This window comes from Thermobia domestica, chromosome 2, assembly GCF_964235325.1.
Source record: "Thermobia domestica chromosome 2, izTheDome1.hap1.1, whole genome shotgun sequence".
NCBI lineage: Eukaryota > Metazoa > Arthropoda > Insecta > Zygentoma > Lepismatidae > Thermobia > Thermobia domestica.
In genome coordinates, this window is record NC_137455.1 from 328,961,811 (window position 1) to 329,105,989 (window position 144,179).

At 36.9% G+C, this 144,179-nt stretch overlaps 2 protein-coding genes across 3 annotated transcripts in view; both read right to left on the bottom strand.

The window, feature by feature from the left end:
- Window positions 1–3,529: 3,529 nt before the first annotated feature.
- Window positions 3,530–88,598, bottom strand: LOC145678688 (dnaJ homolog subfamily C member 9). Of its 2 annotated transcripts, XM_081749088.1 has the most exons (7): window positions 88,441–88,598; window positions 74,116–74,228; window positions 51,639–51,737; window positions 34,687–34,839; window positions 28,923–29,036; window positions 13,254–13,468; window positions 3,530–4,372 (listed from the first exon to the last, which is right to left on the bottom strand). In XM_081749088.1, the coding sequence occupies exons 3-7, from the start codon at window positions 51,727–51,729 to the stop codon at window positions 4,175–4,177; spliced, it is 771 nt and encodes a 256-aa protein (XP_081605214.1). In that variant the 5' UTR covers window positions 51,730–51,737; window positions 74,116–74,228; window positions 88,441–88,598; the 3' UTR covers window positions 3,530–4,174. The 2 variants fall into 2 exon arrangements, with proteins under 2 accessions (XP_081605214.1, XP_081605215.1); XM_081749089.1 differs by lacking the exon at window positions 74,116–74,228 and having other exon boundaries at window positions 88,441–88,596.
- Window positions 88,599–143,168: 54,570 nt separating this feature from the next.
- LOC145679524 (E3 SUMO-protein ligase ZBED1-like) overlaps window positions 143,169–144,179 on the bottom strand; it is a 1,113-nt gene continuing 102 nt past the window's right edge. The window contains exon 1 of the mRNA XM_081750103.1: window positions 143,169–144,179. This exon is cut by the window's right edge and continues 102 nt beyond it. Within this exon, the coding sequence (XP_081606229.1) occupies window positions 143,169–144,179 (1,011 nt within the window).

The following is a 144,179-nucleotide window of genomic DNA, read 5'->3' on the forward strand; positions in this document are numbered from 1 at the left end:
TAAATCAAATCTTAATGCCACCTTCGTTAGTACTGAATTTCAATTTAACTGTGGCTCGTACTTTACATAATAACATGAATTATTTGTTTCGTATAGTTCAAATTTTATTGTATAATAAAAAGAAAAATCAAACCACAAGCTTGGAACTACATCATAATTTTACTACCTTTTAAAACAATAGTTAAGATTTAGGCGAAATTTAGACTAGTAATTTGCGCCTCTTATTTTGTCCTTACCTCATCAGAGATTATAAGATGATCTGAACATGGTAGACCAGTTTTATTTCGAAAATCGAAGGAAAAAAGCGTAGCACTGCTGTTCGTTTTTGTAATTGCTTTTTGCCTATCGTTTAATCAGATATTATGGGCCTTATGCAGAGTCGTTCTGACGCGTAATTACTCCCATACTAAAGAGTTCGATTAACATTATGTTTCCTGCAGTAGTCAGGCCTTTAGTAAGATACTAATCATACGTTAAAACGACTCTGCCAATAGTCTTGTTCATCAATGCCATGTTATATTCATCCATTTTCGGGAACAAAGAAAGTGTGTTATATTAATGGCAATGCAAGCATACACAATTATGCTGACAACAAAACATACAATGATATGTTTATATACAATGCTAACCAGGCCCGTATTTATATATTGTGCGCTTCTGTGCTCTAAATAATTTGCCGCCCACCGAAAACGATTAATATTAGAGTTGAATTCATACCGCCTTATGCAGAGTAGTTTTGACGTATGATCAGCGACATACTAAAAGTCTGACTACTGCAGTAAACATGTTAGTCACACTCTTTAGTATGGTACTAATCACGCGTCAGAACGACCCTGCATAAGGCCCATAGTTTCTGGGGTCGCGGAGACGAATAGTTTTAATCCAATTCAACTTGAAGGTCAAACTCCATTCCCCAGGGACGGGGCGAGATTTTAAAAATAATCGAAAACGACATACGGTTCGATAAGTATGAGTCAATATTCTAAATCACTCCATTGGTCATAATAAAGATGTAACGTAATAAATATTTACATGATGCTGATATGCCTTAGTGACACTGTTACAGGAATGAAGATAGAGTACAATATTTAGTGCTATAAAGACACACATACTTGGCCAATTTCGCATTGGTAGCCTTAATCTTTTCGCAGAAATGAATTATTTGACACCGAAGTATGTTTTATATTCGAATTTAATAGTCTTTCAGTGAAAATTTAGGGAATAGTGTGTTCGGTGTAGTGTAGTGAATTTGTGTATGCAAGGAACATATTTCTCTTCCACTAACCTCTTTCAGATGATGTAGGTGGCTTCCCTCTTATGAATCTAGTAACGATTCGTCCCCGTAATGTATATCAATAAATGAGACTAAATGCGAAGTTCACTGGATTCACTACTTATCCAATAGAATTTAGAATCAGGATAGATGGTAATTGCGTGTGTTACTTTCTGTACTTCTCATAGGATAAGTTGAGTTCAAAGTTAGTGTGTTTATCTCTGAAAGGTCAAGGCATTGGTCTGCTAGTAACGGCTGACTGTACTAGAGACCGAATGGAAGAACTAGGAAATCCTTAGTTTATACCTCATGGAAGAGATAGTACTGAAGATGTGAAAAAGTATTACCTGTGGTATCTCAAATCCAAAATCTCGAAGTGTGCAGAAAAGTGTTAATTGATAGAAATACGTTCATCAGCAAAATGGAACTAGGAAGTTTTACACGCAAGAGACAAATAACATAATTCACATTTGTAGACATAGCGCAATTTTTCATCGGCTTGTCTGGGCGATTTAACAAGCGGATAAAAAAAAGCAAAGTAACAAATCCACGTGTGTGAAATAAACAAAAATTTCGATAAAATTATTAAATATTGATTTCTCTATCTTTACTTTCTAAGTTCATAATAGCAAAGAAAGGACAGAAAAAGAACCAAAAGAAAGACGAATATTTACGACTATGAGTATTTTATTTGTAGTAATACTTAACTGATGATACTCTATACAATACGACATTTTCTTCAAATGTTTAATACTTGTAGGTCATTTTCCGTAACCGGATATAACCACACGAACTTACGTAAAAACAACATAGTAACTTTATCAATTATTGTCAAAAATATGATGACCTCTTTGTACTACGTTTCTGCGGATTGTGCTATTGAAATTTTTGCTCTTCGTATTAGTACGACTGAATAATGTCTTCCCCGATGGTCTAGTGGCTAGCTCGTGCCTTTGGTGAAAGGAGTTCCGGATTCGATTCTCGATGGGAGGGTACAAGAAACTTAATTTCACGATCACTCACTTTCATTAATCACCTGTCTCCTTTAGCCTCAAGGGTATAAACATAAGGGTACGTTAAACTAAATACAATGACTGAATGATACGCAAAAGCTAGGTGATGGTACTTACTTGACATCAAGTAATAACCCGAACATTATTCCCAGTTATTCTCAAAAATATCCCTCAAAATCATATTGAAACGATTGCGCCATTGAAAATTTTGTTTGTGTTATCAACTGGATTAAATAAGTCATATAAAGTGGCGACGCTGGCTTCATCAAAAATTACGATTACTGAAAAGTTTATTCACAAGCAAATGTTCGCATTAGTCAGGAATTTTTTTTTTTTTTTTTCTTAATTGCATTCAGTATGTCAACATACGTGCTCATGCAAATTCTCGAAACTCGATCGCCACTGGTTTGGTAGAAAAAGGGATTATCTTGACTTGTCTCCTTTATAAGGTTTTTTTCTCTTCTGACAAAATCGTAGACTTACTACGACGCATATAAATCAATCCCTATTAAAGTAGAAATACAAGTTATACCTCATTTGAATTACAATTAAATGACCATTTGTTTGGTATAACTTTAGTTTGAATAATACGTACAAAAACAGGAAATAACAGGTACGTTTTGAAAATTTCCCAACGAGTGTGCAGTTCCTGATTTTATTCGCTTATAACCTGGAAGGGAAAACCTAGTAATTATGCTCTCTGCTACAAGCTCACAAAGCTGGGACCGAACCACGGACCCTTCACTTTGCGCTGTCTAACACAGTCAGTCTCTTCACTGGACTACATACCTATTTTATATTAAATATAAATAAAACCTTCCCAAGGTAAATACTTATTACTTATGTGTGTTATAGTTTTGGCAATATATCATTGCCTTGATCACTTATTTTATATGTAGGCAAAATACAGGTTCTCATTTTTATGCACATTACCTATTTAATGCATCACGTCTGCTACTCATACTACATCATGGAGTAGTCACAAAATGTCGCAGATGGTCATCGTTTATTATCAAGCAAGACCTTATCAAGGACACACACACTATGTTTAGTCTTAATTTTTGCATCTTAAGATAATACTAAAGAAAAGCGTTATTGGAAAGTTTTTTATTACATACTTATATGGTTTACATGGGAAGCTTTCATGGATTATGTACAGTATAGGATAAAAGGCTTTCCACTTAAATAAATATGCCATGTTTATAAATCGTGTACACTAATTCACTGTCAAAGAAAACGATACTTAATGAAATGAACATATTTTATTATTCTTTTATTACACTGGGTTTATCCTTGCTATAATCCATTAAATGGATTGACAAAAGGATTACCATACCACTTTACACTTGTTTCTAAGATAAAAACATGGCAGACTGACAATTTTATACTTTGCAGTTGCGGCTAAAATCCCATAGAAGTTCTACAAAGTTTTAAGAGTTTCGTGCAGAACTCGAAGAACCAACCATACGAGTGGTATGCAACCATACGAGTGCTTTCATAATAGAAACACACTGGCTATCTTCTTCCAGCAAGTTTTATTAATTATTTAATACTCATACCCCACTATACGGACTTAAAATATTACTTCATGTGCTAGCACCGTAACTAGAATCGCTGAATTAAGAAAATTCAAGACCGTCACATCACAGTTAGCAAAACATAACACATCACTGCTTAACACTGTAAGCTTTTATTATCGTGATGTCAAAAATACTGATTATACTTTCCTTTTAGATGTAATTCGGGTAAACAGTTTCTCTGAACAATATGCGATATAAGTTCTTCTTAATCTAAGCCTTCAGCTTGGCATTTAGCAAATTACATTTCGCTGTTGACGTGGTATGAATTCTTGTAGTGCACACTTTCTGGTTTATCTAAGAAAAGAAAATTACTTTTTTCTACCTTTACCACTGGATTTACCAGCAGGCTTTTTCGCACCATACTTGGCGGCAAGAGAATCTAAGAAACTGTCCATTTCCTGGGCTCGTGATTGCTGTCGACTCTGAATAAGTGCTTTCAAATCATTAGTTTTTCCTATTCCCAGCTCTTTCTTCAATTCTTCAGCCTCCTCTGCTTCTTGTTCCCACTAAAAATAAATTAAAAATTGTTTATCACTATGACCATACAGACAAAGATAGACATTAATACAAATAACAAGATAGTCTTATTTTATTATATCCTCTGTACACAGTGAGGCAATTAGGAAACGAGACTGAGTCTGTAGGGAAAATAAATAATACGAGGAACTAATTTTTCTCGGTTTATTCGAAGTAGGAACTCCTTTGTCTCCCACCCACCAATACCTCTACCTACCTTTCACTGATTTCTGGATGGTGTGAACATTGTCAGAAAAACAACTCTTCAGCCGTGCTCTTAATTTGGAAAAAAAAGGAAGTAATCAGAAGAGGACCAGGCCTGGCGAGTGTACGGAATGGGGTGATACATAAATTCTCTTGTGGGTCAAAATCTCATGAACAATCATTGCATTTTGTTTCAAGTTTCTGTTCCTCTGTTAAAGAATGGGGCATGAAACGTGCATACAACTTTCGTTCCTTTAAATCTATCGTGATTATTTGGCGAGCTCACTCCTTATCCCTCATGAGACTTGCATTCCGGTCATTCAAAATTATGTTCCCGAACTTCGCCAATCTTTTTAGTTCTCACAAGACTTGCTTCGACCTGGGCGTCCTTCATATTCACACACTCTTTTGCCAGCAATGAACCTCTTATGCCGTTCAAAAACACGGCAAAGAGGAAGGCAATTGTTCCCATAAACCTTTATCTACATCTTAAATGTTTCCATCAAACTTTACCCTAAGCACGAGCAGAATCTGACATTCACTCTTTGCTCTATTGTCGAAACAGTAACGAGGTATAACAGCAGCAGGCTATACTTAGCCTTAGTCTATTCTTCTGTACCTGTTCCCAAGTTCACACAATATTCAGCACTATGTACACTCATGTCCAAAATGACTGTCGCATATCTATAACTATCTTCTTGTAAGAATATAAATTGATAATGATTTTGCAGGGTACTTTTAATAATGATACTACGTGTATAATTAGAAAATGTACACTTGTGGTAAATTTCATTGGAAAAGAATTATAAATATGAAAATTATAATGAGTAAAACAAAATGTTGCTAAATGGGCAAGAAAATTTTATTTTCGTTTTATTGTTCTTATTTACTCCTCTTTCAACATGAAATTTTCCACATACATGTCTTTGCCGATTATACATATACTAACATTATAAAAAATACCGGGAGAATTCGTTATCAAATTATATTCCTAGAACAACATATTTATAGACATGCGACAATAATTTGGACATGAGTGTACGTACACAAACGTAATTTCATCAATATTTCGGTAAAAAATTGTCAGCGTTGATCACAAAGATAGGACCAAGTTATATTGAGGTTGAGACAAGAGAAATGAGCAATGAAACTATTAGAACTACGTTGTGAAAATTGTGAATTCACATAAGCGCTCCTTTATGACACTGACAGAAATATATTAACTATTTCCAACTATTGTGCTAATTTTTATTTATATTATTATTATTATTATTATTATTATTATTATTATTATTATTATTATTATTATTATTATTATTATTACTTTCTTGTGTGTATATTGTTACATATCAATTTTGGAAGATCCCGTATAATTTTAGCCTAATCTTTAATGTAACTACTAAAAGGACTGCATTTATGTCAGAATTTTAATATCAGAAGACGAGAAACTAATTTTATTTTTGTAGAAAAAATGTGTTATCTATGGTAGTTTAATAATTTAACTTTTTCATAATTTCATTTTAAAATTTCCTTATTTCTTTTATTTTGTTAATATGTCGCATATTTTGTAGTTAAATCTTCATTGAATATTCGTTTCTTAAATGTTGCAGAATTTCTAGTATAAAAATCATCGAAATATTTATTTAATAGCTTTGGAATTAATATTCCAAAATTAAATTTATTTTAGTTTAATATATGGTAACTGAGCGCCTAAGCATTTTTTCTTTCTTCATTCCGCAAAATTTTTCATTCGACTTATTTCTGATCGGCTATTGTATTTTCCTGTGGCTGCTACTGGTAATTGAGTGGAGCAGATGGGCTATCACTAGGCAAGATTTTGCACTCAGAACTAATTCAGCAGATTTTAGGTTAATTTTCCATTTGTTACCAAGTGGCAGCGGTTGCCATAGTAACAGGTAGGAAGGAATTTTCTTTTGTCATCATGCAAGAAGTGGATGTATTTTCTCTGATAAGATTATTCATTGTTGCCTCCTTCTAGTTAAATATCTCAAGAAAATCCTTTGTCATATCATTCACCAGCATTAAGCCTCACTGGTACAAAGTTACGAGCAGCTACACTTTCCTCCTACATCAAATTGAATTTTGTAGTATGATTTATACGGAAGTTCTATGCATATATGTCATAACCTTACATAACATAAGGACTTAGGCTCAGCGTACACTATACCATATAAAGGTATATAGTAAATACAGTCTTCGCATACTTATTCCCCACCTAAGGAGATCATAAATGTATCCATATAGACAAGGCGTCTATCCATACTGCTCAATCATTCCAGCCGTTCTACGCAAAACACAGAAGAGACGAGAATTCAAGTAACCACTTTCGTCCATTCCTGTGAAGCCTTCAGACGCCTCAACAATGGACTTTTCAGATACTTGCTTGACACCGTTATCGTACATTGTAGTATTTTCGAAAGATTGGCAAAGCGATACAGCGAGACATTTCCCTTCTTATGCTACAATGGAAACTATGCTACCGGGCGATCGTTCGGGCCCGTGGCTGTCACAACAAATACAATTGGTGATGGAGAAAGGGGATTTACTAGCCAGGAAGTGGTACAAAGCATTTTTTTAATATTGTGAGAACCTTCTGTATTGACACACACACACACACACACACACACACACACACAAAAAAAAAAAAAAAAAAAAAAAAAAAAAAATAGTATTAATTTATAAATAATAAATGGAGATATAACAGAATGAAAACTATACAGGAAAAATTATTGTAAGAATTTTAAAAAAGCTGGCTAAGGCAAATGAAAGGTGTATAGAAAGCGTGAAAATGAAATGAAATCTTTGTTTTACATCTGACGGTTATATGCCGGCTAGGCTAAAGAGACAGTGATGATGAGAAATGAATGGAAAGGTGGAATAAATAAAGTGGAAGGAAACGGGAGAACCCCGTGAAAACCCACCACGCACACGGTGTTTGTCCACAAGGTTCACTTGGTACGGGTTGGGATCGAACCCGGGACTCCACGCACAAGAGGTGGACGCTCTACTAGTGAGCTACCGCGGGTCCCATATAGAAAGCAGGAGTGTAATGAGGTAAGATATTATAAAAACCGGAGAGGCGATTTGCTCCATGATGATTTGGGGAACCTTCACATGGACATTCATGGGCTCGGTAGTGCGTGTTGACGGCTCCAAGCTATCTGCAGACATTCCTGAACAAGTCACCTCATTCATGCAGGCCATATTTTTAGCTGGAAATCGGACCTTTCAGCAGGCCAACGTTGTGCTGCAATGGTTTGAAGAGCACAGTGGTTATTTTCAATTGCTACAATGATCCCAAAACTCACCCCATCTTAATCTAATTGAACACTTTTGTGCTTTCACCGAACGTCAAATCCGAGCTTATCGAACTCCTTTGGGATATACAGGAATTAAGTGACTTGTGTGTGCAGATGTCGTGCGCCATGCCTCCAGCCACCTACCAAAGTCTCATTGCTTCCATGCCAAACCATATTCATGCTGTCTTGCAAGCCAAAGTCGACATACCAAATATTTGGTAGATGATCATAGCGTTCTGACCAGTTAGTGTATAACTTGTCGGTATTTAACTTCAATTTTGAGTAGTGCTAATAGGAAAACAGCGCGAGTTTAAAAACTAGGAAACTTCAAAGAAATGTTTTAATAACTGTTCCTACACATCAGATGTTCAGTCTTTTCAAATCTGGATAAAGGTAATAATAAGATAGCATGGGCTATCAACAAGGAAATTTAAAAGCAATACTTCAAGAGCCACATACAGTGGCTCAATAAAGAAGTCGGACATATACCTACTTACACATTCTAAGAGAGAATACACATCCCAAGAGCATGCTTCAGAGAAAAAACAATATTTTTTTTTATTCTATATTATTTACTTACGGAATATAGAAACACAAATAATAACTCAATTTCACAACTATAAAAAATACAAAAAAGTGAAAATACAGCTAAATTCCATGTCAAAAAAGAACTGACACGTGGCAGTACTCTCTCTCTTTTTGGTCTTAATAGGGGAATTTCCAAGAGTTCGTCTACTTGACAGTTTCAGGTGTCCAAGTGGAACGAGTTGAAGTCGTACTGTTATTACGTGGGTAAAACTGTGTTTAAAAGTTAAAATGGGAAGGCAACGTGGTCAAACTTCTTTAGAAGAGAACTTATTTTAAAATATTATAAAGAGGGAAAATCAATTCGTGATATTAGGGAAATAGTGCACATTCCATAGTTCATGACATTATTAGACGTTTTGAATCAACAAAATCAGTAGAAAATAAGCCAGAAAGTGGTAGACCTAGAGTGTTTTCAAAGTCAGACGAGCGATGAATTGTACTACAGGTTAATAAAAAACCACAAGATCAGTGCTCCTAAACTGGCCGAAGAAGTATCAGAACGTCTTAATAAAAGTGTACATCCGAAACGATAAGATTGGTTTTAAGAAGCAATTTATATGGAAGAATAGCCCGTAAAAAACCGTTCGTGGGCAAGGGAAATAGAAAAAGAGAGATTCAGTGTTGCAAAATACTTATAAGAGTTTTCGGTTTGGAGTACTGTAGTTATTCGCGGACGAAAGCAAATTTGTTCCGCTCAGATGGTCAATGTTAGATGTTCAATTAGGTCTGGCAAAAACCTAATGAAGAACACAGAGAGCATAATCTACGATCCAATGTGAAACATGGAGGTGGCTCGGTAATGATTTGGGGCTCTATGTCCGCTGCTGGTCCAGGTAAACTTTTTGTAATCGATGGAATTATGGACCAAACAAAGTATTTAAACATTCTGAAGCAAAATTTGGTACAAAGTGCTGAAACATTGGGAATAAAAGAGAACTTTCAATACTACCAGGCTAACGATCCCAGACACAAAACACTCCATGTACGTTTGTGGCTCCTGCATAATTGTCCGCATGTGCTAGAAACACCTCCTCAATCTCATTACGTTATTGAGCACTTACGGGCTCCTTTGGAAAACCAGTTAAAAAAGCATACTATTAGAACAAAGGAAGACTTGGAACAAGCACTTCAGACTGAATGGTCAAAAATTGACCCTTCCTCCTCAAAAAAGTAAAAAGTAAAATCCGTGCCCGAAAAATTGAAAGCCATCGTGAAAAATAATGGATTGCTAACAAAATATAAAAACTATTTAATAACATTCTAACTTTTGCTATAAATTAAGTGTCCGAACTAAATAGTATAGAGTAATTAAAATATATTGTTTTTTCTCTGATGCGTACTCTTGGAATTTTTATTCTCTCTTGAAATGTGTAAGTATGTATATGTCCGACTTCTTTATTGGCCACTGTACATTATTTCTACAGTGAAGGAAATTTTATCAAAAATGTAGAACTTCAATCAACGTAAATCTTTCACGGAAAACGCACTGAAGTACGCGAAAATTTGTAGTTTGTAATGTAAGGCTGAGTGTTAAATGAAATAACACAAATAGGCCTACATCCGGGAGAGGGATACGCAATATTATTAAAGGTCTCCCCCACACCAATATAAATAAAGTCTGTCCAATAAAAATATATTAATAAATTTAGCAATAAGTGGGTTATTACCCTGAAATAAGTAATATGAGGTTTGAATATAATTTAGACTGAAATGATAATTTCAAACTTACTACGAATATGTGTGAGGCATATATTTGAAACAAATTCTCCAACAAAATTAACGATACAAACAATAATAACAATCCAACTATAATTTTAAGTACCGCAAAATACTCTAAATCGAAGGTACCCTGTCAGAATAGCATTATATTAAGTTTACATACTCTTCATTGGTCAAATACTCTCGTACTTCGATAGGTCACCAGCACGGATTATAAACCAGAAATGCCTCGTGATACAACAGACCAAAGAAAGTAAGCACTGTATAGCAATATTAGATTTAAAAAACAAATCAATTAAGCAAGCAAAATATGACAAATGAAAGGAACTAATTAAATTATAGAAAACGGGAAAAAATGCAATACTTACGTTTCCTGTTGGATCACGTAGGGCATATGGTTGATAAATCCGTCTAATGCCGACACAAAGTTACAATTATCAAACCACACTCTTATTATTAATGCTTTCGACTAAATATTTTCAGTGGAGCACCATATTAAATAATGAATTACTTATCACTTTCACTCAAAATATAGCACTAACTAACAAGCCCTTTACTAGGCACTGTGAATGAAGAAGGAAAAAAAATTGCTCCCGTAGGTCAAGTAGATTTCATGGCTTCTAACCTGGTCATAGATGACAAGGGCCAGAAACCATGAAAATTCCCACCAGAGGGCAATACAATAGAAGTTTACGTAGATAGATACATACTCCAAGTACCCCAAGGAGCAAAAGTTCATACATTCCATCTTGATTTGTTTACCAACGTTTTAAATAAAAATTACAATGAAATAAATTAAATTAGAAAAACAGACTTAGGTAAGAATAATAACGTAAAGATGGAGATCATACGTTACAAGTTGAAATATTTGCGTTCGGATTGCTATTTGGAAGCTTAGGTGTATTCAATTTTCACGAACGGTCCCGGGTTCAATTCTCGGTGGGGGCACTCGGTCGAAAAAGTGTAAAACGCTTTTTTAGGCCAGCCACCCTGAATGAGGTTTTCCTGGGTTTTCCTCATTCACACTATACAAATGCCGGGATGGTATCTAACTTATAGGTCCCAGGCCACTTCCTTCCTTCCTCAATCCTTTCTTCCTTCCTTTTCACCAGACAGTGTGCTTACCAAAGGACGTCATCCCTCAAACGTGAGGGGCTAAATGACATAGATGCCGAAAGCCCAGAAATCTAAATCCTACGTCAATTTTTACGATTATCAGGAGTTGTTTGGAACAGCTGTGATTTTGTGTAAAAATACAATTGTTCATTTAAGCTGCATTCACATATCTGCCTCTTAGGGCTGAATCTACTGCTCAGAAGGATGCAGTTGAGGGAATCCTTGTTCTTCTGACTGATGCTTTGGTTATTCTACAGAGTGATCACAAAGTCCCGTTACTCCTTATTTGTTACATAGCTATTAATAAATTGTTTCTTATTGTTGCACGTGCTGATATACATATAAACCCATTACCCCCTATGTATTACAGAGATGTTAATGAATTGTTGTTTGTTATTGTTGCAAGTGCTGAAATACATATAAATCATGGCTAATGAGTTCACTTACACCATGAGTAACGTAACGGATCGTAATGAGCACATGGGTTCACGAATGACCCCATATAGAAAAAATAATGAGAGATATTTAGCATGATTTCACTGTAAGGTTTCCGAAACCTTCCCCTCCAAAACTAACAATTTTACGGTGGGAGAAAAGGCTCTTCGCAACTGGTTGCATAAAAGATAAGCCCCGCTCAGGACGAACACCAACACGACTCGACACATGTGTGGAAGCTGCAGCGTCTGTCAAACGTTCGCCAAAAAAGTCCATTCGTAAGCGGTCACAGGAACTGGGTGTTCCATACTCGACATTACAAAAACATACGAAGAAGAATTTGCAGTTAAAGGCATATAAACCTTGGTTTGTAAATGAATTGAGTGATAGTGACACCCAAAAACGTCAGAAGGCTTGTGGACGAATGCTCGATGTCTTTACAACTCTTCCTTCGAGGAGGGAAAAGTTTTCCTCGGGCGAATGTGCAATATATCGCAGTACGCAAGCCAGAAACGTTTATTTCTGGAATAAAGAAAACCCATACTTTTATGAAAAATTTGAACACAACCCACCACATGTCATGATCTAGGCTGCAATGTCTGCAACCCAGTTGGTAGGTCGCTATTCTTTGACGATGTTGTGAATCACATTGCGTCTCTGACCATGTTACGTGATTGGTTATTCCATATCTGCAAGATCGGGGATTGCTCGATCGTGTATGGTTCCAGCAGGATGAAATACCTACCCATTATGCTACTGCCGTTAAAGAATATCTCAATAAGATATTTCCTGATAATTAATTGGACGTGGTTCTGTCCATTTGCTTGTACCTTTGGAGTGGCCACCCCAACGTCCTGATCTGTCATCTTCCAACAATGCATCATGAGGGTTCATAAAACAAAAGGTTGCTGCCACACATTACGAGACAGTTGACGAACTTAAGGACGCTGTTCGACGTGCATTTACTGCCATCACGTCAGCTATGTTGATGAGAATTTCACATGGTACATGAAGAAAACTCATACTGTTATGGAAACGATTGTGTACACACAGACACTCTGGAATAAATAGTACAGAATAATCACATTACTTCGAAGTTGTCCATCTATGAATATGTGGACACGTGATACAAGGTAAGAGGACTTTGTAATCACCCTGCGTATCAAAACTCCTTGCTGGATTATCAATATTATATTCTACAAATGCTCAATGCGAGTTCATATGACCGCCACTAGACTGTGTCCATAAGTGAAGTTAGACATTACACTGCTGACATTGAACATCGTTGTCGTGGCTAGTATAGCGATTCCGCGCTCGATTACCAAAGCAGTCGTCACATGTAGCTCGTATAGTACAAAATGGGAAGTTAGTCTACAGTAGTCTGCAAGTATTCACAAAAATATTATTTTCTGGGTTTTATGATCAGATCGATACAATTGGTAATTTATTACTATAAGAATGTTGTAATAAGAAGCATATCTATATTCACCTTTCGCTTTCTTGCATCCTTCTTCTTTTTGTGTTCATTGGCGAAAAGAGTGAATTTGGGTACCTCTTCCTTAGCAATCAATTCTTTTAGCAGCTTTTCATAGCGAGGTTCATCTTCCAGGGGATTACAACACATCATATTCTCTAATATGGAATCCATGTCTCCCTTCGAGCTAACATAAATTCTCTTTAAATCTTCTAGTTCTTCTTCAGAACCTGAAACACACATGAAACGACATTGTAATTAGTATTGCACACGCAGTAACTCAGTGGAAATTTTCTTCAATTTCACTCAACCATATCACCTAACTTACAGATAAAAACCCTTACCCTGTATCCGGGGAGCAGAAACTTCTCCAAACACTTTCATAGCTCCCTGGCACCTTTATCAATGTCTTCAACTGCGCTACTGGATTGGTAAACAATATAAGCGAATTTCTTCTTTTCTCCTAAGAGAAATAAGATCAATCCTCACTTTAAAAATTTTGTTAAACGTAGAATCTTGGGAAAATACGCTCTAAGGTGAAGAGAAGTTTCACTCCTGAAATTTGTGATATATTTTTCCACGTATTCGTAATAAAGTTGATGCACTTAAATTTGTGTTAAGGAAGAAATTAATGTAGTAACAGAAGAAAAAATGTGTGAAAAAAAAAAAAAAAAACTTTGAAGTTGGCATTAATTTGCCTTTTCAGGTTCCATCACTGAGTTAAGAGGGCAGACGACTAAAAATGATACAAAAGCTAACCATTTTTCTTTTTCCCTTTTTTCGTAAGTGAAAAGAGATAATGAAATGTAACTTACCACAATAATAGATAAGGTTATTCTACACCCGAAAATATTAAAAGAATTTTCAGTGTTTCCATCCATAGAAATTATAATGTGGCCAAAATATGAATTACCCAAAAATCTAGGTTAAGGCAGCGATTAGAAAAATGAATTCATCTGTAATTATTGACTTATTATGTTGTCTTGGTTCCTTGTTAACTACTTTTTAAATAACATTTGTATTTATTTTGTACTGTTTATTACAAAATAAATACAAACAAAACTTAAAAAGTAGTTAACAAGGAACAAAGACAACATGAGAAGTCATCAATCACCGTTGAATTCATTTTTCTAATCGCTGCCTTAACCTAGATTTTTGGGTAATTCATATTTTGGCCACATTATAATTTCTATGGATGGAAACACTGAAAATTCTTTTAATATTTTCGGGTGTAGAATAACCTTATCTATTATTATGGTAAGTTACATTTCATCTCTTTTCACTTACGAAAAAAGGGAAAAAGAAAAATGGTTAGCTTTTGTATCATTTTTAGTAATCTGCTCCCTTAACGAACAACTGAAAGCGGCTAGCGGTATGTGCGAGACGTTAGTTTCTATACGGCAATTTTATGTAATAGAACCTATATTTTCTTGAGGAAGCTGGCGATTTGCAGAAAAAAATAACTTCTATGACGATTTAATAAGTAGAAATGTAATAAACCGAAGTTTTTATCCACTGAATCAGTCTTTTCTTAAAAAATGATTATCATTCCACCTGTGATCCAAATTACCTTTATCCAGATTCAAAACAGTCTTCAGTTCTTATGAAGAACAACTCAAATACATTCCTGTCGGTGATGGAAGAACATGGATGTAATATTTTATTTTCAATTTGATATTTAGTTTCCTGCGGATATTTAGACCTGAGGTGGATGGGTCTTTTTTTTCTTGGAATTCCTTCAGTTTATTGTACTATACAAATCAAATCATCACGGATGTTAAATTTCTGCGAAACCCTCTCCGCCCCCGCCCCCCCCCCTCCAAAAAAAAAAAAAAAAAAAAAAGGATGTAAGAAGAAGAGAATGTCATATAGATACTTCGGAATGTGTTGACTATTTAAAACTAGCTTTCCTGTCCTCGAGTGCTGTTATATATTGGGAATCCGCTAAATAATTTTACGACCATCAGTACTTTCATCAGATGGAGCAATTTTGTTACGCTTATCTTTTACCGATAAATTCGCAATGATGATCTGTAAGTGTCCAGAATCTAAATTTAAGTATAGTTTCTTCCTGCTAATATACCATGACACATTTGTCATTTAAAATTACTGACAGCTTGTCACCTTTATACATATGGAAATGACACAGATATTAGTTTTTTTATGTCTCTAGCTTCTTTTTCTTACTATCTGTAACGTTTCTTTTTGTGTGATTTTTACCATCTATTTTGTGTAGTTTTATTAAAATAATTTCTATTAATGGTAATCTTGTGCAGGATTTCGACAAATGACAGCAAACAATATCGCGTTTCTTTCTTTCTCTGTCAAATTTTTTAATGAATTTATTGTAACTACCTTTACCTTAAGTTTCGCGCCTCGGGCGCATCATAAACATGTCCCGGGTGAGTACCACCATTTTTATAAAGATTTTTGAATGAATGGACTTGCCGGGGAAAGGGCACTTTTCTCGAAAACCATTTATGATAGAAATATAAACCTGCTACTATATACACACACATACTACTAAAATGGGAAATCCTGCGCGTGAATCGAAATCATAATAATTCATACTTAATACAAATGGTGGTACCTAATAGGTACCTAATGTGGCTACCTAATAGGTTTACATACATACAAGTTGGTAGAAACTACATAAAGTAAATTATCGAAGCACTAGGGTAAGAAACCTAAACGACACACAAACGGTCGTGAGGCAATAGAATGGACACTTTAGTACATGATGCGACTTCACTGGATGTAGGCTGTAGTGAGATCGCGTCGTCCACGTTCAGCATTTAGTCTCAATCTTGGGACGAATTTTCATATAGGTCATACTCTCAAAATCTTCAAATGTTATAGTTTTTCACTCGTGTCGTCTGCAAGAGCTCCCACTGGTATTACAATTCTACCACTCTCAGCGCACTTGGTAGAATATTCACTATCAAAATTTTCGTTTACCAAAAATAATGTCCAAAATAACGTAAAATTAAAGAGTATTACGAACTATCTGGAGCTCGTTATTCCTTTACCAACTGTCTCCAGTTGAAGAATATGATTCCAGACCCGTCCAGTTCATTTTGGAATATTTTCAAAAATAGCATAAATAATGTCTAGTACTTGAACGCGTACTCAGATGTACACAGAAATCACATGCCAAGTCAGAAAAATATATCGAAAGTGGATTGAGTGAATTTTAGAATCATATTCTTCAATTTTTACATTACTTCACTTCTATCGTCATGTAAGGGAAACATATATACCAAAAATATCAGGAGTACACCGAAGATGACTTTACAAAGTAGTAATATTTATTTATTTATTTTTCGTGTTAAGGAATACACCCAGCGCAATTGAGATATAACCAATGCGTGTATTTTTTAACAAAGTTTCTCCAATACATGATGAAGAAATCACAGACCAGAAAGTTATTAGTCTGTGAAGGCTATCATGTTTCATACACGAAGCATGCAATCCTCACATCCTTTGCAACTGACCATTTTTGGTGTGACAGTGCGGAAGACAATATGTACGGCATCTCAATTGTTCGCTTGTAGTGCAGCGAAAGACAAATACTTCTCTCTTGATAATCCTCATAAAGAATTGTTCGATGTGAGATTACAGTTTCCTGGTAGCAATGTTAATGACGCAAGTAACGTCGGAGCACTACAGACAATCAGTGCGGACTTGAGACAAGACCATCTTAATGTGATAAGAGTGACGATGTATATGCTAGTATGAAACAGAATCTTTGACTAAGGTGTGCCGATAGAAACAGTCACAGCAAGAAAGTCACTGACAACTCCCCTATAAAAGACATAGTAGTTATGTGTGTTTGTGTTATATACTTGACTTGATATACTTCTCTCATTAATGTTAGCAAATGAAGCAGATAAAAATAATACAAATAGGTACCATACCCAAAAATTATAACTCTGTCTCATCTGTAGGGCAACCATTAAGCATAAAAAGCAGTAAAAGCATAATGAAATTTTCCACCTATGGTTGGTAACATATCTGTGATTTTTGACCACTTTACTTTTCCAAATTTGCTACTCTTATAAGCATAATAAAGCATAATTTACAGAAATAAATCAAAGCATAATGCTTAATGCTTTTTATTCCAGAACCCTGTATATGTGTACAATAAAGAAAAAAATGATCAACAAAGACTTATCAATGCAGCAAACAATGGAAATCAACTGCCAAGTGCCTTTACGCGTAACAATTGAAGCTTCGAATTTCTCCTCTCTGCGCACCTTCTGCCCAGAAGGATATTTATGTTTCCTCACTTTGTGTTAAAAGGCAGGCAAAACTCGTTGTGTTTATTCCAAGATGCAATATCAGAGAGTAAGAGACTCCCCAACTGACCATTTCAAAGTAGAAGGCGGTAATCTATTTTGTACTCTGTTCTGATTTCATTAAATATGAGAAGTCTACGGTGCAGATACATGTTTCTTCTTCAAAACACAGTTTTAAGGAAAACGGCACAAAATGAGGTAGTATGTTGTATTGATGTAATTTTTAGTGGGAAAAATGAATAGTTTCATATACATTTTTAATGCCTGTGTAATAAAAACGATTAAAATAAAACAAATATGTAATACAAATGGGTAAAAATGAAGTACGAGGCGCATCCAGAAAGTAAGTTTCCCACGCGTCCCATAGCTAGGAAACAGTATGTTGCGCGAAGTGACTGCGTGTACGTGAGACAGTAAGGTCCTAACATGGCACATGCGCCAGTGGAACTTCCCTAGTTTTCTCAGTAGCGTCGTGGCAGTGGTTGAAAATGGACATTCCTATTCCAGCTCCCCCGCGTGTGAAGTGCGAGAAGTGATAAAGTTTTTGAATGCACAGAGCATAGTACCAATCGAAAATCCATCGTTAGCTGTGCCAGGTCCATGGGCCTAACGGCATGAGCAAGCGGTTCCTGGAGATTTTCCGCTCCTTATTGCACACCACTGTCACGGAATGCCTGTTGATCAAGAAGTTTTGTGTTGAAGCAACTGACCCTAGAGCACAAAGCAAGGCGCACAGGGTCAGCATTGACATTTTTGCAACGATACAGCTGACGATGGATTTCAATCGGTGCTATGCCCTATACATTCAAAAACTTTATCACTGCTCGCACTTCACACGCGGCGGGAGCTGGAATAGGAACGCCAATCTTCAATCACTGCCACGACACTACTGAGAGAATTAGGGAAGTTTTGCTGGCGCATAGCGCATGCGCCATGTTACGACCCTACTCTCTCACGTACACGCAGTCGCTTCGCGCAACATACGGTTTCCTAGGTATGGGACGCGTGGCAAACTTACTTTCTGGATGCGTCTCGTATAATTCAAGGAACAGCATATTAAGACATAATTTAGCAAAAGCATAATGTAAGAAAAAATAAAGCATAATATACAGCTGTATAAAGCATAAAGTTGGTTGCCCTAATTATCTATGTATAGAGTAAAAGAGAAAAGAGAAATAATAATAATAATAGGGACATGGTACTTCAGTGGTACAGAGCTCACTTCTAGTGCAACGGGTCCCTAGTTCGATCTAGGCCACGCAAATTAGTGATGGACATCGTGATCATGGGTTTCTACAGATTCTCATTCTACCAATTATTTCATAATCTGGCGCAAGAGTTCTGGGTTCGATTCATGGTGGGAAATTGTGTGGTTCAGATTCCATGTTCTAGGTTTACCTTACATACAGCATCGCTCCTGAAAGAGACGCTATGTCTAATCGATCAACTATTTCATGATCATTCACTAACATCAGTCTTCCGTCTTCCTTAGCCTAAAGGGCATAACCGTTAGATGTAAAACTAGAAATTTCATTTTAATAATAATAATAATAACTAACTAACTAACTCTATGGCCTATGGAACCCGGAGGTTCAATGCCGCGTTCACAAAAGCTCTCCACTGACTTCTATCCTTAGCTAACTGCATCCAGTTTCTACTCTGTATTCCAATCTCTGCGAGATCCATCTTAATATTGTCCTCCCATCTGCGCCTAGGTCTTCCTAATGGTCGTTTTCCGATTGGTCTTCCAGTCAAGACTTTGAAAGCGTCTCTACTTTCTTCCATTCTAGCTACATGACAATAATAATAATAATAATAATAATAATAATAATAATAATAATAATAATCGAGAAGATGATGAAGTCAAAAGAAAGAAATCTGAGTTTTACATCCCACGGTTATGCCGGTTAGGCTAAAGGAGATGATGATGATGAGTAATGAATGAAATGGTGGAATGAATAAAGTGGGAGGAAACGGGAGAAACCCGAGGAAACCTACGCACACGGTGTTTGTCCATGTGGAAGATTAAAATTAAATAAATATGTTGCACCCATACTTGTTCCATGAGACTATCATCATCTGCTGTGGCAGTCTTCAGATTATTTTAAAATTATTAAGTATTCTGTCTTTTGGCAGGACCTGGGACTATTTTTTTAAAATTTTATTTTATTTATTTATTTATTATTTTAGGTTAGAGCCTGGAAATATTTTTTCCACGTTTCTCTATCTTTAGCTTCCTCTTTTAACTGTCAATTTTCTATTTTTCAAATCATCGATCACTTGTGTTCTTCCTCTTCCTGTTCCTCGCTTTCATTTTTCCTTCTATGGCGGTATAAAGAAAGACTGTTTCTTTGCAAGATGTGTCCAACCCAACTGGCCTTTCTACGAAGGATGCTGACTAAAAGCATCCTCTTTTCTCCTATCCGTTTCAAAACATCCTCAATTGTTACTCTCTCTGCACATTTTATTTCTCCATTTTCCTCCAGCACCACATTTCGAAGCTCTCGAAATATTTGTTCTCTAACTTCCTTAATGCCTAAGTCTCTGAACTATACAGTCCAATGCTCCATACATAGCACCTGACCAACTTCCTCCTTAGTCCAATATTAAGACTGCTAGTTAAGAGTGATCTTTTCTTGTTGAATGCTTCTTTGGCAATGGCAATTCTTGACTTGATCCCTTTGGTGCAGTAAGAGTCTCTCGTCAAAATACTTTCCAGATACTTGAAGTGATCGACCTCTTTAAGATTTCTTTGTTCTACTCTGACCCGTAAGGATGCGTTTCCACGGGTCGTATGACTTTCAATTTTTCGACGCTGAGTTCTATTCCATATAGTTTCTCAGTGTCAACTATTTTGTCAATCATCTTCTGTAGTCCTTTTGCAGTTTTATCTATAATAACATCATCCGCATATCTTGTCATAAACTCAGTTATTCATTATTTTGGCTGTATGCAGTTCAAGCAGTTTAACTCTCTTTTTAATTTAAAAGGACTAGCATTCTAGCAGACGATGTTACTATGTATGTGTGTTCTCTCACGCAGCGAATGCATGTGGGCGGAGTGACCTTGATCAACACTTCTTCAGCCAATCACAGCTCTGTCCTCTCTTACGTCATTTAAAGCGTGAAACCCACGCGAACAGCGAGAGCTGAAGAGATTTAGCGGGAGACACTTACTTGGCGCAAACAGGATGGACATATAACAGCACCTTCTACCTTGCTGCAACAAGACACTGTTTCATTATGCTCTGCAATTAATCAAATCGAGTTATATTTAACATTTCAGGACACATCTATTACTATTACCTTTTTTAATAGTTATTCCTCTATGTAAAGTGATGTAAGTATCAATATAATTAAAATTCTCGAATCGATTGACGAGTATTTTCTGCGATTGTGCATGTCATCTCCCATGCCTCGTGGCTGTCTATTGAGTACATGGTGCAAATTTACTTTTTATTTATTTGTGTAATTTGTTAATTTTCCGAAATTACGATGCTGAATTTTTGTGTCTTTAAAAGTTGTACGTAGAATTTTTGCTTGCGTGTAGTTGACGTTGAAAGGAGCTTTCTTCGGATAACTTGTTTCATCGTCAACGCTCGAGCAAACGTCCTATTTACAACTATCAAATATAATGCTTGCTCTATCTGGATCACCATCCTATGGAGTAAACATTATAAAATGGTGCCGGGATAAATGTGTCGAAGCAGAAACCTTTCTTTTTGTATAAATGTTCAGTTTTTGTGTTTACGAACATAGGCCTAGGTATTTCTGATGTTCAAAACTTGCTGCGTAATTTTGCCGCCATCTCAGAGAGTTAATAGTACATGAAATTCGTGTCATTGTATCCTTGTCCAGTGCATTCATCCTTCTATATTGAAGCCTAAATCCTGTCTAAATTAGAATATTTTTATTATTTGCATTCTTAGATTTTTACAGAAATTAGTCAATTATTTGTGTTAGCGAGTTTGTTATATTTGCAACATCATGGCTGAGGGTGATCTTAGAACAGTTATCCTCGCTATGCAAAGGGAACTGAGTGCGTCAATTAATGAAATTAAAGAAAATCAGAATAAGTTGAATGAAAGCCAAAACGAATTGAGTGATAATCAAAAGCGTGTGAGTGAAAGCGTTGAGGTGATGAATGTAAACCAACAGAAAATGCAAGATGATATCAAGGAATTACGTAGCGAGTGTCGTGAAAACATATCCCAATGTAAAGATGATTTGTCAGGTGAAATTAACAATGTGAATAAGTGCATTAGAGCAGTGCGACATGAATTGATAGAACGAATTGAAGCAGTGGAATTAAAGTGTTTTAATACGAGCGAAGATATACGTAGAAGCGTACGTGAATTAGCCGATGCAGTGCATGATATACGAGGCACAGTTGAAGAAAATACGCGCCAAGTAAACGACCAACAACGTCAATTAAGTGAATATTGCAATAAAGTGGATGATTACGAGAAAAGGTTGCGTTTGGTCGAAAGTCTCGACAAGTACCGTGAAAGTAGAATTCAGAAGTGCGAGACTAAGCAAGGTGAATACGGTATAGCAGTGCAAGAGTGCATTCAAGTGTGCCATGAGCAGAGTAAATTTAACCAGCAGTGTTTTGAAACATGTCTTCGCGCCAGTGAGTTAAGTGAACAAACCAAGCAAGATGTGGAACGACTATCAGAGCGTGTGCAACGTATAGAATTAGCAAATGAGCACCATGATACTGGAAGTAATATATCACAAAGAAACACAGGTTCCGTGCACAGTGTGAAGCGCGAGAGAAAATCGAGCAGTGAGTCTCAAACGGTGTCTGATACAGAGGTGGAAAGTGACGTAATAAGGAGAACCGTGTCAAGAATCAAAACTGAAAGAAAAACTCCGTGTATTAAGCGTGCAAGAAATAGTGAAGTGAAAGCAAGGCGTTGTTCATTGCGATTAGCAGACATTAAGCAACTCTCTACATTTTCAGGTGATATGATGAAGGAAAGTGCAAGTGCATTTTTAGAAAATTTTGGTAGAGAAATGTCGTTCGCTGGAGTGCCTCAAAGCGAGTATTTGACGATCATGCCACTGATTCTTAAAGACAGTGCACTTAAGTGGTACGATTTACACGGTAAGAAGTGTCAAACTTTTCAAGAATTTGTGATAGAGTTTCAGAATGCATTTGAGAGTCCTTTAGTGAAAGCCACACGTCTGCGTAACTTGCGTTCTATTCCGTTTGATCCAAAACGTTATAGTAGTGTTGTTGATTTTGTAACAGAGCGCTTTAGTCAAATTCAAGCTCTGGAAGAATACGAAAATCCAACCATTACGTTGTCACACATCATCACTCTCCTGCCCAAGCGGTACCAATTAGCTATGATGGGCTCTATGCCTGATAACATAAATCAGTTCCTTGCGAGTGTGCAGTCCATCGAAGGATTGTCAGGAATTACTAATATGTACGACAATCAGCGTAATAAACAAAAACAGCAAGGGGGTACCGGTGTTAGCGTGAATAATGTAAAAGTAGAACACGGTAGTGAAATGAGCAGTGATAATAGTGCGCGTCCGAATTTCAAACAAGGATGGAAAAGGAAATTTCATAGACGTGGACGGCGAGGTAATTTTAACAGAAATAATAATAATTCGAACGGTGGTAATCAGTCACAAGGTAATGGCCGACAAAACACAAGTGCAAATGAAAATCGAAGCGAAACGCAAGGTGCAAGGGCAAACGAAAATCAAAGTAGTGCGTCGACTTCTCAAGGTAGTCCAAATCAAAATAATAATTGGTTTCCAACATTTAATAGAGGTTCTGGTGTAAATAACGGTAACAATCAGCAACGTCAATTTCCATACCAACAAAGTGGATTTTACTCGCAAAGTTCTGTGCCTTTAAACTAGTAGCGCTCTCCCACTTGGTCGCTGAAAAGGGGAGGGATTTCAGTAGTGTAAACAGGATTACTTTTCCACTTATGTGCAACGAGGAAGATTTACAAGCAGAAGATGATATAAGCAATGATAATGAAGAAGAAGTGATCAAATGTGAATTAGGTCATAATACAATGAGAGTAAAAATTTTGTTAAACGATCAACCCAAAATTTGTCTGTTAGATAGTGGATCAGAATTATGCCTATTACGGTACAATATTTTTCGAGAAGTAACAAAGTGTGTAGCAAACGTGCATTTGCAAAAGGGAGAGCATATTGTTTTGTGCGATTTTCTAGGAAGAAAGAAAAAGAACGTGAAAGGAAAGGTTATTTTACCGGTACGAATTGAAAATATGGAAGTGCCAGTTGAGTTTCTTGTGTTACCAGAACTGCACGAAGACGTAATACTCGGTGCAAACTTTCTCGAGAAATTAAACAGTGTCATCGATTTTAAGCGAAGTAACTTGCGTGTTGAATTTCAAGGAATTAGTGGTGAAGTGCCTTTAATACAGAGAAATAGTGAAAATGTCATTGTAGCTAATGTAAGTGAAATTAAGTGCAAGGTAGCCCCTATTGTTGTGTTGTCCGAGATAAGGGACCTTAATGATTTTTATGCGAGAACGATGAATGTGTTCCGCAGTGGGTGCGCCGAGCCTTTAGAGAAAATTGAAGCTAGTGACTTAGTGGAGGACTTCCCACCGGATCTATATTTCACAGTAGATGAAATAAGGGATGCAGTTACACGCGCTACGCTGTTTAGTGAGAACGAGAAAGAAGAATTATTTCAGTTGTTAATGAAACATAGAAGAGTGTTCGCCCGTTTTCCTGGCCTGTGTAATAAATTTCAGTACCGATTAGAAGTGGATACAAATGAACCCATTGTTGCTCGTCCTTACGATATTCCGCACAAATATAAGGAGGGAGTGCGTGAAGAGATCCGAAAATTGTTAAAGTGGGGTGTAATCAGACCTAGTTCATCACGTCATCTGCTACCTTTGCATATAGTGTTGGAAAAGAGAAGAAAGTTGAACACTATTGGATCCCTGCGAACGAAGACTAGTTTATTAGCGTTACCAAGGAAATCAAGAAGAAAGCAAACGAAGATTGCATGGTGCAAGCGTAAGAAGAAAAGGAAGACGCTGAATAGTGAAATTACCAAACATTTTCGTCGATATGTTTTGTGGTATATACGACATGGTTATTTAGATGAGCGAAAGTTGTTGAATTTATTAGAGAAATATTACCATTAGTACTTCGAAGAAGTCAGTTTGAATTTAGAGATATGTTAGGAGATATTAGAGTAATATACACGTTTATTAGAGTATTCCTTTTGTTGTTATTGGAACAACATTAAAGTTTTACCTTAAGACCTACGACCACATTTCGCCATGAATTTCATGTGCATCGTTTTCTTTTTGTCTTCTATAAAATTCTATGGGGTTTCCTTAGTATAACTTGTTTTTGTAACCACATCTCTGTGTGTCTTCGTGGTCGTACTTACAGTGGGTAGGTTTATATGGTTTTTGTGGGTTGGCTCTTCTTCATTTAGTCGTCAGACCATCCCTAAGATGGATACAGGTTGGCATCTGTAGACATCTGACATTGCCTCAATATAATTCTCCATCATTCGAGCTTATATTGGTTTATTTCACCCTTCATTATAATATTCATGTAACAGTCATCATTAAGGTTATATCTATAGGCTTATTATAGTATCTATATATATTTTATTCAGCATCATGTCCTATATAGGTATATTTCAGTATTAATTTATCATGTACCATGTACTTATTTGATGAAGTTGCACGAAGGCGTTGAGGATTGGGGCGTGCTTGTCGTAGTTTGTACTCGTGAAGTGATTTGAAAAAAAAAAAAAAAAGAATGAATGAAAGAAGAAATACTTACATTTCTTTTGTTAACCCAACCCAAGTCAACTTCCTTTTAACCATAATTATGTTATTTTAACCTTATTATAGTAATTACATGTAACACGTAAAAACATACACTTGATATTCATACACGAAGAATACAACACAAGGAAGAACACACGTAGGTCCAAACAATAAGAACACACATTCTATTCACTTCCACTTAATACGAATGCAGCAGAAATAAATGCAACACATTTTAAGTCAAAAAAAAAAAAAAAAAAAAAAAAAAAGGTAGAAAGGAAGATGCAAATTATACGTTAATAAATTTATACGCAATAAGTTATAGTATTCCATGCATCTTCATATTGGCGCCGAATTTTGGTAAATCGTCCTAAACAAATAAATAAATAAATAAATAAAAGGGACTATAGCCTGCAGAGACCGTCTAGAACTTCCACCGATGGACCTAGCCCTATCCAATGGGAAGAGGATAGGAGCAGAAGATTTAATCGCCGAGTGTTCATTCAGTCGAAGAGAATGAACGAAGAGGATGGCCTATGGACTGGACATTGTTCTGGAGCATGGTGTAGATTGTGAATAGTGGACAACATGGACAGTGTGACGTGTGCAGATAGTAAAAGTATAAACAGTGTGTTATAAATGAACAGTGAAGTGTTGTTATTCGAACTGGAAAATATATCTATATTTATTTCAATATTCATTTTTCTTTTATGTTCAATTAATTGCAAAGGTGAAAGTGTTTCTAAAAGTTGAAATTAATTCATTGTTTGAAGTGTTTTCTCATTTTATTCACATTATTTGCAATATTTTAGTGTATGTGTTATATAATGTGTTATATATTCAATTTCTTGGGTGAATTTACATTTGAACTAATAGGTTACAATGAATACTTATCCATACATTTATTCATATTTATGGACTGAATAGACATTTTATTTTAGTGAGTGCAGTGTTAACCAAGCATTAATGTGAACTATAACCCAAGTGAAGAGTGCTTCAAAAACTTTATACAGTGTGTCCTCGTCATACGCAGACACAAACTATAAGTGTTGCCAGGGTTCTTAAGATAAACGTATCTCATCAGAACTTTACCTATCAACTGTTCGGGTGCCATTTGTCATAAACTCAGTTATTCATTATTTTGGCTGTATGCAGTTCAAGCAGTTTAACTCTCTTTTTAATTTAAAAGGACTAGCATTCTAGCAGACGATGTTACTATGTATGTGTGTTCTCTCACGCAGCGAATGCATGTGGGCGGAGTGACCTTGATCAACACTTCTTCAGCCAATCACAGCTCTGTCCTCTCTTACGTCATTTAACGCGTGAAACCCACGCGAACAGCGAGAGCTGAAGAGATTTAGCGGGAGACACTTACTTGGCGCAAACAGGATGGACATATAACAGCACCTTCTACCTTGCTGCAACAAGACACTGTTTCATTATGCTCTGCAATTAATCAAATCGAGTTATATTTAACATTTCAGGACACATCTATTACTATTACCTTTTTTAATAGTTATTCCTCTATGTAAAGTGATGTAAGTATCAATATAATTAAAATTCTCGAATCGATTGACGAGTATTTTCTGCGATTGTGCATGTCATCTCCCATGCCTCGTGGCTGTCTATTGAGTACATGGTGCAAATTTACTTTTTATTTATTTGTGTAATTTGTTAATTTTCCGAAATTGCGATGCTGAATTTTTGTGTCTTTAAAAGTTGTACGTAGAATTTTTGCTTACGTGTAGTTGACGTTGAAAGGAGCTTTCTTCGGATAACTTGTTTCATCGTCAACGCTCGAGCAAACGTCCTATTTACAACTATCAAATATAATGCTTGCTCTATCTGGATCACCATCCTATGGAGTAAACATTATAATCTGATCCTGTTAATAATCTACCCTCCAATCTTGAAATCCCCAATTCTCATTAATGCTTCCTTCATCAAACATTCCCTGTAAATATTGAATAATTGGAGCGACATACTACATCCTTGTCTGACTCCTCTTCCAATCTCCACACTATCGGTTTCCCCTTCATTCAAGCGCAACTTAAGTCGCTGTCCTAGATACAGGTTGCGAAATGAGTCGTAGGTCTCTCCTGATGACCCCAGGGAATATAAAATTACTTTCATTACTAATATTTCGCATAATTCAGTAGACCTTTTCAGTAACTACAACAGAGTTTAAAATTAAATATCTAAATAACGTATGATAGAAAAACATAGATTATTTGGGTTGATTGGCGTTTAATGTCCCTTCTCAGAACCAAGCTACACGGGATGGGACCAAATGTTCAAAGTGGGATCCAGACCAGTATTAAATTTTGTAACCGAAGCAAGCACTCCCATCAGGAATAAAACCAGAACCAAACGTGTTAGCCACTCAGACACGAAGGAGTACAATGCTCGAAAAGACAATACTTCCTTGAAAGAGGTACTTTAGGTTTGGACCTTCCTATGTTCAGACAAGAATTAAAATATGTATATTCAGTAGTGATGTAATAGGGTGTATACCGGAATGTGTGTGGCGAAAATCTAGCTAATATTTTTATAGTCCAGCGAATATTCTTAATTTATCCAAGAACGAGCAAAGACAGGCGGAGTATATACCATTTTTTTAAAATGGCTGAGCGTATTCCTACCAAAAATTCTAACATTACATCATTGATCTTCAATAATAAATTAACGAAACTACTTCATAGTAAGCCAAAGCCATATTAAAAACAAATTGAAATTATTATTTTTAGTTTAATGTCACGAACTGCAGATTAACGGATATATTTTAAAATGTAGAAGAGCTACAACAGTTACAAATACGCCTCTCAGGAATAAACGGTGTGAGATAACTTAGTGTATTCGTATATGTATAGAAGGACTGGTCGACTTGGGATAGGGGTAAAAACTAAATTTCAACATTTTTGCATTAATACAATATATAATACGGAAAAAGTATGAGTTCCTCAGTACCTAATATTTATCGATGCATCAATTAATATTTCAATTGTAAAGTTTTCGTTGTTATAGTTCCGTAAGCGGTGGTAAAAATTCATGATTAAATTATTTAAAAAAAAAAAAATGTGCACAGATGAATAATCTCGCAACGTTTATTTACTTCAAATCTAGATACTGGAAATCGGAAGACAACTCAGGTTACAAAGTAGAGAAACGTAATTATCAACTCAAAACCGTTTCTACTAGAAAGAGAATATGTCAAAAATTTAGTTCTTCGAGTAATGTACGTAAAAAGTCACTGACGATGCCGAGAATTTAATGGTTTTTATTAGAAGACTTTAGATGTCTATTGGACTTCTATTAATTAGAAATGCACCATTTTGAAATGAAATGAAATAATGGAATGTTCAAATATAAACAAGGAAATTACCCCTGAGATTGTGACTGTTCACTACAAAAGCTTTCAAAGCGATCTAAAATTAACTTCCTATTTTAAAAAAAATAAATAAAAAAAATCTAGTATACTGAATCAATTAGCTCCACAATTATTAATTCATTTTATAATGTCTTGTGGAATATTACTGTTCACAAATCTCTAATCTAAACTTATATATAAATGTATTTTCAACATACCTTTGTATTCCGCTTCAAATTTCTTGATATCCTCGATCTTTATTTTCTTAAAAAGAATTCTCCAATACTCTGTCCAGTCTCTCTCCTGGATAACATCCTCATCATCAACTTCACCTGAAAATGAAACAAGCCATTAGTACCACCATAGTCGAAATAAAAGTATACAAATAATTCAGTAGGTGGCGCAACTGATGTGGAAAACAGATAATAGTACAAAAAACGGAATGTTTTCTGTCTCCTCTTTCTCTCTAAGACGTTGACACGGCAACTATTTTACTTTCTTTGGTTCCAGCTTATACTGAAACTAATAAAAGTACTGTAAGACTCTATGAAATGTACGTAATTATTATCTTTAATCCTCTCGAAGTGGGGGCTGCATATAAACACAAATGGTTCCTAACATGTCGTTAAAGCTGTTCCTAAAGGACTAAACTAAGTATCTCTCCCTGTATGTACATATTATCCTCTTTATAAGGTTGATATTCTGAGCAACCATTAAAATAAATAAATAAATAAATAAATAAATAAAGGAAACAATTTACATTGTTACATGTATATATTAATACCAAGGTGTGTCGTAAGTTTCCCACTATGTCAGAACATGAACTTTGCGAACCACTGGAAACATTAGTGGTTAACAGGAGCATAACAATTAATATAAAGAGGAATCCTTTCCTTGGTAGATATCCATTAATGGCCTTTTTTCGACTCATTGTAGATGGTCTTCTGAACTGAAATACGGAGCGGCGAAAAACCCTGATTCGTGAGCTCCTGCTGCAGGAGTTCAACAGGGTGTCTACTCTTTCAGACAAATGAAATTCCCTGACTTTTTCAGGTTTTCAAGACCAAAACAGAAAGTTTTCCACACTATACTTCAGTGAAGTTAGGTAACTGCTATTCTCTTTCTCTAACACTTGTAACTTTATAATATCTGTTCTCTTAGTTGCGACAGCTGTTATAAAAATATGAATGCTAAAATAAGTACCTATTTATTCCTAGTAAGAACAATATTGTTAAATACAATCTATTTTCTGATGGTTTCCCATCTCCCCTTATAGCCATCTCTCTCCGCTCCTTGTTTCAATGCAACTAATACTCATTTTTTCAAATACAAAAAGTGTGAATGGCAAAACATACTTAGGCCTAATGCACAAAAATACGTATAAAGGTTTTAAATTTCATACCACGTACGGACTATTCAAGTGATTTGCTTTATTAGATTTTTCGTTATTCCAGGACATGAAGTAGGGCTAATATATACACAGGACAATACACACAAATATATGGATACTAACAAGAATGTCAATGCGAGATACAAATACTGATAATCATTGTGGATTTTAGTATTCTAGATTATAAAAGTATTCTATATTTAGTATTTCTATGTAGAAAACAAATACAGAATATTTTAATAATCTAGAAGACTAAAATATACATGAGAAAATGAGATGAAATCTTTGAGCTTTACGTCCCACGGTTATGCCGGTTAGGCTAAAGGAGACGGTGATTATGAGAAATGAGTGAAATGGTGGAATGAAGAAAGTGGGAGGAAACGAGAGAACCCCGAGAAAACCCACGAACACGGTGTTTGTCCACCACAAAGTCAACACGGCGCGAGCTGGAATCGAACCAGGGACCCCAAGCATCGGAGGTGAACGCTCTACCACTGAGCCACCGCACCCCCAAAATTTACATGAGATTTCCAATTATGATCACGTTATTGGATCTTTCTCTTCAGATTTTCTCATGTGCTCATTAACTTAGTTGATTTCTTTTGTTGCCTTCTCAAGGATTTTTTCCTTCTTTTTCTTCAGTTTTTCCAACTCTGCAACTGCTCTCTTCTGAGAGCGTCTTTCTATTTGGCATTTGCATTTCTTGCTGTATGAATTAATTGCTTTAAGATTGGCTTTGCCCAAACACTTACGTGAAACGTGACAGCATCATGTACTATTCTCTGCGAAATTAATGACTCTTTGTGTAGATTATCCACAAGAAACTCCTTATTAAACGAGAAACTGCGTTCAACGGAAGAGTTTCCGTGTAATAACACTAGAATTTTCTTAACGAACGTTGAAAAGTTGTTGCTGGTATTAGTATTGTCAAGAATGAAGAACCACAAGTGAACTAAATGATCCTCAGTCACGTCAAAATTTCTCATTCTTGTGATAACTGAATCTTGAGTACAAATTTCACTGTAGGGTCATTTTACTTCATCAGCAGCAGGTCCAAACAAATAATGATTCTCTACAAGTATTTCCAATCTTACAGTTATTTGTTCCTCCCCAAGTCTCTTGTTTAAAACTAAATCGGGAGAGAGGCATGCACCACCATGTATGTCCATGGCAATTTACCAGAACCTTCGTACAAAAACCTGTTAAAATATGCAAACAATCTCTCCTAAAACGAGATAACTTCTCTGATTTTAGTGCTGTGCGTGTTGCAAATGCAACGTCAACCTGCTTAGCCGAACACAGATTCTTACTACCACCTTTTAGCAAGTTTTCATCAGGTCTTCAGAACTTGTAGCTTCAATCACAATGAATTTTTTAATAATCATAAGGAACTTCAGAAGTATTTCACAATAATAATAAAAAAAGCATTGGTGAGTCTGACTGAAATTTCGCAAGGAAAAGTTGAATATCTCCAGCAACGGTTTGGAAGAAAGCTAATTTAGTTCCAAGCAAAGAATCTTCCAGACATGATTTAACAATTTTAAAGCTGTCACAAGATGGTTCTCGATTACTACCTGAAACCAAATCGACATACTTCAAGTGTGGTAATAATCGCTGAGCTCTGTCTACTACATTCACGTTTTCTATAAAAATATAAGCACTTGCTAGAAAGAACGATCTTATTACAAAGTTAAGCTACCATAAAAATTCACAGAAATTACCCGAAAATAATAAACATCAGAAAAGACATGTGGAACGCCAAACTTCACTGAAAATGGAATATAGAGGAAATGGAATAGGAATTTTATATCTAACTAATGTAGGTACACATTATATTGTAAATTAGAGTTAACTATACATAGTTAGGCTCTCACTTATCGCTACATTAAAATCAGCAAGATCAGTATTGGGGTCACCGGTTGTAATAGCCTAGCTACACCCCTGAACATGAGGATAATTTTTTAAAGGGGAGATCAGGAACCAAGAGCTCCAGATGCAAGGTTTGCCAGCTCCTTTCACAAGTCCTTCATTATATGATGACCTCTGCTGTAGCGAAAAGTTGTTTTCCAAACATTGTGCAGACAGAATGTAAAAGCAATGAAATAAACGTAACTTTAACAAAAATTTCAGAATATACAGAAAATTCCCCGACTTTTCCAGAAATTATACAATTCCCTGACTTTTACAGGTTTTCCATGTTTTTCAGACTAGTAGACACCTTGTTCAACTAAGACACTAGCCCGTGAAGCAAAACGAAACATCTGTGCAGCGAAAAGGGAACAAGCAGTGAGTTACGACACTGCATAGCTGTGGGTCAAAAATTCAAATAAGGTGACTATGACTTGTCAGAAAAAAGAGAACGTACAGGAAGATTCCCACCATCAACATGGGGGCTGTACGTCAAACTGTGGAGACGAATCTGAGCACCAGCATCCGTATGTTGTCTGCCGAAGTAGGTATCTTACAGCCAAGTACAGAAGGACATTGGGCACTGTTAGCAAGGTGTACAGATTATGTCGAACTGTCCAGCACGATCTCACTCCTGGGCAGGCAAAACGAAGGGTGGAAATATGCAAAGTACTGTTGAACAATCCCACAAATCCGCATTCAATTCTCACGTCAGACAAAAAATAGGTTTACTGCCGGAATCCAGATACCAGTCATCGATGGTTTGACCCAGGCCAGGGTGCGGAATAGTGGTGAAACAGGGGCGGTTTGAACGCAAAGTAATGCTTAGTCTTTTGTGGAGTTTGAAAGGTCCCGTGACTAGGTTCTTGTTTCTTATGGTCGTGCTGTGAAAGTTGAGCTGGAAAGAACCGGAACGTATGTAATCAAGCTGAATCACACGAATACCCAGATTTCATCAACAGCAAACATCTGTTGGTGGCAGCACAATGTTCCGTACTGTAGGTCTCGTGTTAACTTAGAAGGTATTGAACTGTTACCAAATTCAGCTAATTAGCAGCTATTTGTTCCATACAATAGTGCACTTTCTTCGCGGTAAAACATTCGCCAATGAGAATGATGTGCGAAATGGGATGAAAATATTTTTCGACCTGAAGTCCAAGATGTGGAATGCACAGAGCATTCAAAATTTGGCTGAAGATCAGTATCGACTATAGTGCAAAATGGTTTGTATTTTGTGAAGTCTCTTTTACACTGTTTACTCGAGTTTTCATTTTCCACATTGTGTGTGGTAAGAAACCACTACGGGACACCATGGTGATTACTACTTCTAAGATTATACCTCCAGCAGAACCGAATATGAACAATTTTGTTTCTCCATTGTTCCATTTATATATAAAACTTTTATATTCATTTAAAAAAAAATCATCAACAGACCTTGTTTGAATATCCGCCAACTTGCTAAAATTAAGTACAAACTTAAGGCAGCAACATTTTTAACATATTATTTTAACAAAAGAAACACTGACCAAAGCTTAAAACTTTATTTTAAATTAATGTTTTCATTTTTAAGGATTTGAGTATTAGTAAGAATGAAATTGTATTCAATTTTCACCGTACAGTCTGATAAAAACGTACCGACGAGTCTTACTATATTATTTTGTCCTTTTGCACTATTTTATAAATTCACACTTATAGTCATCCTGTTACATATTATCAAGAAAAGGCAAGAAGTTGTGGATGTGGTGCCACGAAGTCTGACAATGATTACCGTATTTGCGCGAATATAGGCCGTGGTAGTAAACTTATGAGAAAGTTCAATTAGACAGTACTTTGAAATGTATCTCTCCCCCCCCCCCCTTCTTTAACTCCCGCATAACTAAGGGTGACTCATGAATATCAGTTTTGTGGTGACAGCAGCATTCTGGATCGTCTAGCGAGGCTGAAGAATCAGACGCTGGTGATGCTGCAATGATGGGAAGTTATTGTGCGTGATTTGGGTGGGTACAAACTGACAGTTTTGCAAAACAAAGTTTTATTTTTTTTTTTTTTTTTTTTTTTTTTTTTTTTAAAGAACAGCTCTGTATGTAAATATTCCGTATATATTATATATACTGTAAAACAAAGATACGTATTTCTGTTAATAAAAGTATTAAGTGTACACGTGTTTCTTGTGCCAGTGTAAGGTGTTACTGGTACCCAATAAAGGTGGCAATTTTTACGAACAAGGTATGTTTTCTGCTATTTTCTTCTTAAGTCTGATAGTTTACAAACGTAATTGCAGTAACTTGAAATGGTATTAATTTCAACCTACATGATACGTGTACATGGCATTTTGAAATTGACGATTTATGATCTAAGGGGAAAAATCTCGATTATAGGTCGCACCATGATTTTTCAAGCCAAACTTTAGTACAAAAAAAAAAAAAAAAAAAAAAAAAAAAAAAAAAAAAAAGTTTGTCCTATATTCGCGCAAATACGGTATTTGTGAAGTATTTCGTATTCACAGAAAAAAGAAATTACATAATAAAATTTAAAATTTCGAGAATTCTCATTTCATCACGTTACAAAGGAAAGTCGAAGTAAGTTTCCTTGTAAGTAAGTCATTTCTATCGTAAAGCTACGGTTCAATCTTCATGACAAGAGAATTCTCCCTCCCCCTTTGTTAATTGGAAGTCTGTACATACCTGATTCATCGTAGATAGCCCTTTTCTCTTTGTCTGTCAGCAGCATATGAACTTTACCCAAGACTTTGAATTTTTCGGTCGCTTCCTCTTTCTGCTCACTGTCTACTCGATCAGGATGAAGTAATAAAGACAACTTATAATATGCCTTCTTCACTAGAAAACAGAAATCAAACAATGTCTTTAGTATTTATTATCATATCATGAACACGTATTTATGATCAAACACGAACTAGTTTATAATCAAACAAGAAATATATTATTTAAAAAAAATGCTAGTTACAAATTCAAAAATAGAATCAGTGAAGTAACGACTAACTGTCTTTGTCACATCATATGAAAACAGTAGAAGAAACTGCAAGGAAGAGCTTAGATTTGATTTCCCGTCCGCTCAATCATATTATTTTATTTTCTTCTTTTTATTTCAAAATTTTACCTACTAACAGTTTTCAAACTCTTTTCAAATATATTTATAGATATGCATCATCATTTTGGAATTGAGTGGCAAATCATGTTTTCATTTTTAAGGATATGAGTATTAGTAAGAATGAAATTGTATTCAATTTTCACCGTATAGTCTGATAAAAACGTACCGACGAGTTTATGAGACCCTATTTGACCAAACTACGAAGGTGGTGATTTTTTTTTCTTTTTTTTTTCACGTAGCACTCTTATATATCCTTGAACTTTGCAGCCAAGAATAGCTCTGTTCCTTCTACATTTTTTCTTGAAGTATAGTTAACCTTCGTTGATAGCGACAGAAGTTCTATAATTCAGAGTGACTTGATACTTAATAACTCTGCTCTCGTGAAGAATACTTGACCACAAAAAGGTTTCAACTGAAGAGTAAACGTTATTAGAGAAAAGGGTTTCTGTAGTATCCGTAGCTTTAGAACCGAAAGACTCAAGGCAGACTATTTAACTGCTGAAAAAGGCAGACAATCATGTACTATGTAGCATAATACCAAACAAATAAATAGTTGACTCAAGTAGGCCAAAAGAAAGTTTCAAACACGATTGACAGTATTTTGAAATTTAAGATAACGTCTGATCCATCAACAGCCATACGTTTTAAAAATAAACACCCCAAGTTGCTACAATATGTCTAAATCTGGACGATCCAACATCAGTTTCAGGAGGATTTACGGCTGCCTTCCCAACAGGCTACCATAAAACCACTTGTGACCAATACAATAAAGGAGAGAGAGTAATTTTGTAGGAAATATCACAATATTAGACACAAGAAGACTAGAATGCCATGATTTCAGATAAAATGTACCTTCATGCTGTCCGAGAAGTGGTTATTTCGGTAGCACACCTGGAAGGCAATCTTAAGTTCTTCTGAAGCCAATGTTGGATCGTCCAGATTGAAACTTTTTTGAGCAACAAACGTCTCGGGGTGCTCCTTTTTCAAACATATTGCTGTTATTGACGGATGACATTACTTCACGTTTTAAAATGCTGTTCGCTGAATTTGTAGGAAGTCTGAACTACCAGATTCAACTTTTGTATTGCTATCGTGCCATATGATACTGAACTGGCTACCTTTATCATAAGATAGTCTGCCTTGAAACCTTCAATTCTGAAGCCACGCCAATTACAGAAATTCTTTGTTCTGACCAAGTTAAACCATGGGTTTTCTCGTCAGTTGAAAGCTCTTTACGGCCCATTATTGGTCACGAGAGTAGATGTATATCAAGCATCAAATTATTACAAAAATTACAGAAATTTTGTCGTTATTAACAAGAATAAAACCAGTTATTAACCATACTTCAAGAATGAAGGCTAAGAGATGTCTAAGCTATTGTTGGCAGCAAATTTCAACACCGCATAGGAATTATTACATGAGAAAAACACCGCCACTCTCAGCTGTAGTAACGTAGGGAAAAAAAAAAAGGACAATATCTTATAAAAAATTCAACTTTTTTTTTTCACTGTACATTAAAATTATCATTATGGATATTACCTTATTAATAGCAGGTCACTTGTTGCAAACTGAGAAGCTTCCATGCACCACGGTCTTCTGTTAGTCTCTTCGTTCTGACACAGGAATTTTCTGTTCTAATATCGTCCATCAACTGTAATCTTTTTCTTGTATCACGTCCTTCACAAGACACAGTTCCTTCTCAGACAATGTTTCAACTTATTCCTCATTTTTAATTACATCAAATATTGCTGTCTTCTCCCCTACTGTTTCTGACACTTCCTCATTGGTTTCCCGTTCAACTCCGCTAATTTTCTCCATTCTTTTTTACATTTACATTTCTAAAATGTCCAGTTATTTTTGTCGTTTTTACTTCTCCGTACTATTTACCTTTCTGTATCATGCAGTACAGTACGTCACACGTAACATTTCACAAATATGTTTAGTAACTCTAAATCAAAGAACCACGAAATACATTTTCTTCATTCCAAATGCATCTTTTGTCATTCATCTCACTTTTATTTCGCGTTCGCACTATGCAATCACTAACAATAATAATAATAATACCTAAGCACTGGAAACTAAGTATCTACCGACAAAAAAGGAAATATCTTACTTTGAAAAGTACTTACGTAAGCCCCACTTCTCTTTTAATCAAATAGAATGCTGGTTCAATTCATAGGAAATGTGGAAATTACTAAAATACGCCATGTATTCTGTTCGCCAACGTTTACGTGGGAGAAGCAGACGCATGTGAGATTTGTTCTGTCGGTGACAGGTTTTGGTTTGATGGTTGGTGTTAGTTTAGCTTTAACTGCAGCACCAAGGTTGTCTATACGAGTCGTAGAGCTACATTTTAAAGTGGATATTTATTCACAGTAATATGTTCGAATTTCAAGTTTTTAAGTCTCCAACCCTTTTATTTCAAACCAATTTCTTAAGAATTCCAATCAAAAATTCTCAGCTCATCAGACAAACTCATTTCTAGATCGATAAATAAAATATGTACCTCTTCTTTTTCTAACAAAATATTTCACGGATTTCTCTTACGCCAATTACATCTCATGTGCCTTACCCTTCATAAACTCAAACTATTCCTCCTTAATTTCCTCTTCCATACATCCATGCATATCGATTTCATTGATTCGATACAGCATTTTAATCGTCACTATTTGTGTGAATTATTTTGATTTTGTGCATTATGTGCCTACCGGTTTTAATCTACACCTTTTTTGCATATTGCTCTCTATTGTTTTTTTACTCTCTTAGCATTTATATTATTAGTTAAATAATTTCTTCAAAGCAACATCATCTGTCCACGGAATTCATCTGCAGCAAATCTGTAAGAATCATTCTTCTTATACATATACATAACCTTCAGAATTCTGGATTAGCAATGTGATTACGAACGAGCACATCAGATGTATGCAGATATCTGTATTTTTGATGTAACATTTTCTCTTTTCTTCTAGGTGGTTATTCTTCATATGCATCTAAGAATTAAAATCGAATACTAAATTGCCTCAACTTTCTTTACCAAATAATATATGTAGCAAACATTTACGCTGATAATAATCAAATTGGTTTCAGCTAATGACGGCGTCGGAAATAGTTATCACTAATTTACAAAGAGTTTCACTGTGAGACACATTTGTGGATGAAATAATTCATCTATACATTTTCTTCTCTTCTTGGGATCCTGGACTTCTAACATTCGGTGAAATAAGCATAATTTTCATAAATCCAGTTGATCTATAGTAGCTATGAACTCAAGTCAGTCTTATAATAATAATATAATAATAGAATGGTGCTGTGATGTTTTTAAGTTATGGAAAGAAAATTAGTAACTCATGGGTTTCTATGTAGCTAATTGCGTCGCAATGTTGATTAATATATATGATCTCACACAATATTTGATGAATTAATCAACATACCAGTAATCTACTAATTTCAGATGAAATGTATACAATCGTGAGACGTCTATCGATTGGCTCCACTAGTATTTGCTTGCGTCCAACGAAATATCAGGTTGTCTAAAAAGTATTGACCCTTTGGTAAAAATTCGGAATGTATTTATTATTTGAAAATAACATGAAATCAAATAAGAACCATTGTGTTAGATGCCTTCAGCTATTTTCCAGGCAACACCCTAATTCTAACGTTAGAGATCTTCTGTGGTTTCTGGTCAAAATATTGGTTTTCACAGGCCTCTTTTGAAACTAACTTAACACCATTCACGGAGTTCTCAGAGACCAAAACAAATGATAGTCTCACAGTACCAGGTTCGGCCTATACGAGAATGCATTAAAATATTCCAACCAAGTTCTCAAAAATGAAAGTGGTCTGGTGTTGTCTTACCTGTTGACCAGTTCCGGTCGTTTCTTTTGAATTGCTACGTGCATTCGTGATCCACGATGCTCCTCTAATACCACAAAACTCACAAGATAACCTTCCTGGGCGTCAGTGTGGGCTTTGCCATAGACTGTGAAACTTCTTCTCGTTTCAACCACGATTTTTTTTTTCCGCAGGTTGTTGTAGGTTATCCACTTCTCATCCTTCGTGATAAACCCCTTAGTCGAGTCAAAATACGGTTTGACCTGGGCAAAATTGCAACCTTTAGTTTTACATCTGTATTTTGTTTAGGTACCTCACCTGATGAAAATATCCAAAATCCGACAAAATCGGACCACGGGAACACCCCCAAAAACGGTTTTCAAAATGGCGGACCATGGTTTTTCGAAAAATCGTAGACCTTTACGTTAGCGGCTCTAGTAGTCATCTTAATTGACACAGAGACATTAATGATACCTCGTTGGAACGCTCGTAGACCACAAATTCCAACGAAGTCACTTTTGTACCCATCATGCCCAACCCGTAGAAGAAGAAGAAGAAAGTCGATTTTTGTTTTTTAATTGATATTTCTTAGACCCTGGCAACACTGTACGTCCTCATACGCCGGCAGAAAAATTCCCACGCGTAGACCAGACATTGGTAACAATAATATAAAAAAAGGACGTAGGTTCAACAGTAAGGGAGATAAAAATTCGGAACCGCGGGTCACTCTGAATATTTTCTACTGTGGTCTAACTTCTGTTTCTTAGATCTAGCATCCTCCCTAATTGTCACAGAGACATGAAGCATACCGCATTGGAAAGCTTATGGAATCCACTTGCCAACGACGTATAGTTAGTGCCCCCTGTACCCAACCTGTAGAAAAAGAAGAAGAAACCTTGAAAAAATTGAGAAAATCTACACTTTTACCTTTCTTCGGCTCTGGCAACCCTGATATTCGTTCTACGCATGAAAAAATCTTGTTTCTTTCTTTAAATCAAAGGTCGGTTTAATATAAGTACTATAGATAAAACGACTTTGGGAGGCAAATTACACATCTACATTGTCATTGCCTACGCTAACACTGTCCTCACCATATTTATTTAAACAGTTAAAACATTCAGTTTCTTGGCACACACCACAAGCAATAGGAAATAGAAGGTCATACCATAATACAGTGTACAAGACAATTCGTTTTATAGAAACATAACACCTATATATAAAGCAAAAGAATGGGAAGACGAAAGACTTTGGGAGGCAAATTACACATATACTTCGTCATCGCCTACGCTAACACTGTCCTCATCATATTCATTTAAACAGTTAAAACATTCAATTTGTTGGCACACACCACAAGCAATAGCACATGGAAGGCCATGCTTTCTGCAAGTACAATACGTTCTTGCACACCTGGTAGCACAGTTGCAATGAACAATGGTGAGCAAATTCCATACCCATCAAACTGTGCGGTCTGCTGCTTGCTGAACTCTAGTATCGCATGGGCCAGTGGGGCTTTGTCTGCCTTACGCATCATGCTGGGTGACTCAAATAAAGCTGGTGGGTAGGCACATAATTCATGCGCTAAGGTCTCCTCTAAAGATGTGCTGCCTGCATTAGCGACAACTAACAGTCTTTGAAACAAAATATTCGAATCGACGGAGATATTGATGCTGATATTAACACTACTCCGGGATGCTAGAGTTTTGACTTTATCTTCACGTTTCCACTTCACAGTGAACAGGTCTTTGCCAGATAGTTTCTTCGCAAGCTCTGCCCCAACTGAAAATAAATTATGGACGTTGACCGAGGAATCCGCTGTGACGCCAGTGGCAATGTTTCTCAACGATTTGTCTCCGTCAAATGGTGAGATGGGCTGCAGTCGTGCAAGAATGCGACGTATGTCACTGATATCACGTGACATTCTTGACGTTTTGGCTTCTTTATGTTGTTTGCTAGTGACATATGCTGTGTAAGAGTTTGCATCGCCAGATTGTACTCGGAGCATGCTGGCATTTAGAGCACCCACAAAGATCGTTGCATCTCCGACATTCCACTCCCATGGGTTAGACCCCCAGTAGATTTTAGCGATCTCATCAGAACCTGCTCTATGACTAGATCAGAGGACAACCCAGCCCAATAACCGTTGCTTCTTCTAATAACTCCGAACCTATTTTGAAAGCTTTCGCGAACTGTTGGATTAACCGATGACAGCGTTAACATTGTTTGCAGGTACAAGCACGTCGACTTCAAATAATTGAAGTGTTCTGCTGCAGCGAATATGGGAATGCACTCTGCTATAGCATCAAGGTGATCCTCCCAGCTTCCTGTTTGGTCTGCTGCCACAAGTTTCCTTGCTGTAGCCAACATGCCCTGATATGCAAGCCACAACTGACTTGTTTTTGATGTGTTAATAAGTTTTGACTTTCGTTCTTCTATTTTTTCTCGGGCTTCTTGAAGAAGAGGTGAAGAACTAGCTCCAGTTACAGTAATCTCACCCGACATCAGGCTCTGGTAGAGAGAGTAAGCATCGTTGATAGTTCTGTGTGTTCCGTTATCGGTCTCCAGAAAAACATTCTCCATAAGCAATGCACTTAATGCGAGGCCAACCATCATGCGCGCACGGAAGGCTCTTGCTATGGACTTGCCACTTAACATATGTACAACCGAATTTTCTCCATAAACCTCATGCAAGATTTCACGTAAGCCTATACTATCCATCAGGGAACCAATTGCTCCTAGAAGGTTCATTAGAGTATGAAATAAGCCCAACAGGAGAACTGTGTCCTTAATACTGGTGTTATGTGCTCTGTGATGCAGGATACGTGTAACTTTCCAAAACAGTGGTTGGTCTAAGGTGATGATTGGTGTGACTTTATATTTTCTCGCAAGATTATTCAGGTACACTAAAGTGGAATAGATGCATGACATATCAGATGGATGGAGGTCAATAATCGGTAAGCAGAGAACAGTGGATTTCCCTAGATGATGAAGAGATGGATCTGCGTGAATGGCCTGCATCATTCCTGACCAGTTTGGTGTGCGTGACGGAAAGTGCCAGGAAAGTTTCCAAAAAATATCCTGGGAGCTTTCGTTCGGTGATGGTGCTGTTACCAGTTCACAGTTCACCTTTTCAAGCTTTGGCTTCAGTGTATGCATGAATGGGAACACTGGCAATGGACTTCACATCAGCATCAGAGACGGGCTTCCGAAGAATGGTTAGACTGGTAATAGTGGATGGAGTAAAGGCCGCCAACATTCCCATACCATGGAATGTGCCTAAACCACTCAGCGTTTGGAGATTATGGTCTACATTATCCCCTGCAAAGAGGAGAGTCTGGTCTGCTGACATTTCGATCACATGAGTACCAAATGTACATGCAGCACAGCGTTCAAACCGCTGCACTTCCGCGTATGAAGAGCAAAATCCCAGGTGATGCAGCGTGTCAATCAGATGTTTCGATCGATAGTGGTGGTGCAGCTGCAAAGCAACATTTAACTGCAGAGGAGTTAATATAGCTCTTGGTCTGGCTGCTTGCATCAAACACTGGCTAATCGATGCTATTTTGGTTTCATTGTCCTTTCCGGCAAAAAGTGTGGAACAGAATAGTTTAAGGAAAGGTGGAATGTACTGAAGGGATTCCTGAATGGTCAAGTCGCTGCGGTGAAGCATATGTTTTACTTCCAGTTTGTAGTTTGGATTTTATGTCGCTTTTGATCAGTCGAGCTACGGTTTCTATTACTCTATTTTTCCTTTTCTTGATCATACTCCCGTGGTAAATCACGATATGCCCGTATAATGTGATTGGCAGTTTCTCGAAGTGTAATGAAGTCGTTTTTTCCACTGTCACTTGAAATTATAATTTTTTCACCGAAGTACTCCATTAGTTGACGCTTCATGTGCCGTCTGTCATATGCAATGTGATCAGTCCCTTCGAGAAATGTGCCCATTTTTGTAACAAGTTCTCCCATAGTTAGTTGCTCATCATCGTGCTCTTCCAAATAACTACAGATGCACTGAAATGCTCGGATTCTCTCATCATTTGTAGGTCGCCCAGCCCGGATTTTTTTTTTTTTTTTTTTTTTTTTTTTACGCTGACTGACTATCGGTGCAGTATTGTTGAGGAATTGCTCTACCTGTTCGAAAGTTGATACTACATGATCTGTGATAGACACAATCTGCTGCATGAAGATCAGATAAGAAGTACTCAATTCGACCTCGGACAGTTTGTGACCAGGTATCATTTCGTTCATTGCAACACTTTAAAATGCTGTGTGGAAATGCTTGTGTTTTCACTCGCACATTTTCTGATTTCAACACGTGATGGTCATCAAATAAGACAGACGCTAAGCAAAACAGGCAGTCACTGTTGCTGTTGAAGGACCCATCCGACGAGCGAGTAACTCGTTTTTGAATCGGCGATGACGTTTTTCTTTTTAGGGCAATCGCAATATATTTTTTTTTTAATCAATGTAACGTTTGCGACAAGAGACATGAACCACCATACCTGCAGCGGCGAGAATGTTACTACCGCGAGCCTTACTGGCATTGTTCACTCCTTCAGCTCCCTTTTCTGGAAGTGTGATGAGGTTATCGTCAGGATCTAGGATTCTGCAGATGATACACAAACGTATAAGGGAATCAGCCATGGTTCTTCAGTGCCTAAGTTCATGCAAGACTATAACATGTAGAAAAGCTTATGAAACCCCATTTCCAACGACGTATCGTTTGTGCCCCCTGTACCCAACGATTATCAGGGTTGCCAGAGCCCAAGAAAGGTAAAAGTGTAGATTTTCCCAATTTTTTCAAGGTTTCTTCTTCTTCTTTTTCTACAGGTTGGGTACAGGGGGCACAAACGATACGTCGTTGGCAAGTGGATTCCATAAGCTTTCCAACGCGGTATGCTTCATGCCTCTGTGACAATTAGGGAGGATGCTAGATCTAAGAAACAGAAGTTAGACCACAGTAGAAAATATTCAGAGTGACCCTCCTTGGTCCCCGGTTCCGAATTTTTATCTCCCTTACTGCTGAACCTACGTCCTTCATTTCTTTATATTATTGTTACCAATGTCTGGTCTACGCGTGGGAATTTTTCTGCCGGCGTATGAGGACGTACAGTGTTGCCAGGGTCTAAGAAATATCAATTAAAAAAACAAATATCGACTTTCTTCTTCTTCTTCTACGGGTTAGGCATGATGGTACAAAAGTGACTTCGTTGGAATTTGTGGTCTATGAGCGTTCCAACGAGGTATCATTCATGTCTCTGTGTCAATTAAAAGGGCTACTAGAGCCGCTAACGTAAAGGTCTACGATTTTTCGAAAAACCATGGTCCGCCATTTTGAAAACCGTTTTTGGGGGTGTTCCCGTGGTCCGATTTTGTCGGATTTTGAATATGTTATTCAGTAGTAATTCCTGAATCGAAAATTGTTTAAAAAGCTTGTGTTGCAATTTTGCCCAGGTTGAGGGTAAAATTGCTCTAGATTTCCTGGACTACCTTCAGAAATGACTCGAGTTCGTTAAGTTTCCGAAGAGATTCGCACAATCGAATGACTATTTTTGAGTCAGATATCACATCCAAACATCGAGCCTGTTTTTGTAGCCAGGTCTCTCGAAATGGTTTAACACTGCTTGGTCTGGATAGTGAGGCACTGGCGATATCATTACTGTTTACATGCTGGTCTTCCTAGACTTTTGCCAGAATATCACCCACTTTTGCTGTGATTGATTGCCAACCGCGAGAAGAAATTTGGACATCGAAATATCCACAACGAAAGCGACTGAATATCTTTTGGCTGTTGCTTTTGATTGCGTATCTCGCCCATAAACAGCACAAGTTTCTTCACAGGCCTGCCCAGCATTCGCGCCTTTATCGAAAAAAAGATTGTGAAATGTAGTGTAGTTTTGCGGAAAGCTCATTCATCTCCACGGCACAAATATTTAAGTGTGATTATAATACCAGTACTTTCAACATCTACTAGCTTCAACTGTCGACTCGCTGTGACTCAAATTCCCTGGGATTTGGAAAACTAACGCCATCTCGTGTCCAATACGGTTTTTATTAAAGGAATGCTACGACGTGAAGTAAATGATAAAATGAATCGATCAATTATTATTAATTTAAAGAACTGCGGCGTTTTATGTATGAATCTATAAACTGTACACATGTAAGGTTTGAACACCACCACCGATACGAATTGATTAGTAATTTTATTGAAATTCTGGCATTTTACATGGAATATTGTCATTAATCTATTGTTTTAATAGGATTCATCACTTTCTAGCTCATTTTACCGTGTTGATACTATTTATTGTTTAAATATTTTACATGTTTTGATTCGTCTAATGCAGCCTTTCCCAACCTGGGGTCCTTAAAACGATCTCAGGAGGTTAGCAAGCCAATCTGAGAAAGGCACCCACAGTGGTAAGAAATACATCATTTTAAGTTAAATTACGGGAATTTCTTTTCTGAAGAATTACAGGAATAGACTTGATGCTGAGGTGGATCTTCTCTTAAAAGTTTCTTCGTTTGATCCTGACACTTCTAAGTTAGTGGTTGAAAGATAATACCAACCATCACAATGACTGAAATTGTGTACCTTGGTAAGTCATAAACTTATTATCATGTTAACTTGTTGAATACTTTTTTTTTTTTTTTTTTTTTTTTTTCAGAAAAATACTTTTTTTCTATACCTGATGAGTAGGCTATTGTGCTTTAGTTTCGTTTACGCACTGGATTTATTCAACTATTTGCAACAACTTAGTCAAGGTGTTGCAAAATAAGTATTACAACTCTTGGGAGGTGACTTCTGCCATTGAGACAAGAAAAAAAAAGTTCTCTTGAACTTTCGGCTATCGGACATAGTTTCGGACCTACAAGGTGCCGAATGCGTGGGAAAATGACTTTCGGACGCTAATAGTTCGCAAACTACCCAACTTAAAGAGGGCGGGTAAAAAATTAACTGAAGAAGTCATACCTGCTGTATTGAATTATGCATGTTTCACAATCCTACCATGCACGCGCAGGGAATTCTCCAAAGAAACGTAGGGAGTCCCGGATAATCTGCCAAATGAAAATTGGTCTAAATGGTTATGAATTAATACGGTTTCTATCAGGTAACAATAATTCGTTTGTATTAAGTCGATATCTGGAACAAATACAAAATGGCGGACACCTTCATGCCCGTTGTGTGTGGTTGCTTAATCGCTAGGTATAGATGCTGGCCAACAGTGACGTTCTGAGTATTAAATGTAGCGAATTTGTACTCAAACGCCTTAGAAAGACATCTGGAGTGTCGGTAGAGCACAACAGATGAATCAGGTAATTCACATGTGTGGAAACACGTAACGAAAGCTGAACAGAAATGAACTCATACTCAATAAACGTGAGTTCAAAGCATCGGAAATGTAAGGAATAGCATCAAGAACATGAAAGCCATTGCCAATTCACCAATAATATTTCCTCAAACCGATACAATATGATGTGCACGGTTGCATACCAATAAGGATGCAATACCTGAGGCCAAGTTGAAATTGTGCAAGGGGACTCACAAAGAAACTGGGGAAGCTAAAGGAATGTCACTACTGGGATCACATGATCGATATTGTCACGGTATGCCAAAATTCAGTAATAGATTTAAATATCAAAATTCATTCATTTTTATTAATTGGATAAAAAGAGGAAAATTGAAGTATTGTTTATAAATTAACTTGTAGTAAGAAATTAATTATGTTGCAGACAGACAGATTATAACACCAGATTACATAGTGCTTATGATTGTTGTTTTCATTAATTAACAGACACGAGTCTGCAAGTGTCACAAGAATATAAACAAATACTGAAGCAACAAGAAAAATGTAAACTCTGTATAAATTTGTGTTCACAATAACACATTCTCAAAATTAGGTAGAATTGTGAAAATCGCAGACGTAAACTGTCTGGAGTTTTGGTTAATGAGAGAAAATGCAGAAACTGCGGTTTCAGCACAGAGATGTATGAACTACGAAATTTGGTAAGAGAGAAGCAACAAATTCGTCATAATGAAAATTAACATAAAAAGGTTATGTCGGACTGAATGAGGATCAGTCGCCGGAACTATGTTAGTAGATATTTAAATCTATTACTGAATTTTGGCATACCGTGACAATATTGAAATGTGGCCAATGTGTGTGTGTGTTGATATCGACATGTAGCTAATGGGAAAATTTCAGCATGTCCCACTACTGCTGGGACACGTGCGAAAAATAGGAAAATAATATTGTACATTCTGCTATTTCACTTGGTTCGTATTGTAGTGCAACGTAAAAAGAATACAATTGTATCCATGCTCCACCTCTGTTGGAACACTGTCCAACACTCGAAACACAGGAAAGAACTGCAATATGTTCATAGTATACATGGATCACATTCTGGCACAACGTAAATAGAACACAATTGAATCCATGACCCCCTTCGTCTGGAACATTGTCCCACACTCGAAACATGGGAAATAACTCTCTGAATTCTTCTAGTAGACATGGTTCAAATTCTGATACAACTTAAAAAGTAACATGTTAGAACGTCCCACTTTTTCGGGGACAATATTATGCACTCAAAATATAGAAAAATAAAGCCGCAAATTCACACAGTGTACAGTACATTCCAACGAAGAATAAATAAAACAAATCGGCACAGGTCCCACTACCGCTGGAACAGCATCTGAAAGAAAAGAAAATGTACTGAAGAAAGGGGAAACCATTAACAATTAGAGAACAATTAACAATAAGCTCCAGAATCTGCACTGCTTGTAGCTTGTATCACTCACTTAAAGGCACAATCCAGTGCTGAGCAAGCCTCACAAACACTGTAATATTCAGAGACGTTGTTGGAAGTGTTCGCCATTGACGTCAATACAAAGATGACATCGGCGAAGCACAGTTTGTCTGGTAGGCGCAAATCCACGTGGCATATCACTAATGGTCCCAGCAGTGGCATTGATGTGAGCAACGAGATCCTCAGCACTTTCCACGGAGGTGTCATACACAAGCCGTTTCATTTCTCCCCAGAAAAAGAAATCCACCAGTGTGAGCTCGGGTGACTAAGGTGGCCACGGAAAAAGCCAATCACCGAAAATGAAGTTGAGTAAGACTCTGGTTTCCCGGTCAAAATGCGCGAATGCACCGTCGTGCTGACACCAGATATGTTGTCTAACTGCGAGCGGCACGTTTTCTAAAAGTTCTGGCAGTACGTCCTGAAGAAACACACGATAATTCCTACCATTCAAGGTAGTAGGCAAAATGTACGGGCCTATCAAATGGTCACCTACGATGCCACATTACACATTCACTGCGAACCTGTGTTCATGATGGCACACAAGTATTGAGTGGGGATTGTTCATATCTCAGACGTGACTGTTATGTCTATTGATGATGCCATCTCTAGTAAACATGGATCCATCCGTCCACAACACTATTGTTGGAAAATCTGGTATAGCATGTGTTTGTTGCACATACCATTGACAAAAATCCATCCGCTGGGGAAAGTCCGTAGGTAGTAGGTGTGGCACCTTCTGCAATTTGTATGGGTACAAATCCTCTTCCTGAAGAACGCGGAACACATTAGTATGATGGGTTTGTCTCGACTGAGCAATAGCACGTGTGCTAGTTCCAGGATTGTCTCATACCGCATCCAACACCTCCTCTTCAAATTGTACAGTGCGCACAGTGCGAGGTCTTCCACACCACAGTCCAACTTACGAGGTAGTAGCGAACCAGTTTCACGCAGGCGAGCATCAAATCGTGCAAAGAGTGTATGTGCTGGTAGCTGCCTATTTGGAAAACGTTCCTGATACATACACCGTGCTTGACGGCTGTTTTGGTGTACCTCCCTGTAGATGAGATACATATCGGCAAGCTCCTGGGTCGAGTACTCCGCCATTATCCTGTTCCAGAGCCGATGAACACGCGGGAGGGGGAGATTTACAACATCCCAGTGACAGATGACGACTATTGTGATTCGTACACACGTAATGTCACATAGGTGTTCACGCACAAGCCCAAAAGGAACACTGAAATACGCACTGAAGGTAGAATACTCCTTGGCGCAATTCAACGACACACACAAGCCAGACTACTCAGAACAGCCAAACGAAGGACGTATAAGACGATCAACTATCGACTAAAAACAGTTACTACGTGTATTCACCAACGCTAATATGTCACAGCAGACATAGGTACACTTCCCACGCCTCTAGTGGTGCTTTCTGTATTACATAGCTGAAATCGTTATCAACCTACTCTGACTACATAGCGTCATTTTCAGATGTAGTTCTTCAACCATCCTATTATGATTATTATGGGTGTTTAGTTTTTATTATTATTATTATTATTATTATTATTATTATTATTATTATTATTATTATTATTATTATTATTATTATTTGCCTTTGTGGTCGTTCCTTTCATGGTAGCAATTTCACATCAAACTGTCACTGAGTCGTACGGGCCCATCAGAAAGGATGGCTTTTATTCCTTCCCTTGTTTGTGGGATGATTTCCCTCGTCAATCATAACAGATGGTGCTAAAGCTGATGGTTTGGCATTGCCTTCCACGGGATGATCATGACGTTCTATAGTTTAACATACGATCCAAAACCACTTGTGTCCCTATCCCAGACCACTTTATTACAAGCAAGAAATATCCCTGGAAATGCCTGGAAGATCTATGCCTGGAAACGTTACGTGCAATCGTACATGTTTACTCCACTTTCTTCGTTTGCTTTGTTAGGGCGTTTAGTCTCTCTTTCAGTGACAGGGTTAGGCAGATACGGAACTTACAGTTTATAGTGGGATTGGAACCACTACTCGGGTTTTGAATCTGAGGCCTGGGTTCCCAGCAGGACTGGAAACTGCGACCACACACGCGAAAGCCAGCGCTCTAGCCCTGAGGCTACGAGGAGCCTCACTTTCTTTGTATTCATTTCATTGAGGAGTACCCACTTTCTTTGGCAAGAGCTCTTGTACAGCCTCCCGACATGCTTGTGTGTTTCATTTTGTTATTCCTACTGCACAGTTGTAAAGAATCAGAGCATTAAGACGTTTTCTCCTATTTCTCATGTTTTATTTTCCACATGTATGGTGTTCCAGCAGTAGTGTTACATGTGCCAAATTGGTTCATTTTCGTCTTTGTCCTGGCATGTGCACTGTGTACAAAATACGAATTTCCGGAGGTATTTTCCTATATTTCGAGTACGTTATATGTCCCAGAAGACGTGCGACATGATACAAATTTGTTACTTTCACGTTCTATCAGAATTTGAACTATGGATAAGAGATTTCTTTTCATATGTGTTGACTGTGGGACAATGTCAAAGACAAAGAGGGACATTGATACAATCGTGTTCTAGTTGCGTTCTACCACAAAGTGTACAAGATGTAATAGCAGAATGTACAACGTTATTTTCCAATTTCTCGCACGTGGCACGGTGTCCCAGCAGTAGGACATGTTGACATTTGTCCATTAGCTACATGTCGTTATCAACACACACACACACACATTGGCCATATTTCAATATCGATCATGCGATCCCACTAGTGACATTACTTTAGTTTCCCCAGTTTCTTTGTGAGTCCCCTGGCACAATTTCAACTTGGCCTGTTATTGGTATGCAACCGTGTACATCATATTGTATCGGTTTAAGGGAATATTATTGGTGAATTGGCAATGGCTTTCATGTTCTTGATGCTATTCCTTACATTTCCGACGCTTTGAACTCACGTTTACTGAGTATGAGTGCATTTTTGGGAACTTTTCGTTACGTGTTTCCACACACGTGAATCACCTGCTTCATCTGTTGTGCTCTACCGACAATCCAGATGTCTTTCTAGGGCATTTGAGTACAAATTCGCTACACTTAATACTCAGAACGTCACTGTTGGCCAGCATCCATACCTGGCGATTATGCAACCACACACAACGGGCATGAAGGTGTCCGCCATTTTGTATTTGTTCCAGATATCGACTTAATACAAACGAATTATTATTACCTGATAGAAACCGTATCAATTCATATCCATTTAGACCAATTTTTATTTGGCAGATTATCCGGGACTCCCTAGTTTCTTTGGGAATTCCCTGCGCGTGCATGGTAGGATTGTGAAACATGCATAATTCAATACAGCAGGTATGACTTCTTCAGTTAATTTTTTACCCGCCCTGTTTACGTTGGATAGTTTGCAAACTATTAGCGTCCGAAAGTAATTTTCTCACGCTTTCGGCACCGTGTAGGACTGAAACTGTGTCCGATAGCCGAAAGTTCAAGAAGACTTTCTTCTTGTCTCAATGGCAAAAGTCACCTCCCAAGAGTTGTAACACTTATTTTGCAATGCCCGATATAAGGTCCTTCACATGTATTGTAGACTCTAAAGGGGACCGCAGTGTGCAAAAGGTTGGGAAAGGCTGGTCTAATGGAAGGCAAATGTAGCTTAACTTTGGTTACAGCAAATATGGTTTTCTACCTTGAATGTTTCGTCTCGCATTATCTAGAACCGAGTACGGAATGTATGCTCGCATACTTAAAATACAACAATGATTATCATTTACGAACGATACGTGTTATATCGGTTAAATGAACAAAATGAACACACCCTACATAGAAAGGCACAAGTAATATTCTTATATCCGACCTGTTTTCATCCACTAGTAGCACATTTGAAGAGGATACATACCTGTCTTTGTGTCTGCATCTTTGCTAATTTTCAGAATTTCATACAGATTACTTGTTCCAAAATACTGCTCACATTCTTTCAACAGCCCCATGTTTGAAACTACAAAATATATAAATAACATGAAACACTTGAAATTACTTACTTTACTTCAGCACAACATTTGAATAATCACTCGAAATTTCTTACAAGTAACACTTCCCAAGTGAAAAACTTCGATTTGATAAAATTCGGCAGGTAGATACTACAAAATAAAATAGACGAATACGTATTTTTATATATATTTTCTGCGGAAAAACGGTTTTAGGGGGCAAAATCTTCCACCAAAAATTTTGGAAGTTGACGCCCGAAAAGCAAAAACAAGTGGACCGAAGTGAACGAAATTGTGCACAGATATTGTAGACGTAAAATGAGGGAGTACGTGTTTTGTATTATCCTGAAAAAAAAAAAAAAAAAAAAAACGGTTGGGTGGGGCACGGACACCTCCAAACCTTTGATCACGAAATATCAAAAGTACTAATAACAGTGTCAGAAGTGCCTAAAGGGCATGAAGAATTGCAGCGAAACTTCGTGTAGTAATAATATGCAAAATAATAATAATAATAATAATAATAATAAACTAATACTTTTTTTATTTTTTGTGGAAAAACTGTTTTAGGGGCAAAAGTCCCCATACAAAATTTTGAAATTTGACGCCCGAAAGGCAAGAAGAGTGGACCGAAGTGAATGAAATTGTGCACAGATTTTGTAGACGTAAAATGAGGGAATACCTGTTTTGTACTTTTCTGGAAAAAAAGGTTATGTGGGGCACGACCCATACAAATCTTTGATCACGAAATATCAAAAGTGCTAACAACAGTATGTCAGAAGTATCTAAAGGACATGAAGAGTTAAGTTGATTTTGAGTTTAGCGTCCGTTTAGCAGCAAGGCTATGTGAAACTTAGACCTTCTGAATTAACGTGGAATCCGAAACACATGAGCTCAAAGGACATGAAGAATTGGAACAAACTTTGTGTAGGGACAAGACATAAATAAATAAACGAATGCGAGTTTTTTGTTTTCTGCGGAAAAACTGTTTTAGGGGGGCAAAAGCCCCTACCCAAAAGTTTGAAAGTTAACGTCCGAAAGGCAAGAAGTGGACCGAAGTGAATGAAATGTGCACGGATATTGTAGACGTAAGATGAGGGAATACGTGTTTCGAATTTTCCTATTAAAAAGAAAAAAAATAACGGGTGGACCGAAGCGTTGGGTGGCGGAAAGAGTGGACCGAAGCGAATGAAATTGTGTGTAGATATTGTACATGTAAAATAAGGCCTTCCATGTTTAAGAAGTGTCCTCATCCGATTTCTTCAAATTTGGCACAATTAACAGTAAGCACAAACTGTGTGACGTATTTTGTAGTATTTTGGGAGGCGCCTTTAACCCTTACAATGTTTTTCCGCATGAACAAAAACACGTGGCGATTTCTGTTTACTGTTAATGTTCCAAATTTTGAAGAAAATCGGATGAGGACACTTGGGAAACACGAGGGGCCTTATTTTACATATACAATATCTACACCCAATTTGATTTGCTTCGGTCCAGTCCTTCCTGCGCTAATACGGTAATATTTACTTTTCTTCAGAGGGGGTTTTGGTCCCAACACTGTTTTTCCGCACAAACTAAAGACACGTGCTCATTTACTTTTTGAGAATTGTCCCCACAGAAAATTTCGTTGCAATTCTTTATATCTTTTAGGAACTTCTGATGTATACTAATTTGCACTTTTGATATTTCGTAATCAATGGTTTAGAAGTCTGTGCTCCACCCAATCGTATTTTTTTAAATAGGAAAATGCGAAACATGTATTCGCCCATTTTGCGTCTACAATATCTGTGCACAGTTTCATTCACTTTGGTCCACTTCTTCTTGCCTTTGAGCCGTCAACTTTCAAAATTTTGAGTAGGGGCTTTTGCCACCCCTAAAACAGTTTTTCCGCAGAAAATTGAAAAAAACGTATTCGTTTATTTATTTTATTTATTTACTTATATATATATATTTGCATATTATCACTTCACGAACTTTCGCCACAATTCTTCATGTCCTTTAGGCACTTCTGACACATTGTTATTAGAACTTTTGATATTTCATGATCGCACTTCTGACATACTGTTATTAGCACTTTTGATATTTCATGATCAAAGTTTTGGAGGGGTCTATGCCCTACTCAACCGTTTTTTTTTTTCTTTTTTTTCTTTCTTCCGAAAATACGAAACACGTTTTCCCTCATTTTACGTCTACAATATCCGTGCATAATTTCAGTCACTTCGGTCCACTTGTTTTTGCCTTTCGGGCGTCAACTTTCAAAATTTTGGGTGGGGGCTCTGCCCCCTAAAACCGTTTTGCCGCAGAAAATATAAAACACGTATTCGCTTATATTATGTGTAGCATCTACTCGCCAAATTTTATCAAAATCGGAGCGTTACACTTGCGAAGAGTTACTTGTTAGTCTATAAAACAAAAACAGGAAATGAAACTAAATAATTAGACCTGGAATAGGAATATTTTGACACCATCAGCAGGTCACATGCCGCGCAAGTTGAGAACTTTCTATGCATTACAGTCCTCCTCCCCCAAACTCTTTGTCTTCGAGTAAGAATAGTCACGTTACTTTCCAATTTTATGACCTTAAGATTTCAATACAACTTACAACACTAAATATACTCGTGAATCTTACATACAAATATACCTACGCATTTAGAATATACGTTGATTTCAATACGAGAAATATGTACATGCTGTACATATAGAAAGGCAATAATTGATGAGACATATTGTGTTTTCCAAGACGTCTATGGGTCGTGTTATCTTCGGGTTAACGACACTCTACGTCATCTTTATATGCAAAGTAAAAAGTGAGATACTTTCACATGTGTAGAAATCTGGTGTTACCTGTAAGCCACTAGACAGGAAAACTAAAACTACCTCGCACAAGTATGACTCGACAAGAAGGATCACTATGCTTTACGTGGTTGAGGACTACGTCTATTAAAATCTGCTAACGATCTTTGACTTTCTCATATACCAAAAATTGCAAAATGTATTCAAGAAATGTAGAAAGCGCGGAAAATGTTACGGTATATGGAAAAACAGAAAAAAAAATTACTACCCAAGATCAGGAAAAATGTTAGTGAATTCTGATTTCAAATCTCTTCGTTCAATAGATATTGCCATCCAATATTTAGATATATGCATTCCCTAAGAAAACAGAGGGGGAAAAGAAACTTCGAGATTATCCAAGAATTTACATATAGTACAACTCTTATGGAGCACAGCGTTGACAATTCCTCTCTGCGTAAGTACGGATAGGTTATCAGAAAATCATTCTTAGTAATTCGTACAGAATTGCAGAAACGATTTGCACTTCACACTACCTCAATACATGATTTTCACTATTCCGTATATTATTTAGAAAATAAATAAAAATAAATACTAAGTACAAGATAATGAAACACAATAATTAGATTCATTAAAAATAAATTAACACAGGAATGTCTACAAAAGTGGACCATGATACAAAACGTATTGAACTTTTAGGACTGAGGGGAAAAAATCAAACGCTGAAACCAATTAGGATCTAAAATTTGTGCAATTTATGAAAGAAGAAAACGTTGACATTGGCCGTGATTATCTAGAAGGATTAGGAAAGTGCTCACCTAACTGTACAAGAGTGTCATAAGTTTTGCAATATTTCAACAACCTAAACAACATGCGCATGTGTATGCCGTCATCGACTAAGTACAAGGTCAAACTGGCTTAATGCGGAGTATGGTAAGTGGGCTATTAAACACGGAGGCCGCCACTCAGTCAATATCTCCAGTCAGTTTCTAGTGGCAGTGAGTAGTAGTGGCCCCGTTATGCCCGAATGACTCATCCTCACTCTCTTTTATGACCGGGGTGAAAGGTCAATGACCTGGACCGGGGTCAATGACCTAGGGGTACCTAGGACCACCCCCTCTAAATTTTGGCAGGGGTACCATGGCCCACCCCCTAAATTTTGGCAGGGGTACATAGGACCACCCCCTTAAATTTTGGAAATTGCCAAATCTAAAAATTTGGTATGGTAGCCTAAGACCACAGTATGTACCCCTATCAGTATTGGGTGTCTATGTCGTTCCCTTTTATGAGTAAAAAATTGCCAAAAATTCAAATTTCGGGTTTTTTTTGACCTAATTTATCCCCTTTGATGAGGTGTTATTACCTTATATGGTTATATGGGCGTATACAGGGGTCCATTACCTTTCATAAGACATGGGTATATTAATGCACCTCTTGAAAAATTTGGGAGGGGTACCTTGGCCCACCCCTTAACTTTTGGAAATTGCCCAATTTAAACATTTGGTATTATAGTATAGGACCCTAATATGTATTATGATATATTTGGATGGTCCACCTCGTTCCCTTTTAGGGGTATCAAATTGCCAAAATATAAACGTAAGCAATACGTAGTACCACGTGTTTGGTTTTGACCTAAGTTATCCCCTTGGATGAGGTCCTATTACCTTATATGGTTATATGGTAATGTATAGGTGTTCATTACCTATCATAAGACATGGGTATATTGGTGCACCCCTTGAAAAATTTGGGAGGGGTACCTTGGTCCACCCCTTAAATTTTGGAAATTGCCCAATTTAAACATTGGGTATTATAGTACAGGACCCTAATATGTATCATGATAAATTTGGGTGGTCCACCTCGTCCCCTTTTAGGGGTACAAAATTGCCAAAAATATAAACGTAAGCAATACGTTATACCACGTGTTTGGTTTTCGGCCTAATTTATCTCCTTGGATGAGGTCCTATTACCTTATATAGTTATATGGGCGTATACAGGGGTCCATTCCCTTTCATAAGACATAGGTATATTAATGCACCCCTTGAAAAATTTGGGAGGGGTACCTTGGCCCACCCCTTAAATTTTGGAAATTGCCAAATCTAAAAATTGGGTGTGGTAGCCTAGGACCATAGTATGTACTTCTATCAGTATTGGGTGTCTATGTCGTTCCCTTTCATGTGTAAAAAATTGCCAAAAATTCAAATTTCGGAGGTTTTTGACCTAATTTATCCCCTTTGATGAGGTGTTATTACCCTATATGGTTATATGAGCGTATACAGGGTTCCATTCCCTTTCATAAGATATGGGTATATTGGTGCACCCCGGGAGGGGTACCTTAGCCCACCCTTAAATTTTGAAAATTGCTCAATTTCAACATTTGGTATTATAGTACTGGACCCTAACATGTATTATGATAAATTTGGGTGGTTCACCTCGTTCCCTTTTAGGGGTACAAAATTGCCAAAATATAAACGTAAGCAATACGTTATACCACGTGTTTGGTTTTTTGACCTAATTTATCTCCTTGGATGAGGTCCTATTACCTTATATGGTTATATGGTTATGTATAGGGGTTTATTTCCTTTCATAAGACATAGGTACATTTGTGCACCCCGGGAGGGGTACCTTGGCCCACCCCTTAAATTTTGGAAATTGCCCAATTTAAACATTTGGTATAATAGTATAGGACCCTAATATATATTACTGTAGCTTCGTTCCCTTTTAGGGGTACAAAATTGCCAAAATATAAACGTAAGCAATACGTTGTACCATGTGTTTCGTTTTTTACCTAATCTATTCCATTGGATGAGGTCCTATTACCTTATACGTTATATGGTCACGTATGGGGATTCATTTCCTATCATAAGACATAGGTACATTTGTGCACCCGGGAGGGGTACTTTGACCCACCCCTTTAATTTTGGAAATTGTCCCTTTTATATGTTTGGTATTATAGTATAGGACCCTAATATAAATTACTATAAATTTTGGTGGTTCACCTCGTTTCGTTTCATGGGTACGAAATTGCCCAATTTTAGTACAACCACGTGTTTGGTTTTGGCTCAATTCATCCCCTTGGATGAGGTCCTATTACCTTATATGGTTATATGGTCATGTATATATTGGTCCATTTCCTATTATAAGACATGGGTACATTGATGCACCCCGGGAGGGGTACCATGGCCAACCCCCTTAAATTTTGGAAATTTTCCAATTTGAGCATTCGGTCTCATAGTACATGCCTCAACATGTATCATGACAAATTTGGGTGGTCCATCTTGTTCCCTTTCATGGGTAAAAATTGCTAAAATATAAACATAAGCAATTTGTTGTACCATGTGTTTGGTTTTTGGCCCAATTTCTCCCCTTTGATGAGGTTCTATTACCTTATATGGTTATATGGTCATGTATATGGGTTCATTTCCTATCATAAGACATGGGTACATTGACGCACCCTTTAAAAATTTGGGAGGGGTATCTTGGCTCATCCACTCGGTTTTAGAAATTGTTTAATATAAGCATTTGGTATCATAGTACAGGACTTCAATATGTACCACTATAAATTTGGATGGTCCACATCGTTCCCTTTCATGGGTAAAGAACTACCAAAAAAATCAAATTTCGGAGGTTATTGACACCTATTTAGCACGTTATATGGTTTATTACCTTTATATGTTTATGTTCCCTTTTAAATTTGGGAATTATCAAATAACAAAATTCGGTAAACATTTTCTGGGACCCATTGGTGTTCCTCTTATGACCAAATATTCAAAATTTAAAGGTTATTGACCGGCTTTATTATTGAATAACTACAGGATTTATTACTTTTTCATAAGACACAGGTGTATTTGTGTACCAATCTTAAATTTTGGGAGGGGTACATTTCTTATTGTCATATCAATAATTGGTAATTGTTCTTAAAATTGGATAGTATCTCATTCATTGGGTAAATCATTATGATCACGTGATCAGTTATTGACCTATGATGGGATTAGGAGTCCAGGACATTGGTACATTGAAACTTTGTAGGATAATTTGATAATGCGTCATTGGTTTTGATTATTCCCGCCAAATATAAACGTAAGCAAGACGTTGTACCACTTGATTGTCCTTGATGAGGTAGTGTACAGGGATTCATTTCCTTTGTTGTGGTACTTCTTAAGTTTGAGTACACACACACTTCTAGAAAACAGTTGGTTCTACTCAGGTAAACAATTGACGGACATTATTGACCTTATTGAACATATAATGATATGATTAACTCTAAGACTTAGGTATATCAAGAGAAGTATTCTTTAAATTTGGGAATGGTGATAAACAGAATTTTAATATAAGGTGCGAAATTTGAAACAATACATTGAACTTTAGTCACAGCTCATAGTCTAAGATCATTGGTGGTGATTGATTTGACCTTGAGCTTTAGAAATCTGATAGTTAACCTTATTGAATCTTATGACTCATAGACGAAAGGCAATACATGCTACAACAGTTTAAAATTTAATCATAAGGTGATGTAATCTGACACTAGCAAAGTTATTGTTAATGCAATTTGATTGGATGATCACTATCTTTCCTGCAATCTGATTGGTTGATCACTATCTTTCGTGCAATCTGATTGGTTGATGATTTTCAAATCTTTGCTGTATTCAGTTTTAAGTTTTGTTTAACATTTAAAAATCTTGGTTTCGTTCAACATTTTGCACTCACTGATAAATATGATCAAAACCGTTTATTTGTTAATCGAATAGTTAAAAACCGGATAAAGTTTGACGGTTAACCGTGAAACGTAAAATTTTTAGTTTGAAATTTTTTGTTTGAAACTTTGTTTGAAAATTCTTGCTTTCAAATTTTTGTTTGAATTTTTTGTTTCAAAATTTTGTTTGAGATTTTTTTGTTTAAAAATTTTTCGTTTGAAATTTTTTTCGTTTCAAAATTTTGTTTAAAATTTTTGTTTGAAATTTTTCGTTTCCAAATTTTTTGTTTGAAATTTTTTGTTTCAAAATTTTTTTTGAAATTTTTTTCGCTTCAAAATTTTTTGTTTGAATTTTTTTTCGTTTCAAAATTTTGTTTCGACATTGGCCTCTGGCAACATTGTGGTGCAATAGTACACGTCAGAACATGATAATGCAACGTCATCAGTTTTTCATCATATATAAGTATCGTTCGAGTTAGTATTCATGATAACATCATCATGGCTACTTGTCTGCAGTTTCTAAACACGCGTGATGTGATGAAATCATTTACCAAGATTACTGATTTACAACAGAATGTACCTTATAGAATCTTAGCTAGCCAAATGATCCCTACAAAGTTTGGATTAAGAATCGTAGTGAAGCTTGAAAATGATAAGAATATAATTTTACCAGCAAGATATTTACCCATGGAAGCATCAAAACAAGAAGAACTGCTGCGTTTCTTAAATACTGGATCTGTATCTTTATGTTACAAAGGATTCTTGAGTCGAAGTCATCAATTTGAATTTAGTACACAGCCAGATTCGTCAGCAATTGTGATGAAATCATGAATTCAAACGTCAGCACATTTCTTTCCAATGACGTCAGCCGTAGTTGTATGAATTTGGTTGGTCGGCATGACGTCAGCAACTGTGATGAAATGAATTCAAACGTCAGCACATTCCTTTCCAATGACGTCAGCAATAACTATAAACCAGCAAATACAGTGTCATCCCACGAAATCATTTGAGCAAGTGCTTTTCAGGAGGAAAGATGTGTACTTCTAACGATAAAGAGTTCATCTTCGCAAGCTATTATCCAATAAATATATTTCAAACAAAACATGTGATGATTGGTATCAGTGCTAGAACATTTGAACCTGTGATTCGATTGGGCAAAGCAGAACAATTTGGTGTACAACTGACCTGTGAAGAATGGCAAATATTATGTTCACGAATCGACCAAATGAACGATTATTTTCATGATGAGCTAAATGTGACCATAGTCAAATCATTAGGCTCAAATCATGAAGTGGTGCTGCGTACAGTCCTCGAAGAGAAGATGGTGCTGTTACGTAAAAAGAGTACATTCCATGTCCCTCGCAACATGGTGTATCTAACACAAACGGAATGGAACAAATTTATCAGCGTATTTCAGTGTGTGAAACATGCAGTGGAAGTGTGCAACAAAACAAGTATATTCCTGAAAAAGTACTATTTTGAAAAATGTGTTATGCATATTGTACAACATGTATCTAGATATTGTGATGGTTGTCAACATCGTTCGTGGGTGCATACCTGTATTGATAAACAGTTTATTTGTGATCAAATGGACATTGAGTTTCCACCAATTGATATTGCATTAGACCTTAAAAGACTTCAATAGGAATTAAAATTATATGCTAAAGACAAACTAGTGCAAGAAGTTCAAAATACATTGTATCGACAATATCCAGAACCACTATCTGGTATGGATGTATGTGGAGTGTAATAAAATGATCCATTTCAATGAATTGTGTTTTTTCATTTCAAGTACAACCCCATATTCTGACGTGTACTATTGCACCACAATGTTGTCAAAGGTTTTTGTTCTAAACAGTTCCAGTTCTTTACTAATAAGTGCACAAACTTTTAAAAATGTCAAACCAAACTTTGAAACAAAAATTTTGAACAAAAATCTTTGAAACAAAATTTTGAAACGAAAAAAATTCAAACAAAAAATTTTTAAACAAAAAAATTTCAAACAAAATTTTGAAACAAAAAATTTCAAACAAAAAATTTGGAAACGAAAAATTTCAAACAAAAAATTTTAAACAATTTTCGAACAAAAATTTTCAAACAAAAAATTTCAAACGAAAAAATTTTCAAACAAAAATTTCAAACGAAAAAATCTCAAACAAAATTTTGAAACAAAAAATTTCAAAAAAAAATTTGGAAACGAAAAAATGTCAAACCAATATTAAAATTCTGTTTATCACCATTCCCAAATTTAAAGAATACTTCTCTTGATATACCTAAGTCTTAGAGTTAATCATATCATTATATGTTCAATAAGGTCAATAATGTCCGTCAATTGTTTACCTGAGTAGAACCAACTGTTTTCTAGAAGTGTGTGTGTACTCAAACTTAAGAAGTACCACAACAAAGGAAATGAATCCCTGTACACTACCTCATCAAGGACAATCAAGTGGTACAACGTCTTGCTTACGTTTATATTTGGCGGGAATAATCAAAACCAATGACGCATTATCAAATTATCCTACAAAGTTTCAATGTACCAATGTCCTGGACTCCTAATCCCATCATAGGTCAATAACTGATCACGTGATCATAATGATTTACCCAATGAATGAGATACTATCCAATTTTAAGAACAATTACCAATTATTGATATGACAATAAGAAATGTACCCCTCCCAAAATTTAAGATTGGTACACAAATACACCTGTGTCTTATGAAAAAGTAATAAATCCTGTAGTTATTCAATAATAAAGCCGGTCAATAACCTTTAAATTTTGAATATTTGGTCATAAGAGGAACACCAATGGGTCCCAGAAAATGTTTACCGAATTTTGTTATTTGATAATTCCCAAATTTAAAAGGGAACATAAACATATAAAGGTAATAAACCATATAACGTGCTAAATAGGTGTCAATAACCTCCGAAATTTGATTTTTTTGGTAGTTCTTTACCCATGAAAGGGAACGATGTGGACCATCCAAATTTATAGTGGTACATATTGAAGTCCTGTACTATGATACCAAATGCTTATATTAAACAATTTCTAAAACCGAGTGGATGAGCCAAGATACCCCTCCCAAATTTTTAAAGGGTGCGTCAATGTACCCATGTCTTATGATAGGAAATGAACCCATATACATGACCATATAACCATATAAGGTAATAGAACCTCATCAAAGGGGAGAAATTGGGCCAAAAACCAAACACATGGTACAACAAATTGCTTATGTTTATATTTTAGCAATTTTTACCCATGAAAGGGAACAAGATGGACCACCCAAATTTGTCATGATACATGTTGAGGCATGTACTATGAGACCGAATGCTCAAATTGGAAAATTTCCAAAATTTAAGGGGGTTGGCCATGGTACCCCTCCCGGGGTGCATCAATGTACCCATGTCTTATAATAGGAAATGGACCAATATATACATGACCATATAACCATATAAGGTAATAGGACCTCATCCAAGGGGATGAATTGAGCCAAAACCAAACACGTGGTTGTACTAAAATTGGGCAATTTCGTACCCATGAAACGAAACGAGGTGAACCACCAAAATTTATAGTAATTTATATTAGGGTCCTATACTATAATACCAAACATATAAAAGGGACAATTTCCAAAATTAAAGGGGTGGGTCAAAGTACCCCTCCCGGGTGCACAAATGTACCTATGTCTTATGATAGGAAATGAATCCCCATACGTGACCATATAACGTATAAGGTAATAGGACCTCATCCAATGGAATAGATTAGGTAAAAAACGAAACACATGGTACAACGTATTGCTTACGTTTATATTTTGGCAATTTTGTACCCCTAAAAGGGAACGAAGCTACAGTAATATATATTAGGGTCCTATACTATTATACCAAATGTTTAAATTGGGCAATTTCCAAAATTTAACGGGTGGGCCAAGGTACCCCTCCCGGGGTGCACAAATGTACCTATGTCTTATGAAAGGAAATAAACCCCTATACATAACCATATAACCATATAAGGTAATAGGACCTCATCCAAGGAGATAAATTAGGTCAAAAAACCAAACACGTGGTATAACGTATTGCTTACGTTTATATTTTGGCAATTTTGTACCCCTAAAAGGGAACGAGGTGGACCACCCAAATTTATCATAATACATGTTAGGGTCCAGTACTATAATACCAAATGTTGAAATTGAGCAATTTTCAAAATTTAAGGGTGGGCTAAGGTACCCCTCCCGGGGTGCACCAATATACCCATATCTTATGAAAGGGAATGGAACCCTGTATACGCCCATATAACCATATAGGGTAATAACACCTCATCAAAGGGGATAAATTAGGTCAAAAACCTCCGAAATTTGAATTTTTGGCAATTTTTTACACATGAAAGGGAACGACATAGACACCCAATACTGATAGAAGTACATACTATGGTCCTAGGCTACCACACCCAATTTTTAGATTTGGCAATTTCCAAAATTTAAGGGGTGGGCCAAGGTACCCCTCCCAAATTTTTCAAGGGGTGCATTAATATACCTATGTCTTATGAAAGGGAATGGACCCCTGTATACGCCCATATAACTATATAAGGTAATAGGACCTCATCCAAGGAGATAAATTAGGCCGAAAACCAAACACGTGGTATAATGTATTGCTTACGTTTATATTTTTGGCAATTTTGTACCCCTAAAAGGGGACGAGGTGGACCACCCAAATTTATCATGATACATATTAGGGTCCTGTACTATAATACCCAATGTTTAAATTGGGCAATTTCCAAAATTTAAGGGGTGGACCAAGGTACCCCTCCCAAATTTTTCAAGGGGTGCACCAATATACCCATGTCTTATGATAGGTAATGAACACCTATACATTACCATATAACCATATAAGGTAATAGGACCTCATCCAAGGGGATAACTTAGGTCAAAACCAAACACGTGGTACTACGTATTGCTTACGTTTATATTTTGGCAATTTGATACCCCTAAAAGGGAACGAGGTGGACCATCCAAATTTATCATAATACATATTAGGGTCCTATACTATAATACCAAATGTTTAAATTGGGCAATTTCCAAAAGTTAAGGGGTGGGCCAAGGTACCCCTCCCAAATTTTTCAAGAGGTGCATTAATATACCCATGTCTTATGAAAGGTAATGGACCCCTGTATACGCCCATATAACCATATAAGGTAATAACACCTCATCAAAGGGGATAAATTAGGTCAAAAAAACCCGAAATTTGAATTTTTGGCAATTTTTTACTCATAAAAGGGAACGACATAGACACCCAATACTGATAGGGGTACATACTGTGGTCCTAGGCTACCATAAAAATTTTTAAATTTGGCAATTTCCAAAATTTAAGGGGGGTGGTCCTATGTACCCCTGCCAAAATTTAGGGGGTGGGCCATGGTACCCCTGCCAAAATTTAGAGGGGGTGGTCCTAGGTACCCCTAGGTCATTGACCCCGGTCCAGGTCATTGACCTTTCACCCCGGTCATAAAAGAGAGTGAGGATGAGTCATTCGGGCATAACGGGGCCACTACTCAGTGACAATGAATGCTGAGAAGAATCTGATACCTGAAGTGTTACTTTGTGAGTTGGAGCTCAGAAATAACGCTGCGGCAGCAACCTAAAACATTTGTCACGAAAGGGCCACAGCACAGTAACTCGACGGTTCTAGAAATTTCGTGTAAGTAGTGAAAATGACTAAAATCAGCCAAGGTCCGGCCACCCCAGGGTAACCTATTTTCAGGTCATACGACACTGACGAAAATCCATCCACCAATACACGACGATTGTCAAACCAACTTGGAATGTTCCAGCCCACCCAAGTGCGTCACCTTCATGAACTTGGGTAAACCATTAGAGCTGACGCACTGTGACAACATGAGTTGAACCCAGCTCAAACCCAGGGGAGTAAATGTGTACCGACAACTATTGCAAAATCCGTATGATGTGAGTTTCCTGAAACGGATTGTCACATGTGACGAAAAGTGTTTTTTCAGAAATTGTAAGTGCAAAAACGGTGGTTGAACAAGAGTCAATTTTCAGAACCGACCGTCAAGCAGGGCTGTTTCAAAGTCATACTCTGTGTGTGGTGAAACTATGAGGGGATAATTAACTTCCAGTTCGTTCCTAACGTTGTTATCATAAATGCTTACCTTTATTTTGAACAATTGGAGCGGATGTATGCTGCACTACGCAAAAATTCTGCATTGGTAAACCGAAAGCGTCCCTTGCTACAACAGGAAAACGCAAAACCACACGGCTTGAAAAAGGCAACCAAATATATATATATATATATATATATATATATATATATATAAGAAATTTGATGGCATCAAACTCATGCTACATGCAGAATATAAAGCCTTGACTTTGCCCTTTCGGATTAATTCTTGTTTCGGTCCATGACACACTTGAAGAAATCACGATGTTTCACCAACCAGAAGATGTAGAATACTGTGACTCTTTGCCTAAAAGGACAACAGATCTGGCAGGAAAGTGCCTGCAAAGGGTGAAATACGAGGGCTATACTCTGAATGTTAACCATTGAATTCTAACAAACACAGGTATTGTATACCATATTTCAAGACTTATGACTTATTCTTGTATTCCTTGAAGCAATAAAAAACTGTGCGACGAGTATCCTTTTATGAGGATTATTATCCAAAAGGTTCTTCACATGCTTGTACTATCAGTATTAGAAATTAATTTTGATTTTTCCAGATGTATACAAATGTTCTCCTTGGCTATAATCTTTGTTGTATCTTCTGCCTCTTACATAAAACCAGTATGGAGCCCATGCGAGGATCATTCTTGTCAGATCGAATTACCAAACTTAGAGATTTGTTTTTCAGTTATGGACAAAATTTATAACAGCAAAGTAATAAAGTTATATGGTACAAGAATATTAGTTCAATTTTTGTTAATGAAATTAGTGATAATTATATCCTATTTCTTATCTAAATCTTCGTTGTCAGTATTGAGATTTGGACTTCTCGTCCTAATGTAATTAAACCTTGAAGACTTTTTTTTTTTTTTTTCAATCGTTATGCTGCAGCGTAAAACCTTGATATCCTGCACATTGTTTCATATTGTTTCATATCGAACAACTCTGAAATTGCTTCTCTATCATCTCGTGACTCTCTTAGATGTTCCTCTAATCTGGTGTTGTTTTCCTTTTAGTCAGTCATAATATCAATATAAGTGTCTAGGCAAAAGCGAATTATCTTGTGAATGCGGCTAAGAGATTTTTTACCAACGTAATCACTTTTGCATTGGCTCACACACCTTTCAAAATTCTTAGGTGGTTTCAGGTTAACTTTTAAGCTATGTTTCATTGCAATTTTTCGAAATCTGTAAGACAAACTAGACGTGTCAACGGAAAGGAATACGCTGACAAGCTCAGGGACTTTAACAATTATCTTAGAGTCTGTATTAAGGTGTATCAAATATTTTCATTATTAATGACACGCTTATAATTTACCAGAAGACGATCAATTAGAACTTTCTGTGGCCCAACTCGAACAAATAATTCTAAAATTATATTTAACATTGAAATGGAAGAAAGAAATTCTACCAATTACTTGAACATTGCTTTTTAAAGGCTACAGAATAAAGTCCAGTTTAAAATTTACAGGAAAATTACCGCTGAGTCTTTCCACGTCAATTCAAGCAAAATTTTGGAGAAATTTAACCCACTATCTCAGATTTGGATGAAATTTGGTAGTGGGAAAATCTATGTTTAACGGTCGCGACATGTATTTTCCCGGTTTGGAAGAACACTAAAACAATCATATTTCGGTTCCTATTAGTGCCAGAAACATGATTCTTTTTTTATTCAGATTGTCTTAAGTTGTTTACCATTAAAAACATGAAAACTTTCCTTAGAGCTGATAGAAAATTTATGAAGTCATTTGAAAGATAGAATTTTGAGGGGAAAAAAAAAAAAACTAGAACGCCATTTTATAAACTTCAAACCTTTATTTCTCAAAATCCCATCATGGATTTCAATGAATTTGTTTTTGTTTGAAAGCTTATTACATCTAGTTTCACATATACAAAAATTGTGATGGGCCAACCAAGCACTGAGGGGATATCCCAGTCAGTATTGCCAACTGATTGCGAAATAAACATTTTCCAATAGCTTCCATACGATTTAACATATTCACCCCAAAATTGGTATAAGTACTCTTCGGTATCCTAGAAACACGTCTGTGAGCATTACCACTCCTCCCAAGCAACCCAATTGTCAGGACTGCCAACCAATTTCAGGGTTGCCTGTCAGCGTTAGACGTATCTGTGCCACATTTTGCAGTAACCTTATTACATCTATTTTCACTATACAAAAATTGTGATGGACCATCCAAGCATGGAGGAGGTTTACACCTTTCCTATAACTAAAGTCTTACCCCAGTTGATCTGAACTTTAACACTCCTGTTTTATTGTTTTAAATATTGTTTCATAAAGGTTGCACAAATAGTAATTTCCTCTTCTTTTATTCCAGAAAATGCCTTTCCAAACCATGGCTTCCGTACTGGTTGGAAAGATGAATGTTGGTAAATCAATACAGAGGTTGTTTCCGATCTATGGTGACGATTTCAAACTGCACTTACCTTAAGAGAAACCATGTCGCCACCATCGACAGAACTCTATTTGGTGGTCCTACATCTGGGCATTGCCCGACAGCGAAGTTCCCACTATTGGAGACTGGGACGCAGTGCACTCATGTCAAGCCGCAACCACTCCTGAAGGCTTTCCATAGTCCTTCAACGGTGTGGGGTCTCCTGTGCAACAAGGCTCGTTTTAGCAGGCCGAAGGCAGAAAAGTCCATCGGTGACGCATCAGAAGACTTCACTGAAATGTCTGTGAAAGGAATGCACGAATTCCAATTTCTGCAGCCATTTGTTGGAGGAAGAGGCGGGTTGAGCTAGATGTGTGACTTGACGCCTTGTCTTGATGCACGCACACATGATTCTTGTCCCTCCCGTATAGAGATGGGGAATGTCACGGCAATAAACGGGTGTCAGGACATTAGCCTGATAATATTCTGAATTCACCTTCGTAATTTTGGCTACACGATATGTGGTCAGCTTGCCTCGATACAAGTATCCAGCAATGATCATTAAACCTGTGCCAAACTTTCCTTGAAATCAATGAACTATCTTTGAAAGTTCCTAGCATCTGTCGATCGATAAACAATTGCACGTGGCTTGTGACAGTCATTCAGATAAACATGTCTCATCCAGTGTTACAAACAACTGCACATGACTTGTGACAGTCATTCAGATAAACATATGTCTCATCCAGTGTTACAACAAACTTCCACTTTTCACTGCTCATACAGTTTTCGGCAGGTGGTGCGACGTTCCTGGTTGTGTTTTGCCAAGAGCTTATGAAAACGCTCCTTCCGTCGCTTTACCAACCTCAAATTGCGCAGAATGACGGTGTACATTGTCTTCAGCGGTTCGCTATACTCCTCTGTGTGGGTGGATTCTCCCTGGTGACCAGAGCCCAGAATTCTAGCTTGTGTGCGGCTACTGGCAGGCCAGAGCTTGGCCTGTTACTGCCCTACAGTAATCATCTCACGTGTCGCCTTACCTACCCCTTTCAATACCCGTGATAAGCCATTTTAGGAAACAGTGAATCCACGATCCTTGCATAGTTTGATAATGGCACTGTAACTATCGTTCACGTCGGAAAGGACAGTTATGTAGCCCTCCCAATAAGCACTTATCTTTGGCGGCATTTGTCCCGATATGCATTTACCACACCTGTCACGAACAGTCAATGGTCTAAGGTGCCCACACGACTAGCAGCTTCCTTTTCCTCCCGTTTGGTGGCGCTGCACAAGATGTGTGATTTTGTCAACTATATTTGTTGGATTTGTAGAAACCACTGTGTTCTTTGCCTGTTCAAATTATCCTATGTACAGTATTTACGCGTGAATAAATAATATATATGTACTTAGTTGTAGCTATCTATCTATTACATTATCAAACCAGTGATCAAAATTCCCTCTATAAAAGTTGTTCTGGCCCTTTTGTTCTTATGAAAAGAAGTTCAGAAACATGTTGACTATGTTGTTTGAGCACGAGTTACATTCAGACTGTCTTATTTATTTATTTTTAAGTTGAAGAATTTTCAAAATTTGTACCAGGTTTGAGAGAATATTTGGTACCAAAATTATTGCGTATTTTCCTCATTCTTTCGCAAATTCCTGGCCAGAAAGGTAAAGAGACCAACTAACGTTCTGTTTTAATGTTTTCTACGGGATGTCCAATATACAATGCAACCCGGAGTTTGGGATAGTAGAACTTTTGAATCTGAAACGATACAAAAATAATGATTATGCCAAAATGAAGCCTTGTTCATGCATATATTTCTAACTAGGAAGCAACGATTGAAGTACGCTAGGAACCACACAGTGTTGCCATATGTAAACAAAGCCACAGGTGTTTATTTTTTTTCAAAACATGTAAATTGACTCATAACTCATACGTATGGATGTTCTGTCATTAATTATCAGTTCATTTAGTTGGAGTAGCTTGGAAACTACGGAGCAGAAAAAAAATTTTTCATTTCCACCGACAACTAATCGAATCTCCCTCTGTAAGGGGAAACTAGGAAAATCGTAGTTTTCATGAATTAACACTCTGAACTGGCAACTTTGCTGATGTTTCAGTGCATCAAAAGGTGTGTTAAGGATCTGTCTACATTATGCAATTCCTGAAAACAATGAAAAAGAAACTGAAATTATCACGAGAAAACTTTTACTTACATACACCAGGCTATGCTGCTATTCATTTCCATAGGGCTACATAAAGCAAGAGGTATACAGGAACAATCCTCGAACTATATAAGACCTGGAAACGAATATTCGCGGTACCATTGAGAACATTAACACTTCTATTCTTCGTAAAGTTGCTGCCAACATGGTGAAACGTGTGAAACTGTGTTTCAATCAAAACAGGGATACTTCCAGCATCTGTTGTAGAGAAAATAACTCATTGCATGGTAGTATCAGTGTTGCCGGGTGCATGTAAGTTACAGTTTTATCATAATAATTTCAAAGTTTCTTTTGCGTTCTTTTCAGGAATTGCATAATGCAGACAGACCCTTAACACACCTTTTGATGCACTGAAACATCAGCAAAGTTGCCAATTCAGAGTGTTAATTTATGAAAACCACGATTTCCCTAGTACCCACTTGCGGAGGCCCCATTCGATTAGTTATCGGTGGAAAGGAAAAATTATTTTTTCTGCTCCATAGTTTCCAAACTACTCCAACTAAAAGAACTGAGAATTAATGACAGAACATCCATACGTATGAGTTATGAGTCAATTTACATGTTTTGCAAAAAAAAAAAAAAAAAAAAAAAAAAAAAAAAAAAAAAATTATTTACACCTTTGGTTACATATGACAACACTGTATAGTTCCTAGTGTACTTCAATCGCTGCTTTCTAGTTTAAAAATATATGCATGAAAAAGGCTTCAATTTGGTATAACCATTATTTTTGTGTATCGCTTCAGGTTCAAAAGTTCTATTATCCCAAACTCCGGGTTGCATTGTATATTGGACATCCTGTAGTTGTATATTGTGTTAAAAAGTAGCTTTTTTTTCCATTTATTGATAATGTAAATATCGAATACGTTTTCAAAGAAAGAGAAATAAAAATACATTAGATATATAGATTATGTAGACGACTGTTTAATAATTTATAGACAAGATAGCATACTTTCAGAATTAATTTCAGAATTTATCACCATACACGAAAACACAAAATTCACAGTTGAAAAAGAATCAAAAGAAGGATTCAATTACTTAGACATTTCTATCCAACGTCTTAGCAACAAATTCTGCACGTCTGGTCATAGCATCAGAATTTTTTGTATACGAAAAATCGTAATAAATCCAACTTCACTAAAACGAACGTCTGGAAGAATTTTTTTGAACGAGCTTTTAGGCTTTCCACAAATGAAACGAATTTAGGAAACTTTACAGCAATTACTTCACATGATAAAGAAAAACGAATTCGGTAATCACATTTTCAATAAATGGAAAAAAAAAAAAAAAAACTGCTTTTGAACACCACATAAGACTGGAAAACATTAAAAGGGAATATAAGTGGCTTCCTCTCCTTACCTCTCTGAATAGGAATTTCTGAAATGAAAGAAAATATGCAATGATTTCTGGTACCAAATTTTCAATCAAACCTGGTACAAGTTTTGAAAATTTGTTTTCACTTTACAAACATTATTATAAACATATGTTGCCTTCCACAGAGACTTAGGCAGCCTATCGCATTTGTGCGAAAAACTGCATAAGCATGACCAAAATGAACATCAAGACGAGGATTAGGGAACACATAAGGGGTGCGAGATATCAAGTGGCCCGTATCATGTCAGACAAATAACAAGTTATGAAACAGACAGTCTAAATCTTACACTCGTGCCCAAACATGTTCTTTGAACCTTTTTTCATAAGAACAAAAAGGCCAGAACAACTTTTACAGAGGGAATCTTTATTTCTAATGTAATAAATATTTAACTACAACTAAATACGTATATTTTATTTATTCAAGCGTCAATACTATGAATGTATTTGAACAGGCAAAGAACACAGTAGTTTTTACAAAGCTAACAAGTATAGTATTGATTTAGCAAGAAAGAAATTACGGCAATAGGTTTGTTCGCATAAAAGCTTAGAAGTGATAATAGAATTGATAGGAATGTACCACAGAATATTCGTTGCCTATTTTCCAATTTACAGGCCAGCTTGCGTCACATGAAGCGCTTGAAAATACTTTCAGAAAGAACTGAAATATTGTGAAATGATGTCATTACAAACAGAAGTTGGAGGTACAAGGTAATATTCTGATGTTCGATAGAATATACAGATTGGAGACTTCAACGGCTAATTTAAACGATGAAATTCAATACGTAACTTACTTAGGTCTTCAGAATGATTACAATAGGGTCACTTTGGAAGCTTGGCTATAAATGGCATTCGATATTGTAGCATGTTTAGGTGATAAATTAAAAATCATAAACAAATGGATTTTCCTTCCGTTATTTGCTAGCTTGTCGTACAGTTGCAATGAAACAATTTAAAACCTGAAATTACCTAACGTTTTTGAAAGATCTGTAACCAAATAGAAAAAGTATTTCGTTGACATACATTTAATTATTATACAAAAATTCTCTTTGCAGCACTTACCAGATAACCTGTTCTTGCCCAGTCACTGGTCTTGATATTGATAAAAGGAAGATAACACCAAATTAAAGAAACATCTACGGGAGTCACGAGATTATAAAGAAAGCAATTTCACAGTTGTCCAAACATTTACCAGAAAACAAGCATAATGCGCAAGATATCAAGGTTTTACATAGTACAACACAAGCGATTGAAAGAAACGTTTTTAAGTTTTATTACATTACGACGAAAAGTCCAAAACTCAATGCCGAAAACGGTGATTTAGACAGGAAATGGGATACCATTATCATTAATCTCATTAACAAAAACTCAACTGTTATTCATGTACAACGACTCTTTATTAGTTTGCTATATAACATTTACAATATTACTAATTTCTATATTACTCCAAAATTTTCTGTTATAAGTTTTATCTATTATTGAGAATAAAAATCACCATACGTTTGATAATATTAGCAACAATGATCCTCATACGGACTACATACTGGTTTTGTGTAAGAGGCGAAAGATACATTAAAGATTATCCAACTGAAAACATTTGCATACATCTGAAAATGAATATTAATTATTGAGACAGATATTAGCTTTTTAGGTGCACTTAAAAATAACTGACTTTTAATGGGGAAAGAATATAATTTTGTTCAGTCCTTTTGTAAATATTTAGTGTATTAAAAGAGATATTACTTCGAAAAATACGTTACAGAAACTTTAAAAATGTTCCATTGATACTGATAGTACAAGTATGGGAAGAATCTTTTGCTTCTTCGATCCTCGTAAAGGATACTCGAGCACGTATCCTAAATATAGAACAGTATTTTGCTGCTTCTAAAAATGTATTAAGGCGAGTACTTTTCTAATCTTGAAATATGTATTCTATTATGCTCTATCAGTTAACATGTGAGAAGATTTGAATGCCAGAAACCCTGATTAAAGTAAGTTTAAAACTTGTTGCTGTAGAGAAAAAGGAGTGTGACACGAAAATTTAAGAAAACTCTTCGTGGATGAAGGAGATAGGCAATATTATATTTCGTTTTAAAATACAATGATTTCCTGTTAAGTTCGTCACTTTTCAATGAAACCAATTGTGTTAACATAAATACGTTAGATTGTGTAAGGGTTAATACAACAATATCAGAGATAATTAGACTAATTTCTGTAGACAATAATCCGAAAATAACATAAAAGCATTAGAAAAAAGGTAACAAAGTTCGTGATATACACGGTACTGCAAGAACATCATTTCTGAAAATATCACAATAATCTTCCAATCACATGAAAAATGGTCCTTGAAACTAATGGAATATGGATATTAATGAAAGAGGAAACAACCGATCTTTTCACACACCATATCCTCTATAGATGTGAATTCAATAACGTACAAAGAGTGAAAAAGTGACTAACTGGACCAGGACTCGAACCATGTGACTTTGAGAGAGAGTGGCTGTTCTGGGAAGCGGGTTGGGTGGCGTAGTGGTTAACGCCTCGGCACGGTATACCGGAGATCCCGGGTTCGAGTCGCGGTCCAGTCACTTTTTTTTAACTTTTTGTACGTTAATATAATGCGTTTTTTATGTGTGTTCAAATTTATATGAACTAAATTTTCATGATTCATCTGAAAACACGCACATGCACTTCTTGCAATATAATAATGAAGCAACAATATATTCAATATCATGGACAATATTATATATACTTACTTGTTCAGAAAAACTTTTCAGTTGAAAATACCAGATCTGAGTGCAACAAATAATACTGAAATTTTGAATTAAAATTTTGCAGTTCACTCGGAGAAAACATAAAACATATTGATCTGAAACAAAAACGGAGAAGTTTTCCTTATGCTTTTAGTAAATTATACTACATGTTAGAAATGATAAATCCTTACTTGCAATGATCCAAAAAGCAAGAGTTATATTTCTTCATTGCCGTTCGAAAAATCGGTCGGATTTCATCGTGATACGAAACAGAGCTCATTTATTCTTTACATTCTTAAACAATAAACCTTTAACCACTATTAGAAGATTGATGAGTGTTGTAGAAATAGATAAATACTAATTAGTAATCACTCAATGTGTAATTTATTCTTGCAGTTTGTAAAAAATAACTGGTAGCAAGATTAGCTATCAGTTTCTGGAAAACAACATTTCTGATACTGAAGGCCTTTGTGACAAGCAAATACTTGGCAAGAAATACAATTGGAACATACCACGTAAAATGTGCTCCGTTAGTTCTCTCTAACTATACTGGTCTTATTTTTAACCTATTCATTAAGAAGAATGAATATAAGTTTGGATCCAGATATCTTCGCGGCCCGATGGCAGAACTTTCGTTGTCTTTCAGTGATGAGTTTTTGTAAGTCAAAATTTTCTGCAGGAATTCCAAAATAAAAAATCAAGAGGATACAATCATGCTTTTATTACAGCGTTACATGAGGCATGGTAAACAGTTTTCAGCGGTATCCGTAGTTTCAGTTAAAACCTGTGAAGTCACATTTTTTGAAAGAGTTTTGCTAAAAGAAGCAGATTTAAAATATTTATGATACGATACACCGTATTTTGTAATGAAAACAGCTTTAAGGAATTTTTTTGTCCTTCTATATCCTGATAGGAGTCCATTTAGGATAATATATGTAAGCTGGTCTGTTGTTCCAATATCATCACTAAGTCCATCCTTTCCTGCTGGCCTTTTCTCCATCATATTAGTAACCATTAAACCCGAGCTTTCACATATGGCCTCAGACAATGGTATACTCAAACAAAAAAAATATCTTTAGCTTTACTGCAACAGAATATTTGTCTCGGAAATCTGTAACTGCAACTTAAAAGAGAGTCTTCAATTCAAAAAACTTTCCTTCATTTCTTGAGCTGGTTACCAATTCCTGCATATACAGGGCGCGGCAGCGTTCATAGTAGGATATTAAAAACACACCATCAGGCAGTAAAATGAAATCTTTAAGTTTTACGTCCCACGTTTATGCCGGTTAGGCTAAAGGAGACGGTGATGATGAGTGATGAATGAAGAGGTGGAATGAAGAAAGTGGGAGGAAACGGGAGAACCCTGAGAAAACCCACGCACACGGTGTTTGTCCACCACAAAGTTCACTTGGTGGGGGACACCATCAGGCAGTAACTGTAATTTATTTATTACCTCTTATGTCAATTAATAGTTAAAGGTATGCCATTTACTAATGTGTAAGTCATTGTCCGTTGCGTGGATTACTTTTTGAATATTACTCCTGTCAAATGATGCCCCCTCTGCACAACACACTCATCTAGGCGGCGTTGGAAGCTTTCCATAACTCACGTAACGTATTCCCTGGGACATTACCGACGGCAGTTCTGATGCGATCCTTCAACTCAGGAATAGTGGCACAACGTGTTCGGAAAACTTCTTGCTTCAGGTAGCCTCAATGGAAAAAGTCTGCACATGAAAGATAAGGTGAGCGAGGCGGCCAGGAAATGTCACCAAGACGGGAAATTACTCTACCTGGAAATGTCTATCGCAAGAAATCCATGCAAATTCTGGCTGTATGCGAGGTCGCTCTGTCTTGTTGAAACCATAATTGTTCCACATCCACATCGACCATACCTAATTGGGGAAGAACCAAGTCTTGCAGCATCTTTAGGTAGCGTTCACTGGTGACAGTTACAGCCACACCGCTGTCATCCTCACAGAAGTAAGGGCCAATAATCCCAAAGGAAACAACTCCACACCATACTGACACGAGAATTGTGCAAGGGCTTGATGTGCAGTTCATGCGAGCTTACATCACTCCAATAACGCATATTCTGTTTATTCACTAAACAACATAATTCGAAATGAGCTTCATCTGACATCAGGATGATGTGCAACATTTGTGAATTTTGGCGAAGGAGATCACGCATGGTTAAGCAGAATGTTTCTCGTGAAATCCAATCGCGAGACCTAATTTCCTGAACAATCTGCAGCTTATATGAGTGAAAATGGAGATCTTCGTGTAATATTCTCCTGAATGAGCGATCGGACATATGCACAGTTTGCGAATGACGACGAGCAGATCTTTTTGAGCTACGCAATATTGCATCAAGGACATTTTCCACGGCTTCTGGTGTCCGCACAGTTCTTTCACTTCTTGCCGGTTTGCCATTGCAAACAGAACTGTTGTTCGAAATGCACGTACCCACCTCACAATGGTCCGTCGATCTGGAACTTTCCCATGACGTCCCAAGTTGAAATGTTGCCGAAATAGACGCTGGGTAGCAATAACAGAGTCGTTATTCTTAAATAACTTTCAAAAGCAAAGGCACAATGCTGTGCACTCCACCGCTCCATATCACTGTCACACTCGAAATAGCAGCTCATTAGTACACGAATGCTGCACGAGCTGGCGCGCATTCATGCAGTACGTCATTGTACTACGCAAGTCAAATTACGCTATGAACGCTGCCGCACCCTCTATTTAATGAAAAGCCTGTATTCAAAAAAATAATCTATCCTGATCTACATCTATCAAAAACTGAAATATCTGGGAATATACTCACAAACTCAAAAAAAGTTTGAAGAAGACGGAAAGTCCTTCTCTGCTTGCTCAACAGAAACATTACTTCTTGGAAAAGTTAAAATATCCAAATTAAACAAGAATTCTGACCTAGATACTATCTGTTTCAAGAAGCTTGCGTCAGCATCAGACTCATATGTATAAACTTCACATTGTTCTAGAAAAGAATTTAAAAATTTTTGGTATTCTATGAAAACTACGTTATTAAGCAGCATCAGCCTCTCCTTCCTCTGGTTTACCGTTTTTTTTTTTTTTAATTCATTTATTTATTTTACAAGATTTCAGAATTTTTGAATTGATGGGTTGGTCCATTAGTGAACTTTTTTGTTGGCTATTTTTTGTTTCCTCTGGCAATTTTTCTGCACAGGAGCGGCAAATTTTCTGCGATCACATCGCAGCTCGCGGCATGTTCTGCTATGGGGCTTCGCGGAAACAAAGTTCTCGAATTCTATGAATAAATGTGAATTAATAATAAAATAACTACCATCAGTATTCTAGCTACAGACGGGAAATTCCTTGAGTTGCTCCGTAAGAAGTGACACACTAGTCATTTTGGATAAAGCACTTACTATCTAGAACATATCACATCACACTATCTGATTTTAATAGTATTCGAGGGATAAGTTTCCAAAATCATCCAAAGACGGATTTTAAAAAATTTTTGAAAAATTAAAATCTAAAGGTGCATACAATTTGTGTGTTTCGGTAACGTTCTTCCATTACACTCGCATACTACAGATTATATTAAGTAGGTTGCTAAATTCTTTCATATTTCATTTATCTGAGTTGAAGGAAAGAGGGAATTTTAGATCTGTGGGCCTTCGGCATCTAAGGCCATTTAACCCTTCAAGTTTTCAGGGATGACGTCCCTCGGCGAGCACACCATCCGGGGAAAGGGAAGGAAGGGAGCGGCCTGGGACCTATAAGTTTGCCATTTGCCTGGTGTGAATGAGGAAAACCTCATTCAGGGTGGCTTGCCTGAAAAAGCGTTTTACACTTTTTCGACCAAGTGTGAGTTCAAAGAAAGAATATGCACCTCAACAACATGAGTTCTTATCCTTAGAGGGATTATCTACAATTTCAGCCATTTGGCAGTGACAGCTAATCCTTCCTTGATGCAAGTGTATATCCGAAAAATTTAACAATTCTTGGTTGGAAGGTTGGGGTTTAGCATTCATTTTTAAGTACCGGGGCTTTATGAAACTTGGATCTACAGTTGAAGAGGAATTCAAATCACTGTAATGCGTTCAAATTTCAACTCACCTACCAGAAATCGAATCAAGGCCAATGATATGGATTAGAAATATCGATTGTATTCCGTATGCACATGGTGGCCATATTTCCAATATGGCGCGTAGTAAATCGTGAGAAAATCTGGATGCACGCGAAATACAACATCTTAGAAATGAAAAGCGGAACAGATGAGAGATAAATACCAGTGGAAAGGATATGACGTAATCTTTAATGCAGTCCTCAATTTTAAATGCCTAAAATGATTCCACAAGTTCCTAAGTAAGCGTCAGCCGAATTACGTTTTAACCCCTTCCCCCCTCCTCCAAAAATTCTGGAAAGGACTTGAGCCAAAAATGTCCTACATGGACCTCGTATTTCTCTCCACAGAATGTACAATGATAGCTGGGTCAATCCATGCAGAGATCGAGAATAAAGAAAATTGCCGCTCGACCATCTCCAAAAAATCTAATTTTTTCATGAATGTTTATCCTATATCGGGGTTCTTTAAAACCACAATAAATTATTTTTTACAACATCCCATGGCGACGCAACGGCTGCCGCCATTTTGCGTTTTTACAATTATAGGCGTTTTCGTTGTTTTGAATATCTCAGCATACATTTGTCCTACCAAATTGAAAATTGTTGGACGTCTCCAGCTCGTGCAGAACTAAAACTCTGATCTCTCAACATTTTTTCCTAAAACCACTTGAAGGGAGTGAAATCAGGGTCTTGCAGTAGCAACATTTTTGGACATTGAAGACATGTTTGGGAACAGGAAACAACTGACGTAGAGGTCTGAATTTGTGTGTGCATGTAGTTCGGGGTCGTAAGTTAATACACAAAAATTTACAAACCTGTAGCTGCTCCCAAAGCCCCGAAAAAAGTCGTAAAGGTGGAGAATTATGCCAATTTAGCATATTTCACTTTCCAGTATCTCCAATTGGACTGGATTAAAAAATTTGAAATTTTGAGAATAGTTCTTTAGTATACCATAAATCACAACAAAGTGCGTTTCCAGTTTGTGAGCAGAAGGGGTCAAAGTATTAAGTAATGACGTCATACTCTAGGAGGTGTTTTGTTCATAAAATCTACTGGAAATTTGTTGTTGTGAAGTAAAATAAAGTAGGATGAATGGTTAGTCCAGTCAAGGCTCTCAAGCTCGTTTCTTTCCTCTAGTTGTGACACTGTCTTATCACACCCACAACAGCACTGGTGAAGAATGCCGCTATCAGCAGCAGCAGAAGGCGAGGAAAGTCAAAATGCACCCTTGACAAAAAAAAGTCCATAAGTATTCCTTGCTCTTGCTGCTTGCTATATCAATGATACCCAATCATGTTTATTCTTGTTTTAACTGTCAACTCATGCAGGAGACTGTTCTCCTTTCGTTTGATCTGTATTCTCAAGTCAGTGAACACTTACTCGCTATAAAACAATGACTGCGGAATGTAAACGTCATTACTTAATACTTTTACCCCCTTCTGCTCAAAAACATGAAACGCGCTTTGTTCTGTTATGATATACTAAAGAACTAACTATTCTCAAAATTTTATATATATATATATATATATATATATATATATATATATATATATATATATATATATATATATATATATATATTTACTTTAAATCCAGACCCAGTGGAGATATTGGACAGTGAAATATGCTAAATTGGCATAATTCCCCAATTTTACGATATATATATTTCTTTTTCAGGCCTTTGGGAGCAGCTAGAGGTCTGTAAATTTTAGTGTATAAACTTATGACCTCGGAGTACGTGCACACACAAATTCAGAACTCTACCGAAACATGTTTTCAATGTCCAAAAAAGATTTTATGAACAAAACACCTGCTAGAGTATGACGTCATTACTTAATACTTTGACCCCTTCTGCTCAAAAATACAAAACATGCTTTGTTGTGTGTTATGGTATACTAAAGGACTAACTATTCCAAAAATTTTAGATATTTTTATATCCAGACCCATTGGAGATACTGGAAAGTGAAATATGCTAATTTGGCATAATTTCCCAACTTTATGATTTTTTCAGGCCTTTCGGAGCAGCTACAGGTCTGTAAATTTTTGTGTACTGACTTATGTCCCCAGACTACATGCACATACAAATTCAGACCTCTACGTCAGTTATTTTCTCTTCCCAAACATGTTTTCAATGTCCAAAAATGTTGCTACTGCAGACCCTGATTTCACCCCCTTCAAGTGGTTTTAGCAAAAATGTTAAGAGATCAAAGTTTTAACTCTGCACGAGTTGGAGACGTCCAGCAATTTTCAATTTGGTAGGACAAATGTATGCTGAGATATTCAAAACAACGTAAACGTCTAAAATCGAAAAAACGCAAAATACCGCCAGCCCCTGTGTAGCCATGGGATGTTGTAAAAATTAATTAATTGTGGTTTTGAAGTACTCCGATATAGGATAAACATTCATAAAAAAAATTAGATATTTTGGAGATGGTCGAGCAGCACATGGTTGATTACTTAGAATGGATTGACTGAGCTATGAGTGTTACTAGTATGAAACGGCGACAAGTGTCATTAAAATTCGTATCTTTGCCAAAACTCACCTGAGTGTGTTTAAGCGCACTCACCGTCGCTAACGTGCCTGCTTCCTTCACACATGCACCCGCGCTGACGTGTGGGTCCACCAGTTCCGGCCTGCCCTGAATCGGTTAGATAGCATTGGTGCTTTTTAGTGGTCACCTACCACAAGCTGGTTTGTCTTTTGCCCTAAGCCATACATCCGGATGCCGTTTCTACACACAAATAGTGAGTTCTATTCCAAAATTACAAGTTTACACGCCCCCTGTTTTGCAAGTAACTGACTTTTCAACCTAACCTAATGTACCGTAACGTGATGTAATCTAACCAAATGCAGTACAATTTGGATTTCTTTTTCTCGATTTTCGTGGTCCGGCGATACAGCACAAATGCTATAAAAAAATCAATCCGTGCTAACTGGCCACTAAAAGCGAGAAGTAGATCCAGATTTACAATACACCGTCATAAAAATGTTCATTCTACAGTTAAAACTAGTATTTCCAAATAAAAGAGACTGTCGACGATATTGGTTTTTACCAGCGGAGTATTGATGCACAATGTACGAAACCATATTCTATGTTTACAAAAGTAAAACCATACAAGTACTGAAGTACCTCTACTACGGTGAAAATGAGTGTGTGCAAATTAAAGATGACGGTGTAACAATTCCTGCACAATGTAGGCAACGTATATTTTATGTTTAGAAACAGAGTTAATAGTGTGCAACTAAGGCAAGAGCTGTGATCAATACAAGTGAGCTGTTCTTATTCGATATATCAGATGTTTAAAATCGTATTGCATCATATCACTACTTAGGGGTTTACAGTGATGAGTTGGTCGCATTTATGCTGTTTAGTGGCCACGTAGCACAAATTGGTTAGTCTTTCACACATTTTTTTTTCATTCGTCCGAGGTTAAGTTACGATAAGCCCCGAAGATCCAAACCTATGTACTAAGCAAAACAAACCAAAATAAAACCTAATCGAACCTATTCGTAAGTAATTACTGTCATGTTGAAAAGCTGGCAGGGTTTAAGCGAATCGACCCGTAATTATACCCCTAAAAGGTCACATCAGTCCAGTTTACATGTATATTAACTATCTATACGCAATCATTCGAGCGTGCGCCACAGAAATATATATTGTCGCCTGAGATTCAACACCGCGTTTGAGTTTTTGATACCACAGGGTATCTACTGAGTTGCATTTTCAGAATTCCAGTACCTAATACAGGGATTTTTTTAAAAGTCCTTTAGGAATAATCACACTCTTGATAATTTCAGGTTTGTAATTGTTTTCCCAAGAAAATAATATTTTATTTTTAATTAGCCTTAGTTAGTCTGTTTTTTTTTTTTTAAATACAAATTATTTTTTAACATTCTTTAAAGGGGCTCCCAACTCCCCTCACAGTCCCACACTCCACCCAATGCTTTAAATGTCTAATTACAAAATGTATACAACTCTTGTTTTGGAAAAAACTACAATCTCAATGAATTTAAAATTGTTTCTAAGACTAATATTTCTAAACCAAATTATAAAAGAGTATGGTTGACAAATTACCAGTTTTACATAAATGATGAAAATTGTTTTATAAATTTATAGCTTCATATATAACTGTTCATTTTTAATTCACAATGATATAATACACACAAAATATATTTGAATAGTACTAATATCAAAGCTTCTAAGTGATAATGCATTTTTGGCTACGTAGATCACTTCGTTAACAGTTACATCCAATAAACACAGCCAAAGAAAGAGCATCATAACACACACTGTGCAAGTAAATAGTTCTTCAGTGGATTCTGTACCAGTCTTGTAAGTAAAAACTTGTTCTAAATAATAAGTCATAAGGCAGACATATACATATATGAAATCAACCACTTTATATGCAACACAGAAAAAACTTTATACATTTAGCCTGTATACAGTAGTTTATATGCTTTATAAAATATGTAACACAAAATTTTGTGTCCTATGCTATATAGTTTACAGTATACATTTTATAACAAATTTGTGAATTATTGACTATTAATTCACAATGATTATATCTTACACTCACAAAGTACACGCATGTAAGACGGTATCCTTTTCAACCTTTTCACTTCAGCTCATTCTCCAGTTCTTCTGTTTTTTCCTTAGTACTCTGCATAATACATCGTTTCTTCAATTCTAATTGTTTCATTTCTTCTGCTGCTAACTTTCTTTTGACTGTTTTTTTTTTTTTTTTTTTTTTTTTTTTTTTTTTTTTTTTTTTTTTTTGTACATTTCTAAAGCATCATTTTTCAATGCTGATGTATTTTTGGACGCATGGATCATCATCTTCGGAACACTAATAGCTAATACTCCACCAACTGTAAATACTGCATCATACGCAATACGTTGTGTAATCAAGTTATTTTCATGAAGGTTCTCTACTAGGCATTCTTTGTTTATGGAAAATCTCTTTCAATAGCAGCGTTGGCGTGAAACAAAACCAGTACTTTTATGTGTGAAGTGGATCAGTTCTTTGAAAACATTGTGTTGAAAATAGGTGGTGCTTAGAATGGTCCAATCGATCAGTTTTGGGATCAAAGTTGTTGAGATACTTCGTTACTTCTTCCTTTGATGAGAAATCTAAGTAGTCTCGTTTTGCAGTGCGAGCTTCCATACTAGATAATTGATTTACCTCAACAAGAACTTCTAACGCACCAGTTACCCTGCAGGTCTTAATAGACAAATTGGTCATAACTGCAGGATGGAAGCAGTTGGCACCTCTAACAAACTTGAAAGCAAGAGGGTTTTTACAAAAACCTTCATGTATATATCAACAAGGAATTTCAATAGTCACCATAGAACTGAAGAACTTTCCCATCTTTTATTACCTTACCTTTTAAAGCTGCTTAGGCTGCAAATCCAATGTCAACAGCACGGAAGGTGTTCAGGTATTCTGTCTTCTTCAAATCAATTCAGAGAAACTTCTCTTTAGTATTTGCCGATTCCAAAACCTGATTCTTTACAATTCTTGCCAACAGGTGTCGAAGTACAGTGAACTCAGATCAGTGAATCATAAAAGGCAAAACAGAATTATTACTCTGATATTTGGAGATACTGTTCTAGTTCAAGACAAAGAGAACGCATGAATTCCAACTGTGCTGGGAGCAGGTCGTTTCTTACAAAAAGTTTTATGTATAAAAGTTTATGTCTGATAATAACACAAAGTTGTCTGATGCAGGAAGTTTTCTCTCTCTCTCAAAAGCATCAACATACCCCTTAATATGTGACAACATTTCCACAGCTCTTTCAATAACTTTTGAGTTTTCGATCCATTTGATAGAGCAAAACTTCATAGGAAAGAGATGTGACCCTGTTATGCGTTTGTAATCTGCACGTCTACTTGGGTAGTTCTTGAAGAAGTAACACAGACAGCGCAAAAATCTGTGAATGTACCATTCGGAGTTGTTATTTGCCTTTTTTTTTTTTTTTTTTTTTTCACCGTAAATAGAATGCAAGAAGCACGTACCAAAGTCCAACAGCTTCGGATCTGAAGGTGGATCATCTAAGTACTTCTTTAGGTCGTTCAAAAACTTCAGGTTTACATTCTGTCTGTAAACTGATATTTGCAGCATCTTTTTCGTATCCAAACCAGTGTCTTTCAAGTTTTCAAAAATGCCAGCAGAAGGTCCTCAGCAGTAGCATGACGTAAAAATGTGGACATAAGATATTTTGTTCGTCCCAAAATCTAAAACTATATCCATTTGACCCTTCTGAGCGACACAATTTAAACTTTCATCAAAAGAAATACAGAAGATAGGACACTCTTTAAGAACGTTTGTCAATTCTTTTTGAAAGTACGGGCACAGTCAATATATAAGTATTCAAGGTATCCAAGTGTATCCTTGTGCATCTTGAACTGCTTCGCAATTTCGCCGAGAAACATCACTTTAAAAAGCCAAACCACAAATGCCAAACTTCTAGCAGAAGAAGGGTCATAACTTAATTAATTGCCCACAATACTTCTGCAGTAATAACTTCATCCTTGATGATAAAATTGTTAAGAGTATTTCTAGGCATAACACAAGTATTGAATGTTGTGATCCTGTTATCAATAACACAAGTATGTTCGTTATAAACAACTGAAGTTCGCACTTCATGAAGTTCAGTTTTCACCGGAACAGAGTTGTAGTTGATGCAGCAGCATTTACAGGAACAAGAGTCCATAGTTGCTTCCTTAGCAGATACCATGTGAAACAGTTTTTTGCTCAAACTTTACGAATTTACTCTTTCAATATGCTTTTTGCTTTTGGCATGAGATCAAACTGAAGACATCCCATGTTGCTAATATCAAAACTTATCCACAAAGAGCAATACCCATTATTCTTACCATTTGCTCACCTCTGAAGCCAATTCCAATTTGAATTTATTGTACTCTCACTTATCTTTGAAAGAAGTCTTTCCTCTTATTTTACTCATTGTCTCTGAACAGATAAGTGAAACAATAATTTAAGTAAATAAATAAATAACAATGGATGCAGTATATTATGTACATAATATACTCAGGGCTGCAAACTAGCTGTAGGGTAAAATTTACTGACTAAAAATGTGGAAATGCTGACTAAATACCTGACATTACTTATATCAATTCTCATTTATAATATGAAGTAGGCTAGGCTACAATAACAAATCAAATAATTAATTGCTTCTAAAATTGGCCACCTCCCCACTGAGCAGCTGTGAAAATTGAAATTCGATCTTTAAATGACAAAGAAACGAGATAAATAGGTAATGCTGTGCAATCATCGAAGCCCAGAGTAAGTCACAGCTGTTCAGGCCAATTCCCTTGCCTCCTTTTTAATATACAATATAAAAACAAAGAAGTATGTACACAAAAATTTCTACTGCATTGTGTACGACAAAAAAACCTTTCAACAAACACTTCGTAGACTTCACAAAATATTTCTTCAAAATAAAATAGTTAATGTGACCTGCAACAAAAAATAATTTAAAATAACATAAATTAAAGAAGAATGTTGTTGTTAGGCGTATATACCTGCTCACGAAAGCCCTAAATTCTTTACACAAGCAATGTGCCACATCCATACCAAGCATTAAAACTAGCCCTGTTTCCCATTATTGGGCATTTTACTGACTTTACTGACTATTTGCAGCCCTGTATACTGTACTTGAAGCATTGTATATAATATAATGCATCCATTGTTATTATACGTGAGGTATTGAAGAAAAAAAGAAAAAGAACACGGAAACTGAAAACAGTATTGGTAAAAACAGCAAAATTAGTGATTATCTGCAACCCCAAAAGAGAGAGAAAGGTCTTAACGCTGGATCATTGGGGAAAATCACAATTTATTATTCAGTGACTGTACTGTATCACATAAATATTATTCTATAAAATCATTTTTTTCATGACTTGAAATTCAATTTCACTATTTTCATGATCTGTTGACCGACAACCCTAACTCATGACTTTCATGACCCATAGACACCCTGCTCGGAGGTCTGATAAAGTGAGCCAAGAGCATTATATGTATTATATAAATGTATTATTAATTTATATTACAACTTGTATAAATAATTAATTGCATATTTTTCTATTCTAGTTATAATACAAGATTGTTATTACCTGGACTTTTGGAGTTCAAAAACCCAGAGTAGATTTACAGTAGCGTCATTTCAGATTTTGCTAAGAGGGGCACAATGGCCATCTACAAAAGAGTTTCATGTTATAAGTGTATTAATATACAAGTTATTAAAAAGCATGTGTTTCTGGAACTTACGGGGAGGGGCAATTGACCCTCCTGCCCTCCCCAAATAACGCCCCTGATAATTTTTCCAGTATGTGGATCCCCCATAGCACAACATGCCGCGATCTGCTATGTGATCGCAGAAAATTTGCCGCGCCTGTGCAGAAAATTGCCAGAGAGAAAAAAAATAGCCAACAGAAAAGTGTAAAAACGTATCTGCTATGTGTAGATGTCTTAAATGCACGGACGACTCGCATAAGTATAGTTTGAACTGTTTTTTACATCGCGTAGAGCGTATTTTTAAGAATCACAAGTGTTTCTTCTGCAGAAAATTTTGCAGAAATCCTGCAGAAAATTTCTGACTTACAAAAGCTCATCGCAGAAAGTCAATGAAAATTCTGCCATCGGGTGTGGATCAAAATTCCAGTATTTCCAGTATCAGTAGACACCCTGTACCATTAGAATCAGCATATGACGGCGAACAATCTGTCAAGTAGTACACCTATTTCATGACAAATGCATATGTTATTCATATTGCCTTAAAAGAAAAAAAGCGTATAATGAGGCTAAAGTTAGTTTTCAATGGTGAAGTGTTAAATACGTGGTGTTGAATCTCGGGCGACGATATGTAGAATGTCTTAGCAAATCATTTGAAGCACAAAAAGTGAAACATTTTGGTAATAGTGAACAAACTCCATGGCTCTGGATAAGTAGCTTAACAAATAAAACACAGTTCTGACCAGAGCAGAATGAAATATATTAAAAACTATACTTACAATGTGTTACAGTTTCAAGGACCTAACGTCCTCTTCATCAGACACCAACACTCTGATGGTGTCTGATGAAAAGGACCTTAGGTCCTTGAAACTGTAACACATTGTAAGTATAGTTTTTAATATATTTCATTCTGCTCTGGTCAGAACTGTGTTTTATTTGTTTGGTAATAGTATACATGAGAACCCCCTGATCTGCGTTTCTTCTGTGTTCTATTACCACTTCTACATGAAATACCATAAATTTCCTACTTAGTGCAATAGTAAGAAGTATCCATGTGCACAAGACATGCAATATGCGTTAAATTCCCCCCCCCACACACACACACAGTCATAGATAAAGTACAAGGGCACTACACATGCAGATATAAAGTACAGGTACGTTCTTTTTTATTTTCGTATCAGTCGATAAGTAAATAAAAGTCGCTTTGTTACCCCCTTTGTAAGTTCGTACATACTCAATGAATAATCCCTAAAAGTATGAGCGTCCTGCTCCTTCGGGAACTGATGCAGCTTCATGTATACTATATCCCTACTTTCTTCCATTCTAGCTACATGACCTGCCCACTTAAGTCTCCTAGACTTGACGACCCAACAATGTTGGGTAAACCGTATAAATTATGTAGTTCCATAGAGATCACACACATATATTTTAATTACTTGCATATTTCAATTTCTCCTACTACTACTATTACTTCTGCTCCTGTACTACTACTAATATTTACACTATGGATCCGTATTAAAGTAACACTCCACGCCTAATGTCACGTAATCTAACGTAACTCAATGTAATCCAACAAAATATAACCGAATGGAATACACTTTGGTGCTTTTTTTCAGTTTTCAAAGTAGTCCGGCGATACGGCACAAATGCCCTTTACCAATGTATGGTCCCATCAACTTGGGCGAAGATGATATATTATACTTATCTAAAATGTCTTTACAAATACGATGTACAATTACATAGTACTAATTGCCGCATTCTCGAAGAAAATTATTCATTTAGTATAATATTTTTTTTCTGACATTGCAGAATAAACAAGTTACGCAGGCGGTGACTATGTTAAATTATATAGTTATCATCAAAACATATGAAAAATATCAGAATACTCATCTACATACCCTATAATAAATATTCACTGTTCTGGCTATAAATGTACACTATAGATTACAGTTAACTTACCTCTGGTTGTTAGTCTTTATGCACGATAGCAAATTAGATTAAATTATATGTTTTCTCCTTATAACGTATCGAAATTAAACCAAATTATAAGATTATGTCATTACGACATTGTTTCGCGGTCTTTTCCACATTTTAACAGAGTTGCCAGTCTGTGGTCGATTTCAAATATATCCCTAACTTCGGTTCGTTTCATAATGTCAGTCGAGCTGAAGCGCAGATTTTGCTTCGAGTTGATGCAAAGCGTAATGGAATGGGGTTCAGAGATATTTTGGTTTACCAGTAGACCTAACTTAATTTAAAAAATCAATGGGCGTTATACAGAGTCGTTCTGAAGCGTGATTAGTGCCATACTAAAGAGTTCGACTAGCATATGTTTCCTGCAGTAGTAGAAGGCCTTTAGTAGGATACTAATCATACGTCTAAACGACACTGCATAAGGCCTACAAATCCTCCCTGGTATATACAATATTTACAGTACAATTATATCCGTTATTGCTTTATAGTTTAATTTTGAACCACCACCTAATTCATCTCAATCTCTCGGGCAGTGTTCGAAGTGGTAAAAAAGCAGAGGTGGTGTTTTATTAAGATTTTGACTCGACATACTGACTATCTAAATGCTGAAATACTTTTCGTAGTTATGGTAGGAGAAGCTTTGCCTGGCCCACAAGTTTCTGCGAATAATTAAAAAATCTCCTTATGTTTTGTTATACAGAATTATACACGATAATACCCAAAAACCGATTTTTTTTTTAAATATTTACAATTTTTAAACAATTTCCCGAAGGTAAATTCCCAGACTCCACTTGACTGAGGCATTCCAGGCCTCCGGAAGGTTGTCATCCAATTATTAGAACCAAAAATTGCGTTCTAATAAAAGTATATAAGCTCCTTCAATTTAAATGCTTGACATTACAGGACAACTAGGGTCATTTGTTCAAAGACGGCACCTCTAAGGACCATATTCCTGAATAACAAAAAAATATAAATTTTTAAGAAAAAGCAATTTAAGGATTAACACTATTGTCAGTGTTAAATTCAGACATTTTCACCCGGGGGGGAATGTCAACTCCTCTGGGGGAAGGGTTGTTTTTCTGTATTTTTGCAAAAAAGCAGCATATTTAACAATTCCATTCACATCCACATCTTACCTAATATTGAGACTAATCTATATATATAAAAGAGAACGTACAATTTTTTGTCCGCTCATCACGCTAATACGGCTGAACCAATTTCTTTCATTTTTGGGGGGTTATTAGGATTTGGACCCTAGATGGTTTTTATCATATCACTTTAATTTTTAATTACCAGTGTCTTGAGATAATTGACCATTCAAGTGTCCATAACGTACAAATCCTTTGTTATTAGTTCATCATAGGTAAAAATAAACGTATTTATATGCAACCCGCATGACCGTGTCACTCGGCGGGTTAACATAAATGACAGGCGATATAGAGCGGAAAATAGCTTGAATCTTCTGTTTAAAATTTTTTAATTGATTTGATTATTTTTACAGACACTTTTACAATATGCCAGCACCGGGATGACCGCAGCGAAGCGGGGCGGGTTAACATAAATGACAGGCGATATAATGTTAAGATTTACTGCAATCTTCTATGGTTTTTATCATATCACTTGAAAGCGAAAAAGTAAAAATTATCTAAGTAACAAAGTTTATTGCGTTCCGGGGTGACCGCAGCGAAGCGGGGTGAACGCTGCTAGTTGCTGATAAATATTCAATGTGAGATTATAATTTGAAAAAAAAAAAAAAAAACACAATCGTTTAATTTTATCTAAAACATTAAATAAAGACTGGCAAAAATATTTTACACTAAACTTTAACTGCTATTTACGGTAGCTATTTTTGTTATTATTTCCTATATTCAGTAGTTACTGTTTGTTACTAATGTAGAAGTTTTTAAAAAGATTTAAATTAACTCAAATATTTTTTGTCCAAAACAAACATACATAGGAATATCTTAACAAAAAGTTATCATTCTTTCTCACACTTCTGATTCTAAATCAAGCATATTAGCCTTGGTTTCTTCACTGCATACACATCAATAGTTTAGTTTACGTAATCTTCAGTAGATTAGTGCCGTGTAGTGGAAAATCCGCGCTTGGCGCGAGAGTATACGACGGCACCCCAGTATATATGAGTGAGGTCGACAGACCAGCCGCGAAAGGTGAGAAAATTTTAAAAAGTAAATCCTGCTTTTCCTTGATTTTGAGCACTTTTCATTATTTTTTCCTTTCATTTTATATATGTGCACTGCACATGTGTTTCATTATTCTGTTTTTCTTTCCTTCTTTCTTTTTCTTTTCTTTTTCCCTCCCGAATTTTGCGCCTCTTACTTCGGCTCCCGGGGCCGTCGTCTCGCTTGCCTCTTCCCCATGGCACGGCACTGAGCAGGATCTTCATCACCTTCAATAACAATCTTTCACTTATATACTACTATCATATTGAAAAATTCTATATAAATCTCTAATACAGGAGGGATAACTGTTCCTCCCTGATCCCTCTAAATAACGCCCTCTGAATCTCACTCTTTAACTGAATTATTTTTAATTAAAGAAAGGTGTGTTTACTTTAACAATCGTAAAACACATTTACGTCTGTTACTTCCGATGCGAGAAATGGGATTTAGGTGCCCTATTTCAAATAATGCAAGAACTGTACATTTTCAAAAACTGAAGTCTGCTGAATCAGAGATCATATAGAATGATCGAAAGATCTTTCCTATCTTTCCTTTCCTATCTCAATCTGTGCTAGTGCTACCTACTAATATAGGCTATAATATAGGGCGAGAGTATAGTACCTATTAAAATACAAACCCTTCTTCAATAGTTAACAATTTCATGTTCTGCCAAACTCGGTCATAGCGTTAAGAAATACAAGTTTTATTGACTATTTAGTATTCTATCTTAGATGTTACATGTTTAATATTTATATAGAATGGGTCTGCGTCATTTATATGTATATTGAGAGATCGGATTTCGTCTGCACGTGCACGGAAAGAAAGCAAATAATTGGGTGAAATAATTTCTACATTTTGTGACTGAAATTTTTTTAGTTTCTCCGGGGAGGTGGAATGAATTTTTCTTCGGGGGGGAGATTCCCCCGGGCTACCCCCTGAATTCAACCGTGACTATTGTTCTTTAGGCTATCAGAAAATACAAGTTTTATCCACTAACCAGATATGCTGTCTGCACAATAAATCAAATTAACAGGTAGTGGAAAGTAGGCCGTTTTTACAAACATGTGTCAAATTCGGCCTACTGATAGCTAAAAAAGTTGGTTGTGCAACGATGGATCCTCTTAAATTGTACTCCGATATATGTAAGAAAACTTAATGTAATAAGTAAGTGAAAAATAAAACTTTAACATCTGTATTCCATATTCAACATACCCACTATAAATCATTACTAATCACCACAAAGAATACATATTCCAACCTGGACCTATCTCGCCCAAAACAGTCGTCATGGAACCAATTCTTGCAGTCGTTACACTTTAACCAATCCTTCCCATCAATAGTGACCGCCACACTTATAACAATGGTTTATACTATGTTCCCTTGAGATTCCTTTCCCTCGATTTTCACAATTCTTTTGCTCTTGTGTGTCTTCCTTTCTTGACTGTTCATTTCAGCAACATACAATACAGTAAAAATACAGTTTCCACAATACAAAACTACGACTTACACTAAATTGGGACAATTTTTGTTTCTGGTCACCAATGCATGCTCTCGACTAAACCATCTAATGACAGCTAATTCCCTTTTTATGTTATGTAGATTCATGAAAACGGAACACGGATTCGAGCCTTGTAATTTGTACTTCATATCATTGCAAGACACATTTATTAATTTAAATTCACGACATATTCTACTAGTATAACAATATTTGTGGGGGCCGTCTTACCCCAAATAGCTTATGCACAGAAGGGACCATCTTACCCCAACCTCTACCATGCAGGAAAAACAACAAAGGACACGCTTGTACATTGTTGTATTCAAACCAGGAAGTAGCACTGTATGCTTGACACCTCATCTAATACTCTAATACTCCTATATCTAACTTTTATATACTTACAGATTCGCTTGTTTATCTCGAGTTTTTCATTAAGCAGAGAGTTATATCAGCCATTTTAGTGGTATTTTTATTACTTAGCTTTGTATTAAAGAGTATGCAGTAGGATGCTTCCTTTTACCAACACTGCGCTTATGTCACTCAAATTCAGAAAGCTTCACTGGGTGGTATTCAGAGAGAATTCGCTAATCGAGGGTTAGTCACAGACTAGCTAGTAAGAATACTAACACTTTACTAGGGAAGGTGTACTTTTTGGTATTCAGTGTCAGTAGTAGTGGTCCACGTATATCTAGTCGAGTCAGCAAAAATTTCTCGATTCTGATTGGCTGAGAGAGGTCACGTGACGTTAGGCCCCGCCCACGCGGGAAATTCAAATTTTTTAGGTCACGTGGTATGACGTCATGAGTCACCCTGCGGGGAAATCCCTCATTCTCTTTTATGACATGGATTTTTGAAATTTGTTCCCTTTTACGGGTAAGATGTGTGTTTTGATTGGTTGATAGCTGTCACGTGATTTTAGACCCTGCGATATTTGAAATTCGTTCCCTTTTACGGGTAAGATGAGTGCTTTGGTACCACGATGATGATTGGGTGATAGAGGTCACGTGATCTTAGGCCCTGGGATTTTTAAAATTCGTTCCCTTTTATGGGTAAGATGAGTCCTTTGGTACCACGATGCTGATTGGCTGATAGAGGTCACGTGATCTTAAGCCCTGTGACTTTTGAAATTCGTTCCCTTTTTTATGAGTAAGATGAGTGCTTTGGTACCTCGATTCTGATTGGCCGACAGAGGTCACATGATCTTAGACCCGCCACACGGTGAACAGAATACGTGGGAAAACCCCTCACTCATTTGTTTTCATGTTACGGGTAAGATGATTGCTTTGGTACCACGATGTTGATTGGTTGATAGAAATCGCATAATCTTACACACCCACCCCAATGCTAGACATTCAGAGTGCTATGACGACGATCCACCCTAGACCTGGATTTTAGAATTTTGTTCCCTTTTTATGGTTATGCGTAAAGTTCCCATGAAGGGTTCAACCTCCTCCTTAAATAACCCTTTTTGGTATCATGATATTGTACTGAAGTTTACCTTAAATATTATCATTCTCTTTGACAGATAAGATGATTACCAGCTTTTTTACCTTGATGGAGATCCTGTCCTTGAATTAGTAGCCTATGTCTCTGGAAGTAACAATGGTGAAAGAGAGGTGTCGCTTGTAGATTTCTTATAACACATTGTTGTGAGTTTCAGCGATTTTTTAAACGCTCAGTAAGCGCTTCATTAATGGAAACAGCGTTGCCAGATTTTTTCTACCTAAACTGCTCCGATTCTTTTCGAAACGGTTCCGCAGAGTGCAAGAAATTTTAAACTAAAAAATTTTTCGAACTAAAAAATTTGTAACTAAAAAATTTTAAACAAAAATTTTCGAACTAAAAATTTTGAAACAAAAATTTCAAAAATTCGAACTAAAAAATTTAAACTAAAAACTTTCGAACTAAATTTTCAAATCAAAAAAAATTTTCGAACTAAAAGGAATTTAAAAAATTTTCGAACCCAAAAAAAATTCGAACTAAAAAAATTAAAAATTTTTCGAAAAATATTTTAAACTAAAAACTTTCGAACTAAATTTTCAAATCAAAATTTTTCGAACTAAAAATTTTAAAAAAATTTCGAACCAATTTTTAAAAATAAGTTTCGTACTAAAGATGTAAACCACATTTGAAAATTTTCAAATCAATTTTTGAACTAAATTAAAAACCAAATTTTGGACACTAAAAATTCTTTAATTATTTTTCGAACAAAATCATGTAAACCAAATCTTGAATATATTTTCCACCTTAAATTTTCAAGATTACCATGATTTGAAAACAAGTGTTCAGGGTTTCAAGAAATAATAAAACATATTTTTTTCAACTTGTTGTATTTAACGAAAGGTATGTGCTCTTCTCATACAATTTATTAACATAATAAATACAGGATCTAGTTAATGAATATTTTGGACGCGTCATCATCTTCGAATCTTGTAGCCGTATCCTGTAAAGAAAAAGAAGAAACGACGGATTACTTTAAGAATTTCTTTTTTCTGAAACAATAAAAATGAGTCAATATTGATAAGAGAGAAATAAAACTTACTCGTAAATGATGGATCTGCTTAGGCTCATCTTCCTCCTCGGGTACAGGATCACTGCATTTTTTTCACCGATGGATGTTTATGAACTCTTCTGGGTATTGCATTTTTCTAGGTGTTGCTCCTTTATGGTCAAGGTTCCTCCTTGGATACGAGATGACTGCATTTCTTCCACTGATGGTTGTGTTGATGGTTTATGAACTCTTGTGGGTACTGCGTTTTTTTTCTTCTTGGTGTTGCTGCTTTGTGGTTAAGGAAGGGAAAGAAAAGGAAAAGGAAAAAAGAAATGGCGGCCTTATTGGGTGTTTACAGTTTTTTCTTCTTCATCTTCTTTTTCCAGTTCCATCTTCTGTTTTTTAACGTACCCGTACGGAACCGTATCATAGGAATTGAATTCTTTAAATCGACGTTTTGTGTACTGGATACTGTACATTTTTTCTTCTTTGCGTGTGACGATGGTATGGTCTTTGGTCCTGCATATCTTATGGGGGATAGTGATGGTGACTTGTCCACGGCATTGATTTGTAATCATTTCTTTTAGCGTGTTGAAATTTAATTGTTGTCCTGCATTGTAATTTAATGTAAATCCTCTAATTTTGCATATGTAACTGGTGACGTTGGTATCCGGATTGTATATTTCTAGGCTGTAATTTTTTGGTCCTCCACTGACAAATGTCTTGATGTATGCTCGTGGTCCGTAAGACTCCATTTCATCCGATAAGCATCCCAAGTACGTTGAAGGTTCAATGGTTGGCTCTCCAGGCTTCTCCGTAAATATCACAGAATCCGTGTCGAAATATAAAACACGTTCCTGCAACATTTCCAGGTACTTGTACAGTTCCAGACGTGCCTGACATGTTGTAAATGCACCTAACACGACATTGGTGTTTCGGTTTTGAACAGGCACATGTTCATTGTACTCCCAGAACGCATACAACATCGTATCATTGATGGGTACAATTTGATGGAGTTTAATGTCGGGGGAAGTGAGTTTTTCATAAAATTCTTCCGGCCGATCAATAATTGTGGTCTGGCTAAAGTTTGTACGCTGGCAAAGCTTTCCCCATAGAGAGTTCCCACAAAGCTTAGATAAGCTTCTTCGTGCAGGATTATTTTCAATTTTGGACGGGTCCAATGCAATACCTTCACGCTCCAGGACGGTTTGTATGAATTTTGATTTGTCTTCTTCGGTCACACAGGAACTGGGCCAGCCAGACGCTTCCATTTTCGATTTCAAAAATGTATTGATATATTCCGTGAACAAGCCACCTGTTTTCGTGATGGGATCATATTGTTCAATGTCATAATCCCAAATTTCAAAAATTTCCACTGGTTGATATCCTAATTCTACTGCTTTCTGGATTTCATATGATACCCATGTTCCAGTGAGGCATCGCTCCTGGTCGTTGTGCGTACACGTTGCTGTAGGGTCTGGGTTCATTTCTTCGGCACACGCAGCACACAGTGGAAAGAGTAGTTTCTTGTTGCATCGGTAAGGCAGGAGACCATGATATAGATGTTGACTTGGTAATATCGACATTTTGATTAGACCATTGACTTTATTTATTGGTGGTATATTTTCATCACCCTGTAGATAAATTCGTGGATGGCCTACAGGGTATTTAGCACACTTATTTATGTAAGGATAAAGTGAAACAATATCGAAATATTTTATTACTTCCCCCGCTTTTTCGTCGACTTGGTGGTACAATTTCACGCAATTGGTCCTTCCTCCAAAAAAACTATCTCTTGGATTTAATGGTCTGCGGTTCATGTACGGGTGATTCTTCAGATACGTCGCCATTGCAGGATTTTGTTTTAAGAACTGATTAAATTCGCACTCCCACATTTCATGTACAATGTACCCCAATTCACGCAGTCTTGCATTTTTTCTTTGCGTTCGTTCATAACGGAATTCCATGGTGTCTTCTGGATTGCTGTAGATGGGCTGATTACGGCCTGTAGTAAAACATACTTTACATCCGTGATAAAAGCAGCCGGCATGCTCGTAGACGTGCTCCTCTAACGTCTCAGGATCTTGGTAGTAACCATCAACATGGAATCCCGCAATAAACACTTCTTTTTGTCGGGCCGCATGTAAGATTTGTTTTTCTTCGGTTTTTTCAATGTAGGCCAGCCATTGCATTGCAGCGATCGATTGGGTACTTCTCCATCGATATCCATGTGCCGGTAGAATTCCTATGGTATTAGGTTTAAGGAAATTCCGGCGGAATACTAAATTAGAAGCACTGGCAATCGTGATCGTCTCCAAGAAGGGATTCACTTTGGTTTCTGTTTCAAATGACGTCATAAACGAAACGCATGCTTGTCGCAGTACATTGACATCTTGAATACAATACTTGAGAATTTCTTTCTGAAAATCAAACGTGTCATTACGATGATCGTTGTACCAATGCATGAACTTGTTTCTGTCTTCGACGGCCATTTCATCTGCACCATAATACTTTGTTTCTGGAAGTGGTCCAATATACGATTGATTCTCCTTGGTGTTGAAGAAATGCGGGAAGTAGCCTTTGGTTGCGGGTAAATTGAACGCTTTTGACAATTTACTTAATGCCATAGGCAAGAAGTTCAACGAGTCAATGAACGTCAGATTATTCAAGGTTAAACTCAGTATCTTGGTCCCATTTAATATGACGTCAGGTCTCCATTGGCATTGTTCGACCATGGTCTTTAGGATGAAATGTCCATCGTAGCCCTTAGCGTTGTGCGCGACACAGAAAATCCTATTTATATTGGGACGACGTTCCCGCAAGTACTGGAGAAAATTATAAACTGGATCCTCTCCTTGGAAAATATGCTGGCGCTGACCACACGTATTGCAAGACTGCTGGATATTATCGTTTTCAACACATGCGTAACATACTTGTTGTGCAACCAATAAATTTGGAATGTGTACATACGTATTATCGCCAATATTCGTGTCCTGCATAGATTCTATATCATAGAATATCAATAAGGCTTTCTATGCGTGCATGAGCGAAGGAACACCAGGTTTCAAGCATTGGCGATCAGGAAGCATAAAACATTGATGGGATCCTGGAACAATCTTCTTACAAACATTGCAAAAAATCTCATTGCAATCATGAATGCGTTGTCCAGTATGCACAAAGGAATATACTCTGTAACATCTAGTACATTGCTTCACCATTTTGCATACAGATTCGCCATGATGATATATTGTATTCCGATGATTGTTAAAACATTCTTCGCCGTAAAATTGCCGATTGCAGTCGTTGCACAATATCGGCGTTTGATTCTTGTCGCATAGAGGTCTCTGTAAGCATTTGGAGCACGTTACAGGACAATTTTTCACATGTCTGTTACGTTCACTATACTTTTTATGGCACGCTTCACAGTAGAATTTGGTTGCAAAACAAGCAGTTAAGGATTGGATGATGTCAAAATGGCCAGCCAAACAAATCAAATTTATGGGAGTGCGATTTTCATCGTTGGGCCCCTCGTACATGATATCATGGCCTGAGAAACTGGTATACACTAATTTTATATTCTTTGAGGTATGCCTGGAATTGTCGAATTTCATTTACACTGGCACCATGATCCAAATTGACTCCTGCATTTGAACATAACGCATCGACTTCTTGGTCCACAATACATTTTGTTTGATATTGATACTGCTTATGTCGTTTCACATCTACATTCTTGTATTTTTTCAGGCCAATAGCAATAACAAGGGCGTACGCCAGGCACCTTGAATCTTGATTTTTTACTCGTACAATCCCTCGTTTGCAACGTAACAATTCTTCATTTTGAAGTACTCCTTGCCGCAAACCGCCGCCGTAGCCACGTGGAATATCCACACGATGGAAATGAACGGTAAATGGTTCGTGCAGGAGAAATGCATTGTTACTTTGTAAAACTCTTTCGAACGAGGCCCACATCGTTTCCAGTGTCAAGTTTCGGGCTTGGCGAAAACTCACCCAAAATGGCTTATTCGTGTTCCGTGGTGATATTATCGATAAACCAACCATCGCCTCATCGTCGACATTGGCTAATAAATGGTCTAGCATTGCTTGGAAACTGTTATGAACGTATTGGATAATATCGGTTCCTACGGGCGGTGCGTTGAATTGAACTTCGAGCATTCTGCCCTCAATGTTAAATCGTCTATAATGACGAGTGATTTCATTGCGAACAGTAAAACCCGATTCGGCCATGGTTAAAAATGAAAACAAACAAACAGGTACAATTGCGATAAATGTGTAAGGGAAAAAAGGAATTGAGCAGCGTGAATTTACTACAAAAGAAAAGAAGAAAGAAAAATCTTAATCACCTGATAAACAGGAAATCATAACATTCATGATAAATTCTTAACTAAGCAATTCATGTAAAGGTCCTGAGTTTGATTCCTGTCGGTGACGTTCAGAATCTCATTATGAAAGCACATGTACTAGAAATCAAAGTTAAAAAATAAATAATTATGTTACTGAAATGAGTGTTTTATTGCTGTCAAACTCGAGACCATTGCATCAGCATTTAACTGACCTACCATTCTATAGTGATAAAAAGAATGGATGAAATGAATGAATGTTTCATCAGTACTGAGATGTGACAAAGTACGCGTCAGCATTTTTTCCACTCACAACGACCTTTAAATGATGTGTTTGCAAGTTGAAGAGATTCATCAAGCATTAACTTTACGCATACGTAATTGTCGAAACAAAATCTGTATAGCGTATTTTTTTTTTTTTTTATTATTGTGACTAAGCGGTTAGCGTACATGGTTCGGGCGTGGAAGGCCCTGGTTCAATCCTCGGTGGGTTTGCTTTCCACGTCGGGGGGGCATGTCAAGCCTTTTCTGTAATTTAATATTCTCACACGTTATCATACATTCTTTTCAAAACTAAGCTAAATGGTTGACGTGCACACCTCATAATACATAAACGTACATAAATCGTCTATAATGACGAGTGATTTCATTACAAACAGTAAAACCCGATTCGGCCATGGTTAAAAATGAAAACAAACAAACAGGTACGGTAAAACAAATATGTAATGGGAAAAAAGGAATTGAGCAGCGTGAATTTGAGTTGATTTTTTGATTTTTTAGTTTAGCGTCCCTTTCAGCAGCGAGGCTATATGAGACGCGGACCTACTGATTAACGTGGAATCCGAACCACATGAGCTCCCGCCGGGAATCGAACCCGGGCTTCCGACGCCAAAGGTGCGTATGCTAACCGCTTAGCCCAGGAAATCATAACATTCATGATAAATTCTTAACTAAGCAATTCATGTAACGGTCCTGAGTTTGATTCCTGGCGGTGACGTTCAGAATCTCATTATGAAAGCACGCGTACTAAAAATCAAAGTTTTTTTAAAATAATTATGTTACTGAAATGTGTGTTTTATTGCTGTCAAACTCGAGACCATTACATCAGCATGTAACTGACCTACCATTCTATAGTGATAAAACAAGGATGCATGAATGAATGTTTCAACAGTACTGAGATGTGACAAAGCACTCGTAAGCATTTTTTCTACTCACAACGACCTTTAAATGATGCGTTTGCAAGTTGAAGAGATTCACCGAACATTAACGTTACACATACGTAATTGTCAAAACAAAATCTGTATAGCGTAAATCTTTTTAACCACATATTCATGCACTCGTGGCTAAGTGGTTAGCGTACATGCTTCTAACGTGGAAGGTCCTGGTTCAATCCTCGGTGGGGTTTGCTTTCCCACATCGGAGCGTTGTCAAGCCTTTTCTGAAATTTAATATTCTCATGCGTTATCATACATTCTTTTCAAAACTAAGCTAAATGATTGACGTACACACCTCTGGCCCAGGTTCAATCTCGGGCGGTTGCTCGAATATCACGTTAAGCTGAAGGGACGCTAATGGTTTCAAAGGGTATCGAACCATATTATTCTCAGGCATAGTTTCTGAAATTTTGTAATGTATTCTTTTCAAAACTAAGCGCACACATCTTTGGCCATGGTTCAATTCCCGACGGGAGTTCACATTCAACATTAAGCTGAAGGGGCGCTAAACCATATCATTTATCGTGCTTACTTCTAATGTGTGGGGATCCTGATTCGTACTCCCACTTTCCCATTCCACTAATTTCTTCATAGTCTAAATATTTCGTACTAAAAGTAAAACAGTGTATTCGTGATCCACCCCCACAAATATAAAATAAAAATGATTTTCGAATCTTGTGTGAAAAAATAAAATCTCACTGAACTTACCTCAAATTCAATGAACAAAAAGTCGGTGCAGTAAAGCTTCTTAAATGAAGACACTTTTCAAGAACAGACCTTCTCACACGATAGTTGAGAGCGGTGTAAGATTTGAAAAATGAAATTTAGATTTTTATTTAGGTCGCTGCGAAAACGACGTCATCGTCAGCCAATCAGAAACGAGGAAATTTATAAAATGATGTCATAACGAACCAATCAAAACGCTCGCTGCTTTTGTCATGAATCACGAACCAAAACGATGTGTAACAATCGATCGTGACGTCATTCACGTTTCTCAATAGTATCGCAATTCCGATCCCAAATGATTTCTACATGTCACTACTTGTCGTAACTGTGACGACATTTCATTTTCCTCATATTCCATACGAGAATGTCAATGTTTGCTTTTTTTCATGAATCATGCTGACACGTTCGTAGTAAAACTAAAGTAATGCGATCCGCTGACGTTTGCATGTGCTTCTATGTCGTCACACAAAGAAGTCTATCAGCATTTTATTTTAATCCACGAACGGAAGCGTTACACTGTCAGATTTATTTTCTTAAAGTATGAGTGTATCCTTTTCAAGGACCATGGTTCGAAACACACCAAGCATGATTAAATCCGAATTCATTCATAGCTAAGCGGTTAGGATACACATCTTTGGTTTGAAAGACCTGAGTTCGATTCCTGGAGAAACATTTCTTAGGATTTTTCTAAAACTTGGTTTCAATTTCTAGTTCGAAAATTTTAAAAGTTTAGTTCGATAAAAAGTTTGATTTGAGAAGTGTTACACTGTCAGATTTATTTTCTTAAAGTATATGTGTATCCTTTTCAAGGACCATGGTTCGAAACCCACCAAGATCGATTAAAACCGAATTCATTTAAGCGGTTAGCATACACATCTTTGGTTTGAAAGACCTGAGTTCGATTCCTGGAGAAACATTTCTTAGGATTTTTCTAAAACTTGGTTTCAATTTCTAGTTCGAAAATTTTAAAAGTTTAGTTCGATAAAAAGTTTGATTTGAAAATTTTTAGATGTGATTTACATCTTTAGTTCGAAACTTTTGTTTTTAAAAAATGTTTTAGTTCGACAAAATTTTGTTTCAATTTTTTTTAGTTCGAAATTTTTTTTGGGTTCGAAAATTTTTTGTTTGAAACTTTTTTGTTTCAAAATTTTTAGTTCGAAAATTTTTGTTTAAAATTTTTTAGTTTTGAAATTTTTTAGTTCGAAAAAATTTTTAGTTTAAAATTTCTTGCACTCTGCGGAACCGTTTCGAAAAGAATCGGAGCAGTTTAGGTAGAAAAAATCTGGCAACGCTGTTTCCATTAATGAAGCGCTTACTGAGCGTTTAAAAAATCGCTGAAACTCACAACAATGTGTTATAAGAAATCTACAAGCGACACCTCTCTTTCACCATTGTTACTTCCAGAGACATAGGCTACTAATTCAAGGACAGGATCTCCATCAAGGTAAAAAAGCTGGTAATCATCTTATCTGTCAAAGAGAATGATAATATTTAAGGTAAACTTCAGTACAATATCATGATACCAAAAAGGGTTATTTAAGGAGGAGGTTGAACCCTTCATGGGAACTTTACGCATAACCATAAAAAGGGAACAAAATTCTAAAATCCAGGTCTAGGGTGGATCGTCGTCATAGCACTCTGAATGTCTAGCATTGGGGTGGGTGTGTAAGATTATGCGATTTCTATCAACCAATCAACATCGTGGTACCAAAGCAATCATCTTACCCGTAACATGAAAACAAATGAGTGAGGGGTTTTCCCACGTATTCTGTTCACCGTGTGGCGGGTCTAAGATCATGTGACCTCTGTCGGCCAATCAGAATCGAGGTACCAAAGCACTCATCTTACTCATAAAAAAGGGAACGAATTTCAAAAGTCACAGGGCTTAAGATCACGTGACCTCTATCAGCCAATCAGCATCGTGGTACCAAAGGACTCATCTTACCCATAAAAGGGAACGAATTTTAAAAATCCCAGGGCCTAAGATCACGTGACCTCTATCACCCAATCATCATCGTGGTACCAAAGCACTCATCTTACCCGTAAAAGGGAACGAATTTCAAATATCGCAGGGTCTAAAATCACGTGACAGCTATCAACCAATCAAAACACACATCTTACCCGTAAAAGGGAACAAATTTCAAAAATCCATGTCATAAAAGAGAATGAGGGATTTCCCCGCAGGGTGACTCATGACGTCATACCACGTGACCTAAAAATTTGAATTTCCCGCGTGGGCGGGGCCTAACGTCACGTGACCTCTCTCAGCCAATCAGAATCGAGAAATTTTTGCTGACTCGACTAGATATACGCGGACCACTACTACTGTGTCAACTTTGAGTACAACTAAAATAATGATTTGGGTGTGATTAACTTATATAACACCAATGCATCGGGTGAGAAAAATAAATGTGGCAACTACGGAAAAGTAGACCAGCGCATGCGTAGTCTGTAAAAATGAAAATACCGGTATATGAAAAACGAAATACGAAATGATGTGTCTCACGCTAAACCGTGTGTAAAAGATTAGCCTCTGCTCTGGATTAGTTAGTCATATGTGATTAACTTCGTCAAATACTACATCCTAACCAGAGACCCTGAATACAATTTTGATAACCATCCGTTAGTCAGCCCCGTAGTATGGCTTTAATCAGACTTCAAAACGACTCTGCATAAGACCCACTATGTTTTGGAACAGGAATCGTTAGCTCCTAATTTCGCCACGCGCGACCTGCGAGATAAAACGTTGCGGGTAGGCCGTCTTTGAACAAACGACCTTAAGCAAATTAACAGACTTTTTTATTTCGTGAACTATGTTTTTTCCTCGTAAATACCGAACTCAGTTATGTATTTCTTTACCATTATAGACAGAAAAGAGATCCCGGCGAACTCATAACAATACTTTCCGATTTCAGTTTAAACAAGTAGACTTAATATACTGCCTTTTGTTTGGATTAGATCCATGACTGATTTCTTTGTAATGCGACCCTCATCTGCAATGAACACAACCAACATGAGTTCTTGCGTAGGAGCAAGGGATGAACTTCTCTGTAGACACCTCATTCTAAAAACTGAAGATAGGAAAAATACAACAAAAATATTGGTGTTGCCAACTTAGAAATTATTTCTACATAAGAAATAAAATCGTTAACTTGCAAAGCATTTCGTCAATTATTATGTATAAAAATGAACTTATTAAAGGTATATTAGCATCCACTTTCCAGTGACGGTATGTCTTGACCACTGAAAATCAAGTGACGGTACGTCTTCATCACTGAGAAACCAGAGGCGGTATGGCATACCACCGCATACCGTCTCACTTCGACCACTGCTCTTGGGACGTTAATATGTAACGACTTGTAACAACGTAATACAAAATTTGCTATACAGGATAGTCCAAAATAGGTAAGTAGACCGGTACTGATCGGCTCATGGTATTTTATATAATTTACTTATTATTATAAATATTAACTTCGTTTCTTTATTATTTGTTTTTATTTTTTTTCACTTATACCTTAAGCTCGGACCAAATCGAAGAAAATAAATTTATTATCTAATCAATTAAAATGTCATACTTGATCTATGTAGGTCTGTATACCTACTTTTAAACCACTCTGTAGTTCGCGAAAAACGTTTCGACTCAGTTACGATTCGCGGAATTTTGAAGAGACAGGTACGAGGTATGGTCCTAAGTTTTCTATAGTAGGCATAGCAGTTTCTGTGTATTATTTACATTGCCATCCATAAAAAATAACATGTAAATAAATAAAATAACAACTACTACGGTTACCACAAGCTAAAACGTAGATTTAACGTGATTTAACGCAAACAATTTTGGAATCATTGGCCATTCCCTACCAATTTTCGCAAACTTCTGCATACAGCAATGCAACAAAAAAAGTACAAAACCTCATTATAACTGTTTTGCCGTGTATCACAAACTGATCCATAATTTATCATTCAGCTGCGTTGCGTTGACGCACACTGTTAGGGAATGTGTCGCTTAATTTTCTTCTTTATACCATGATGATCATTTTCACGTAAACGGAAAGTAAACGTTTAAAACGGAAAGTTTTGAGGGTACAGACAATTCACACGCCATTTATCAGTGTCCATGACAATGACACTACAAAAAACATGTCATGTGGTTTGGTGTTATGTGAAGAAAGATCCTTGGACCTTATTTCTTCGATGATGATTACAATGCCATAACAAGAGGCACGTCATTTGGGGAAAATAGTGGCGATTGCCCCCGGGTTTGAAACACTCATTCTTTTTAATAAATTATACACTAATTTACTAATAGAAACATAAAATTCTTACGTCGATGCACAATCTTACCCTACCCCCTGGTAAAATCTGAATTGATGTTACTGCATGATGGTCACTAATACCTGATACCTGACAATTTTTCAATGATTACAAATTTGTGTAAGTTGCAGCGGATACTAGTCCTAGAACATCCTTTCAGAATGAAGGAGCCACACTATACACTGCCACTCTGCCAGGGATATGATAGAATTCTTTCAAACCATTTTAAGGCATCAAACCATTTCACGAGATGTAGACATTAATTGATCTGTTTGCGCCAAATTTGAAGTACCAGACATTGTTATTATCAACATTATTTCTTTGGACACACATGTATGTCAACAGATCACAGACACTCAATAAATTCAACAAGAACATCCCTACTGGAATCCAAATAATAACATCGACCAGGTCTCACATATTTACATGTCAAAGAAACCAGGACACCTGACGAAATTTTACAGTAGATTCTATTTATGCATTAGCTTCTTGCTGAAATATCAGAATTAATTAACGACAAAGAATAGATTATTCTTATCCTACTGCAGAATCAGTTAAGTATCGATGACGAAGAAAAGTGTGAATTTTAATATATATGTATAAAATCGTATATTATATGGTATAGTGTACGAACAATATTAACGTATGCTCGATGCTGACATCCCCATTCAATTTTGATCAATCAATTAATCAAAAAATTTTGTTATGTTTTGGAAAGAAACAGGAATATATGGAGAACCGAATAGTTCCTAGGGAATAATTATATAAATCCGGGACTGCTACGGTTAAATGATAGTCATAGTTAAGGTTGATTTCACTCAGTAATGATTAACTGTAACGCGAAAAGAAATCTTTCTTATGTAGGTATACACAATACTAGGAACCATCAATAATACTTGTTACATTATACCTTGGTATAATATCTGGTGTAGTAAAAAGTAATCCATTATTTTGCCAATAGATGGCTTCAGTGATCTGTATCTCGTGTTGTATAAGTCCGATCAGGTTCAACGAGATGGCGTTCAAACGATGAGATTGCGTACTACAAGCACTGTTCAGATAGTTGTGATGAGTTGACTCAGTATTGTGTGAGCGCGAGTCAAAATGAGAAAATACGCTATATTTTACAGTTTTTCTTCGATAAAGGCGAAATCGCAAGCCAGGCGGCTGCAAATGTGAATAGTGTTTATGGCCCTGATACTGTAACAGCCAATCACGCGCAACTTTGGTTTCGTCGATTCCGTTCCAGTAATTTTGGTGTCAAAGATGCACCACGCACTGGAAGGCCAAGTATCGAAAATGCCGATAAAATCATGGACATTGTCGCGTCCGACCGTCACGTAAGCACTGTGTCGATTGCCCAAGAGCTAAACATTGCACAAAAAACCGAAAAACCGTGTGGAACAATTCGCATAAATCTGGATACAAAAAGAAACTTGATATATGGATGCCACACGAGTTAACGCAAAAAACCTCATGGACCGAAATCGCAACAAAATCTACCCATTTCTGAAGTGGTTGGTGACTGGCGATGAAAAGTGGATCACTTACGACAACGTCACGCGAAAACGTTCGTGTCGAAGCGCGGTGAGCCGGCGCAAACGGTGTCCAAACCAGGATTGACGGCCAGGAAGGTTTTGCTGTGTGTTTAGTGGGATTAGCAGGGAATTATCTACTATGAGCTGCTCCCCTACGGCCAAACCCTTAACTCGGAACTGTACTGTCAACAATTGGACCGTCTGAAGGCAGTAATCGACCAGAAGCGGCCAGCTTTGGCCAATAGGAGAGGCATTGTGTTCCACCAGGACAACGCCAGGCCACTCACATCGATAGTGACTCGCCAGAAGCTCCGGGAGCTTGGTTGGGAGGTTCTTATTCATCCACCTTATAGTCCGGACCTGGTACCGAGTGATTACCATCTGTTCCTCTCCATGGCGAACACGTTTGCTGGTGAAAAAGTCGCCTCAAGGGAGGCTTGTGAAAATCGACTGTCTCAATTTTTTGCCACTAGGGACAAGGATTTCTATGAGAGAGACATCATGATATTACCTTCCAAATGGCAACACGTTATCGAACAAAACGGCGCGTATATGACCTAAATCGGATCATTCTAACTATGGTAAGTCAAGCCTTCAATGTCATGCCAAAATAATGGATTACTTTTTACTACACCAGATATATCATGGTCCGAGATATTTTGGACATCCTGTATATTTACACTTTGTTACGAATAGTAGAAACTTTCAAATATGTAGAAATTCATTGTTGTACCGCAGAATTTAATTATAAAATATTATGTCAAATGAGTAATATTAAAGTAGAGATATCATAAAATACTTGTAATAATATTTTTTTTTTTTTTTTTAGTATTTTGCTTATTTCATCAATACTATTGAATTATTTTAGGTAATAAGAGTGTATTTTTCAGTTTTCAGTGGTTTAGTTTATTTTCAAAGGAATTTTCATGCTGGGAATCTTTTTAAGGAAACTTCAAAATTCTATTTCGTAACTTCTTCGAAAATTTTGAGGTTAGAAATTCAGCCATAATGTCTTCTTGGCACATCCCTTTTAGTGGTGCTTTTGATCTTAGGAGAGTAAAACTTTCTTTCTATCTCTGGGTCATCAAAACCAAGGATCTTATAAAACAGAGGATCTGCTTATATGTATCTTCATCCTATTAAATCAATGAAGCCAAAAAAAAAAAAAAAAAAAAAAAAAAACAACCGAGCATCGGCACGTCTGATTGGCTACTCTCGTTTCCACCATCGTCTGATTGGTTACTTTCGTTTCCGCCGATTGTTGGCTCAAAACATTGCGGTCCTATTGCCCAGAGTGGGTAGAGTAGGTGTGGCGAAACTGTGACGTATGGCTTCAAGATTTTGTTGTAAGGGCAGATCCTCTATTTTATAAGATCCTTGATCAAAACAGCGAATTAATGTTCTTCTTCTTCTTCTTACCCATTGTCTTTATCAAGGAGTAGCGTCGTGAACCAGATACAAAAGTTCTTGTGTCACAAAAATTTCGGAAAAGTGGAGAAATCAGTGGAAATTCTTCAGTAAACTAAAATGAAAATTAGTGAATAATGGTTCATCGTTCCAAAAATGAGAAAGTTGGTTTTGCGGCGTGATGTTCAGCGGACAAAACATTGAGGGTCTTATGCAGAGTCGTTTTGACGCGTGATTAGTGCCATACTAAACTCTTCAACTAATATAAGTTTCCTGTAGTAGTCAGACATTTAGTAAGACGCTAATCGTATGTCAAAACGATTCTGCATAAGGCGGTGAATGTTTAAAAATAACTGCGGGTAGTTGTGGACTGGAGTATATCCGCCATGTCAAATACATTGGAGTAAAACAGCCACTGCAGACATTTGTTTTGTGAGTGCTTTGGGAGTTTCAGGTAAACTCTGGCACAAATTTGCCTTCATATAATTCCCTTAAGAAGAACTGACACAACTAAGGTGGCTAAAGGTGTGGAAGAAAGAGAACCTCCAAGTAAAACAAAGTAAGTTATCCTTTTGATTATGATCCGGTGAGACAGAAAAGTAAACATAATTGGTTATTGAAACCTCCAAATTAACTTTGATTAGTATAATGATTTCCTTGATTGTGTTCTGGGTTACTATGGTAAACGCAGTAAACGCTCATATCTTCAAACTAACACTGAGCAAGGCTATGTGTCAATATATATAAAACATACGATCACGTAACAGTTTCAACACAGTAACTGTGTCTTCATCAGACTTTCACTCCTTCTCCAGACTGTTTAATACATATTATCACATAGCCTTGCTCAGTATGTTGTCGTGTGTAGTTTGACAATGTGGAAGCAAGGCCTGATACAGTGCTTATACCTCGTTCTGACTCTATAGCTATAGAACTTTTGGCACAGAGGTATACAGATGTAAGATGAACAAATTTGGATGTGGAGCCATCGGCCAACTGACTCCTGGCGACCGTGGTGGCCATTTTCCAAAATGGCCGCCAGTGGACACCCGAAAGAGAACAGAAGTTAGATAAATTTTGTTGCTGAAGGTTTTAATGAATGCTTTGAAGAGATGTATGCCAGATAATTTGTAAGTTATATATATTTAGTAAATAATTTTACAATTCAGAGCATTTCCCGTAGGAAACACACAGTGATGGGCATTCCAAACTGTCCTTCCTGCTCTTGCATTTTTTCATGCAGTCTTTGCATTTGAAAGAGATGAGTTCCCTGCAAATCTTGGATGCTTCGGGTAACGTTATCCATAGAGGTTCAAACAGCCCGCTGGTCTTGATCCAACTTCATTCGGTTGGTGATGGCAGTGTTGGTGCAGGAACCAGAGCCTGACCCCAGACATGTCCGCCCTGCTATACTGCTCTTCGGAAGTGCTGCTCCAGGGCTGCTCTTGTTAGTGGGATCAGCTGGACGTTGCTTTTCTTTGGAAACAGTTTGCGACGTGCCTTGTCAATGTCCGTTTCTGTGCTTGTTCTGTTATAAAGCACTATGATGAACCTTTTAAATATGCATGGCGTCTTCATTAATGCGACCTGTTGCAGTGGAGAGAAGAGTGAGTGTCTGCGTGAGCTTAGGTAACACTGTCCACACTACCCATGCTGTACTCTTTTCCAGGTCTGGCGAAGCAGAAGACCGTGTCGCAGCCCGTCAAAACATGAAACATCGGTAGTGCCTGAGGATTTTCAGGACCCAGAGAGCGAGCAATCTCATGGGCTACCAAACAACGGAACGTCTTCCCCGAGGCAAAGGATACCCACACTTCAATTTCCTCATTCAATGTGTGTGCCAGAGCAACTGCCAGGACAACAACATCAGTGTCTAGTGTGCAGATGAGGATCTTCTTGTAGCCATTGTGAGCAGCGTGGGCGACGTGCAACATAATACGGGTATCGGCCTCCTCGTGGTTGCAAGGAGCCAGGGCTGAAGTATCCAGAAGAGGTGGCTTTCTCATGACATTACTGCCTTTAGTGATGAGCAGCTCCTTGCCTGCAAGCTGGAATAAGTCGTACAGGATGTCAGATAGGAAGATGAACAGTTCTGTCTTATTTTCTTCAACTCTGATGAAGCTGGCAAAGTTCCCGGGTATAGTTGAATTGCCCACCACTCATTTTCTCATTCCTTTTCCAGCTTGGCTCTTGCTGCACCTTCAACGAGTTTCTTATGTAGCGGTCCCACACCAGGTCCTGTCGCGTGGCTTGATGAAATTTTGAGAGTATGTGAGAGACAAACCTTGCTAAACATATTCTTTGAAGGTTTTTGCCGTAGTAGGCTTCAACAACCTGATGATGACTGCTCCATCTAGGAGAATGCAGCTTGTTGGAGGAACCTCAGACCTAGGCTGACTGAAGTCTTCTAGACAACTGAGAAAATCACTCTTTGCACCAAACCGGATGCCACCGCCGTCTGATAGTTCTGGAGGGAAAGCTTGGTTTTCATGTTTGAAGAATTCGTCTAGATTTCCATCCCGGTTATGGCATCCGATATACAGACAAGAGAAGAGATTTACGTTGTTTCTAAGGGGTTTCATTTGCTGCTTGCCCTTTGCTTGAGGTTTTGTAGTAGGTTGACCAAATATTTTGAGATTGTTTCTTTTGATAGGATCTTGTATGGGTTTCGTTCTCCCCACCAGGCTTTCTCTGACAAATTTGTCAAACTGCGCATGTCCCACTTTATATGTACAACGGAGGTCGTCTACTGCTCGAGATGGCGCGATCTCCTTGGTGTCGAGTACTAACAGATCTTGACTCTCCTCTTCAAATGAATTCCCAAAGGCTTCCATCACTTTTATCATTGACTGTACATTTTTTGGAAAGTAGTTTGCACACTCGATGTCTGGTCACGATGCTTTGTGTCTTGTAATCGTTCTTGGTTAGAGTCCTGAAAATTTTCGATGAGCATTTCAACCTCTGGTCCTGCCACCATCCACCATCTCAGTGCGCTGGGATTGTCAGTCAGACCTACTGCACCTACGTCTCCTTTTATGACCGCAATGTTCTGTTCGTGGGCTTCATCAATGGGGACGGCGGAGAACGTCCTGGTCGTTTTGTGGACTGTGAAATTCCGTGCGAAGAATTCATCGGCGATTTCAGAGTGTTTAGTTGGCAGTTTCACCACCATGTCTCGCGGATGCACAGGAATCCAGCGCGCGTAGTTGAGACATCCAGGGCATGGAACCACACTGCTAGTTCTTTGAGGGCATCGACGTACATCGCAAACGACGCTTGGCGCGGAGAGCGCACTATACCAATATCGTCAATTCCAATTTCAGTACAGTTGGCCAGTAGTGGAACTGGGGGGCAAGTCTCCGCCTTTTACTGGCACCACTCTGCAAAACCAAGCTGCTCGGTACCGGCGTCACGCAACTGGTCAATGTAGTGGTTGTATGCGTTCTGCTGCAGGGTGAAAAGGGCTGCTGCTGTTACTTGATGCGCTATCCTGGTTCGAGTAACATGTGATGCCCGCAGGAAGGAATGCGCAGTCCCGGCACTGGTGATCTCTGCCTTAACCAGTGCTTGCACCCATCCGCTCTCTCGTAACAAGTCACCAATGATCTTCAGCACTGCCATCTCGATATGAAAACCTCCGAAGAGGATGACGAACTTCTCTTCATCGTACACCTGTGGCCACTTCCATTGAATTTGCTTCGCCAGTGCAGAAAGCGGTTGGTCGAATGTGAGCACTGGAATCTGGCCATGGTTAAGATGTTCCATTGCGTTCCTGACGGCATCCATGGAGTGCTTAAACATAGCAACGGTATGGGCACTCTCCAATAAGAGTAGGAGTAGTGCGGTGGGCAGATAGCCCAACTTGTGTTACTGGACTTCATACTTGCGTGGTATACAACCCATGAAGTGTTTTCTAATGGAGAACCTTCTTTTACGGCTAATTGGTTGTGTTGTAGCCAAAGATAATCTGTTTCAATATTTTTCTTGAGGCCGCTTATGCATCTCAGGGATGTCACTTTGGTAACCGGTACCTGTGTGTTCTTGATGCAGCTGTTGACAGATGGAACATCTGTATATAATTGTGGCAAACGGTCAACTGATTTGAGGCCTTTCTCGTTCGACCAATTCTGCTGGCAACCCCGGCTCCATGGAACGCAGTATATTGCACCAGCAAAATAGCAGTCCCATGAAATGACAGTTTTGAGGTCGCAGAACTTGGATTATGGTCGATTTTGTCTACAGCGGCGGTGGTGAAGACTTTGCCTCTCATCTTGGGAGGACAGACTACTTGCTTCTGATTGTAGAGGCGGCAGACATTGTTCCCCAATTTTGCGGAGAAGGACAGGATTCAATCTAGGAAATAGAAATTCCCATGCGTGACAGCTTTTCGACTAGCTGCCTTTCACGAGTGTATGCATGTAGCATGAGTCTGATATAAATTTGAAGTGGTGTTCCTGCGTGGTGGCGTGCCGGACTGGTCGAGACGTACTGCCCGTGTCGGCTCTTCGGTGCTTCAACAATTGAATTTGAGGAATTAGCTGATAGACAGTGCCGCTTGTGTAGTGATTTCTCTAAGGTATTTGATACTTGATCCTTCCAAGATCGTAGTGACGAGGGCAAGCAACACGGATGGTACGGAATCCTATTGACATGCTGGAGGAAATCTGTTGAATACATTGTCATCTCCGAAGATGTGGCGTGGCATAATTTGAGCAGCGCGCGCCAGATGGACAGCATCAGTATCTGTATCCAATTAACAAACCTTTGCCAAGGCATCACAGAGGTCTTCATTAAATGCAAGCAGGACATCGCGCAACTTATGCTGTACACACATGTTAGAAAAGTAAGCAAGCAGTCTCTGTTTAAGAAAGGTCGTGTGCACTCTTACTTCATACTTGACTCTCAACATTTGTTCCATCAGCGAAGCATATAAGTCTACAAGGTCTACAAGTTTAAAAACCGGAGCCGTCTCGCATCCCGCTAAAGCTTCTTCAATAAACACGACCAGTTGTGCAAAGGCAAGTCCTTCTATTGCTTGTTCATCATTTGAACTTTTACGAGACATTCCCTTAATCTTCAGAATGTTATTGTACAAATTCACGAGACGATTGCGGTGGTACTTCACATCCTATGCAATCTTTGCAATCATGTCCCCAGCGCTGAGCTTCGTCTGTAGGTCCATATTGCCCAGAATCATTGCGCACGACCTGACACGCGAATCCAGTTGGATTGTCGCAGCTTCATGAATAAGAGCACGACCAGCAGTTTCTCTGCAAAAGAAGCATTTCACCTCTCGCTGTTTAGGCTCAGTACTTGATTGACCTGACAGACTGCATTAGTATTAAAAGGTAGCATCTTTCGAAATTTCAAGGCTTGCTCAAATGAATGATTGTTTATTAATAGAAAGACCTAGGATATTTCAACGTATTGTATACTATCTGGTAAAAGCGCCAAAATTTACACTCCGGTGATATCGTATCTCAAGTGACACTCTGGAAAAGTTTTTATAATTTTCCCAAAATGTGGTTGTATCTGTAGTTATGTAATGGGAATGAAAGGGTTATGTATCACTATATATATCCACATTTTGGCTCACTATATGGCTCCACATCCAAATTTGTTCATATTATATCTGTCTACCTCTGTGCCAAATCTGGTGATTTTATCAAAAAGTGCACAATAGGTTAGCTAATCCGCAGTACTATATATATATTGACAGCTGGGATTCAGAAAAAAGGTCGGCCACAATTATATATATGAGAGAGGGAAAGAGGAAATTCCATGAATAATTTTTCAGCGATTTTTCACTCAAAATTGGAGTTATTTCAGTTTCCGTTTAGCGACTTTTCTGTATCAACTTGTTGGTAACACTGCCACGTACGACCAACGAGCAAAAAGGACGAGGGAAAGAAGGTTTGAAGTATGCAAGTGTAAGGGACGAGTTTCTTTCTTTTACATAACTCTGTTATTTTCTACATATTTTTAAAATAGTTTTCTTATATTTATAATTTATACAATTTAAATGAAAAAATGGATCGCGTTTATTGTTCTTTAGTTTTCTTTCTTAAAATAAAAATATGGAGTTTGTTGAATAGTGCATGTTACATTTGTAGAATAGTATACGAAGTTCGTTCGAAAAATGAGTTCCATTTGGTAATAAAGAGAAATAAAGTACAGATAAAGAAAGCAATGTATTGCACAAAAATCACCAGCACTTACACTACTTTTCCACATAGCTCCTGTAATCTTCCAGGTATTTTTCATAGAGTGGTATAACTTTATGTATTCCTGCCCCATATAATGTTGCTGCCTGTGTTGTCAACCATGTGATAACATGTTCTTTTAACTCTTCATCGTTGTTGAAGCGCTTACCACCAAGGAGAGACTTTAGATGCAGAAAGAGATGGAAGTCGCTAGGAGCAAGGTCGGAATTGAACGGAGGATGTCCAAAAATGTCCCAGCCAAAGCTTTCAAGGAGTTGTTTGGTCATATTCGCAGTGTGTGGTCGAGCGTTGTCGTGAATGAAAACCACATCTTTTCAAAGCATTCCTCTGCGCTTGTTCTGTATTGCAAGGCGCAGTTTCTTAAGCATCTCGCAATAAACATCCTTATTGATTGTTGCACTTCGTTGTAAAAATTTAATCAGTAGAATGGCTTCTCTGTCCCAAAACACCGTGCACATGACTTTTCGCGGTGTCAAGAATTGCTTTGGTTTAACATTTGTTGGGGACGAAGTGTGCCTCTATTCCATGGATTGCTGTTTCGTTTTAGGGGTGCCATAAGCAACCCAAATTTCATCCCCTGTGACTATCTGCGATACAAAGTTCTCGCCATCATCATGATAAAGTGTCAGAAAATCAAGTTCGTTGCCCATCCGTTGCTTTTTGTATTCACCAGTAAGAAGTTAAGGCACCCAACGTGCGCAAAGTTAACGAAAACCCAGTTTTTCAATAACAATCTCGTAAAGTGCTGTTCGTGAAATGTGTGGAAATTCAAGACTAAGAGCATTAATCGTAAACGTACGGTTGTTCTTAATCCTTTCTCCGACCGCACTCACCAGTTCATCAGAAACCAGAGATGAATGCCCACATCATTCTTGGTCACGTACTTGATCACGCCCTTTCTTAAATTGTCGGACCCATCTTCTCACAATTGAATCACTCATTGCATTTTCTCCGTAAACCTCACAGATTTGTCGATGAATGTAACTTGGTTTTACGTTCTTCACATTCAGAAAAAGAATCACAGATCTAATTTGACAAGCGGCGGGATTTTTGATCAACGCTGCCATTGTAAATAATCACTACAAACGATACACAACACAGAGCGATCTCAAAATGGCGTCAGTTCGTTCTGCTTGGATCAGAGTAACCAGTGCGCATGAGTGAAAGTTCGATCGTAGCGCTGTAGCGGAGAAAAATCGAAACGGAACTTATTTTACGAACTTCCTATCACATATATTACTGTTCTTTCATTTATTTTTTCTTTTATATATACGAGGGTCACTACGAAAGTTTTGAGATACGCATTGTTGTGGCACAGTATTTGAATTCCAACAATTGCCTTCGGTAGTGGTATCCAGAGCGAAGAAGCGAAAGAAGTTTCAACTCTCCTCGCTTCACTTGTTTGTTGATGTGAGCAGTATTCGGCTGTCTAGAATGGAGCTCGAAAGGGAACATTTTCGGGCAATGATCCTTTACGATCTCACAAGTGGTTTGAACGAGACACAAAACCTTGACCGTTTGCAGGGGGCATTTGGGGACCTTGCTCCTACCCGTGCTACAATTTTTCGGTGGTTTGGTGAATTCAGAAGAGGCCTTAAAGATGAAGAAAGAGCTGGACGTCCGGCAACAGCTGTGTCAGATGAAATCATTGCAGCTGTGGAGCAAATGATTCGAGAAAATCCTTGAACAACTTTCAAGGACATTGAATCTACAGTGAACATTGGATCGCCAGCAGTAACAAAAATTCTTCATGATCATCTTCGGCTCAGGAAGGTTTCATCTCATTGGGTGCCTCACATTTTGACTGAACAGCAGAAGCGCATGCGTGTGGAATGGTATGAAGAAATGCTTGCAAGATTTAATGGAGGCAATTCTTGACGCGTCTCTGACATTGTTACTAGTGATGAGACTTGGATCTATCAATTTAACCCTGAAAATAAACGCCAGTCTACAGTTTGGATCTTTCCAGACGAAAATCCACCCACGAAGTGAGGGGAAGCGAAGTGTGGGGAAGAAGATGGTCGCAACATTCTTCTCCAAACCTGGCCATGTTACAACTGTTCCACTTGAAGAACAAAGGACTGTTACTGCTCAATGGTACACCACTGTTTGTCTAACAAAAGCGTTCCAGAAGCTTCGGGAACGGCGTCCAAGAACTGGATTGTGTGGGATCCTGCTTCATCATGACAACGCGTCCGCACACACGGCCAACATCACAATTCAGTTTTTAGAATCTACGGAGGTCAAACTTATGACACATCTGCCGTATAGTCCTGACCTGGCCCCGTTTGATTTTTTCCTGTTCCCCAGGATCAAAGATCGCATGTGTGGGAAGAGATTTTGCAGCCCTGAAGAAGCTGTAGTGGCTTACGAATGAACTTTCAACACTTGAAGAAGAAGACTGGCAACACTGCTTCCAAAAGTGGTTTTCGAGTATGCAAAAGTGTGTACAGTGTAATGGTGAATACTTTGAGAAAATGTAAGTGTTAAATTGATTTTAGGTATGTAAGTTATTTCATATCTCAAAACATCTCATAGTTACCCTCCTATTAATTCTTAATATATCTAATCGAGTTTAATTCAAGAACACTCGAATTTTACATAAACTTGTTGTTTAGTCCTTTTTGTACGCTCATCGTGAATACTTTGCGTTATCACAAAAAGAAAGAAGAAAAACTATAACGATTTCCCGATGAGTTCCAATATTATTTTCAATAGTCTGTAGGGTACCTTGATTGGTTGGTTTCGAACTCAGGTGAACGGACATTTCATTGGTTGAGTTAGCCAAGTTATCTTTTTTTTTGTAAAAACGTAGTCGAACTGATCATGGCAGTCAAATGAATGGACATGCTATTTAGCATCTTATATGTCAAATCCTGCAGTAGCGACTCGTAGTCTGTACAAGCACCGGTTGCAATGTTGCAATATAAAGGTATGTAGGTACGCGCAAGTGTTCCCTTCCCGCAGCATTCTTGAGTCTTATCCAAAAAATATTCAGGAAATATGAAGAGGAAAGTCTTTTAAGCTCTATTTGTATATTATTGATTAAATTATTTCTCTAATATTGATTTAATATATAAGCTATTTCCTTTTTTTCAAACAACCACTATCAATGTACGCTTATACACTATTTATATACAAAACCTCTACACTCATGTTATTGAACACGAGATAAATCGAATATATAGTATGTACTGTAAACCATGAATGATTGCGTTAATCCGAAAAGAAGAAAAAAAGCAAGAAAATTGTATGCACGCAGTTAAACAAAAGTATTTAATTATATAAACTATGCATAGGTCTTTCTTCCATCTTTTGGGCTTCAAATTTTTCTATGACTTTATTGAAATCTGAAATGCTGCTCGCCAAGTTTCTCTGAATAGAAAGCATCGCTACCGCAAATATTTTCCGCTTTATTTTCTTTAGGGTCCAGAAACACCTCTCTCCTCCGACAATATGCATTTTGTTAGCATTTCTTTGTATAAATATACGGTACAAAAAGTCCATTTTCAGAAACCACGTATTTTTGTCTGTAAAGAAACATGAAATCTAAGATGTTTTCTTTCGAAAATGAAATAATAATAATAATAATAAAGTAGTTTAACGTTCCAGCAAATTAGGCTAAAGAAGACAGATGAGTATTGGAAGTGAATGATTTGATATTAATGTATGCTCTCCGCCGGAAATCGAACACAGAATCATGTGCACGAAAGACACAGAGCTAGGAATTAGACCAGTAGTAAGACATTTTCTTCTTCGAGACTCGATCGACCCCCCAGAATAGGATTTTTTTAAAAATAAATCTTATCCCAAGAATTTTCACCTTTGTATTATAAATGTTAAATAAAATGTATTGACTTCGAACGACCGCCCCCCAAACTTTCAACCTGGATCCGTCCCTGCTACCACCATTGTTCTTTGCGAGTTTATGTTATGTGAATAACTTCTTTCTTCCAAGCGTCTATATCTCGCTCACCCTATCAATTGAGTCAAGCGCTGCTAAGCGGAGGAATTCGTAACTATTACAGAAGCTGATCAGTTGCGGAAGAAAGGCAACCGCATGAGACCAATACGGGAAGATAGGAGCGATGCAAAAATAAATCCACTTCCCCATGTTAAGAGAGAGATAGGAGCTCGCTGCCATATGGTCAATGTTACTGCTTCCAGTGGCAACGTTCGCTGCCACCGGAAATGTAAATCTCTCTCTTTCTTTCCGTTTTTTAATTGACTTTTTTCAGAAAAATGCAGCAATACTGTTTTGCGCTCAAGAGCAGAGGTTTATTTTTTACTGTTACACTACTTTAATACTTAAAAATAGTTTTAGTATTAAAAAATATCCGGTTGCACAACCATGCAACATATAGTACCAGCCGCCGCTGAAATCCTGATGAGTTGGATCGTGAGTTAAGAAAAGGGAAAATATGTATCTAACAGCAGGTAAGAGATAATATTTATCTAAAATGAGTCCTTCTAAACATCGTACTGTGGAGCAAATTGAAAGAATTTTGAGACATAAAGACAGGACAGGAGGCCTCGTGGGACAAGTAACAGGTAGTCACATTATGAAAAACAAAATATATATTGGAAATGTCTTCTAAAGTTGAGCAAAAGTATCTAGATCGTAGCTGGTTGCGGGAAAATATTTTCTCTCCCTTACGCACCTGTCTGTGATACTGATTTTTATTTTATTTTGTCAAAGTCTTATCAATACTATACTCACGGCGAACTATATGGAAGGATGCTCCTGTAGTTGAAACACTGAAGGATAGACCAATCTTTACTACCTTTATAAACTGAGCGTATCCAGTACATTTATTCAATTCATTCAAGCTGTTGTTTGTAACCCGTATTTCAAGATAGAATTCTAGCGGATGTCATTGTGGAGTGAAAGTTTCTATAGAACGTTAGTGTTGGTGGAAGAGAGTTGTATTGGATATTCATGTGGATGTTAATTCAAAGGAACATTGTCCAGCGTGTCTACTATGCATCAATATAATTAGTGTTGTTATGTCTTTCTCTTTTCTATTGAATTCAGTATATATATATATATATATATATATATATATCGGGTGTTGCAAAATAAGTGTTACAACTCTTGGGAGGTGAATCCTGCCACTGAGACAAGAAAAAAAGTTCTCTTGAACTTTCGGCTATCGGACATAGTTTCAGATCTACACGGTGCCGAAAGCGTGGGAAAATGACTTTCGGACGCCAATAGTTCGGAAACTATCCAACGTAAAGAGGGCGGGTAAAAAATTCACTGAAAAAATCATACCTGCTCTATTGAATTTTGCATGTTTCACAATCCTACCATGCACGCGCAAGGGATTCCTCAAAGAACGTAGGGAGTCCCGGATAATCTGCTAAATCAAAGTTGGTCTAAATGGATATGAATTGATGGGGTTTCTACCAGGTAACAATAATTCGTTTGTATTAAGTCGATATCTGGAACAAATACAAAATGGCGGACACTTTCATGTTCGTTGTGTGTGGTTGCATAATCGCCAGGTACGCATGCTGGCCAACAGTGACGTTCTGAGTATTAAGTGTAGCGAATTTGTACTCAAATACTCTACAAAGACTTCTGGAGTGTCGGTAGAGCACAACAGATGGAGCAGGGTGATTCACATGTGTGGAAACACGTAACGAAAAATGCCTAGAAATGCACTCACACTCAATAACGTGAATTCAAAGCGTCGGAAATGCAAGGATTAGCGTCAAGAATATGAAAGTCAATTCACCAATAATATTCCCTCAAACCGACGCAATATGATGTGCACGGTTGCATACCAATAAGGATGAAACAACTGAGGCCAAGTTGAAATTTTGCTGGGTAAACTAAATGAATGTCTCTAGTTGGATAACATGATCGATATTGAAATACGGACAATTTGTATGTTGATATCGATAGTGGAGAAATGTCAACATATGTCACTACTGCTGGGACACCGTCCCACGTGGGAAAAATAGGAAAATAACTACTCGGGTCTTGAATCTGAGGCCGTGGGCTCCCAGTAGGATTGGAAACTGCGACCACGCGAGCGAAAGCGAGCGCTCTAGCCCTGAGGCTCGAGGGAGCCTGACTTTTCTGTATACATTTCTTTGAAGAGTACCCACTTTGTTTGGCCAGCGCTCTTGTACAGCCTCCCGACATGCTTGTGTGTTACATTTTGTTACTCCTACTGCACAGTTGTAAACAATCAGAGCTTTAAGACGTTTCTTCCTATTTCTCATGTCGTTTTATTTTCCATATGTATGGTGTTCCAGCTGTAGTGTTACATGTGCCAAATTGGTTCATTTTCATCTTTGTCTTGGCATGTACTGTGTGTAAGATACATATTTCTGGAGGTATTTTGATATCGAGTACGTCATATGTCCCAGAAGACGTGAGACATGATACAACAAGTTTGTTATTTTCACGCTTTATCACAATTTGAACCATGGATTAAGAGATTTCTTTTTATATGTGTCGACTGTGGGACAATGTCCCAAACAAAGTGGGAGATTGATACAATCTTGTTCTAGTTACGTTCTACCAAAAAGTGCACCAGATGTAATAGCAGAATGTACAACGTTATCTTCCTAGTTTTCGCATGTGAGACGGTGTCCCAGCAGCAGTGGGACATGTTGACATTTGTCCATTAGCTACATGTCGATATCAACACACACATTGGCCACATTTCAATATCGATCATGCGATCCCACTAGAGACATTCATTTAGTTTACCCAGTTTCTTAGTGAGTCCCTTTGCAAAATTTCAACTTGGTCTCAGTTGTTGCATCCTTATTGGTATACAACCGTGCACATCATATTGCGTCGGTTTGAGGGAATATTATTGGTGAATTGGTTTTCATATTCTTGACGCTAATCCTTACATTTCCGACGCTTTGATCTCACGTTTACTGACAAGTAAACCTTACGTTTGGGTGAATCGAGTTGCTGACGGAGACACATATGAGAAACTAGTACTAAATGTGGTCAGTATTTCAGTGAAGTTATAGGTGCGAAGCTCCAGGGGTTTAGGAGATATAGCTACCAGAACATTACATGGAAGTACAGAATAGTCTTCATACAGTTGGAGGTAAAAGCTCTATAAGACCTCTTGTAACGACAAAAGATGAATAACAAATATATGGGTACATATTAGGACTAGGGGGAAGTCATATAGTAAGGGTATATCTGACGGCGGCCATCTTGAAATCCGCCATTTTGAATTAAGGTTAAGTTTTTAAAATAGGAATAGGGTCATGTGATACATGATTTAAGACTCGAATTTAATCAGAAGAACAATGGTGACGTTAATTTTGATTTACGCGCAATTGGTAAAAAGTTACAGGGAAATTAAATATTGTTGCAGCATGTGTATTAGTCCTTTACCCCACCTTGTAAATTTTGTGTTAATGATAATAATTAAATAAAAAGCAGGTGGATAAATATTAGGTCTATGGTAAGAGTTGCCTTGATGGCGGCCATGCTCAAATCCGCCATTTTGAATCAGACAAAAGTTTTAAACAAAACGCATAACAGTGACATCTTATTAATAGCAAATTTGCCATAAATCCAACGGTATATCCATTTTTGTTTTATCATTATTCAACACAAAATTAAATGGGAATAGAGTAATGCAATAGATGACTTCGGGCTAGAAGTTAATCAAAAATAGAATGTTGGCGTTACAATGTTAGTTGTTTGATGCTGTACTTGCACGCCATTTCGTTGTTTTTCTTGTATCCTGTTCACATCTATTTCTCGTTCGCTATTTAAAACTTTGTCTGATTCAAAATGGCGGATTTGAACATGGCCGCCATCAAGGCAACTCTTACCATAGACCTAATATTTATCCACCTGCTTTTTATTTAATTATTATCATTAACAAAAAATTTACAAGGTGGGGTAAAGGCTAATACATATGCTGCAACAATATTTAATTTCCCTATAACTTTTTGCCAATTGCCCGTAAATCAAAATTAACGTCACCATTGTTCTTCTGATTAAATTTGCGTCTTAAATCATGTATCACATGACACTATTCCTATTTTAAAAACTTAACCTTAATTCAAAATGGCGGATTTCAAGATGGCCGCCGTCAGATATACCCTTACTATATGACTTCTCCCTAGTCCTAATATGTATCCATATATTTGCTATTCACCTTTTGTCGCTACAAGAGGTCTTATAGAGCTTTTACCTCCAACTGTATGAAGACTATTCTGTACTTCCATGTGATGTTCTGGTAGCTGTATCTCCTAAACCCCTGGAGCTTCGCACCTATAACTTCACTGAAATACTGACCACATTTAGTACTACTTTCTCATATGTGTCTCCGTCAGCAACTCGATTCACCCAAACGTAAGGTTTACTTGTGAGTATGAGTGCATTTCTGGGCATTTTTCGTTACGTGTTCCCCACATGTGAATCACCCTGCTTCATCTGCTGTGCTCTACCGACACTCCAGATATCTTTCTAGAGCATCTGAGTACAAATTCGCTACACTTAATACTCAGAACTTCACTGTTGGCCAGCATGCGTACCTGGCGATTATGCAACCACACACAACGAACATGAAAGTGTCCGCCATTTTGTATTTGTTCCAGATATCGACTTAATACAAACGAATTATTGTTACCTGGTAGAAACCCCATCAATTCATATCCATTTAGACCAACTTTGATTTAGCAGATTATCCGGGACTCCCTACGTTCTTTGAGGAATCCCTTGCGCGTGCATGGTAGGATTGTGAAACATGCAAAATTCAATAGAGCAGGTATGATTTCTTCAGTGAATTTTTTACCCGCCCTCTTTACGTTGGATAGTTTCCGAACTATTGGCGTCCGAAAGTCATTTTCCCACGCTTTCGGCACCGTGTAGATCTGAAACTATGTCCGATAGCCGAAAGTTCAAGAGAACTTTTTTTCTTGTCTCAGTGGCAGGATTCACCTCCCAAGAGTTGTAACACTTATTTTGCAACACCCGATATATATATATATATACTGTATATATATATATATATATATATATATATATATATATATATATATATATATATATATATATATATATATATAGATAGATAGATAGATAGATAGATAGATAGATATAGATATAGATATAGATATAGATATAGATATATATATAGATATAGATATAGATAGATAGATAGATAGATAGATAGATAGATAGATAGATAGATAGATAGATAGATAGATAGATAGATAGATAGATAGATAGATAGATAGATAGATAGATAGATAGATATAGATATAGATATAGATATATAAAGAAGTAAGACTAATTCAATATTTCATGTTTGCTTCCGTATAGAATCTATATATTAAAATGCTACAAAAGTTTGTTTGTGGACGTTTGTATGTTTATGACCAATCCCTTCTACAGTGAGTTCTCGGGAACCATAGACTCTAGAAAGATGTCGTTTTCACTGATCAATTGCAAATTTGTGTAGATTGGTAAGTTCTAATTGAATATTTAATAAACATGTCCGTTATTAGTTTATTACTTTTTTAGGTGTACACTGGAAGAGTTGAAATTTTAAAAAAATATCATATCCTACGAGTTATACACTCCAACACTGCATATTCGTATGCAGGGGGTTGTATATCCCTCAGACATTTGTTTCATGGCCAAATAATAATGGGAAACGAATGATAACCATTTCTCCAGTCTATGATGAATAATCGAAAAAAAAAAACTCTCCTTTATGATCCCCTTGCCGATAGGGATGCGCACGAGACGAGTCGAGACAGGATTTTTCTGACAAAATTCGAGTCGAGACACGACTCTTCCAATAGAGAAATATACATTTTTCGAGTCGAGACATCACTTTTACAGCACAGCTACAAATCTTGTCTCGTGCGCATCGCTACTTGCCGATTTTTATCAAGACGTCTTTCACTTCTGTCTGTAAAGGTACATGTACAGATGTGAGGAATGACAAGGAGATTCATGATCATATGTGAATGATGCGCTGTGTAGTGAGCGCAGGTTCAGCTAGTATAATTAAAAAGGACAGAAATTCTTGTAAACTGTATAACAAGTTATTGAATTCTTAAAACGCATTTTCTCTAAATAAATTTCCCCTATAAATAAATAACGTTGTAAGAATTTAAACTAATAAATAGGTTTATGTGTATTGCGTGTTAAAAATTTCATTTCTTGTTTCTATTGTAATTAGCTAGCACAAGTTTCCGTATATTACCTCATGGTTTAAGTGCCGTTTAATTCTGATATTTAGGCCTATATACATTAGTGTTGCGACTATGTACATTTATCTTGTATGTTTTATCAAATCCATTTTTGGAAGGGGTCTCCACCCATTTACCAGATCCTGCGAATATATATATATAGTTAGATTTTTTCTTCGAAATTACCGATAGTGTTCATGAGTTAAGAAGCCGGTTACACAAGGTTTATGAAGGGGACGCCAGGTAAACATGGTTGGGAACCACTGTTCTATCAAAACGAAGATAATAGCGAAGGACCGTAAACTAATTTGAAAGTGAAATATCATTAATGGCAAACTATTTATAATAATAATAATAATAATAATAATAATAATAATAATAATAATAATAATAATAATAATAATAATAATAATAATAATAATAATAATAATAATAATAGGGATGGTATCGAGACGAGACGAGACGAGACTTGGTACAGTCTCGGTCTCGTCTCGGTTGATAAGTAGCGGTCTCGGTCTCGATCTCGTCTCGAGTCAAAAATCGCCGTCTCGGTCTCGTCTCGGTCAACAGATGCTTGTCTCGATCTCGGTCTCGAAGGCCAAGTCTCGATCTCATCTCAGGTCTCGTCTCGAAAGTCTCGAAATAAATAGTATGAAATTAAAATTGTGAAAGTATTATTATAGTACAGTCTGTCGTTTCCGGTTCTTACTTTTTGCCTTCATTCTTCACAGATTATGGTATGATGTACTTCTTCGTAGCTAATTTGCTAGCGCTAATGCTTTCCATGCGTGTGTTCCGGGTTCAATCATCAGTGGGTATAACATACCTGGATAAAACCCTAATAGTAACCCATATTTCACTTTCAACAATCGACTTTGTCTCAAATAGCCTCAGTACTACCTATACAATTAAACTCTATTAAATTAACTCCAGTACTATACAGTAGTTTATTTACTTCGTTTGAATCAGAATTGTTCAATAAATCCTAACGGATATCGCAACACATAGCAGCACGAATGTATTTAATCGTACCGAAATTGAAATTTTACAATTTCCCAGTTATTTTCCAAAACACTCTGCTTTGATTTTCATTTTAAAAACAGAATATAACGTTCATTATCTTAACAAATAAAAATGAAAAATGAAATTTTTGAGTTTTACGTCCCATGATTATGCCGGTTAGGCTAAAGGAGGCGGTGATGATGAGTGATGAATGAAATGGTGGAATGAAGAAAGTGGGAGGAAACGGGAAAACCCCGAAAAAACCCACGTACACGTTGTTTGTCCACCACAAAGTTCGCTTGGCGGGGGCTGGGTTCGAACTCACCACTGATCCAAGCACCAGAGTTGAGCGCTCTACCACTGATCCACCGCGGCCCCCTCTTAACAAATAGAGTAAATTTTTACTACCATATATTTTGTTTCAAATTGATCAATTGCTTTATTACCGTTTCACATCTCAGTGTTTAATTGACAATTAAAACAGGCACTTTCTTAACCTTATGATGGGAGCTACGGCATTCATCTTTGCTATCTGTGTTCTCAGGTTGGATCACCAAACAAGTTAGATTCAAAGTCTTATGTTTCGTATAGTTCGCGTCTCACTTTAAGTACGTTCTGTTTCTTATTCAAGTTTATAAGGTCGTAATGTATTATATAAGCATTAGGGATGGTACCGAGACCGAGACTAGTCTCGGTCTCGTCTCGGTCTCGTCTCGAATTATCGAGACGAGACCGAGACCGAGACGGACATTTATATACCGAGACGAGACCGAGAGCGAGACGGACTTCTAAATACCGAGACGAGTCCGAGACCGAGACAGACCTCTATAAATCGAGACGAGACCGAGACGAGACTTAAGCCAGTCTCGAAAGTCTCGGTCTCGTCTCGAATATTGATATTAATAGATACTAAAATTGCCTTCACTCAAAATTTGGTTCGTTGCTGTGTTAGATAATATGAGAACGGTTGACTGATCTAAAGTGGCGCATTTAGGGGGTGGTTATCGGGCTCAGCCTCCCCCCGAAATAAATTTGTGATAATTTTTTGCATTGCACGTACAACGCAAATGTTTCTTACTCGTTCCTCGAGCCTCTCCGCAAACAAAATCCACTGCTGAGGCAAATAGAATTTTCTCTTTCTACTGTCTAGCTCCCTCTCCCCCCTCTCTTTCTTTATATATATATGGTCGCGGTGCCACCCAGGTCCGCCCTGCATAGGTTCCCGGGGCCTAATTTTAATTTTAAATGGAAGCAAGGGGTGAGTAGTACCTCGTTCGATAGATCTTGAGAATCTAAAAAGCGTTGTGGCAAAAGATCTTTCATATCGGGCACTGTATTCAAAATGGCCGACAAGACATGTTGCCTCTATCAGATACAGTAAAACGTGCAATACCACTAATAGGAAAACGGTTGAACATGAATGAACCAAACAAAAACTCAAATAGAAAATGTCATGTGGCACATTGATTGATATTGTCTCGGAGGCTCCCAAGAGCACCCTTCATGGGGGACCAGGACGCAACCTCAAAATTGTAAATGGAAACATAGGGTGAGTGATACCTCGTTCAACATATCTTTAAAAACTAAATAGTCCTGTTGCTAAAGCATATGGGTCACCGTTCATATGGGTTACCGCTTTCAAAATGACCACCAAGGCATGGTACCTGCATCAGGTAAAACGTCCAGTATCACTAATATGGAAACACCAGAACAAATATTCGAATAGGAAATCACAGAGGGTATTTATCATTCTATAGCTCGGGAATGTTGCAACAGTCGAAAAGATTATTAGTGTGAAAGTGCCATAATGGAAAGGAAGAAATCTCTATAGCTCGGGAATGTTGCAACAGTCGAAAAGATGATTAAAGTGAAAGTGCCATAATGGAAAGGAAGAAATCTAACTCCTAGAAATGTATTTTAACCTCACTCCGTACGTGAGTGAAGCGGGAAGGATCGGTGAAATAGCAAATGAGAGCCTTAGTTTTTGCAAATTGTATCTACGAAATAAAGTTATTTGAAATGTGTTTTTGTAAGAGATAAATGTCTCTGTAATGGGATAAAGTATGTAAAATTCTTGTTAAAAAATTAATATTTTTATTCATCTTATTTCACTTCTAGTTTGATTGCGGGCAATGGTTTGATGCAAAAATGAATCAACTGAAATGCGAAGCCAATTTGTCGAACAATGCAATTTTAGAACAATGTTTTCAAACGTTGGTTTTGTTCAACAGTCGTCTGCATGATATTGGTTCGCTTCTTTTCCTTGTATGTCTTCTTGCATGTGATAGAATATGAGTTTCACTGAGATGTCCACAGTTACATTCCGAATAACTTTCAACGGTAATTTCAGTGGTGATCTTAATAACGAAACGGTACATACTGATGCAGATATGTCCCAAAAATCTTGCACGCATTGCGTTAAATTATCAGGGGCGGGCAAAATGTTGTTAAATTTGAGTTTCACCTTATTTTTATTCATCTTATTTGACTTTATTTTTATGCATTATAGAACCAGTCATTTGTACACACAAGTGTTTCAGACAAACCATATCTATTGCAAATAAAAGTGAGGTTCTCATTTGAGTTTACCATTCATTCACCCACTTACGGACAGATCGGAAAGATAATTTTCTATCATTTCCTCTTTTGCATCATGTTAATTATACTTTAATAATCTCCGTTGCATTATACTCGAGCCGTGGAATGATAAATACGCTCTGTGCTTTCCTATACGAGTTTTATTCTGTTCATTTATCTCCAACTATTTTCATATTAGGGGTCAAGTGGTACTGGACGTTTTATCTGATACAGGTACCATGTCTTGGCGGCCATTTGGAAAACGGTGACCCATATGAAAAATCTTTTGATACAATACTGTTTAGTGTTTCAAAATGTATCCAACAACGTATCACTTGACCCATATTTCGGTTCAAAATTTCTAAGTTTGGCCCCTTGATATGCAGCCGTGGGAGCACTGCGAGAACATTACTCGACGCGCCACATGCCTTTCCTGTTTCACTTTCTGACTGTTCGTTTATCTCCAACTGTTTTCATATTAGGTTACTGGACGTTTTATCAGATACAGGCACCATGTCTTGGCGGCCATCTTGAATACGGTGACCAATATGAAAAATCTTTTGCCACAACGCTTTTTACTTTTTAAAGATCTATGGAACGAGGTATTACTCGCCCCATGTTTCTATTTAAAATTTTAAAGTTTGGCCCTGGTACCCCATGAAGAGCGGCCCCGGGAGGCGCCGCGACAACACCATTCGGTGTGCCCCATGGCATTTCCTATTTGAGTTTTTGTTCGGTTCATTTATGTTCAACTATTTTCGAGATATCTCCGTGGAAAGATTAAAATGGGCCAAAATAGGCTCTATATATATATATATATATATATATATATATATATATATATATATATATATATATATATATATATATATATATATATATATATATATATATATATATAGCCGCGAACCCAGTATATGATCAAGGGAGGGGCTAAACCATGGTTTGCCGCTTTATACAGTGTAAAGAAAGTAGGATTGAAACCCATTTTATCCAGTGTATACCTGAGCGTTAAGAGGGCTAAAGTCCCTATAGCCCAGCCCTATTATGTGATATATATATATATATATATATATATATATATATATATATATATATATATTAAAAATGCTGAAATTTTGTACCAAGTTGGGGAATTCTAGATACTCTGCAATATCACTAGATAAACAATGTTGCTAAAAGCAAAATAAAGTTGTATTTTCTCAAATTGCGCTACGTATAGTATTACATATTTCTAATTTAGTTATTTAACAAAACCACAATAGCCCATACATTATTTAGTGTAACAAAGGACAATACAGTATCATTAACATCAACAATTTTAAAATCTCTAATAACTCAAATGGCATGGACGGTGCAATGCGCATCAACTGTATCTTAGCGTCACATACTGTGATCATGGTATAATATATTTCGAATGAATGAGGGAACAAAGTTAGGCCTACAAGAAACGGAAAATTTAAATGTTTCTAAAGATTTTACTTTGAAAACGCGCTGACATATCAAGTCTCATCATGCAGATGCTTCCAAAAGATTTAAATGCTTATAACGCCATTTACAACAATTGTTATTTCAAATCGTTTCAGAGATACCAAACACATTGGTAGTGATTGTTATACTGAGTAAAATGACGTATTTGTATTAAATTTTTATAATGATTATTGCTTTCCTTTGCTTCTATAACATTACAACAATAGTTTTTGGTGGTTTTAATTACAAGTGGCAGTTACATTATTTTAAGCAGCGTTGCCCACTTAAATAAATTGCTAAATATTATTCTAAATATGTGCAAATAACGTAGATGAATTGCAAGATATTTTAAAATTACTCGTAGTTTGTTTTATGGTGCAAGAATGCTTTCAAGAGAAGACGTTTTTCATGGTCTTTGGGCTACTTATAATGTTAATGTTTAAGTCTTCGTTCCAGCAATAGATGTAAATGCAAATTGTAACTGAAATTAAATGTAACTGATACATTTTCAGTAACACTAGTTGTTCCCCCTAAGCCTTAGGCCTGGTGAACTCTTTAGATTAAGACCGTGCTTAATTAAAAGTTCTAATTACACACTAATTATATTTCACTTCCTTTAGTTTGACCACCGATCACCTCAAACTCGATCCATACCACATAGCTATATGCTATTATTTAAGGACTTACAGTTAGTAATACACAGTGTTCACTTTTCTTTTGTTTTGTTTTAGTTTAACGTCCAACAGTTATGCTAGGGCGGCTAAAGGAGACGTGGAGCTAAGATTATACTGGAATCCGAACCACTTCGGTCGTTCAACTTCGGTCGTTCAAATCGAACTCGAGACAACGCGAACCGAAATCAAGAGTGCTAGCCGCTAGACCAAATGGGGGTTCTCACATTATGTTGATTTAAATCATTCAGTCAGTGTTGTCAGATCTGAAGATTAAAAAGTAGCGTGTGTGTACTCCGAAAGTAGCGAATTCGAACTATTTGTAGCCCAAATATATAGAAATGAATACTGATGATGCTAATGAAATAATTTAAGATGAGCTGGAAAGTGTGCTGGTTGTATTGCAAGAAGAAATTATGATCGACGGACGAAAACAATTCTAGACTGGACACCACAAGAAAAAACAGCCTAGTAAACCTCCGCATACAAGAAGGTGTGACGAAATAAAGAACCACTGAGGAGTAACCTGGAAAAGAATTGCCCAAGTTAGATAGTTGTGAAGACTTGGAAAGATCTTCATCCAGCAATGGATTGATAATGATTGATTATGATGATGGTGATGATTTTATTATATCTAAACCTCGGAGGTAAACTAAACCAAGTCATAATTTCGTAATTTTACAGAAGCGAAAAATCGGTTCCTCAACTAAGACTAAATATATAACTTTTACTAGGTAAGGTAGGGTAAAAATGGATCCAAAATTTAATGAAAATCATAGAGCGAAAAAAATATTTTTGACTATTCAATCCATCATGTTGCAGAAAAACTACGAAAATTAATACAAAAGAAAACTATAAAGTTAAGAATCACTTGTTTTGGCGAGTGAAGAAAAATAGATACAGATAACTCAAATTACCTATATACTTATATAATATGTATGTCCATGTTTCGCAAGTAATTTTTAATCAATATAAAATTTCAACGTAATAAACGCAAGATTAGTTTTCTCGAATAAAGATTGCATGCACCGTTGAGAGCTCAGGAATAAGATTAATCTATGTTACGGCACTGGATATGTGCTTACGTAATGCATTACGACCTTATGAACTTGTATAAGAAACAGAATGCACTTAAAATAGACGCGAATTATGCAAAACATCGGACTTTGAATCTAACTTGTTTTGTGATCCAACTCGAGACCTCACATAGCAAAGATGAGTGTAGTAGCTCCCACCACAAGGTTCAGGACGTTCGTGTTATAAAGTGTCAATTAAACACGGAGATGTGAAATGGTAATAAAGCATTTCATCAATTTCAAACAAAATACGTATATTATAGTAATAATTTACCCTATTAATAATTTACCCTATTTGTTAAGATAATGAACGTTATATTCTGTTTTTAAAATGACAGTCAAAGCAGAATGTATTGAATAATAACTGAGAAATTGTAAAGTTTCAATTTCGGTACAATTAAATACATTCGTGCTGCTATGTGTTGTGTTATCCGTTAGGAGGTATTGAACAATTCTAATTCAAAGGAAGGAAATAAACTACTGTATAGTACTGGAGTTAATTTAATAGAGTTTAAATGTATAGGCAGTTCTGAGGTTATATGAGGCAAAGTCTATTGCTGAAAGTGAAATATGGGTTATATTAGGGTTTTAGGGTGATATAACCACTGATCACTGAACCAGGACAACGCGCATGGAAAGCATTAGCACTAGCAAATTAGCTATGAAGAGGTACACCATACCATAATTCTAAGTCAAAATGAAAGGAAAAAATAAGCGGAAACGACAAACTGTACGAGAATAATACTTTCATTATTTTAGTTTCACACTATTTAGTTCGAGACTTTCGAGACTTTCGAGACGAGACCGAGACTTGGTACTCGAGACCGAGACCGAGATCGAGACAAGCACCTGTTGACCGAGACGAGACCGAGACCGAGACGATGATTTTTTACTCGAGACGAGACCGAGACCGAGACCGTTATTTATCAATCGAGACGAGACCGAGACTGTACAAAGTCTCGTCTCGTCTCGTCTCGATACCATCCCTAATAAGCATATATCCAGTGCCGTAACATAGATTAAACTTATTTCTGAGTTCACAGCGGTGCACGGGACCGCGGTGGCTCAGTAGTAGAGCGTTCACCTCTGGTGCTTGGGTCCCTGGTTCGGTCCCAATCCCCGCCAAGTGATCTTTGTGGTGGGCAAACACCGTATGCGTGGGTTTTCTTGGGGTTCTCCCGTTTCTTCCCACTTTCTTCATTCCACCATTTCATTCATTACTCATCATCACCGTCTCCTTTAGCCTAACCGGCATAATCGTGGGACGTAAAACTCAAAAGATTTCATTTCATTTTTCCCAGCGGTGCATGTGAACTTTATTCGAGAAAACTAATCATGCGTTCATTACACTGAAATTTTATATTGCTTAAAAATCACTTGCGAAATATAGACATACATATTATGTAAGTATATACCGGTAGGTAATTCTAGCTATATGTATCTATTTTCTCTGTACCGGCAAAACAAATGATTCTTAACTTTCTAGTTTTCTTTTGTATTAATTTTCGTAGTTTTGCCGCAATATGAAGGATCAAATTTGTTTCTCGCTGTACGAATTTAGTTACATTTTGGATCTGTTTTTACCCTACCTCATCTAGTAAAAGTTATATATATATATATATATATATATATATATATATATATATATATATATATATATATATATATATATATATATATACATGAACTTTAGAGGTAGACTATGCTAAGTCATTTTTTGGTCGAAATTGAGTTAAGAATACTTTTTAATAGACCATGTTCTTTCTAGTAGTGTAACAATGTAAGTCTAAAAGCATCCTATTACTTTGTAACTACTTAGTAGGCCTATAGTTTGAAAACAGTGCTATAGGTCTTACTTAAGGAACTGGTTTTTCGCTTCTCTTGTAAAATTACGAAATTATGACTTGGTTTGGTTTACCTCTGAGGTCCAGATATAATAAAATCATAGCCATAATCATAATCAACCATTATCAATCCACTGCTGAATGAAGGTCTTTCCAAGTCTTCTCTACAACTATCTACCTTGAGCAATTCTTTTTCAGGCTACTCCCCAGTTGTTCTTGATTTCGTCAAACCTTCTTGTATAAGGACGTTTCCTAGGCTGATTTTATCTCGTGGTATCCTGGCTAGAATTGTTTTTGTTCATCCATCATAATTTCTTGCAATATGTCCAGCACATTTTTCATCCCATGTTAAAAATTATTCAATTAGTACCAGTCATTAGTTGCCAAATAATTCATTTCTACTGTATATATTTGGCCTACATATAGTTCAAGTCCGCTACTTTTGGAGCACAGACACGCTACTTTTTGATCTTCGAATCTGGCAACACTGACTCAATAATTTAAATCAACACAATGTGAGGACCTCCATTAGGTCTAGCGGCTAGCACACTTGACTTCGGTTCGCGTGGTCTCGAATTCGATTTCCGGCGGGGGTACAGTTGAACGACCGAAGTTGTTTGGATTCCATTATAATGATTAGCTTCACGTCTCCTTTAGACGCCCTAGCATAATCATGGGACGTTAAACTAAAACAAACCAAACCAAAAATCAACACAATGTGTATTACTAACTGTAAGTCCTTGAATAATTGCATATAGCTATATGGTATGGATCGAGTTTGAGGTGGTCGGTGGTTAAACTAAAACAAGTGAAATGTAACTAGGGTGTATTTAGAACATTTAATTAAGCATGGTTTTGTGTACATCAGGCCTACGGATTAGGGGAACAACTAGTGTTACTGAAAAGTTATCAGTTACATTTAATTTCAGTTACATTTGCATTTACATGTATTGCTGGAACGAAAACTTTAACATTAACATTGTAAGTAGCCCAAGGACAATGAAAAACGTCTTTTGAAACCATTCTTGCACCATAAAGCAAATTACGAGTTATTAAAATATTTTGCAGCTTAGTTACGTTGTTTCCACTATATTTAGAATAATATTTAGCAATTTATTTAAGTTGGCAACACTGCTTAAATAATGGAACTGCAACTTGTTGTAATTAAAACAACCAAAAACTATTGTTGTAATGTTATAGAAGCAAACTAAAACAACAATCATTATAAAAACTTAACACAAATGCATTATTTTAAGCAATAAAACAATTACTGTCCATGTATTTGGTATCTCTGATACGGTTTGAAATAACAATTCTTGTAAATGGCATTATGTTCACTTAAGTCTTTTGGAAGCATCTACATGATGAGATATGATATACCAGCACGTTTTCGAACAAAAGTTAAATTTTTCATTCCTTGTAACTTTGTTCCTTCCTTCATTCGAAATACATTATACCATGATCATAGTATTTGACGCTAAGATACAAATGATGCGCATTAGATTAGAGATCTGCAAAATGTTGATGTTAGTGATAGACCCCTACTGTATTGTCCTTTATTACAATGAATAATGTATGTGGTATTGTGGTTTTATTTAATATCTAAATTAGAAATGGGTAATACCTTACATATTGCAATTTGAGAAAATACAACTTTATTTTGCGTTGGTAACACTGCTTGTTTATATATAGGCACGGATCCAAGGGAAGGGCTATAGGGGCTATTCCCCCCTTAACGCTTAGGTATACACTGAATACAATGAACTTCAATCCTGCTTTACACTGGATAAAGAGACAAAGTATGGTTTAGCCCTTTCCTTGATCATATCCTGGATTCGCGCCTATATATATACAGGGTGGCCCATTTTAATATTTCCACAGAAATATCTCGAAAACGGTTGAAGAAAAATGAACTGAACAAAAACTCAAATAGGAAATACTATGGGGCAAATCGAATGGTGGTGTCATGGTGTCCCTCAGGGTCGCTCTTCATGGGCCGTTGGGCGGCCGGTTCCCAACTTTAAAATTTTAAATAGAAACATGGGGTAAATGATACCTCGTTCGATAGACCTTCAAACACTAAAAGAGTTGTGACAATGAACAGAACAAAAAGTGAAACAGGAAAATGACATAAAGCACGTCGGATGATGTCGTGGTGACCCCCAGGGCCGCCTTTCATGGGGGCCCAGGGCCCAACTTCAAAACTGTCAATGGAAAAAACATAGGTCAAGTGATATCTCGTTCGTTAGATCTTTAAAAATTAAAAAGTGTTGTGATAAAAGATATTTTCATCTCGTTTACTGTATTCAAACTGGGCGCCAAGACATGGTGTCTGTATTAGATAAAACGTCCAGTACCACTAATATGAAAACGGTTGGAGATAAATGAACAGGATAATACTCGTATAGGAAATCGCAGAAGGTATTTATCATTCCACGCCTCGAGAATAATCCAACGGAGAAAAAGATTATTAAAGGATAAGTGAGATAATGCTAAAGAGGAAATCTAATTCTTAGAAAATTATCTTTCCGATCTCCCTCCGTAAGTGGGTGAAGCTGAAATGAATGGTAAAATCTCAAATAAGAACCCCACTTTTACTTGCAATAGGTATGGTTTGTCTTAAACACTTGGGTGCACAAGTGACTGATACTGTAATGAAGTAATGAACCAATATTGTGCAGACGACTTTTGAGGAAAACCAACATTTGTACAAGTTGTTCTAAAATTGCATTGTTCGACAAATTGGTTTCGCATTTCAGTTGATTCATTTTTGCACAAATCATTGCCTACAATCAAAATGGAAAGTAATATTTAACAAGAATTTTACCTACTTTTTTCTATTACAGACACCTATCTGTTATAAAATCACATTTCAGATAATTTTGTTGTGTAGATACAATTTGTAAAAACTAAGGTTCTCATTTGCAATTTCACCGTTTCTTCCTGTCCCGCTTCACCCACTTACGGAGGACGTTGGAACGATGATTTTCTAGGAACTAGATTTCCTCCTTTGCATTATGGCACTATTACTCTAAGCATCTTCTCTTCTGTTGCAACATTTTCGAGTCCTGGAATGACAAATACCCTCTGTGATTTCCTATAGGAGTTTTATTCTGTTCATCCGTTATTATCTTCAACCATTTTTATATTAGTAGTACTGGACGTTTTATCTGATACAGGCACCATGTCTTGGCGGCCATTTTGAAAACGGTGACACATATGAACAATCTTGTGCCACAACGCTGTTTAGTGTATAAAGATCTATCGAACTAGGTATCACTTAACCCATATTTTCGTTTAAAATTTCTAAGTTGGCCTTGGCCCCATGAAAGCCGGCCCTCGGGGGTACCGCGACAACATCATTCGATTTGCCCTGTGGATTTAATATTTGAATTTTTGTTTGGTTCATTTATGTTCAACCGTTTTCATATTAGTGCTACTGGATGTTCATCTGATGCAGGTAACATCTTGCGGGCTATTTTGAATACGGTGACCGATATGAAAACTCTTTTGCCACATCGCTTTTTAGTTTTTAAAGAACTATCGAACGAGGTGTCACCCGACCAATGTTTCCATTTAAGATTTTAAAGTTGGGCCCCGGGCCCCCTTGAAGAGCGGCCTTGGGGGCACCATGACATCGCCATTCGATCTGCCCCATGGTATTTCTTATTTTAGTTTTTGTTCAGTTCATTTATGTTCAACCGTTTTCGAGATATTTCCGTGGAAAGATTAAAATGGGCCACCCTATATATATATATATATATATATATATATATATATATATATATATAGAGAGAGAGAGAGAGAGAGAGAGAGAGAGAGAGAGAGATAGAAGATTATATACAACAGCAGAGGATTTTGTTTCGGGAGAGGCTTGAGGAACAGGTAACAAACATTTGTGTTATACGTGCAATGCGAAAAAATTATTACAAATTTATTTCGGGAGGGGCTTGAGCCCGATACCTACCCCCTAAATACGCCACTATACATCAGTCAACCGTTCCCATATTATCTCACACAGCAACGAAACAAATTTTTAGTAAAGGCAAAATAACTATCAATAGTCGAGACGAGACCGAGACTTTCGAGACTGACCATGGTCTCGTCTCGGTATCGTCTCGATTTATAGAGGTCCGTCTCGGTCTCGCCTCGGTATGTAAAAGTCCGTCTCGTTCTCGTCTCGGTATATAAAAGTCCGTCTCGGTCTCGGTACCATCCCTAAATAATACAGAAACATCGAGAAAGAACAAAGAATGTCAAAATAAGACCTACTTTGGACATAATTTTTCTCTTCCACCAGCATGAGTCGTCTTGATCAAGATTCAACTCATTTGACCTCCTGACAACTTAGCACTTCTGCCAGTTATGGATATTTTGTATTTCAAGCTTACATATAGGGTCAGACGCCGAAGTTATTTTATTAATTGCTCCTAGAATGACATTAATACACGAATTCACATTCAACAAACAAAAGATAAGGATGATACATTAATGTACTCTGTATGTTGACATAAAGATAGAGAAGAACACGTATACAACTTAAAGAGATAAAATATTGGAATTATTCTTAGATAATTTGGCAACTTTCCTGCTTAAAGGAAAGAAAAAAAATAAAAGATAGAAGGGGATAAGAAGAGAAGTTGATTGAATTATTAGAACAACTAGTAAAGTCTGTCGGAAATCTTTTTGGGTTGAAGACTAGACCCATAATTCCTTCTATCAGTGACAGTCGTGGTATGAAAATGAGCCTGAAATGTCACGCTAAATACGACGGCAACTGGACTCACTGGAAAAACCTAAAGAAGGATTTGATGTAAATACGAAGTAATTCTTATATCAAGCAGGAAAAAAAAAACTTATACATGAATACGAATCTACCGCAAAGACACTTGCCAAGCGGAGAGAAAATTCTTGTTCGTCGCATTGTTTAGAAGAAAAGGAAAAAAAAAAAGCACAATCTTTTGTCTTGGAAACGTAATAAAGATTCTGTCGCGACACAGTATATGCTTGCGATCCAAGATCTAAAGAATACTCATTGACATGCTGCAGATTTACCATTGTCCCTTTCCCCATAGATCACCATCACAAGATCTTTTAAAGAGTCTTTTCATCCTTCTGTACTACAATTGTGTTCATCCATGGACAATAACTGTCTCTGTGCTTACATACCAGTCTTTCTTTCTCATTTCTAAACTATATTGAATAACATGTATTTTTTCATTCTTACAAGGTTTGATGTTCAAATTGACAAACAGCTTATATGGCAGGCTGCACTTGTGTAGCCTTATATGAATCCAAGACGTTAATTCCTTAAATAATACAACAATGAAAGTATTAAATTCTTCGTTTGCATGGATAGTCGCGGCATTAGTTTGACGGAAATATACAAAAGCTAAATCTTGTATATAGTTGCAGATTCCGGGAAAGGAGGAAGGCTATTCAAAACAGTTATCGCTGGAAATTTCCGAGGAGATATACAGTATCTGTAAAATTGTAGACAGCCAATAGACATTGTGTAAATATGCTCAAAGTAAAATAATTATGGTTCATGATTGCTGATTTAATTTCAGGAACTCTGAAATGATATACGAAAATCAAGGGGCTCCGAAAGTAGCTGCAACTATTAATTTCCCTAAAATCTAAATATCTTTCTCTTTTCAAAGATTAAACAGAACAGGATTAGGCAGAATATGAATTCTTATTCTGCCTAAACAAAAGATCAACAATGTACTACAAAGTAGGGGTGTTCGATAAGGCTGAGGACCTATCGAACTTCGGGAGTGAAAACTTATCGAGTTGTCATCGGTTACTCGAAACCGTTCGAGTATTTGAAATTATCGAAGTTTCGAGTATTATCGAAGTTTCGGGTATTATCGAAATTTCGAGTATTATCGAAGTTTCGGGTATTATCGAAATTTCGAGTATTATCGAAATTTCGAGTATTATCAAAGTTTCGGGTATTATCGAAATTTCGAGTATTATCGAAGTTTCGGATATTATCGAAATTTCGGGTATTATCGAATTTTCGAGTATTATCGAAATTTCGAGTACTATGGAAGTTTCGGGTATTATCGAAATTTCGAGTACTATCGAAGTTTCGGGTATTATCGAAAGTACGAATAATATCGAAGTTTCGGGTATTATCGAAAGTACGAATAATATCGAAGTTTCGGGTATTATCAAAAATAGTGATGGACAGTTCGGTTTCTTCACTTCTCCAATGATTCCTTCTTGCAGCCAAACTAGTCAAACATCTTTTATCATCTGATAAGTTATTGCCAGGTTGTATTTGTGAGGAAAGAGGAAAGTGTGCAGAAAGGGATTGCTTTCCGACATATGCATACATACACATACACACACACACACGCGCGCGCGCACACACACACAGGAAGTTCAATTTCTTCCTGAATTCTATCTTTTGGTTGTTATTTGCTGACCACTTATTGTATCATTGTTGCCAAACATACGGTCTTAAACGTAATAATAGAGTAATTTGTTCTTCGTACAATATAGTATACGGCCCAACACCTAAACCATATTAATTATGTACGGTGTTGCTAAAATTTTGTAGGAAAATTTTATTTTTAAGCTAAATGTATTATCTTCTCTCATATTTTCTCTCTCTCAATGGCCACTAGTTCACACATTGCCGCAATCAGATATGATTACGCTTTGGGCGCACCCCCCCCCCCTTTCGCCTATCAGTGAAATAAATGTTAATAAAATCAGGGGTGATTTCGGGAAGTTGCTCAGGAAGGATACTCCCTCACAAACATACCTCTGATCCTGTTCACCGTGGCTTACCAATATTTTTGGTACTTTCACCCTCCATGTATTCAAAATTGCCCGGGGTAGGATTACCATAATTTCTGGACTTTTTTTTTTTTTTTTTTTTTTAGAATGGTGTGTGTTTATTGAGAATTTTTTAAAAAAAAGTCTAATCTTAAGTTCCAAAAATGCTTATGCTTAGTTTCTATATTTCAAAAATATTTTTATATTATTGTCTTAATTATTTTTCTGAGTAAAGTATTCTTCCGAAGGACACCTTATCCCTATTGATTTTTTCATAAATATCAGCACAAGACAGAATTGCAAGCCAACCACTTGACCAAACAAGCGAAATTTCCCGGTCTTCCGCTTTCCCTAAAATTTAGGACATTAGTTAATCCCAGACAATTTTCCGGGCACAGGCTTGAATTTCTGACGTATGGTAAGCCTACCCGGGAGAAAGCTTGAAATCATCACTGAGATTAATGATGAAAAACGGAAATAAATCTATTACCTCGACAGTGAATATGTACAGTGTATGTACTAAACAGTCGGTCTGTACATTATGATGAATCTACACACTAGTGGATCCAGAAGCGTCGTTTGTTGAAGGCAGATTGCTTCCTGGACGAATAATGTAGGCTTAAAATACGTAAGAGTTTTACATCAATCCAGAACAACGTGCTGCATTATTTTATACAGGGTGTTTCAAAACAACATCGACAACGTTTGGGAGGTGGTTCCTGACACCAAGATAAAACAAAAAGTATAGATAAACCTGAGTGTACAAATGCTTCCTTTTGGAGTTACAGGCTGCCGAAAACATGAATAAATAAACTTTAAAGGTCCATAGCTTCAATGCTATGGCACCTACCGTAATCAGGTCAAGAGTTTATTTAGGAACTAGTATGTGCTCTATCCAAATATCCAAGTTTCAGAATCGTATGGTACTTCCGCAACAATTTTTATAGGGTAGTTGGTGAGTACTTCTACTTATATGCCCATAGGCAAACTCCCTCTATAAAAGTTGTTGCATGAGTACCTTAGGATTCTGAAACGTGTATTTTTGGATAGTGTACATATTAGTACCTAAGTGAAGTCTTGACACGACTACGGTGGGTCCCATTGTATTGGAGCTATGATCTTTTAAAATTCATTTTTTCATTTTTTCGGCAGCCTATAACTCCAAAATAAAGCACTTGTGCACCCAGGTTGATTTATATCTTTTGTCTTATCTTGGTGTCAGGAATCATCTGTCAAACGTTATTCGTGTTGTTTTGAAACACCCTGTATATAGATCTATTAAAAAGAAGTCTGGAGGACGAGGTTGCCCCCAACCCTCCCCGTGGATGCGTCAGTGGATCCGCATGCGATAGTTTCATATCATTCCCAAGTAAACTAACTCTTTAAGTTGTCTTCTGAATTGTTCGAGCCAGTGGCGTATGCAGAGTTTCACCAAGAGGTCTTCATGCAGTCAATTTTATTCTCTTATGACAAGCGTGATTTTTATATATAGCATGGTATAAGTTTACTATTCCATAATATCTTGATCAAGAGAGTTTAAACCTCAAATTTCTTGTGTACGCCACTGGTTCGATCCAAGGTATTAAAACTAATTAATGTAATAATGCACTTTTATTTTATTGTGTACAATTTTAAAGCAAAACAAACATGTCAGGATACAGTTTATTTCCCACGTTTAGTCTCCGAGGCGAAGGAAGATGATGATGGTGATAATGAAAGAAATGTTGAAACGAAATGGATTTCTCATCGTTAAGTATTACTGCAGTACGTGATCATAGACATTTCAAAATGACGGGCAACAAGCTGTGGCAAGAAAGAAAATGCAAATACTGACGGAAGGGTGGGCCTAGCTTGTTTTTCACTAACATGTAGCAAGTATTTAGTGGAAAGAGATCTTTGGTAATCTAATGAAATTCAGTTTTCTGTTACCATCCCAGTATTCACCTGTAGTTAAAATTTAATTGGGTTGTGTAACTTTAAACTATCCTAAAACATATCAATAATTTGGTATAAAATCTAGCTACTTCACATAGCCTATGTAATACCATGAGTCCAAAAAGAAAAGGGTTAAAATACATATACTACTGAAACATATTAGATGTAAGATGCAAACATTACAGTAAAAAATTATAGTGATAGTAGGAATAGAAGTAACAGCAATAATAATAGTGAGGAAACATTAATAATAAAAATAGTCGTAACATCAAGATAATGAAACACTTTTATATTGTAGCGAACGTATATACAGTACATTCTTTTCATAGATCTACGAGCAAAGGTGTTATGCATCAATTGACCAAGCGCCATTTTGTGATTTTCGAGATTTTTACTTCAGTGAGTCGGAGACAATGTAATTAATGTAAAAAAAAAAAAAAGGTTTGAAATTCTACTATGTGCTCGACCAAGCGCCAAGCAATGGAAAAAATGAAATGAAATCATTAAGTTTTACGTCCCACGGTTATGCTAAAGGAGACGGTGATGATGAGAGATGAGTGAAATGAAGAAAGTGGGAGGAAACGGGAGAACCCCGAGAAAACCCACGAGCACGGTGTTTGTCCACCACAAAGTTCACTTAGCGGAGGCTAGGATCGAACCCGGGACCCCAAGCACCAGAGGTGAACGCTCTACCACTGAGCCCCCGCGCCCCCGCCAAGCAATGGATCGTAATGATAACTTGTTTCTGTTTCCTTCAATATCTCAGAACCGTGTTTTGGCGCTTGATCAATTGATGCATAACACCGTCCAATTATGCATTTACATCTCCAGCAAAACTTTTTCTTTAAATCATTTTTTTAGTTTTTCTCCATAACAATAAATGACTGTGAATGACTTTTATTTATATTTCTTTACCTCTATTATGCAAAACAACAGCGAAAGCAATAATTATGTAAAAAGTAATGAAAAATTCCAAGAAAACTTTCTTTTTTACATTTCTTTAAAATGTCTTCCTCCATTGCAGTAAGTGGCTGCGAATGACTATTTAAATTTCTTTACCTGTAAGTGTTTTATTACAATTCACAAAAGTAACAAAATGCTTTGAGATTTGTGCATTACCCATATTTAAATTATATAATATTAAATTATATAACATATATTTAAAATAAATAATACACTGTAATATGTATCTCTTATTCTTAACTGAGACTAAGGATGTTTTGGAACAACATGCTTGTTACTGGAAAGAAAAACTGATTTACGTGTTCTGGTGACAAAGACATCCTATGATCTGAAACAACATTGCTTCCCATGCTAAACACTCTCTCTGATGGAATGCTTGTTGCTGGTATACAGAGGTACTTCCTCGCTAGTTTAGCAAGTCGAGGCAATTGCTTTTCATGCACCCTCCACCACTCTAAAGGATCTTCTTCAGCGTCAACCATGTTCATACACAAATACTTTGTTACTTCATTATCTTCTTCCATCTCTGTACTTGTCTTCTTTAAAAATGCTGCAAATCCTAATTTTCTCTTCTTCTGTTCAGGAGCAGGTTTCTCGACATTTTTAACAGTTACAGTGTTTATTTCCTTTTGTATTTCATCACGAATTACTGACAAATCACACATATCAAAATATAGGTCTTTGAAACGAGGGTCTAATAAGCAACACTTCAAAATAAGATTCTTTGTGTGTGTCTCCTCATACCTTTCTTTCAAGGGAATTATTATCTTCTTTGTGATTTCTTCTTCAACTTCCGCTAGAGCTTGTTGTAGGTGTAGCTGTAATTCATCATTTTCTTCATAACCTTCAGTGAATACTGAATAATGTTCATTGACTTCAGTTTCATCATCAACTCTACACTTTGTATCTTGAGTCACATTTTCTACAGAGGTCTGTGTTTCTGAATCATCAATTCCTTTCATATCTTCCTTCAACTGTTGATATAGAGGCCAAATCCCTGAAGCTGTGACATATTTTTCTGCCGACATAGCTTCACTCATGTTCTTTAGTGGATTGAATACTGAAAGGAGCATTTCAACCAAGCATGAGTACTTGTGATTAAGAATTAGATCGGCATGTTTGGTTTGACTCAGGACATGATTAATCGCATCTTTTTGTTCCCTGTAAGCCTCCAACTGAGGGATGCAGGACCACCATCGTGTTGGGGTGGTTGAGGGAAGAGTACGTTCACGGATACCTAGTTCATC

What these genes read in the sequence shown, in the direction of transcription:
- LOC145678688 (XM_081749088.1), bottom strand. Translation starts at nt 51,729, where the DNA reads ATGGGGCTGTTGAAAGAATGTGAGCAGTATTTTGGAACAAGTAATCTG. An exon ending in ATTTGAAGCGGAATACAAAG is followed by an intron (nt 13,469 to 28,922) that starts GTATGTTGAAAA and finishes TGTGTGTTTCAG; the next exon opens with GTTCTGAAGAAGAACTAGAA. An exon ending in AGGATGCAAGAAAGCGAAAG is followed by an intron (nt 4,373 to 13,253) that starts GTGAATATAGAT and finishes ATTTATTTTTAG; the next exon opens with TGGGAACAAGAAGCAGAGGA.